Genomic DNA, 103,654 nt, shown 5'->3' with positions numbered 1-103,654 from the left:
TCATCCAGAAAATAATAAAAATCCATCCTTCCTTCCGGGTATGCACCTTAGCTCACTGAGCCGCCTGGTTAGAAGCACTGCTGTGAACCCAAGTCCAAAAAATAGGGTTATTTTTTTGCTGATCTCCAGCTGCTGGAGTTGCAAAGTGATTACATGGTCACAAGAGGCGTTCGGCATGTGCTTTGCTGTATCGCAGAGGGGCAACAAAACACACACCAGCTCAGCTGGCTGGCGTTTAATAAGACATTTCATCTCTACGGCACTAAGCGTACGCTTTCATCTTCAGGGGAGCTTTAAAAACAACAACCCAGCCTTGCCAGTCTACAGAACAAAAAAGAAAAGCTGACAGAGACCCACCAGCAGACCTTCGGGGCTAGTCCTGGATGTGGCTGCAACTGCAGCAAGCCAAGAGGAGAAAAAATACCAACCATCACTTTTGTCAGTTACCGCAGTATTTTAACGTGGTAGGCTGAAAATTGCAGAGCATCATGTCAGGTGCAGAGTTAAGGTTGGTCGTCTGGCTTAACTATGCACCTAAATAGTTGAGCTGCTTGAAAAATTAACCTAGATCATAAGAATGGCCATACTGGGTCAGACCAAAGGTCCATCTAGCCCAGTATCCTGTCTACTGACAGTGGCCAATGCCAGGTGCCCCAGAGGGAGTGAACCTAACAGGTAACGATCTAGTGATCTCTCTCCTGCCATCCATCTCCACCCTCTGACAAACAGAGGCTAGGGACACCATTCCTTACCCATCCTGGCTAATAGCCATTAATGGACTTAACCTCCATGAATTTATCCAGTTCTCTTTTAAACCCTGTCATAGTCCTAGCCTTCACAACCTCCTCCGGCAAGGAGTTCCACAGGTTGACTGTGCGCTGAGTGAAGAAGAACTTCCTTTTATTTGTTTTAAACCTGCTAACCATTAATTTCATTTGGCGGCCCCTAGTTCTTATATTATGGGAACAAGTAAATAACTTTTCCTTATTCACTTTCTCCACACCACTCATGATTTTATAGACCTCAGTCATATCCCCCTTAGTCTCCTCTTTTCCAAGCTGAAAAGTCCTAGCCTCTTTAATCTCTCCTCATATGGGACCCGTTCCAAACACCTAATCATTTTAGTTGCCCTTTTCTAATGCCAGTATATCTTTTTTGAGATGAGGGGACCACATCTGTACGCAGTATTCAAGATGTGAGCATACCATGGATTTATATAAGGGCAATAAGATATTCTCCATCTTATTCTCTATCACTTTTTTAATGATTCCTAACATCCCGTTTGCTTTTTTGACTGCCGCTGCACACTGCATGGATGTCTTCAGAAAACTATCCACGATGACTCCAAGATCTTTCTCTTGATTAGTTGTAGCTAAATTAGCCCCCATCATATTGTATGTATAGTTGGGGTTCTTTTTTCCAATGTGCATTACTTTACATTTATCCACATTAAATTTCACTTGCCATTTTGATGCCCAATCACTTAGTTTGGTGAGATCTTTTTGAAGTTCTTCACAGTCTGCTTTGGTCTTAACTATTTTGAGTAGTTTAGTATCATCTGCAAACTTTGCCACCTGAGTGTTTACCCCTTTCTCCAGATCATTTATGAATAGGTTGAATAGGATTGGTCCTAGAATTGACCCTTGGGGTACACCACTAGTTACCCCTCTCCATTCTGAAAATTTACCGTTTATTCCTACCCTTTATTCCCTGTCTTTTAACCAGTTATCAATCCACGAAAGGATCTTCCCTCTTATCCCATGACAACTTAATTTACGTAAGAGCCTTTGGTGAGGGACATTGTCAAAGGCTTTCTGGAAATCTATGTCCACTGGATCCCCCTTGTCCACATGTTTGTTGACCCCCCCAAAGAACTCTGATCTCCCTTTACAGAAACCATGTTGACTTTTGTGCAACAATTTATGTTCTTCTATGTGTCTGACAATTTTATTCTTTACTATTGTTTCAACTAATTTTCCCGGTACTGACATTAGACTTACCGGTCTGTAACTTACGCTGGAGGTTTCAGCCCCCCACCCCCATGGGGCTGAGCGTCTGTGGGGTTTGGGGCTTTAGTCCCCACCCCCACTCAGAGCTGAAACAAGTAAATTAGCTTCACACGGCCCCCCCCTCAGGCAGTTGCCCTGCTTCCTGCCCCTAACTCCAGCCCTGCTTGCAAGCCCCCCAAACCAGTCCCATCACCCCCCTTGGGCGGTCACAACGCCCCCCCCCTCGAGTTGACAAACACTGATTGAGTTCAACGTCCTACACAGGTAGCTCAGAGAATTTTAACCAATAATTCCTGCATTAAGACCATCTGTTTGAACGACAGCATATCATTTTGAACACTGTCCAGTCTTCATTTAAAGCCCACCAGGTATGGCGAGGCTGTAACATGCCGAAGTAAGTTAAGTTGTTCCAATGGTTAATTACCCTACCAGCTGAGACTTTGTGCCTTCCATCTAGTCTGAATTTGTCTCACTCCCAATGGCTGGATCTCATTAGGCTTTTTCTGCTATATCAAAGAGCCATCTATGCTCGGAAAAGATCTCAAAGCATTTCATAATGCGAGAAACATTTTACAAACAGGGGAAACTGAGGCACAGGGATGTGACGTGACCCAACCAAGCACAAAGCTAGCCACAAATAGAAAGCAGGGCTCCTGACGCCTGGCACTGTCCCCTGGCCTAGGGCAAGGCTCTGGTAAGGAACATATGACAAAGTGAAGGGTAATAATATATTCTTGTGGGATGATAACCGGTCCCAATTAATTTCCCCAAATGTGTCAAGTGGTTTACAGTGTCTACTCATTGCTCCTGTCTTGTTTAACCACACAGTTCAGAGTTAGAGCTACAGCAGCCAGGTTCAGGGTGTCTGGTGAAAGGGATTGGCAGCGAGGGTGGATTTATTTTTAAGGCTAGAGTTTTGGTGAAGGTTTTTCGTCTAGGCTACATCTACACTTGGAGCTGGTGGTGAGACATCCCAGCTCACTGAGGTGTGTGCTCATCAAGCTAGCACGCTAAAACTAGTAGTGTCACCTGGTAGGATGGGCTAAGTGCCCCAAATACATACCCACAGAGTCCCGAAGGTTTGCGCTTGGGCCAGCTACCCTGCCACTCACCACTGCCAGTGCTATCATGGCTACACGACTGGTTTTAATGCAGTAGCACGAGTGCTGGCGCGAGTATGTTTACACACACTACGACTCAGAGCCCTAGCTCCAAACATTCACCTTTCATGTTTTCATAGGTGAAAGGTGCTAGCTCCCTGATTTGAGATTTTTTGCAGCATTGGCTTTGACATATCGATACACAAATGGTTTAGGGGAATTAACTGTGCACCCAACCATGCAAACCACTCACCACCCACATACATCATTACAGGCAGCGTTGGGACATGCAATATGTAACCCTCCAAAAACCAGGACGTGGAGAATTACTGTACAAGCCATTTGCACCAAACAACCTTAACTTTGTGCCCCTGGAGCTAGCAACAGCTCCTGCAGCTGGTTACGGGAGGGTGTGCTCATCACAGGTAAACATGAGGCATTTCTAATCCCATGCCCTTGTTTGCATGGTGCACCACAGACTGAAACGACAACACTTGTCTGCGGGCACACCAGCTGCATTCACTATGCACTGTGACGGGGCAAAGCCACATGGCTATAGGAAAGTAGTGAGAAACAGGTATGTTAGCCCCAGGATAAACAAATCCCTGTTACCACAGTAACCAAATGGCAGTTGCTCCAGGTTAATCAAGACACCTGGGGCCAATTAAGATCCTTCCACAAAGCAGTGGAGGCAGCTGTGTTGATTGGGACACCTGAAGCCAATCAGGGGCTGGCTGAAACCAGTTAAAAGCCTCCCAGTTAGTCAGGTGGGGCACATGTGTCAGGAGCTGTAGGAGGAAGCCATGCTGCTGGAGAAATGGAGCAGTACAAACCCTATCAGCACAAGAAAGGAGGCCTTGAGATAAGGGTGACAGAGATATTGAGGAAGTGGGGGCTGCTGTGGGGAAGTGGCCCAGGGAATCATACTCATCCTGTTTCCAAAAAGTCAGCTACCAAGAGCTGCTACTATCAGGGTCCCTGGGCTGGAGTCCGGAGTAGAGGGTGGGCCCAGGCTCCCCCCGCCCCTCCCTGACTGACAACAGAGACTGAGAGACAACAGAGACTGTGTGAGGGAGGGTGGCTTCTCCTCCCCTCCCTTGCTGGCTTATGATGAAAATGGCTCAGTAGTCTGTGACCCTTGCCTCTAGAGAGAGAAGGGCTACGTAGAGGGTCACAGTGAGCCTCTAAGGAAGCATGGGACCCACTGAGACAAGGTCAGAGCTTTGTCACAGCACTGAATGAGAACAGGCTTAGTTGAAGTCAGTTGGTAGATTCATGGCTGTGATTTGCAGAGACATGCACATGTGTCCTGAATGAGCAAGTACACCTCAGTTCAGCGTTGCCTTCCCTCCATTTTGTCAGCAGAGGTGCACAATGGTGTCTTCTTGCATGCGAATGCAAGACCTGACAGTAGTCTCCAGGACTTACTAAAGGGCACGTGAATTCAGGGTCTCAGAAGGAGCTCTCCGGGGTGAAGCGATGGTAACATTTTTTCAAGTGTGGGTGCGATTTGTGTGGCATAGACTGAGGCAAGGCTGCTCCTGTTTTCTATGCCCCACCTAAACCTAACTTTTGCCTTAGCAAAGAGAAGGGGTTAGACTTTGCTCTACAGTGTTCATATGCTCAGTTCGCAAAGTGTTCTGGATCAAGCATCGGTTAGGGCAGAGAGCCAGAATGGGTGTAATTGACACGTTGGCACATCGAGGACAGAGTTGTGGCTGTGTTGAGGTGACGTGTACCTTTAGTTCCTGGTATATTCCTTCTTTGCATGTTCCTATTTTAAGAGATTCAAGGTTGCATTACTTTAACTTTTCAGTTCCGCATAATACATTATTTTAACTCGTCATTTGCTGTTTTGCAGAGGGTTAAGTATTGGTGCATTTCACATTTTAGAGGGGTATGAGGCTCTGCTTAACCACTGTTTGTTCCTTTCTGGCCTCCCCCCCACTGTGTCCATCATTCGCCAAGGAGTCTAAGGCAATAGAGGTTGCAGCTATGGGCATTCTGTAAGCAGACATGTTAAAGCTTTTAGAACACAATAGCTTTTGCAATATTTCTAAAAAACCTCCTTAATACCAGCCCGCAGCCAAAATGAGGGGCAATGACTACTATAAATTTCATGAAGGTCAGATCCTTAGATGTGCCCTGCTCTGCCCCAAAGAAGTTATAAGACTCTAAAAATGTTGTTAGCAGCTCATTGAAATACTGAAACCAATAGAATGGTGGCTGTACTAGACTATTAAGGCTGCTAGTTCACATTTTCAAAAGAACTCAGTACAGTGGGTGCCAAATTCTTTGGAAAATCTGCTTCAGTTGTAAGTACAAAATATTTGAAATTCTGCCCCTTGCTGAATAAAATCCAGTTGTCATTCTGGACAATCCCTACTGAGAAAACAAAGGATCCCATCTAACTTTAACTAGTCTATGCAGAAGTGTATCATGTAACATGCAATCAGGATCCGAATACAAAATCTGAGCAGTGGCAAACAGTGCCTGAGGGCACAATTTGCCCCTGTGCAGAGGCCCAGAAGGTGGTTTCTGCAACGTTCAGAACCTACTCAAGCGAGACTCAAGTGCTGCTTCCTGAAAGGACAGGGAGGAATTTCATCCTATGAGACGGTGCATGTGTATCTCAGGCTGTCTTAATCTGTAAGTCATAGGTTTTAGGGTAGTAAAAACACCATTCGATTGAAGTGGCAGCAGCCAACTCAATCAAGTATATGAATGAACAAAAAGCATAGCTTGCATCTTCCCCTTAACTTAACCGTTATCCACACAGAAAACCCCTCAGGGGTGGCTGACTGACACACTTGGGCAGATCTTGAATAAGTTCACCATGTTACCCGTTAACAAGGTATCCATAGCGTGGACACAGTGCTGCAACAACCTTTGGGGGCTGGCGGTCCTCCAATGCCTTCCCAGGATTCCTACAGGCCCCCCAACCCTTTGGTATTTTCTTGTTAACTAACTATTCCCTGTTGCCTGACGGGAAGTCATCCACCACTGCATAAAGGCCTAGGCACTAAGAACTGAACGTGTCCCCATGCAGCTTCCACGCATCAACTAGACTCATCCATCCCTGGTACAGATCTCCTTTCTTTGGAGAATGCCCCTGCCCCAATATGACAGCTCAAGCATGCTGCCAGATGGCCAGGATCTGACACCACGGTACTTGTGGGTCTCTGGTGCAATGAAAGCAGAGCCCATGGTTTCAGGAGCAAGAACCAAAAATGCCAGGCTGTATGGTACTTCACAAACTGCCGAGGTGCCATCAAACAGGACCTCAGTGCCAGGAGAAAAACAAGGGATTAAGATGGCAGCGGATACCAATCTGGAGCATGCCAAGCCAGAACTAGCTTATCTGAGGCGTTGCCCGGTTCATGCCATTTCCACCCAGGTTTCCCAGAAGGGCCAGACAAGGTCTCTCACAATACACTGCAAAAGTATTCACAGACAGGCACAGTTTACTGAAGTGCTACGAACCAGGGGATGTGTCCCCAGCTGCCTCAGTGCCACATGTAAGCAAACAGAGCACCACGATGGGCACAAGACATTTCAGGAATCTATCTCCTGCAGCAGTTGGCTATTACCGTGTAGTGTGGCTGCTACCTTGTATGGGGAGATTTTGGCAAACCAGTAAAGTGCCTGAAACCACTTTGGCTTATTGCTAAAAGCAGCCAAGTCAGCAGGCCGTAAAGTGGCCATGTAGCAAGCTCAGCTTGACCAAGGCAGGAGGGGAGGAGGTTCTGAGTGCCACAGAAAGGGCAGCTTGATCCCACATCCTTCCTGATAAGAATTGTGTTGAAGTTGCTGATACATGCACCTTAGAAAAACAGAATGTGGCCTCAGGAATGTGTCTAACAGGGTTTCAAGGCTGCAAACTCTGGGAAAAACCCACACCTGGTTAATCAATAATCAGAAAGCACCTCTTGCTTGACCATTGGAACTGCTTGCTTAACAAGTTTTCTTTAAGGGACATGTCATTCTATTACTAATGTATAAATAAGGGGGAAAGTTTGAGGTGGTGGGACTCTTCGGGGCTGGACTCTCCCTCTGGATGCATTTTGTGTTCCCCACCAGCAGCTGGGCTGCTTCTGTGCCACTCGGTAATTATCGAGGGTTGGGGGTGTTTTACTAACCTGTTGTGGATGTGTGTAAGTGCTTGAGACTAAGTAAAGTTTAGCTTTAAGGGAAAGTACTCTTGTGTTGTCCTGTTTGTGCCAGCCATCTATTGGTCGGACGGCCGTGTCTCCACTGGTTTATTTCCTGACCCCACCTCTCACAGAGTAAAAGTTACCAAGAGCTTTGGCTTGAAAGGACCTCGGGTAACAGCCTCACCTGATAGGCTAATATGAGGACTAACACAACAGAGCCTGCAATGTGGACACTCCCTCAATGTTAGGGACAGATTCTTCTGACCACGTTCTGGAATAGGCACAAAGACAGCTTATTTTTAAGAGAAAGGTGCAATTTTTATTGCATCAGTTTAAAAAACCCAGCACTGTTGAAAATATTCACGTGTGATTTGCAAGAGGCACATTCAATTTAATAGGAGAGACTCAGACTTGTCTCAGTGCAAGAGTTCACATCAGTTTGAAGAAAAAAATCCCGCTGGAAGCACGGGCAAGTAACAGTGTCAGAGAACAAGTAACAGAGAAGTAACAAGTAACAGAGAAGTCCTGGCAAACAAATGCTTGGGTCAATTTCCAAAGGCCACAATTAAATGGAATAGAGCGAGAGAGCTCATCAGTGGATTAATTTATGGATTCATAACATGTAAGAGTGGTAAGCCAAGGTTGTATGGTGGGAATGGATTGCTTATAAAATGGAAGATGAAGGTTTTCTTACAGGACGAGACAATCGAGCCCATGGGGATGAAGGACCGCTCTCCAGTTGCGGACATTTAAACGGGGGAATGAAGCTTTCATGAAGACAGAAGACACCAAAGCAAAACCTCATACCTTTACCCATGTGCTGCACAACTCAGCTTTTGTATTTTTACGTCGTTATTCAATGACAAGTGTCATTTTGTGGGTACGAGTTGTATCTTCATCTCCAGCATTTCATTTCTGATGTAACATTGGGCTGCACTGGAACATTTGTACATTTTATATACTCTGCACAAGCAACAATTAAATGAAATCCTCATACAAAAAAAAAATCTTATCTTGATTGGCCAGGTTACCATAAATTATTTATAATGCAAGTTACTAAAGTATAATTCAGTGTTTTCTTTCCCCGGCTATTTTATCTCCTGACAAGTTTTACAAAAGAGAAGAATGGAATATAGCTTAGTTGCACTACATCCAAGATGCTGCCTACACAAATGCCAGAGAGAGATCCTAAATGAACCCCAGAACATATGGCGCTCTGCTGACAGAGCTCAGAAACTGGTTCTGCATGAGCAACACGGAACATCTTGAAACGTACGAGACATATGTGTTTTAGGAAGAAGATTGAAGTGTTTCATAATAAAACAGGACAAAGTGAAATACAAGCGCTGTATAAAATTTTAATTAAAACTGGTTTTACCCTTCAACATGTATATACAATATGCTTCACAGATGGATTTCATATTTAAGTATTATCCAAACCAAAAATGTAAATGAGACAAATAAAGCCTTCAAAAATGGCACAGAGGCTAAAATGTATGTAAACACTCCATGATTGTGGTGAAAATAAGGCAGGCAGGGAAAGCAACCTTCTGTCAAGTGTTTATTACTGGAGTGCTGCATGAACCAGTTCACAGAGCTGTCGCCTTTGAAAGAACACATTCAGCTCAAAGTCCAAAAATTCCAGTTGGTTTAATGATATAAACATAAGCGTCCAATCTACAGATGTTCGGGGAAGTGGATATTGCCTGTGTTACTTTCAAACGATTTATTTAAATGGCTATTTTATAAACCCTTCATCCGTGGCATCTGGGTGCGTTGATGCATATGGAAAGCAACACATTAAACTGCCCCCAACAGACTGAACAAAGATCTCCTCCTTTTGTGTCACCCCAACCCATCCTAAGAGAAACCTCCCCAGCAATTCCAAGGAGTTAAGTAAAAGCCTGACCAAAGAACAGGACCGCACCCTATGCCCTGAAAGATGGTAAACTCTGAGGAACAAAGAGAGAAGTTCTACAATCAAAGACTCTCCACCAAAACATGTCGGCCTCTAGGCCTAAAAGCTTTCAAAGCCAGGGACCATCAACAAGAGTAGCTCAGCTGATAGCAGCCGTCATAATGGAGCATCATGGGGAAAGTGGTCTCAGATGGCTAGGTCCCACGGCTCTGTTAGATCAAAACCAACCACCCTGACTGGATGGGAATCCACAGCAGAAAGCTTGCATGAACTCTGAAGTTGATATGCCAAAGGTAAAGTTTAAATTTCCTACAGGTTTTCATCCAGAAAATTATCCTGGATTACAGAATAGTTTTCCCTCACAAAGCAAGCACATGAAACTACAAGGGTGGTAGGTGATGGGGCGCGGCGAAAGGAAAGGGGAGAGAACAAGGGTTTCCTTGTCTCTTTTTTCAATCAGTGGTGACAGGAGTCAACACTTTCATAGCCACAATCTGCCCCCTCTTCTTTTTCAAAAGATTGGGATCAAGATATTTAAATACCACTGGATGTTCTAGTGGTGACCACTGATGATGGTCTATGTGTTTGACCCCACTATATGACAGAAATAGAAATTATTGGAAGACAGTGATCTTTTCCTAGAATACCAATTCGTTTGTTATGGGACACAGGACTTGATCTAAAAAGACTTCCCTCTTTACTGCATCATCTCCATCAATGAGGTAGTTAATTCAAGTCATCCCCAAAGGCTGGCTTCTAATGGTTTTATTGCTGTAGACTAGCTTGGTTACTGACTTCTAAAGTTTAAGGTTTTTCCTCAAACTTTTTAGAGGAAAAAAAAGCTCCAAAGTCCTTTTCACACTCCACAGCTAATTCCAACTTCTAAATCTTCTCAATAATAATCTCTGATAAATTTTATCACTCTCTTAACTGGGCAAATAAACTCACACTGTCATAATTAAGACAGTTGTTAGACTTCACATGATCCAAAAGACTCTCCATTAAATGATCGTATTTATATACTGAGAGGCCACTGGCAAAATTTTGCTTTGCACAGTTCAAAAATGTTGCTAAAATAACATCAAGTTTAGGATTCAGGAGGATGGAGATTATATAGTGATAGAATGACTCACCACCTTCCACTCTAAGTGCAAGGCACATTTTGACCTTGACTCTGCTAAGATAAATGAACAGCACAGCATACGTATGCGTACATATATACACACAGAAGATGTATAAGAACCGGTATAGAGTAAAATAGACTCCAGTAGGAACAATGCAGGATTAGACATGCAGGATGAAGACCTAAACCAATGAGGTTGGTTAGGATTTTTATTATAACCATTAGACTCTGAGCCACAAGCTGTCAGAGTTGTATATTCTCTTTCTCAATGGACTCTGTCAGTTTTAACATCAGACTCCCATCTCAACAAGAGTGCTTGTTTAATTTAGACCGTTACATGATTAAAAAAGTAAGAAATTGGGAAATCTACAGTAAAGCCCTTTTGATTGAATAGGAGATGGGACTTGGTGAAGTTATTTATTTATTTTGTAATAAATCGCTTCTGTAACAAATTCTGTCTCAGGATCTCAAAGCACTTTTCCCTGTGTTAGAGAGCTATAGTCTCCCTATTTTATAGATAGGGTAACAAAGGCACAAAGAAGCAGAGTGATTCACCACAGACTTCCCAAGTCTTCTTGCTCCTAGTTCTGTAACCTAACTACAAGGAGAGGTTACTCACCTTGTACAGTGTCTGGAGTTCTTTGAGATGCGTCCCTGAGGTGCTCCATTTCAGGTCCGCATGCACCCTATGCCTTTATCGGAGAAGTGCCCATTCATCCTATGCATGCGTCCTGTGACCGAGGCTATATAGGGCTGAGTGGGAAAACCGCCCTCAGTTCCTTCTGAACTACAAAGTCCCACAAAGGAAACTCTGAAGCAGGAGGGTGGTTAGTGGTGCTCCCACAGGGACACATCTCAAAAAACTCTAGTTACTGCACATGGTGAGTAACTTCTCCTCCTTCATCGAGTAGTGTCTTACGGGTGCTCCACTTCAGGTGACTTCCAAGCCGTAACCCCTTAAGGAAGCAGAAGGTTCGTAAGAAAGTCCAGCACTGAAGAAAGGGCTGTGTTGTCCACTGTAGCGTCTGATCTTGCAGCATGAGCCAAAGCATAATGGTTGGGAAAAGCAAGTACTGAGGTCCACATTGCAGCGCTGCAGATTTTCACAACTGGAATGTCCTCAAGTAGGGCTACAGTTGTAGACTGTGATTGAGTAGAATGTGCAGTCACTTTTAGGGGAGACTGAAAATCAGCCAAACTGTAACAGGTAATAATAATACATCCAGAGAGTCGCTGCATGGAGATGGTGGATCCCCCAGGCCTGTCTGCAATAGTAGCAAAAGTCTATGGGACTTCCTGAATGGTTCCTGGTTCAGTTTTGTCCATGTAAAAGGTCAATGCCCTTTTAACATCTGGTGTATGGAAGGTGGCTTTGGGTATTGTCTTATGAAGCTTAGGAAAGAAAACTGGAAGGTGAATAGTCTGGTTAATGTGAAACTCAGAAGAAACCTTAGGTAAAAGTTTTGGATGGGGTTGTAATGATACCTTCTCCCTGGAGAACACAGTAAATGGAGGGCCTGCCATTAGAGCCCCAATCTCCCCAACCCTTTGAGCAAAAGTGATGGCCACCAAAAAGGCCATCTTCATAGGCAAATGTAACAGAGAGAGCATGTAGTTAGTGGCTCAGATGGCTGTTTCATGAGACAGTTAAGGACAAGACTGATCCCAAAGCAGAACAGATCTCTAGTTTACAGAAAAAGTTTCATAAGAGCTTTCAGGAACCTCCTTATGGTTAGGAGTGTGAAAAGTGAGAAACCTTCTACTGGTGAGTGGAAAGTTATTAATGCTAAGTGAACCTTGATGGAACTCTCAGATAGATCTGATATCTTCAGTTCCAACAGGTAAATACAAGACTGTGGAAAGAGACGACTGGATAGGTGAGTGATGACAGTGGTTACATCAAAGATGATCTCTTCTCCATTTCTGGAAGTAAGTATCTTGTAGATTTTTTCCTGCTATTTAACAGTACAGGTTGTACTCCTGATGAACAGGATACCTCTAGTCCCAAGAATCATTGAGGAACCGTGCCTGGCGTTGCAGTACATTCAGATTGGAGTGAAGTGTTTGGCCTGCATTCTGAGACAATAGCTGAGAATTGAGGGCAAGAGGTGAGTTCGATGAGGTAAGGAAGCCAAACCTGCCTTGGCCAAGTTGGTGCAACCAAAATGACCCTGACTTGGTCCTGCTTGATCTTGTTGAAAGCCTTTAAAAGCAGTGGAATCAGCAGATAAGCATAAATAAGACCCTTTGTTCATGTAATGAGAAAGGTGGCTGCTAGAGATAAAGGCTTGAGTCCTCCGCTGGAGCAGACTTTTTTGCACTCCGTGTTGGCTGCAGTGGTGCAAAAGTCAACCTCTGGAAACCCCCAAGTTACGAATATTTTATAGAGACTCACAAGTCCAACTCCCACTCACAATTTAGGGTAAAATGTCTGCTGAAGTCGTTTGCCATGGTGTTTTATATACCTGGGAGGTAAGAAGCTGAGAAGGTCCTTGAAGGGAGAAGGAAAAGGGGGGTGGAAGGGCAGGATGGAGATAAATTGGATCATATAACCAGAAGTAACAGCCACTGATACCCATTTGTCTGATGCATGGGAGAGAGAAACCTGCTGGTATAGCGAGAGATGGTGTCCAAATTAAGGGAAAGGGGTGGAATAGTGTAGCCGCGAAACCCTATCAGGTGGTTCAAACTCCCGACCAAACCCTCAAAAGTGATGTTTGGGAAATGTAGATCGGCTGGGATGAAGTATTCAAGTTAGTCACTGGCTCCATTTTAGAAAATCTTGACCTCTTAGCCGGCAATTCAGATGGTCTATGGAGGGTGGAAAATTAAGCAGAATGGGATCTTTGCACTAATTGAGACCTGCTGAATTTCTTTTTATTTCCAGGCATGTATATCTCCAGGAACCTAAGTGTAGACCTAGTCATTTAGGGAATGAATTGAGGTGCCTGTGGAGTCCGCACATCACTACTGCAGTGGAAACAGACCTGGCTGCAGTGTAGCCCACATCAAGTAAAGCCTGCAAGGATGTCTTTGCCACCAGCTGGCCCTCCTTTATTATGGCACTATACGGATCTCAGTAAATGGTCAATGAATGCATTAAACATCTCTTAATTCAGGTAGTTACATTTCAACATCAGTGCTTGGTAAGTCACAATCTCAAACTGTAATGTTGCCAAAGAGTAGCTTTTATGACCAAAAAACTCCAGCCACTTCTGGTCCTTGTTATATGGGTAGCTTTAGAAATGACACCCCCTTGCATTCACTGTGTCCATGACTAGAGAATTTGGTGCTGGATGTGAAAACAAAAACTCAAAATCCCTGGCTGGGGACATAGTATTTTTTATTGCCACACTTGCATGTTGGGGGTGCCACTGCTGGAGTTTTCCAGATGGTCTGGGCTGGCTCAAGGAGAGCATCATTAACTGGCCATGCCACCTTTGCTGAGGTAGAAGTCTGCAATATGGCCAGGAGCTTGTAAAGGGAAGGTGGGTGAGAAAGAACTGCAGGCGCTGCACCCATACAACTCTATGTAGCCTCAGAATGGAGCATGCAGATGTGTAGGGTGCACGCTACGTCTGAATGGGCATGGCTACCAAAAATCTGCAATCAGAGCCACAGGATGCATGTGCACCTTAAGTGAAGCACCCACAGGGACACAACTCAAAGAAGACTAGCTTCTTATAAGAGATTTCTTAGTTTTCTGGTGACTCACTGAAAACTTCAGGTGAAGAAATCTTGGAGAGCTAGTGTATAAAAACCCAAAACACACACAGTATGTAGAACCTGGAGCACTTTCCTCATCAAATGAGTTTAAAGCAGTTCAAAATTTGAGCCTAAAAATTCTCAGTGTCTTCATTACCCAAGGGATTCCACATCATCCGCTCCATCTGACATTCTTAAGGGACCAAGCCGAGGCTTCTATCCTGCTACCTGGGAAGCTAGATAATGCTGATCCTTAAAGAGCTTGACACTTCCACCCCTTAATCACTACAGGGCAATGCTGAGGGATTTTTAAAGTGACTGCTATTTAGCAAAGAGCCTGACTTACAATTGAGCCCCACTGTTTGTACAGTTTGTGTTTGCACAAACTAAATTTCTGCCCCAGGGGGAGTTGAGACAAAAGTAGCCTCAGTTTGACTCCCGAAAAGTGATTAAAATATTAAGCTGATTACATTTCGTGTCACATACAATACCAAAAAGGCAAATAATGTCTGGTTAGACTACTCATGAGCTATGACAGTCCAGGGGAGGAAAAAAAGAAATAAAAAGACAGATGCAATAAACTCTAATTCTCTCTTAATCTATCCCATTATTTCTCGATTTGAGTAGGCAGTTTTCCTTTAGGAGGTAAAATGGTGGTGGTGGAATTATGCCATCCTACTGTCACTAACACACCACTTTGTGGATGGCAAAAGATAAGGACGGAGCAAGAAAATGCTATTTAAAGCTCAGCTCAGGAACCTAGAAATTTGCCTTTGATAGAAGGGATTTAAATTGTATTAGAAGGCAAGGTGCACTAAACAATCACAGTTTATTACTCTGTTGGTTCACTGCCTGAGTCTATACTTATCGCACACAGCAGTAGCAGAGGAGAATCAGTCTTCTCTGCACTCGAGCTAGAGGCGTATTAATAGAAGGTTAGCCAAGCACACAAGCAGGAGAGGGGGGCCAAACACTTGTGTTAAAAGCGGCTTGCAGATTTCAAATGGACAGAGCTGTGTACCTTGACTCTTAAGTCCCATTTCATATACAAGTTTCCCCCAACAACAGAAATGGATTCCAAGACAGGGTTTGGAAAAAAACCCTTAGCTATACCCTGGTGTACATATTACAAGCACAATCCTGCCATCAGAGAGGTGGTTAGCTGATACTAGCTGATTCTAAGAGGCAAAACATCTACACACATGATAGGAGCACGACCAAAGGGTAGTCATTCAATTTATTGCACTAGTGATGTTATATAGCAAAACTTCATAGGGAGAATATTCCTATCCAGCAAAATTCAGATATGAACGCTTCTTTTCCTCTCCCATTCTTCCTAAAGGAAGCCCAGACTAAGCCTGTAGGTTCCCCCAAAATTTAAAGAACCAGGATTGCCACCTTTCAATTAGGCTAAAATGGAACTTAAATTACAGCCTCATCTTTCCCACCAAACTCCTGCCCCTTTAGCCCACACTTTCTTTCCATACTCCAACTCATGGTGGGTCTCTCTCCCCTGTCTTCCCCATGCCTCGATTTTCTGGCTGCGCATGAGGGGCTGGGGTCTCCAGTCTCACATGCAAGGAGATGGCACCTCTGTATGTTCAACACCTCCCACGCATTGAACTAATGGGGCTGAAATTAGTAACTAATTGGCTGAACCATCAGAGATGGGTCGTAGCGAGTAGCATTCCTATACCATGGAGAGAGAATGGGCCAAAGTGCAAAACAAAGAGCAGCAGGTGATATCCAAAATATTCTTAGTCCATACACCACAATTACACCTGTCCTGCTGAGACTATGAAGGATGCTTGCGGCTGCTAAAACTTTTTAGACAACCGGAAGCAGTCAAGGTGAGGCACACAGAGTGTGTGCATACACAGTACACACTTCATATCCTGCAGGTCTAGCATGCCTAGGGCATACACCAGCTTTGCTCTGGTTACATGAACAATAGTAATGTGTATGCATGCTTACAGTTTGCACTCAGCTATGACATTGGGGGTCAGGCCAGGAGGGAGTCCTGAAAAAAGAGGGGTTGACTGCATGGGCAGGAAGACAGAACTCATGGCTGAGTGCTCATTCACACCCAGGAAATCATTTCAACCTGCACTTGCAATGTAGATGTCGGTTGGGTAACTCTAGGTCACGTGCTGGCAGAGAACAAATCAAATCCTGCCTTGGCTTTTCGTGATGCATAAGTGGTCTTCACAGTTTCTTCCTGCCATCTTTTCATTGGCCAATTTTATCGATTAAGAAACTACTGTAGTACGGACCAATAAGGACTGGAGCCAAAGAAAAGCAGCCCAGTTTAATAGATAAGCACAGGGCTAGGATCCAGAAACTTGCACATTCTAAACCCTGCTGTGCCGGTGAGCCCCTGACTTTGGATAAGTCTGTGCTGTACATTTCCATCTCCAAAGAGAGACTTAATAATGCTTCTCTACATTATAGGAGGCTGTGAGGATTAAATAACTGGTTAATCTTTGTTTTGCAGTTTGAAAAGCTAAAGCACTGCAAGGGCCAAGTATGATCAAGGCCAGGAACATGGAGCTGTTAATCCAGTGACTGGCTTAGCTGTTACGGGGAGCAGAAATGTCTGTATTCAGTACATTTCCTCCAAAAGCCCCCTTTCCTAAAGCTGCAATGCACAGCCTTTCAATGTGCTCTCCACCTGACTTACTCGTTCACTGGCTGCTTCCTTAGATCAATTAGGTTATCTTAGTAAGAAAGCCCGGATAGGAGTAGGCCAACATTTAGTCTATCCCCATGTGTTGGTAGGTTACAGTCCTAGATTTCTGCCATCTGTACAGCTAGTTTTATCCTTTGTCCAAAAGCAAGATATAAGATGGCACTAGTGTAACTGAATCTGTCCCAGCTACCTGCTTCTGTAGCGAATGTGCCAGGATACATATTTCCTTTTGAAATGGGAGAAAAGCAGGAGATGGACATGCTTGCCCTTTTAAATCACTCAGATGGGCAGCTTGCCCTGGTCTGTTAATGTGGGAGCTGTTCAATGTGAGGCTGAAAAGGTTCCCTCTCCTGGGAAAGCATCTAACTACTGCCGAACATTTGGTGGCCTTTAATGAAAAGATGCAATTTCTGCCAATACATCCCCAGCAGGATAGTAAGGACAGGCTCCAAATTTGGTGGGATTGTGATGCAGGGACTTCATAATGCATGCATGGAGCATCTGCCTCTAGCCGACGAGCTCCAAAAGTGATCCTGGAAACTTTTAGACATTGTTACATTGGGATGCATGAAGAAGAGATGTTTTCTTACAATATAGAGATAGTTATTTTCAAAAGAGCTTGACATTAATAGAAAGTTCATGGCTGAAAGTGCTGGGAAATACTTTCAACACAGCCACAGGGTTACTCTCAGAATTTTTCCCTTCTCCATTTCCAGACCTGGAATGAGCAGACATTATCCTTCTAAAAAAAATCCCTCTAAACAGATAGTATTGTACTATGATCATCTCGCTAGCTCTTTAAACACTGGGGCAGGTTTCACTTTCAACCATTTAAATTAAATTGCTAATAACTGAAATAGAGTTGGCTACAATCAAAGCCTGCACTGATGACTGATAGGAACATCCAGCTTACTCAGCACCTGCTTCAGAACTGAAACGGACGACGAGGGGTTGGGTGAAATAGCACCATCCTAGCTTCTTAAGGGAACAATGCGCCTGCTTACCTTCAATTGTTTCGGATTTTCTTTTTATTTTAACATTTTGCTTTTGGGGTCCCAGCCTCAAAGCCCCACTAGCCCATAAGAGTTCGTCCCAGTGAACAGTACATGTTAAAAAATAGAGTACAAATATTTGTTACACAAAAATAATTCTCATTAAAAATAGTAACCTTGTGCACTGTACATTTCTGGTTGTATTGCTATCAGGAGTGTATTTTTCTTTTTGAAATGGTGCCAGAAGCTTTTTTGTACATGTTTCTGTATATTTTCTCCAGGCTGTCTTCAAAGATAGCTCTGTGGGGTTTTCCTTTATACGCAGCTGCACGGTTGGACCAATATTCACCATTATCCAAGTGAACGGTGGTGTTCTGCTGAACTGATGAACTGTTAACATAAGCAAAGCCAAAATGATCAATCTGAGGGGAAGAGGAAACACGAGTCTGCAAATGCAGTGTGAACCCAGATACAGTGCTGAGAAACAGTGACATTTTACAAGTAGAAATATAATTATACCGCAATTATTCTAAGAAACAGAAGCCCATGTTATTGAAATACAGAAGTCTTCGTTCATGTAACCAAGTACCCTTTATAAATACCTCCGAAATAGAGGCAGAATTTGTTTTGGAACAGAATGTGGTTGCTTTACTGTATTTTGATTGGCAGTATGACTAGGCGTTGAGCCTTATATGCAGCAGCTACATAGGATTTGTGTCCTTTGAACGTCAAAATGTAACCATGAGCAGCTATTTCAATATGAAGACAATCTACTCAAGGTAAATTAAATGACTGCAGTTGCAGCTATAATGTGTTCTATCCTCACCATCTCAGGTTAAAAATATATTTTACCAAATACATTATGATATAATGGCAATGGAATGTTACTTGTTTCTTCCCATTATTGTCAGTGTTTTAATATGTGTAAGAAAAGATTTTCATATACCAGTAGCTTCCATAATTCATTTTCCTAGAACCATCAAGTAGAATTTATCCTCTGAAAGTCTTCATTACCAAGCACTGACAAATTTTAATGCATTCATATATCTAAGCTCCATGGATTGTTTGCTTTCTGTTAGAACCTTTGAAATAAATGGTTGCATTATAATAAAACCAGCCAGTCAGATTTTATGTTATTATATTTGAAATTAGATCATCAAATATTAAAAAGGTAAAAATCAGTTCTGGGGTAAAGTTTCCAAACACACCTAAATGACTTGGTGTTTTTGAAATGTTTACCCCCTTCTCTACAGGTTCAGATCACAACCCTACCGTCTACGTGAAGTTTACTGGTGTCCATTTTTGTCTAGAAAATAGAAGTAAGATTTGATTTTACAGGTAAATTTCAAAATTGTGTTGCTTATGCATATGTTGATCAAGTCAAGTCACACCATTCCAGCAGGGTGACAGAATTTCCAGGTCTTAATATTCTGTCTAGAAGTTAATATGTATTAAACAATGTGATAAATGAGTTAACCAACATATGTGAAATTATTCATGAGTGTATTTTTAGCTAGCTACAGCATCTTGTAATGAGATTTCCACTGAAAGGTGCACTTAAAACAATGGGAATTGGGTGGGGAAGGATGAGAGATTTAGGGCCAGATCTCTAAACCCTGGCCTCCCTTATAGCACATGATAAACAGAAGGTATAATCTTCCACTTACAATTATATGCTGGGGCACAAACAATGTAATTTGGAAGCCAGCCTACATGCTATATAAACGGGGAGTTGGGTGAAAATGGCATCACCTGTGCCCACAACTGTGGACACAAGGCTGAAAATGCATAAAGGCCATCTTGACATTTAACCCCCTCGCCAAAAACAGGCCCTGGTATTTTAAATCAATTGACTATTTGCAGTAAATTAAACATAGCTTTCCTTACCAGCCAGGTAGAACTGCACTTTACAACTCTGACACATAAGAAATCAACACACAGGGAATGTCAAATCAGCAAGAGACCCTCATAGTCCCACATTGAATTTGGGCAGTTCTGTAGAATTGGAGGCCCCCAGGAATTGGGGCTAGGTCAAGATACCAGATTAGTATTTTCTTTTGCACAGTGTTAGGATATAGATATTCAGGCCTGTCTGTAAAGGCCTGTACTCTAAGAATTTAGGTGTATTCTTATCACTTGGCTAGTTATAGAGGTACAAAAGAGAATCAAAATCACTGTCTGCCGGTGTAAGGGCATTCTCTTACTGTGACAGTCTGAGGCCCTGTTCTTAGGCTAAGGCCTTTGGCTAAGCAACAGAGGCAGCCATAAGCTGGGAAGCAAATGGTCACATCCTCACATTCCAAACTAGTCACATTGAAAGAAGGTACTATTGGGCTCTTAGGAATACAATCCTGTCCTGATAGCGCCCATCACCTCCAGAGAAAGGGAAGTGCCTAGAAAATGTAAAAGGAAACTTAGTTTGATAGCATCCTGTCTGGCAAGAACTCACTTATCAATAGCTGGGATGTGAAATCCTCACTTCTGTATTGTTTTGTCATTATAGTTCCCACTTTGCTATTGTTTGTCTGTATAATCTCTGTCTGGTTCTGTGATTGTTCCTGTCTGCTGTATAATTAATTTTGCTGGGTGTAAACTAATTAAAGTGCTGGGATATAATTGGTTACATAATCATGTTACAACATGTTAGGATTGGTTAGTTAAATTTCAGGAAAGTGATTGGTTAAGGTATAGCAAAGCAGAACTCAAGTCTTACTATATAGTCTGCAGTCAATCAGGAAGTGAGGGGGTGGGTGTGTAGGGGGAAAATGGGAACAGGGAATGTGGGTAAGGAAATTGCAGTCATGTTTTGCTAAAGGGGGAAATGGGAACAGGGAATGGGGGTAAGGAAATTGGAATAATGTTTGGCTAAGGGCAGGAATGGGAACAAGGGCACAGGTGTAAGGCTCTGTGGTGTCAGAGCTGGGAAGGAGGATACTAAGGAAGGAAACTGGAATCATGCTTGCTGGAAGTTCACCCCAATAAACATCGAATTGTTTGCACCTTTGGACTTCGGGTATTGTTGCTCTCTGTTCATGCGAGAAGGACCAGGGAAGTAAGTGGGTGAAGGAATAAGCCCCCTAGCACACAGCCCATACTACTACCTGTCCTCCAGAAGAGAAGCCACAGACCACAGTCCAGCAAATAAATATCCTACTAGGACAATGCATCCTCCTTCATATATACAACTCAACGAACAGTTCTACTTTCTTATTTAGACAGAGGGCTTCCTAGAGTCTGTATTTTCACTTTCTTCTACTAAAACGTAATTTGGGCCAGAAAAACTAAAGTTCCTCATGTGCTTCCATTCAAAAACCATCACAGTGGCAAACATGGCTGACTCGTCAAGAATGAGAGTAAAGTCAGCAAATTCCATATCAAGGTCATGACAAAGCCTTAAAGCTTAAGGGCTGTCTATTTTTGGTGTATTTCCATTAGTCACTGCTTGCTCATGAGATATGCAGCATTGGTATGGACAAAGACAGCCATGTTACAGAAAAGCCAGTCTCTTGTCTTAACTGGAAACCATCCTGACAATCTGAGCGAAGTGATCTGGGAATTACACACACAAATCATTAACAGCAGGATTTCTGCACACAACTCCCCACTCTGAAATACCTGTCATGTGCTTTTATTCCCTCATACATCTCCTTTAGGAGTCCCAGAAGTTCTTTTCAGAGTGAGTCATACACTAAATATTTCACACAAGATGGACCTTTTCCATACTCCCAGTGGTTTTCAATTATCTACTTTACTGCAGACATTTGGTCAGCAGTACCACGTCCTCCTCTGAACTTTGTCTCTGTCCTTGTATCCTGTTGACAAAAACTGTGCAAACCCTGAGCTGCCGGATTATCCTTGAGTTCTTATGTCTCTTTGCCTTCTGTGGAGTGGAATTAGTGTTGCCAGTGTCTAACTCCAAGATGCAGTACTTTCCCAACTTGAGTGCCCCATTTCATATCCCGTCATTTCTTAATACTGTAGTACTGGGATTTGTTGGTTTTTTTTTCCCCCAAGGCTTGACGTTTCAACATCAAAGTCCCAAAGCTGTCTCAATATAGAGATGCATGTACATAGACATACAGATACTTTGTTTGCTTCAACTGGCAGGGTAAGGGAACATAAGGGATACACTTATGATAAAGCGGTGGCAGTAAGTATAGAAGTGTTAGCAACAACTTACCTAGGAATTGCTCTAAAACTTGATAAAGAGAAAAGTAAGTGCTCTTTGACAGAAGAGAGAATGATTGTTATCGTAACCCTTAGTTACACCCTAACTGCAGAAATTAAAATGTAGGGTTTTTTAAACGATGCTAACAGCAAACCACTAAAAGTTACAAGTTCACTACACTGCACAGTATGAATGTTCTTCCTGTCTGCATATACAGTGATGACTTGGCAATCATTGTGAAAGTTTGCATCACATTTAAGTGTCAAAACATAGCTATTTTACGTCAAATCCACCTAGATTTAGCACTGAAATTCTGGAGGGCTTTTTTAAAACAAAAAGCAAAGGTACATAGACTTAATAATGTTTTAGATGTATATAGTGCCTTTCATCTTCAGAAATCCCAAAGTGTTTCACAAACTACCACCAACGGACCTTTTCTCAAGCCCCCCTCCCACCCCCACCCCTAGTCGCAAGAATCTCTAGGGTACAGGATGGCACTGAACCAGTGCACTATGATTAAGAACACTGGAGCAAGTACCTCTTCAGATGAAGAGTGCCCAAAGATACTAGGCCTATATAAATCAGATAGGACTTCAGTTTTTGAAGTCTCATCTGAAATACATACACTAAACTGTCTAGTACTGTGTTTAATCCACCCTATCACAGATGAAGCATAGAGTACAACACTTGATCTTAAATTTAAAAAAAAAAAATCCTCTCAGTTACATGCCTGGGAAAAGCTGTCTAGCTACTAAGCATCAATTTTCACATTTCTGTAATTTAAAAGATAACGAAATACTTTTTAAAAAATAGAAAATTTGCTCTGTGAGATGATAAAATCCAAATTACTGTCCAATGATCATTTTTATGACCGCATACATCCTGAAAATAGAAAAGGAGTACTTGTGGCACCTTAGAGACTAACCAATTTATTTGAGCATAAGTAGCTCACGAAAGCTTATGCTCAAATAAATTGGTTAGTCTCTAAGGTGCCACAAGTACTCCTTTTCTTTTTGCAAATACAGACTAACAAGGCTGCTACTCTGAATCCTGAAAATAGGGATTAATGAAGGTTACACTGACACAGTGTCAGTCAGAGCAGCATGGAAGACACAATGATAATTAAGTGTATTTTTGCTTTTAGGTAAAAAAATCTTAGTAAGCCTAACTCAGAGAACCATCTGGCCATTTTACAGCATAATTTAAAATAGAAAATGAATTCTTTAAGCACCCATTTTGCAGCTAGATGTTAGCCATGTGGTGTACATGTTGTTTCTATACCAATTACCAGATAGGACCACATAACCAAACGTCATACCTGCTCTGTAGTTCACTGCCACATAATGAGTCTTTACATGAAACTTCTCTGGTCTTACTTGAGTCTCCTTTCGATGAGTTACTCTCATCCTAAAAAACAGAAATCAAATTCTCATTAGCCCGGGTTCTGATTACAATAGTTTCATTTAAAAATAGTTTCCTTCCATTTAGTAAATGACTATTAAACTGCTTACATTTCTTGAGGGAGAGAAAGGAAAAGGTGTAATGAACCAAATCCTACTTATGATCAGTTTAATTAAAATCACTGGAACTCAGCTAATAATTTTCAGGTAATAAAGTGGAAAGAATTTCTGGGATCTGTCCATCCAAGGGCCTGTGTAGACGATGGCAGTCACTCATGCCTACTATACACACACAGGGTTGAGTGCTAGGACGCATGCTGGTGGCAGCACTGCATTTGTATCTTGCATAAGGGGAAAATGGAATCATAAAGACTCATTAGCTCATTATGATATGTCAGTGTCAGACAGGTCATGCATTTTAACCAGTTAGTGGCATTCTAGAGGACAAAAAATGTTCATTCCAGGGAGAATCATAGAATATCAGGGTTGGAAAGGACCTCAGGAGGTCATCTAGTCCAACCCCCTGCTCAAAGCAGGACCTAATCCCCAACTAAATCAGGTATGTGGGGCTGAGAAGGGTATGTACTTAGTTTACCAGACTTTAAGGTACCTATGATCTATTTACTGACTCTGCAGAGATAGTCTTAAAAAGTAACTACTTAGGATTCTTCATCTTCTGAGCGCTTAACAGACATTAAAGAATTGGTCCCCTGTGCGAAAGGTAAGTAGCATATTACCCACTGAAAGTCAGTAGAACAACCAAGACTAGAAGGTAGGAATCCCTTTGTGATGGGTTCCCCCCCAGCCAGGGTACCACTTGGAACTGGGGTACCACTGGCCCGCCTGACCCACCAGCCTGGGTCTCCTCTCCGCTGTATTGTTGTGCAGCCTGCCAAGCCCTTCCTCACGCGTCAGACTCAACTTTACCAGCACACATACAGGTAGGGACACACCCAGCTGCAGCTTCACAGAGATGCTGAGATCAGCTCTGCATGGGAAGGCTCAGCTAAGGAATTGACCAGTACTCATGTGCACACCCCCCTCCAGCAGGTAAACCCAAAATTATACCGTCTTGCACTGCACAGAGATTTGTACAGCATAAGCTCACGAAATTCACCCCCTCCCTCAATGTGGAGAGGAATATACACAGCTTTCTGCCCCACAGTTATGTTTTCCACACACTGGTCTTAGACAAAACAAAACAAGTTTATTAACTACAAAAGATAGATTGTAAGTGATTATAAGGGAAAGCAAACAGATCAAAGCAGATTACCTCGTAAACAAAACAAACACACAATCTAAGTTTAATTTATTAAAGAAATTGGAGATGTGTAGCAAATTCTCACCCTAAATGTTGTTTTAGGCAAATTGCAGAGAATCTTGAAGGCAAGCTGCACTTGGTTTGCAGCTTAAAATTCCAGCTATTCCTTTCACAGGCTAGATAACCCTTTAGCCTGGGTTCAGCCCTTCTCCCCCAGCTCAGTCTTTTTGTTTCTTAGGTGTTTTTACAGCAGTCATCTTGGGCAGGGAGCCAGCAAAGAACCAACCACAATGATGTCACTCCCCTGCCTTAAATAGTTTTACATATGGTGGGAACCCTTTGTGTCCCAGTTTGATTCCCGTGCCCCAGTCAGCAGAAAAACACTGGTATTATCATGGAGTCCAATATCAGGTGACTGGGTCACATGTCCCTGTAGGGCCACCGCAGCCATGACTCAGAGGCTGTTTGCAGCATCCCCAGCAAGGCTCCCCTGGCGGGAGATTAGCATCTCCTAAAACCTATTGCTCCCCCTAATGGCCCTTCCCAACCAGACATCTAGACTGATTGCATTCTGCCTAATGGGCATTCCCCAGGCGTAAACACATTTGTAATAGATGCATAGACAATATTCCTAACTTCAGATACAAAAATGTATACAGATAGGATAATCTTATTCAGTAAATCATAACCTTTTCAATGATACGTCACATGACCTATCTTGTATAAAATACATCATTGTTATGCCATAATCATATCATAACAATATGGGGGTGTAGTGTCACACCCTTCCCTTACTTACCCACACTTACTGTGCAGGCATAGAATAAAGGACTATACAGAGTTGAAGCTAGAGGATGTTTTCAGCAGAAGCCCACTGTTGCAAGGATTAGTGAACAAATTACTTTTCACATATGCCGTTAATCTAATCAAACTGGTTGAGAACACAAAACTGGGAAACAGGACAGTGAATATAAAGGAAAAAAAGAAATAAAATGGAGAGCAAGCTGAATGGCCTAGGACAGTGGAAAGGCTAACACTATTTATCATAGAGAAATAGAAGGTAATGAGGGTGCATGTGTAAACAGGAAATCTGACACTGCCCTCAGCAGTCACACACTACAAAGCACCAAGCAGAAGGAATCAGGTGCAGTGATAAACCCGGAAATGTTTGCCAGAAGCAAATTAAATTTTGGAAGGCATAAGAAGATGCATCAAATGTAAACAGGAAGATGCTGTCCATAGAGCTGTCTGAATAACAGAGTTTTTGGTTTGCTAGCAGGTCCAAAAACCAAAAATAAATCAAATAAATATTCATAGGAGCAGGGACTGAAGTCCAGGTCAGTGCCATAACCACTAGGATTATAGTATAGAGTTGTTCTCACTTTCTCTGGCCCAGTGGATATACTATGTGGAACAGCTTCAACAGGAGATGATGGCGAGCCCCACCCAGAATACTTGATAGCCTGGTGATTAGGACGTTCACCTGGGAGGCGGGAGACCTGAGTCCTTGTTCCAGAGTGGGGATTTGAACCAGAGTCTCCCTAGGTGGGTGCTCTAACCACTGAGCTACTCCATATAAGTGGGGCACTGCCATCACCTTCACTTCCATTTTGTGAATGGTACCTACATCTCCTGGTGAAGCCAGCCCCCAAAAATCAAAATATTTCATTTAAATTAAGGCAAAATAGTTCATTTCAACATTTCCTGTTTTTTTCTTGTTCTGAACCTGAAACCATTTGCCAAAAATCAACAAATCCACAAAACATTTTGGTCAACCCAAATCTGCATTTTTTGGTGAAAGAGTTTCAGATGAAATATTTTGCCCAGTTCTAGTTTTCCACACATTATAATTGGAGCAGTAGTGGCCCCCTTTGGAATAGTCTCCAGAGTTTTGGTCACAGTATTTTAAGAAGGTACTACAGATATAAAAACTAGCAAAACCCAGTTGGCTGATGTTGCACTTGATCTCAAGGTCTGTGGTTATTTGGAAAGGTTAGAGACATTAGGCCCATGCCCTCTGGAATAACAGGAATTAGAGACCCTTCCATAAGTATAACAAATTTGGACAGAAGTGGAGACCTGAGCCAAGACCTCTGTTTCCTGTATGCTAATTTGTTTGCTGTATTATTACCTTGTCCTCCCCGCCTCATCTGCCTCACCTACCTGTTGCCTCCTATCACAACCTAGATTTTGAGCTCTCTAGGACAAGAAGTGTCTTTCTACCGGATGTTATACAGCACCCTGAATTATGGGACCCTGATCCTCGACTGGTGGTTTAGGTGATAGTGCAACACAAATTAATGATACATAATAAATGTCAAAAAGCAATTCTCTGCTTATTTAAGTGAATAGAGGCGAAGTGAACATGAACAAAAGAGCATGAGAAGCAGTATTTTTATCTGAAAGCCAGCCAGTTATAAGTGTACCAAAACTAAAAGATCCCATCTTGCCTGATGTCCTGCCTTCCTGTTTCTTCCCATTGGGTCTCACTCCCATCTGCCCTCCTAAACGGGATCATCTTTTTGGGCAGGGAGAGGGGGTCACAGAGACTTGCCTTATGATTATTCAACACTCCTTGTGCTAGTCCATTCACTCACCTGCAGAACTGGCCATGTCTGCTCAAGCCAACACAGCACATCCTGTCAAGTTTGGGTGAGCATGTAAGGGAGAGATGGTTCAATATGGTGGTAAGAGACAGGAAACCCTTGTGCAGAGGCAGCTCAGGAATGGCATGAGGCTTTATTTTTGTGTTTTCAAATGATGACTTTTCAAGAAAGGGCCAGTGGAAAAGGGGTGCTTGGAAGAAAAAGACTCACATTTCCCCATTTGCAGTTCCTCTTTAAGAGTTAAAAGCCATTTATGGCTTCCTGGGAAGACAATATAGCCAGTTATCAGGCTTTTTTAGCAAACTAGTAAATCCTTTTATCTTAGAGTCATGGTCTGGTGTTCAGGAGAAGCAGGACTATTGGAGTTGGTTTAGGCTGTGCAAACTTTCATTACACGTAGGTGCAGGACTGTCATAAAATTCAGTTTGCCATCCTAAATTCATTGGAACACCAGAAGAGACTGACCTGAGCTGTACCTGCTTTTGAGTGCTTAGAACACAGAAAAAATATTACAAACATCTTGTATTTAACAGGCCGCAGTGCAGCTCACACAAGCTCATGAAGTTCATGTACAATTTTGGAAGGTACAGCGTGTGCACTTACATTTAGTCAAACAGTCTTAACATGCACCAAAAAAAGGCTCTCCAATAGCTTTGAAAAATAGCCAAGAGTGGACAGAAAAATCAGATTAGGAGACTAGGTTCTCATACCTGAATATGAATGGAGGGGTAAAAACACATGAATTATATGAATTTTAGTTACTGTCTCTACTTCTGGGGATTCAGACTGAATATCTTTCATTTGACAAGAATTTCAGTCTGTGCGTACACCTAGTTTTGTAAATAAACTTGTAGATTACTAATTTGGAAAGTCAAATTTTGGTCCTCCCTCTAAAAGAGAAGTCACGGGAGTTCAGGGATGTGATTTTAGGCTAAGCAGTAACAATTCATTCTCATCCCTTCATGTAAAGAAGTCATATATAGCACCATTACTGGCAAACTGTACCTTTCAGTAAATATGAAAATCTAACCGTCTGAAGTCAGAGCAGGTGGAATATAGCACACAGCTGGTAGAGGGTGCTAAGCATACACTTCACAGAACAGGCATCACTCTCAAAGGGTATGTCTACACTACAATTAAACACCCACGGCTGGCCCATGCCTGTTGACTTGGGCTAAGAGACTGAGCCCCGTTATCCCAAGGCCCGCAGGCACAGGCCAGCTGGCAGTGGAGCATACCCAGAGAGGCTGCGTGGAACTTGGAGTGTGAAGTGGGGGAAGCATGAAAAGAGACATGAAATTTAAGAGTGGGCAAAAGAGACGCGGGAGAGTTAAACAGGAAGTATGGCAGAACATAGTGAGGAGGCTGGGTTAGGGGTGTAGATGAGCGAAAGTATAAAAGCAGAGTGGAGCTACTGGAGAGCTTGACAACATGTGGATCTTAGCAGATACATTTTGGATGCACTAAAACGGGAAGAAGAGAAGAGAAGAAGGCCAATGAGGAAGAGGTTACAGTAGCCTAGGAAGGAAATTACTAGAGCATGGATTATCACCTTGGCAGCGGGTGTGAAAAGAAGAGACTAATTTTTGAAAGAGTTGTGAAAAAAGGAAATGACAAGTTTGGGCAATGGCTTGGACAGGACGGAAGAATCAAAGACTAATCAGAAATGACCCTAGGCATGAGAGCCTGTAATACAGGAAAAATGGTGATGGTATGAACCAATTCAGGAAAAGGCAAAGATAAAGGGGGGTAGGGGAATAGCCAAGCCTGGGTTCACTATCGTGAATCTGAAGTAGCAGCAAGATGTAGAATTGGAAGTAACAACAAGAAGCAGAGAAGTAGATTTATGAGTAACTACTACTGTAAAGATAGCTATGGATGAGACGACCCAGAGAGAGTGGGAGGACAGAGTCAAGAATGGAGTCCCAGGAACTCTGACAGAGAGGGAGAGGAGGAGAAGATAGTGCCATAGAAAAAAGTACTATAGAGCTAGTTAAAAAGGAAGGAGAAAAACCAAGACACAGTACATTGAATTGGAAGACTGGGGACAAGGAGGCGTTATCAGTCCTTTCAAAGGCGAAGAGAGAGCTAAAGCCATTAGATCCTGCCAAGATATTGTCATGGGTTTCTTTAGCAAGAGTAGTTTTGCCACTTGACTCTACAGAAAGCTAGTCTACAAGGTGTCAAAGAGAGAGTTGGTAGGAAGGAATTGTCCATACAATCAAGAGGGGAGGGAAAGTATGATACAGTAGCTGGGAATCAGTAAGATTTTCATGATGGGAGAAAAACGAGAATGTTTTAATATTAAGAGAATGTTGAGGATAAAGATGAGACCAAGCCTCCTTCCTTCCTTCATGTCCAGTGACAAAAAACGTGATAGCACCAACATCTCAAATCAACCTTTGAACAAAACTGACTTTCCATACTCCATTAATCTATACATACTCGCAGTGAAACCTGAGTACAGGTATAATTGCTATTTGTGCCAGAGAGCTGAAGATGTAGGAGTCTGTATTCATGAAGTTCTCAATAAAGAATGGTTTAAGATACTCAGTGCTGCAGTAAGCTGTTATGGCATATAAAATGTTTTGCTCACCCTCAGCTATGTTGCATGCACAGGTGGAGCGACAAGAGAAGTCTGCGCTTTGGAGATAAGAGATCTTGCGAAGGGAAATTTCTCAACAGTATTCACCCCAATACAATGGTAGAGCTTCAAGAGGGGAATCATCAGACTGTAGGCTTGGCTACACTTGCAAGTTAGAGTGCATTAAAGCAGCCCTGGGTGCCCTAACTCATGACCCATCCACACTGGCAAGGCACTTAAGAGTGCCTGGACTCTGCAGCTGGAGCGCTCCTGGTAATCCACCTCCACGAGAAGCAGAATGCTTGCTGCGTCTTGGCTGAAACACCCCAGCATCAGCGTGAACAAGGTGTTGCACTACTGCTCTGCGATTGGCCTCCAGAAACTTCCCATAATCCCCGGAAGCGGCCACTCTTGTCATTGTTTGGAATCAGCTGTAGGAATGCGGATATGCCCTTTCAAAGCTCCGTTTCTGACAGCTGGCTGCTTATCTGCTCCAGGACAAAGCAACCATTAGTGTGGAATGTTGCTTGAGAGGTGGGGGAAAAGGGGGTCTGCGGCTGTCTGAACTTACAAGACAGCATGCTGACATGCTCTCAGCCCCCCCAAAAACCCACTCACTCTCCCCCCACATACAACACACTCCCTGTCACATTCCCCCTCCCCCCATTTGAAAAGCACGTTGCAGCCACTTGCATGCTGGGATAGGTTCCACAATGCACTACCCTCTGTGGCCATTGCACGAGCTGCTAATGTGGCCACACCAGTGCACTTGAATTGGACAGTGTGGACACACTGCAGCGCTTTCCCTACTGCGCTCCCCGAGGGCTGGTTTAACTCATAGCGTCCTACATCTGCAAGTGTAGCCATGCCCTAAATGAAACATCACAAAAGCATTTAACAGACTGTCATACTGTTTAGTATGTCAACAAAGCACAAAGGACATAGATTAACTTGAGCAACTTGAAACTTCAGGAAATAGGTTCAGACTAAAGAGATTTCTGGCTACATAGATTTGATTTTTTTTTAAGCGCAGTTCTACTCTGAAGAGTGTTATAAAAAAAAAAAAAAGAGGAGATCCCTTCTTGTCTTTGGATAGGGTAGCACTGCAAGTCAGGAGACCAGTTTCTATTCCCAGCTGTGCCACTGACCTACTGGGTGACCTTGGCAAGTCACTTCACTGTTCTGCACCTCAGGTTCCCCATCACTAACGCTAGCTCTCTTTTGTAAACCCTTTAAATTCCATGGATGAAAACCCTTAAGTATTATCACTAGTGTGTAGATCTGCTCCAATTTGAGTTTTACTAGTGTTTTTACTCTCGTTACCTCTGACTCGCCGACATAGCTATAGGAGAGTGACTTGGATTCCAGCCTAGCTTACAGATCAGCAGCATTGTTAATTGCATTTCAACTACAGAATTATTGTTGGGGGAGCATGAGCCAGAATGAACACACAGACTTTCAGATTCCAGGTTGAGTTAGGCAGTTATAATAAAACCTTTTTACTTGTAAATTGATTTGACCTGGAGTCACCGAGACACAAAAATGGAATCTCATTATGCCAATTTTGCAAAATCATTTTCCAGAGCAGAATTGCTTTTATGGATGGAGAAGCTTAACTTTTTAAAAAATCTTGGCCTATGTTTCTAGGTCTCAGACACAGTAGGATATGGGTTCACTTATCTGACTACAAATGCCCTTAAAGTTCTCACTGAGAGAAGAATGGAATACGCTGATCTAGGGTATAAACTCCTTATTTACGTACAAAACACGCTCTTCCTCCACCATTCATAGAAGGTCAGGTAATGAAGAAAAAATAACATGTCTCTGAGGATTAAAGATACCTGTACAAAACAGCTGAATACAGTATCCCTGACTGCGTGACATTCAGGTACTTGGGAATTAAGCTCTCTCAATCCACATACCACATTTCTATTAAGTTTATTTTAAATTGGAGCAGGAGAGAGAAATGTAAAGATGAACATAATGTCACTATCCCTTGACGCTCTGTGAGGGAGTTACCCACAAGCCCTGTCCATAAAGGCTACATAGTGCCTGCCACACTGTCCATGACTTTCACAGAAAAGAAATCTTTTATTACACAAAACCTGTAGGAGGGACAATTTTTCCCCTTAAATATTTTGTGACAAATTAATGTGTTTAGCTTGAAAACATAAAACTTACAAATGTCAGCCTTTGCCTAGCACTGTGTGTCCTTAAAATATTTTTCACTCGTTTATGGATCTCTTCTCCATTTGCTGGTGTAGACCAACCAGTGTTAAACCTATAAGAGAGGGGGGAAAATAATAGAAGAAATATTCTTAGTTTAAAGAGGGCCGACACTTTTTGCTGTGAAGTTTTTTTAAATTAAGAAACAGAAATTATTACTTTCTATTTGGAATGTATAGAAAGTTAAAGTTCAATCCTCTCTTTCTCCTCTGGGATAGAGCTAAAGCAGTGATCCTCGGACCTCAGTGGTGTTCAGGAGCCAAATTAGCAACCGGCATTACCCAAAAGAGCCATAGTAGTGTGAATTCATTGTTTCATTTACTATATATTCATATTTAAGCAGTACAACAGGCAGGGCCGGCTCTACCATTTTTGCCGCCCCAAACAGTGAAAAAAACCGTTGCCACCAAATTGCCGCCACAGACAGCAGAAGAGAGAAACTCTCGCCGAATTGCTGCCGCGGCCAGCAGAACAGAGAAGCTGCCACCCAATTGCCACTACCGCGGAAACACTGCCGGCCCAAGCACCTGCTTGGAACGCTGCTGCCGGCCCTGACAACAGGGGAAATACATAGCTTACATACATACATACATATATATAAAAAAAGTATTTTATCAACTACAATTAGTTAACATAGCAAAAGCATCCTGATGGGTTAATAATTAAATCACACAGTGTTTTCATATCATGTGCTGCAAAGAGCCACAAGAGACGCATTAAAGAGCCACTTGCAGCTCCCGAGCCCCAGTCTGAGTATCACTGAGCTAAAGAAACCTTTCAAAGAGGTGCATTGGGAAAATATAGCCACAATTTCAATTATGTGCAAGCATTGTCCATATTTTCTATGCATGGATTTGTAACTGTACAGTTTGCATCATATCTGTACTACTGCTATGGCATAGAAAAGCTAAACAATTATTTCATCCCCAGCAATGAAGTCCCATTTTCTCTTCTTACAAAAAGAATTAGATTCATGAAATTCCCTCCACCAAAACGAAACAGGAGAACAAGCCCCAAACCACTAAAAAATCCCTGAAAGTCACAAAACAGTTTTATGAAACTGCAAGTTCAGTTTCCATCTTACAAGACGTAGCAAAGTTCTAAGTCTTAATTTTTTTTAAAAGACGCTCATATCAAACAAGAACCTCCATCTGTTCATGCAAAACAAACGGATGGATTTTATTCTTTCATGACATGCACCCTGTTTATTTTATTTTACTTGAAAAAGTCATTTTAAAAAGATTGCAGTTTTACCTTTCCCCATGCATTTAACTTTTCAGAATAGGAGTTAATCTTAAATAGTTCATGGAGAAAAAAAAGATTTTGTGATTGCCTCTTTTTACATGTTCTTCATTGCTGACCTACACATTTGCGGTCTGTCTCTCTCTCTCTCACCCTCCCCCCCAACTCTTTACTATGTTAGAATATTATTATTCAGGTTGCGAAGTCCAGCACTCAGAAGTTAAGAGATGCCAGAATTAAGGTTCCCTGTGCAAATTTAATTCAGCCCCCTTACGTCTACGCATTACGATAGTCTCATTACATGATCAAGTACTGTTTTTTCCCCACAAGACCTCTGCCTCAATCGGTGCAGTGGATTTCTTCTGAAGATAAAACAGGACTGTGTAGTAAAGGAGGCTGTTGTCTGTATGACCCCTGTCTCATTTGTTGCAGAATTTGGAAGGCATGTAGTGAATGAGGCTGAGGACTGCAGGAAGAGAAAGGATGGTCTTATGGTTAAGGCAGTTGAATGCTGCCTGGAGGATGGGTTTCTATTCCTCCTGCTGCCACAGTGTTCCTTTGTGATGCTGAGGAAGTCACTAACAGCATGTGATCATGCAATTAAAGACTATGACGATGCATATGCACAAGGGAGACAAATTAAGGTTGCACAGGGAATTTTAATTCTGGCATTTCATAAATTTTGAGTGTTTGACTTTGCAACCTTAAAAATGTTTTTAACACAGTTTTTCTGTGTGTAATTCCCTCAATTTTTAAAATAGTCAACTGAAAAAATAGGAGCTCTACGATGTTGCATCATATTAGCAAGGAAGGAACCTTTAGATCCACCACATAGTCCTCTGCTACTTAAGCTAACGGAGTAACTGATAGCAATAGTAGATTGTCAACCTCAGCGTGGACCAGCAATAGAGTGGTATGGGACCTTTGCCAGTAGGTTTCACAGATCTCTCCCCACAAGCCCTGTCATGTTGCCCAGCCAGTTCCACTTCCCCCTTTCCAGCTCCACATCTGATCTCTGTCTCTGCTCCCCGCACAGTAGCTCCCACTCTTTACTCTCAGGCTCCTCATCCCATCTGTCTTCCCCATACCTCCCCCCCGTTACTTTCCCCAGTATCCCCCCACTGGTTCCTAGCTCCAGTCTGTTTGTCCAGCAAGTCCCAGTTTAAGAAGTCTCTACTGAGCATGTGTGAACTGCAATTTTTCAATGGCTTACAATTTGGCCAAATATGGGGCGATTTTCATGTGGACAACGCAGAGCCATCCCCTGACAAATTTCAAGTCCCTGCTCGAAAGCATGGAGATGCTAGAGCTGTTTAAAGAAAAGGGCACTCAAATTCTTAAACATGGACAAAACGTACCTTTCACTAGCCTCTTTCTCAGAGCTGAGGGAATCATTCTGGCTGAAATTTTCAAAACCAAAATCTGCCTGAGGCAGACACCCAGCATGGAAAATTTCAGCCCAAACAGTCTGGTAAAGTTATAAGCTACTGAAAATAGGGTCTTATGGGAAATGTTGGGCAACCTTAATAATAGGCAGGGCTACGAGCCCCGTCTATAATAATTATTGATTGTTGGGTACAGTTGCTAGATAAAAGGGAAAAAAGGACGGTTTTTTGCTGACCAAGAGTTTGCGAAGAAGGAACGCTAAACTGATGATGATTAAATAGGTTTATTAAAAAAAACAAAGGTATTGTCAGGACAGATGGAGCTTGTCACCCTTCGTAGGCAGCTCACCTAGGGTAAGGGAAACTCCAATATCAAACCAAAGGTCGCATGTTTGGATGGCTGACCTATAAAGCTCATCCAGCAGACATGCTCATGTGAACTGACGTCTCTGTCAAGTACCTCAGAGAGCTAAGATGTTCCCTGCAAGCAAGGTACAGCAGCCTTGTTTGACTACTGTAACTGGGAAAAGGCCGCTAAAGTTAAAGAAGCAAGTGAGTAAGCGCACATGTGGAAGTTGCAATGTAGAACATTCACTGGAGGAAGTCTGGAACTATGCGAGGTCTTAAAATGAGGTGAAGAGTAAATATGGCACTTATACAAGAGATCATAGGGAAAGTTGCAGAGCCAACTGGTGGAGGATTACAAAATCTATTACTCAGCGAGTTCAACTGCCTGAAATAATGTTGGAAGCTATTCCAAATGAAACTACGCACAGGCATATGATAGAGATTACCAGAAGGTTGGACTGACTAATGGATGTTAAATTGTGTTGGGAAGATTTCACTATCCATATAATAAGTTGATGTGCACCACAGTTAGAAGAGGATCAAAAGAGAAGTTTTTCGATGAGTTGCTGTGCCTTACGAGAAACATACTATCCAATGAGAAGACATTTATCGGAACAGATCTAAAATGCACGCAGTGGAACTGATAAGGCTGGATATGAAGCAGGTCATAAGGCACTGGAACCAGAAACTTTTGAGGGGGGAGATGGTTCTACAGACTTGTCTGGCATTGGGATTGGTGACTGCACTTGCAGAAGAAGGGAAGCCATCTCATAACTTGTGCCAGTGGAGGACAAGTCCCAAACTGATTTCTTAGACAGATCACAAATAATCAATTGTAAGGGAATACCCAGAGAGCGCACTGTGGGACAGCACAGACTTCTCCTTATGGACTTCAGAATGCAGAGACCTCAGAAACGTCTGAGCCACTGGGCACCAGCGAGGCTTAAGTGATGGCAACTTAAAGATGGGAATGAGAAAACCTTCAAACAAAGAGTAATGCATAGACTTCCTGACTACACACAGGGATGGGTGGAGGACAACTGATTCAAATTAAAGTAAACTGTTAGAAATGGCACATGAAGTCCTAGGAATGATTAAACCAACACCAAAAAGGATAAGAAGGGAGACTTGGGTAGTGGGCTCCTCAAGTTAAAGAATCTGTTGGAGCTGAAAAATGGTAACCTTCATAAAAAAAAAAATGGCAGGTCAGTGGCTTGAGGAGAGAAGATGGCATACATGGAGGCAAAAAAAGCAGCCAAAACAAGTGTTGTGAGGGCTAAAAGTGTGGCCTGTGATGTGCTATATAACTAACTAGGAGGACATGAGGGAGAGAAGACCATCAAAAGACTTGCCAGGGCAAGAGAGAACGTGAACAAGCTTGCTTATGCTATAAATGAATATGGAATATTGCAAATAAATGGAGAATTAATCAACAAAGTTTGGAGTGATTACTTTGAAAGAGTGATGAATGAGGAGAACCCAAAGGAGGAATTAAGAACATGTAAGCTGAACTGGGGCCTGATAGATTGCATACAGAAGGAAGAGGCTGCAGAGGCACTTAAGAAAATGAAAAAGGGGAAAGTACTTGGGCCAGATGAAGTACTAATGGGTGAAATTAAATCACTGGGAATGGAAAGCTTTAAGTATCTTATAAGTTTGTTTAATTATATTCTTAAGAAAGGGAAAATGCTGGATGAATGGCGTGAAAGCTTTGTGGTGCCTATTTTTAAACATAAAAGATATTACAATGTGTGCTAATTATCAACCAATTAAGCTGATATCACCTGCTGTGAAAGTATGGAAGAAGATTACTGAAAAGTGTCCGTGTGGAATGGTTGAAATTTGGAAGGATCAGGCTGGATTCATGCCAAGAAGGAGCACAATTGATGCCATACGCGCACTATGAATCCCCACGGAGAAGTTCAGAGAAAAAAGATGGCAATTGAGTATGGTCTTGGCGTACAATTGTGTACCATAAGAAATAGTTTGGTATAGTGTGTAACAGAAGGGTGTTCCAGAAGGATACCCCATCTTATCCAGGATTATAGAATCATAGAATATCAGGGTTGGAAGGGACCTCAGGAGGTCATCGAGTCCAACCCCCTGCTCAAAGCAGGACCAATCCCCAACTAAATCATCCCAGCCAGGGCTTTGTCAAGCCTAACCTTAAAAACTTCTAAGGAAGGAGATTCCACCACCTCCCTAGATAACGCATTCCAGTGTTTCACCACCCTCCTAGTGAAAAAGTGTTTCCTAAAGCGTTCCCAACCTAAATCTCCCCCACTGTAACTTGAGACCATTACTCCTCGTTCTGTCATCTGCTACCACTTAGAACAGTCTAGATGCATCCTTTTTGGAACCCCCTTTCAGGTAGCTGAAAGCAACTATCAAATGCCCCCTCATTCTCCTCTTCCGCAAACTAAACAATCCCAGTTCCCTCAGCCTCTCCTCATAAGTCATGTGTTCCAGTCCTCTAATCATTTTTGTTGCCCTCCGCTGGACACTTTCCAATTTTTCCACATCCTTCTTGTAGCGTGGGGCCCAAAACTGGACACAGTACTCCAGATGAGGCCTCACCAATGTCAAATAGAGGGGAACGATCACGTCCCTCGATCTGCTGGCAATGCCCCTACTTATATATCCCAAAATGCGATTGACCTTCTTGGCAACAACGGCACACTGTTGATTCATATCCAGCTTCTCGTTCACTGTAACCCCTAGGTCCTTTTCTGAAGAACTGCTGCCTAGCCATTCGGTCCCTAGTCTGTAGCGGTGCATGGGATTCTTCCGTCCTAAGTGCAGGACTCTGCATTTGTCCTTGTTGAACCTCATCATATTTCTTTTGGCCCAATCCTCTAATTTGTCGAGGGCCCTCTGTATCCTATGGATATCCTAGGATATGTATGATAGAGTGATTATCATAGTCAAACTTAACGGGGCCATAGTAGAGATTTTCCAGTAAATGTTGGCCTGTGTCACAGGTCAGTTTTGAGCCCCTTTATGTTTGTGATTGTCATGGTTGTGCTAAGTGAGAATATACGAAGGGAGGTGCCTTGGAACCTGCTGTTTGCTGATGACGTAGTGATATATGTGAAAGACTGAGAGACTTTGCAATCCAACTTTGAACTGTGGCAACATAGTTTTGAGAGGTGCACTTCAAGTGAATGTTGGTAAGATCAAGGCTAGGATACCCGAGGGAAGAGGACTCACCAGAAAGGATATCATACGCAGAGAGCTTAGAAGAGTGAAAGTGATTAAATATCTAGTTATCAATGGCTCATGATAACACAAAAACCAGGGGTCACCCCATGAAATTAATAGGCAGCAGGTTTAAAACCAACTAAAGGAAGTAATTCTTCACACAACGCAGACTCAAGCTGTGGCACTCGTTGCCCGGGGTTGTTGTGAAGGCTAAAACTATAACAGGGTTCAAAAAATAATTAGATAAGTTTCTGGAGGATAAGTCCATCGATGGCTATTAGCCAAGATGGTCAGGGAGGCAACCCCATGCTCTGGGGGTCCGTAGCCTCTGACTCCCAGATGCTGAGAGTGGAAAACGGGATGGAACACTCAATGATTGAGAGCTCTGTTCATTCCCTCTGAAGCACCTGGCATTGGCCACTGTTGGAAAACAGGACAGTGGGCTAGATGGACCATTGGTCTGACCCAGTATGGTCATTCTTAGGATGATTCACCCCAAGTGATGCCTGGCATTACTCTAAAGCTCTGTGGTGCAGATGGTAGGAGCTGACCTTAATAATGTTAAAAGGCAGAGTATCTAAAACTGTAATTCGATCTATCTTAACATATGGAACAGAGACTTGACCAGCCACCAGAAAGGAAATCAGTATGCTCTCCATCACAGAAACTAAGACGCTGAGATGGTCAAATGGTTGGACATTCTATGATAGGAAACAAAATGATGTTGTAAGGAGCTTTATGTGGGTTTCTCCAAGTGAAGACAAGTTGAGGGAGGCTAATCTACATTGGTATGGGCATATCAAGTAGAGATCAGACAGCTATATCAGTAGGATGGCTTTTCCATGATTGTGGACAGAAGATGACCTAGGGGAAGACCAAAGACATGGCACATTGACCAGATATCAATAGACCTCAGAAAGGCCAATCTGCGCAACAGCCTCGTGTACGATCATGAGTTTTGGAAGAAGACTATAGAAGTCATCGACCCCCAAAAGGGAAGTCGCAAGAAAGATGACAATGATAACCCAAAGGTTTCAATGTGATCTAAATTCTCATGCTTCAGAGAATAACCAACCTTGAACTGAGCAATTCCAAATATGGGCAGGTTATTCCGTAAGTGTTCTACTTCAAGATTCCTGTTCTTTCCTCCATTTTTCTCCATCCATTTTACCTGTTCTAAATTATTCATTATTTAGTATGCCTCCTTGTCTTCCCTGTAAACACTCCCAATCTTTTCAACCTATCCTCCTACAGAATATTTCCATGCATCTAATCATTTGTCATCCATTTTTGAAGCGCTCCTGTTTCTACTATCTCCCTTTGGAGAGAGGATGCGTAGAACTGACAGTCATCCAGGTGAGGGTTAACACTGATTTATATATCGGCATATTTTCAGATTCCTTATATAGTTTAAGATTTTGTTTGCTCTTTGACCATCGCTGTGCAGATTTTTTCATTAAGTCAGACAGTGTTTGTTTCTGGAATGGTTACAGTTAATTTAGAACCTAGCAGTGTGTATGAGCAGTTCAAATTATTCTTTTCTTCTCGAGGTAGAACCTAAAAAAACAAAACAAAACAAAATCTTGTCAGAGTAACAGATTTTAAGCAATCTTCTTAGAAAAAGGCAGAGTGAGTTGCTGACTTTTCTTAATTGATCTGATATCAAAGAAATTATGAATGAGAAGGCTGGATTCTGCATTTTCATCATATAACTGAACTAAGGCTGAACATTACAAGGAATACATTATATTCTTATCCAATAAATTGCTAGAAACCTGCAGCTCTGCTGAAATGCTCGGACACAGAATGAAATAGAGCAGGTAAGAGAGAAATAACCTCCCCCCCCCCCCAAAAAAAAAAAGAAAAGAAAAAAAGGAAGAGCAGGGTTAGTAATGTGATCTTCCAACTTCCTGTCACTAGTTCCAAACCCTAGTACTAGGGAAATTGCTGCTGAACTTGTGCATGTAAAACAGTATATTTGCAAGCAATTCAAGTATGCCAGTTCCTATTTCCACAAATGAAACTTAGTCCATGAGAGTGGGGCACTGTGTCTCATGTATACAGCAATTTCAATTTATCAGATTTGCTTGTGTTGTTTAATACTGGAAAGAGAGGTCAGACATGTTGCTGTAGTTCACAGTATTTGCTTTTTTGAAACAGGAAATAAAGCGGCTACGGTTTGTTCGGAGGATTTCAAAGCACGGTTACCGATCTCATGTTTATAAATATCCATTAGGAGTCAAGTGAGCTGTAGCTCACGAAAGCTTATGCTCAGATAAATTTGTTAGTCTCTAAGGTGCCACAAGTACTCCTTTTCTTTTTGCAGATACAGACTAACAACGGCTGCTACTCTGAAACCTGTCATTAGGAGTCAGATGCTCTATCTTGAAAAATATAAAAACCATAGTTGCTATGTTATTCACTCATATGAGATGTATCCATGTACCACAGCAGAAAACTAAGTATTTAATGCAAAAGCTATATGCATTTCTTCAGTAGCATTACTGAACAATCCACTAGTGTGCACTGTGGTATAAGAAATGTTTGTTGATCACATAGGCCCTGAACTTAAATTACAAAAATCAAAACCTTAAGTATGATTAAAAACAGTATCAGCTCCTTTTTAATTAGTTTTGCCAGTATCTTAACTGTCTAATTTTCGTAATAACTATAAAGCCTAATCCACATTTTAAGTCAATGTTAATATTTACACCAATCAAAACTCATCCGAAAATAAAATGATGCTAGAAAATGTAACACCCATAATCTAAATTGAAACCATCTAATGATGTGATAACTCCTATTGGAGATATTTTATAAATGGCTTTCAGAGCACAGCTTCTTAAATTATAAATAAAGGAATTTCAGTTGCCCAAAACCACTAATTATGCATTTTAAAAACCACTAGCTACTTATTTATGTGATTAAGATGTCAGTATTCTATTGCAATGTTGGAGGAAAAGTCATTTCATTTCAATGGCTGTTTGCCCTGATAAACTTCTATAGCTGTATTTTGTCATACTTCCAATTTTCCTTGGGACTTGCAAACATTCTGCAGTTATATCAGTTTAAATTGTTTATTGATTCCAATAGATTGTATAAACACTTTGGAAGTATAGTTCAGTGACCTAGAAAAAGCCAGATCAGAGAAGTTATCATTCATTTCAAAGACGCTATGTCAAGTACGATCTAAGGTACAAAACTATTTTCCCTCGGAATGTAACTAAAGACATTTATTTTCTTTTATGAGATAAGGATTTTTTTTTTTGAAGTCATGTAAACAGACAACATTTACCTTAGTGCAAAAAAAGAATCAAGTCTGGATGTTATAATACAGATTAATATAATTCTCAGACATCCACTAGGATGGAACAGACTATTAAAAATTCAAATAGATGTGTGTCTACTATTTAAACACCAGCTTACAACTCTCAACTTTATAATAAATAGGTATTTTCAAAGTCAGACAGTGCAATCATTCATTTGAACATAGCAAGAAATGCTAATATCACCTATCAGCAAGAAATCCTACACCGTCTTGGATAGCAGAGTTAATGCAAAAGCTTACTGCAAAACGTTTGCATCAGGTATAACCCCTTCCCCATCAGCAAAACTTCCAACAGTGTGTGTAAATGTGTGTATGTGGCCTCCATGAAGAATTTATCAACTTCAAAGCAGACACTTCATGCTGAGAAGAAACTACATACAAGGACAAACTATCACAGGACAGAAATCAATAAAGAACTGTAGTAGCAGATTCACAATTGGAGAGCTCTATTGCAAGACAGAAAAAGAAAAGAAAAAAGAAATAACTACTTAGATAAATATAACCAGACAAACAGCTAAAAGAATCTTTCAGAAACTACCCATGTAACATGAGAGATCATCCAGAAAAGCCAAATACAGGTACACTTAATTCCAAAATGGATAGAACTTGGATACTTTGTATCTCTGCAGTACTCATGGTAACCAGAAGAAGTAACTTTATTTCCAGTTAAAGGCTAGGAAGTGGCTATTTACAAAAAACAACTTGTTCTCCGCATATATTGCCAACACAGAGAGATGCTGTAAGGGTTGGTCTTACTGGCATAATTATGTCAGTAAGAGGTGTGATTTTTTTTTTTCCGACATGATGATGACGGTAGAAGCCCTCCTGTAGATATAGCTATACGGTTTATAGTTTATAGCTTATTTCAGTTTCCAAATCACAAGAAACTATACTGGTATAAGCACCTTTATACTGACATAACTGCTCCCATCCCGTGGGATTTTGCTGCTTTAACTGTGAAGGAATAGCTACAACCACTACTTTTTTTTTTTTTTAAGCGTAGACAAGTACTAAGAGTCATACTATGGCAGTAAATAGTTGTTTTGAGCAGTAGCTGGTGGGTGCACTCAGTTCCTCTGAGTGCTAAATTCTGTAGACAGGAAATGCATCATCCCTTCTAATGGTCACTCAGTTCCTTTTCACCCCCAGAAGCCCTGTACTGAGCTGGGCTCTGAAGCAGAAAAGAGGTAGCTCTATGGAGGCACACAGAGAACAAGAGCTTGCTGATAAGTAAACTCATTTAATTTAAAGCGTGAAGGCTACCCAATCACCTTCTAAGGAGGTTGGTCTTAAAACAATGTCCTTTAATACCACCATTTGCTCTGGATGTGGTGTCGAGAAAATAGTGATTTGTAGGTGTGAACTCACCTCTAGGTAGCAGCCCTACAAATTTCACATAAGGGTACATTGCATGTAGACACCATCAATTTTGCAATGCCCTTGTTGATCAAACCCTTAAGAATTCAGGCACACCTGGTATATATCATAACTGGATGTATTTTCTTATCCATTTTGACAGTCTTTGACCTCAGGTGGTTGACCCTCAAATTCCTCTCCAGAGGCCATAAATTGTCTGACTTCTGAAATGGCTTAGTCCTGTTTAAGTAGAAGCCAGTGCTCTTGACATCCAGGGTGTTCCACTTCACCTCCTCAGCATAATTATGGGGCGTTGTGAAAGAGACAGGCAGAGATATCAGTAATTGAGATGAAAAGTCAGATATAAATTGGTCTAGATTGGGGTGAAGTAGCCACTGATCTTTGTGGAATACAGTATAAGGTGACAGATCATCAAGGCCTGTCACTCAAACCCTCCTGGCCAAGTTAACGGTGACAAAATATGATAATCTTCACTGAGAAGCAATGCAGACAGCAGGACCCTAAAAGCTCAAACACCCTCCCATGAGTTTATTTAATACCAAGTTCAAGTCCAAAGTTGAATAGGTTCCTGAACAGGCATGTACAAGTTTGTACGACTTTTAAAGAATTGTTTCACTGGGGAACAGACAAAGCCAGAGCACCTTTTCACAGGGCCAAGTTCAGGGTCAGCATAAGCAGTAATAGCAGATGGAAACTGCAGGTGCTTACCTAAGAACAGCTTTGATAACAGAGACAGAAGAAAGTCTAAACCAATTGGAACTGGACAGAAACCGGGTCACACCCTTTACAGTGAGCAAACTTTTAAAAACAGTTCTATTTACCAGCATTCTGTTTTCTAGCGGATGGTTTTCTGGACTCCATTTTAAGACATCTTGCCCTAGAAAGCCAATCTCTATAACATGAGACAAAGAACCTTGAAGTCTGGATGCATTACTCTGCTGGGACAGGAGATCTTGACTCAGGGAGAGAATGAACAAACAACCTTGGGACAAAACTAGAAGTCAAGAACCTGGGATGAAATCATGACTCCACTGAAGTCAAAGGCAAAACTTCCATAGACTTCAATAGAGCCAGGACACACATGGTCAACTGGACTCATGTTGGATTAACTAAGATCACCCAACATAATGCTGCCAAAACTTTCCCAGTACTCTGGGAATGAGAGAAAACAGAAGAAAGGAGTAAAAGGAGACTCTCTTGCCAATGCAAAAGAAAGCAGTCCTAAACGTGGATCCCTGACTGTTCTCAAGCAAACCTGAGTGTGGTTTGTTGTTCTGACTTGTAGCAGATAAATCCATGTTCCAACGATCCCATCTGGCAGAAATCACACAAGCACCTGAGGGCAGGAGTGACCACTCATGATGTTCCACACCTTTCAGACTGAAAGCAGCAGCTAGGGAGTTTTTACACCTGCCAGGTGCAGAATGGAAAGGATTACTTCAAACTGGGTGCATGATTCTCAAAGCCCGATTTGCCTCTCAGCACACCAGAAATGACCAAGTATCATGACTGTGCATTCTCTTTTCAGAGCCAACCAAAGAATTTCAATCTTTTTAGCTGGTGGAACCCATTTCAATGCTTGTAAAGGAATCGCAAACAAGGGGATGATTTCAGCTTGAGATTTTGCATCAGGCGTTGTCATCTAGCAAGATTTAGCTGCCAAATTACTTGTGCTTGGGGGGTACTTTCGTAGGAGAAAATCACCAGGACTTGCATGCTACTGGAGCCTCTTCCAAAAGCAAGTTCTGGACCAAATTCTTACAACGCTTTTGGGCCCTTTTTGAGAGTCACAGACTTTAGCGGCGGGCCAGTCAATAGGCAGACCACGGGCCAAATCCGGACTGCCAGGTACTTCTGAATGGACCCCAAAAATCTGTTTGTTTACTTATTGTTATTTTTTTATTATTTGCTCTGGAGTCTGGACCTTCACTATACCTTGACCAAAAAATTTGGACCTTGACAAAAAATAATGGTCAATCCCTGCTTAGCGGAATGCACTTCCCCAAGGTATAAAGGGCACGTTACACATCTATATAAAGCAGGTATGGGGAAAGACCACCTCTTAAACCCATTGTCTTAGACTGGTCTCTAAGACAATGACACAAAGTGACCTAAAAATTTGAGAAAAATTAAAACAGACAAAAATTTAAAACAACAAAGCAAACTTTTCAGCCTTAGCCTAACAATCTAACTATTTACTATTTGATTTATTTATCAAAACACTAAAGAAAAAGGGAGAAGTTTTACAACCACTGGCTGGCAGGCAGGCAGGCGCCGAGGGACTATTAGAAAGGGCACGATATTTATACCCTTGGGCGATGTGATGCAGGATTCATGGGAATTATGCAAACCTTCTCCCCCCCTTCCATACATTGCTCAAAAAGGTTCTGGGAGTGCATAGTTATGCAAGTAACACCAACAGTGGGGCTCTGAGGAAATAATGTCATGGACACTCACTTCACACCTATTTAGCAAAGAGGTCAAGTTTTCTTGTTGCTGTGTGCTGACTAGCATTATGTAGCCTAGAAGCTCAGTGCTCTCCATACGCTAGGTTCAAAATAGATTGGAGGCAGTATTTATCAAATCACCACAAGATTGGGCTCTTATACTCATCTAGATAATGTGTATTTTGTTATGCTTTCAGCAATACTGATGTTCTGCACAGTTAGGCGATTTGAACAATAATATTTTAATACATTTCCAAAAGCTGACCCTGGCTACATGTTTGCCAGCTTCAAATGTAACTTTCGGCATATATTCGGTTAAAACCTTAGTAAGCTGAGCAGTACTAATATTAAGGTCAGATTCAGACTACGTTTTCATTGCTCCTGCCTCTTTGCTTTCTTATTTTATGATTTTGCTTCTGCCAAAAGATTTCTTTTAAACATTTACATTCTTTTTAAAAAGTCTTGGATCTCAAGTAAGGAAACTGTGGGTATTTATTAACAACATTGGTGTCCCCCTACTGATACGAAGGGAACATGACGTCATTGGACAAAATTCTGAATCTCTGCTGGGGAGAGACCTGTGACGTGAAACAGCAAGAATGTTGACCTGATTTTGAGCTGGACAGGCAAAGATGAGTACCATGCAAAAAAGAGTTAAAAGGTTGTTTTCAAAGTGTTGTTCTCTCTTGTCTACTGCCTGTGAAAGATCCACACAAAAGAAAAGGGGGTAAATCTATTCGGGTGGCATAGTGACCTTAACTACACACACACACACACACACACACACACAGTTATCAAATACACAAACAAGGAGAAAAAAAGAGAAACATCAATACACAATACACATAAATCTCTCAGTTATAGTCATCAGAATGCTGGAATAGTGTCAGGCAGAGGGCGATGGTAAGGGGACACCACCTTAAACTCTCACAAGGATTTAAAACCCAGCCCACATATGCCCCACTAAAACTATATTTCTACATATTTTTAGAGAAAACCCCAAAGTAAAGTTTCTATTTATAAAAAGAAGCTGTAATTGGATTAGATATAAATTAACAAATACTGGGGTTGAAAAACAATCAGAAGTTCAAAACACCTTCAGAATATTTTACTAATGCAATCACCACATTTAAGTTCCTGACACTGAAGTCAGTCTTTGGAATATTAGCATTTTCCAAGATACTGACCAATTGTTGCTTGAGATATATAATAGACATTCAGAGCCAAAACCCAGACTAAGTTATACCAAATATTCAAAACATGCAATTGGAGAAGAGATTTTTATTGCCATGATTTTGGGACCCATGTCAGTTGGGCTGTACAAATGCAGTTGAGAGAAGATTGACACCCTGACTTTTGTACATGTGGTCCTTTGATGACAGTTCAAATGACTACATAAAGTAACAGGAAATCCACAGTCATTTTAGCCTGTGTCACCCCTACAACCTACAGTTATGCAAACATTACTGTGATTCACAATTGCCAATTATCCCAAAGTTTCACAGACAACAAATGAAAACAAGCCTTTACCTTTCTCTAAGCGAAGAACGGTTTAGTACAGGACTTGAGGAATGTTTCTGCAATGAGGAGGGTGCTGAACGTATTAATGAACTAGTAGAATGAAAATGCCTACTAGCAGTACCCGAGATCGGGTGCTCATCACAGCTGTCGGAAGAGCCATCTAAGTCTTTCCCATGATGAGACCTGATCATCTGTCAGAGAAAAAACAGCAGGAGAACTTCAAACAATATGTAAAATGTGCCCTGGCTATGCCTGTGCACCAGCTAACGGAGCAGAGATGTACACTTTCCACTTGCTCTGTATGTCAAACAAAGTTAAAAATTCAACTTGTCTGCATTAAGCGATACACATAAGGCGATGATTTACAGAGGTTTGCATATAACACTGGAGCGGGAGCAGCAGCACCCCCCATAATTAAGATTGCATTCCAGGCTAACCCCTGTTTTCAGTCACTGATATCTTTTTGAAGTTTTCACCTTTCCGGATGAAAATTTTCTAGGATTGGTTTCTGAACAGGGACTTTTTAGTCTCAGCAAAAGCTCTTCAGCCATATTGGATTATCAAACAAGATGGTGGGGGGCGGGGGGGTGGGGAGGGAGACAACATTTTTCCCAATTATAAAGAAATTTTTGCAATTTTTTTGGAGCCACTACAGAGCTGAAAAAAGTTAGAGGTAAAAATCTAAAACAGCCCTCACTGAAGAAAGTGCCTTGCAGGTTTCTAGTGAAAAGAGACCTTGAAGATTTCCACTGAAAAAGTGTTCTCTATTTGCCCAAGTTATGACCCTTTAAAAAACTGAATACTATGCCTGTACAGTTCATTTTGCATAGGTTTTCTCTGTAAGCTTGTAAAGTGCTAAGGAAAGCTACACCTTGCACGCTTGAGTGATGGAGTTTGCTGCTAATGAAAAATGTGCAAGCAGTGCAAAGGGCTTAGAAGGGTTGCTATATTCCTTAAGTTTCACAGAAAGGTGTCCCACTGTGATGAACCTTTAGTATTCCACCATCTTGATCCAGCATCTCACTTCCTGCTAGCCCCATCAGCTAGGGCCAAATCCTTGATCTCTAGATACTGCTGCAGCCACTTAAGGGAGATCCTTGGACACTGTAGAGCTGCCAGAACAGCTACATGACAAAGATGTGGGGCGGGATAAGGATACATGTTTTCCAGCTTAGCTTGTAAGCTTAGGGGACCAGGCCATGTCTCATCTGGTTTGCCATGCCCACTTATGTAGAAATAGCATTTTTAGATCAAGATTCAATCTGTTACCATATATTCCTACAAAGAGATTCATCAGAGCGTTATTCAAATGTAACCTTGACTAAAGCTTTACACCACTGGCCCTTTAAAGCTTCTTGTGCCCTGTGGGAGAATGGAATTTGTTTTGTTATTTCACACCACACACATAGAGGAACTCAATAATATTCCATGGAATTCTCCTTGCTAGCCAGGAAACCCTCTGAAAGGCAGGACTGTATCTGTCCCCATCGCACAATACACTATTTTTAGGTGAACTTTAACCAAAGGTGAATACCCTAGTCACACCACACAGAAGACCTAAATTAACAAATAAAAGCCAGGAGAATCCAAACATTTTGGCCCCATGAGCTAATTCACCTAACAATTTTAAAAGATGTAGTTGATGTTGGCTACAAAATTAGAGTCCCATTCAAATGTAATCTTCAGATTAAACACACAGACAAACAGCATGCCCAAATATAATCTGTTTTATTAAATTTAACATTGATTTCCCCTTAACAACCACATTACACCAATAGTAATTCTCAGGCCCTCTCACTCTACACAATATTAACAACATCTAGTTCAGAGCTATACTATTATTTTTGGCAACAGAAAAGGTATATTCCCTTTTGCCTTTATTTTTTTGTTGAAACCAGGAATGCTTAAGGGCATCAGGAGAGTGATGAATTTAATCTGTATCTGTGTTATCTATGTGCTCCAAACAATGACTGCCGCTAATATCTTCTTCCCCATTTGAGAAAAATGGATTTGAATTAAAACATCCATCATAAAAGCATATTTAGAAGTTCTCAGTACAGTTTATCACTTATCACTATGGAACAATCCAGAGGCAGCACAATATATTAGACTTACATGCCACATAAAACTGCAATCCTACACAGTGAAAGTTAAGAAGCTGACAAGAATGTTTGGCCTGAACCAAAGGTTTATCCTTTTAATTCACTTCCTTGTCCCTCCTTGCATCATCTCTCTTGCCAGCCATTAGGAAATCAAATAGGGCACACACACACAATAAATAACGGTCTACAGTCTGCTAGTAAAATTTCCAGGGTATTTCAGGAAAGACAAAAATTAGGAAAAAAAGGATAAACAAAGAAGTGACATCTCATTTAACACGTCTATCAGGTGGGTGAGATAAACAAGGCTCTCCATCCCAACCAAGAACATATGAAAAGCAGCTAGCTGAGGAAGGAAAGACAAAACTTGAGAATAATCACAAGAGCCAAACATTTGAAGTAATGAGCAGCAATTTAAAAAAAAACAAAACAAAAATAAAACATTGTGGATCCAGCTGTCATTTACACCAGTGCTCTGGTGATACAAGAGATCCTCTTGAAGTGGCTGTAAATGTAATTTCACACCCACTTTAAGGTGCCTTTACTCACCCCGGCATCATAAAGTGAAAGTGACTTTACTGTAAATAAAAATTAGGTTCTATAACTGCAGAATATGATTATTCACTATGAGTTTATGTCCATAGTGTTAACAGTTTGTGTGCGCAGAATGTTTTGAGAACGCTTTATAGTACAATAAAACAATATCTATATTCAGGTAACGGTGCATATACAGCATCAAACAACAAGATGAAGAAGTTGTATACTTGATTTCACTCAGGCACCTTCAACAAAAAATCCCACATGCTTTTCTGTTCCACATACTCCAAAACATAGGAAAATGTACATGCAATTTTATTTGCATTACTTACTTTAGTATGCTTGGGTCTATAGCTGCCAAGTAGAGAAGGATCTGGAAAAAAGTGCACCCCAACAGGATTTTTAAACAAGTTTTGAGACTATAGGTCTAGAATCTACATGCAGTTTAGGGCATTTTAAAAAAAGTCTTTCCCAAAAATCACTTACAACTCACCTTTCAAAACAGTAGCCAAAGCAATTTACTGTTATACATTTACATTCTTCAGATGCAATTTACATTCATCTGAAGAAGTGGGTTTTTTACCCACGAAAGCTTACGCCCAAATAGATCTGTTAGTCTTTAAGGTGCCACCGGACTCCTCATTGCTTTTGTGGATACAGACTAACACGACTACCCCTCTGATACATGATACATTGTATAATTCAAAATAACGTCACGGCCATTAGTGTTTTAGGGTTTCAATTTCTTCATCTGACAACAATAACTTTAGTTTGGCTGCAGCACTAAGGCTATGTCTACACTAGAGACCTTACAGTGGCACAGCTGTACCGATGCAGCTGCACTGCTATAAAATTTCTCACGTAGCTGCTCTATGCCAACAGGAGAGAGCTCTCCTGTAGACATAACTAAACCACCTGCAACGAGCGGTGGTAGCTATGCCAGTGGGAGAAGCTCTCCCACTGACATAGTGCTGTGCACACTACCATTTATGCCGGAGAAATTTATGTCTCTCAAAGGGGTGGTTTTTTCACACCCCCGAGTGACATAAGTTTTGCCAACATAAATGGTAGAGTAGACATGGCCTAAGTGAATGGGAACTCATCACAGAGTATGAGTACAATTTTGTGAGTGGACCGAAGTGACTTATATTGTTATTCATTGCTTAAACCAATGTAAGTAAAACTATACCAGAATATGGACCATATTTTCTACTACACTATAGTAAGCCACTTTGTAAAGGAAGTCAAATTTCCATCCTAAAAGAGAAGTCCACTGTATATCCACAGGACTGAAAATGTCCCAACTATTCTCACTCTGTGCTGCTATGCCTCAAATCAGTTTGGTGGATAGTTTCTTCAAGGTGAGAGTGAGTTCACCTAATAGTATCTAATGCTTAGTTCTTCTGTGCAACTTTAGATATCCAGAGTGCAGGACAACCAGACATGGGCTACAATTCTATCTACAGATACATGCACAGAAATCCCACCGAGATCAATGGGCTCCCAAGTTTTGATAAAATGTGCTTATATCTAAGAGGGGCCATATATTTGGAACTATCAGGATGAAAGCTTCCCTCTAAAGCACTGGGGCAAACCCTTCTTTAATTAAAAGCACCATAGTATCTGTAGAGTCAAATTTTCAATAGCTGCCTCTGATTTTACAGGCACAAAATGATGAAATTTAGTATCTAATTTGGGGGTACAACCAAGTAACCAAATTTGTAAATCCCCTCCACAGAAAGCAGACAGGACCTCCATGTTTTTAGTCTCATCCAAAAGATCAATATATACATGCAGTAAACTGCATGGACTCAGTAAGCTACCTCCAGAAGGATGAAAGAGTACTGAGCTGTCATTTCTAGGATTAGAACACCTGTATTTTTCAGAAGTCTGATCCTTATAACTGTTACACCCCAGAACATAGGCAGGGGGGTGGCTCTCTATCAATGAATCTTATGACTGTTAGAAGTGACAACTCTTTTCTGAGGTAGATTTCAGTCCCCTAGTGACTGGCCCAAGACCTCTAACTCATTTCTTATACGTGCTTAATGCCTATCAGGTGGTAATGTGGCTCTGATATTACCAAACTGCAAAAGATTCAAGTTTACGACCCTGAGGTGAAAGGCTCTGCATCCCAATGTCTACATCTGGAGCCTCCAGTCCTTCCACTATGGGCAAACTGCAAAGTACCTTTAATTCATGGTGAATTGCAGTGAAGGTATTACTAGTGAGGAGTCACAATAAAATGTAAATAGAAGTACACATAAATACTGACGTAGGTTCACTAGACTTCATGCTATCATACATGAGGAATACTGAAGAAAATAAACCATGTTTTAAAGTACCGCCTTCCCTAATTTTACCTGAGACAGACAGGGAATCTCCAAGTCTGTGGAAATATGCTATATGGGAGAAGGATTGTTCTCAACATAGCTCTCCACTAAAGGATTCTAACTTTAATCCATGGATTACTGGAAGCAACAAAGCAAATAATCCATGTCGTGCATATGGGAAATAAGAGATCAGAAGCTAAATAAAATGGCAAAGCATAACCAACACTGTAGGAAGACCTGTATTTTTCAGTTCATATAAAGATACGTAATTATTGTCCCAACCCAGTACACGAACCCTATAGGCTAACGGTAGCATGCCAGATGTACTGAAATTCAGAGGCAAGCATTTTAGGGGCTTCAGAAGCTAGGCCTTGTAGGGGCTAGCCCCGGTGGGCCCCAATAACCAATCAGACACATGGGTAAGTGAAAGGGTATTTTACTTTGGCTGGCAGGAAAGGGAAAGGTTGCAGATATCCTAGGTACAGAGGCTTAAAATAGTTACATTTCAAAGTGAGTAATAGGGTTTTTTGTTCGGGTTGTCAGGGCTCCTCAGGCTTAGTGCTTGGAGTGCCCTCTCCAGTGTCATCTTTGTTCATCCAAATAGGCCAGGGTTAGTTAGTCTCTCTCACCAGGTGTCTCTGCACTGGCTCCTTGCCAGCATAGGCTGACTTTACCAGTGCACCAACCTGTGTTGGGAGACACTCTGTTTTCAGATGACACAGAACTAAGGACCCAATCATTGGACTAATTAAATATCCTAAGCCACTTTTTTTGTCTGTGTTTTTTTTTTTTTTTTTTTTTTTAATAAACAGTAGGTTCATTCATCCCAGCATCCTGCCTAAATCCTCGGAAGAAAGGACAGTCTTTCCACACGAAGGGGTTAAAAAGCCTAACCTGTTGTATGGAACAGGAGTATCTAAGACGAGATACACAAGTCAATACGTACCATAAGATACCCTGGACCAAGCTTCTCGTCCACTGTCTCTGGTGGGACGCCAAGTATGATCATCAACAGTGGGGCTCGGATGTTCAACCTGGAGCCAAAACATTGTTAAAACATTTAGTGTGTGGAGATAAACTTTTAATATGACCACAAACACACAAATAAATTAAATTACCTTTCCTTCTCCTGTAGGTCCACCTCTGCTCCTTTCTGGTTCAATTTATAAATCTAAGATTTTTGATGATGATGTTAAGGAAGCTATTCTCAGTATTTTGTCTGTGTAAATGTAGTATTATTACATATACACAGACGATAATGTAAGAACAGTTACAAAGACCCTTAGATTAGAAATTATAAAGCAAACCAGAAAGGAGGCGAGAGGGTGACACGCAGCAGAACAAGATGTAACTTATTGTCTTATATGTTAATGCAGATCCACTAGAACCTTCTTACAGCCAGGGCTTTGGAGTGGAGCCCGGAGCTGGAGTGCGGAGCAGCGGAGCTGCAGGTTTTTGCCTGGAGCTAGAGCGGAGCTGGAGCCCAGCTCCAAAGCCCTGCTTACAGCTTTGTTACACATAGTCTACTACGGCACCAGTTACGTAACAGGAAAAAAGGAAAAGCTACAGAATAGATATAGAATATTTACCAGAAATAGTTCAGATCTCACCAAGATATTTAAAGCACTGCTCTTCTTCCTAATTAAAGGATAATGTTTTAGCAAGTTCAAATTTTGATCTTAATGTAACACACAGTATTCCCAGTCCAAGAAGACCTCAGCATTAAAGACACCCGGAAGATCAGAAAGGCAATGAAAGTCTGGATATGGTACATTAAAAGAATACAGCAGATACACGTTTTCTTCTTGTAGAAGAGGCACAAAAGTAGTCAGAGTAATCAGAGTCAGCAATTGTCATGTAAAGGTGCTGTAATTACACTGTGATCACCACCTATAGATCAGAAACAGAAGAATTGACTAATTTGAGTTAAAAGAAAAAATAATATCCATGGGAGTACGATAAGCGGTAGGATGAAGATTAATGGTTGCTTAAGGCTCATCTGAATTTCTAAAGGGTATCTAGGAGTAAAAGAAAACTTGTTAGTGAATTCCAGAGTTTGATAACATATGCTAATGAATTAATTAGTAATCAGCTAAAAAAAGGAATAATCAGAGAAGTAACTAAGATAATCAGGTAACGTAGCAGATAAGATCGCTGAAATTGCACGCAAGCCCTGATGTCATAGCACAGAAACAAAAGAGCCCCATTTCTCCTTCTCTCTGCAATCTTTCAAGGTTGGATTCTGAAGGTAGATGTTTATAGTGATGATGGGAAATATTAAGAAAAAAGAAAACTAACATTAAAGTACATATCGAACAATATGATCCTCCAAGATGCAAAGCACTCTGGCCCCAATCCAGCAAAGTACTTAAGAACATGCTTAGCTTTAAGCAAGAGTAGTCCTGTTGACTTCAGCAGGATGACCCACATACTTAAAGTTAAGCATGTGCATAAGTGCTTTGCTAGATTGGGGTCAGAATGCTCAGGAACTTGAAGGATTAAGTTTATATTTTAGAAAAGGGACAATTTCAAAGACAAGATGATAATGTAAAGAAAGGTACAAAGAAGGAATTCTGACTCTTCATAAAGTCACTGCACTCTTTTCAAATCCTATTCAGCCACTTTTAATACTGATACCAATTACTTCCAACTTGAATTATGCACCTATTATGCTGTCCAGTGTGCTAGAAGAAAAAGAATGGACACTCAGAATTTAAACATGGTATTCATGAAAGAGTTTGAGCCTTGTCAGTTACCAGTGCTGACAAAAGGACTTTTATTCTTGTTAATTTTACATTTAAATCACTACATAGCAGGCTGTTCAGGAGAAAAAAAAAAGGTTTTTCATTTAAACTAGGATTTGGGGAGTAATATTTAGCAAAAGAATAATGTTTGAGCTGAGCTTAAATTGGAAACACTTTGCAGAGAATACATACACGTCTAATTACAAATGGAGGTTTATCAGTTTCTCTTCTGAATTCAAAAGGCCCCAGGTTTAAATGGGCCAGCCGTTGTCTGGCTTCTTCTGATAGCTCACACATTCGTCTTTTTGTGTATGGAGATGGAGATCGTGATTTAGAAGCTATTGTGGGCTGCTCATAGTTCTTTGTTGCTAAACAGTGCCTGTTTTTCTCAGGTGAAGGGGTGTTTTTCTTTGGTGACCTTGTTTGTAATCTTCCATTTGCTGTTGAATGATGCACCCAATCCAAATTATCCTAAAGTGAAAAGAGAAATTATCTGGTTTGACAGCATGCCGAGCAAAGATTGCTAGTGATGATAAAAAACAAACAAACATCTGCAAAACGGGAACCAATACCTCCGACAGAAATAGACGTATGTCAGTGCAAGTTACCCTAAGAAAACTATAATCACGCAGCAATTTAGAAAAAAATAATGCGTTTAAAACCAGGAGGAGGATAAAATGCACATTGTTAAATGTCAGACTTTAAGGTTAAGTGCCTGATACTTATCCAATTAGCTTGCTCACACAGTTGGTGCTAAAGACACTATATAAAATTAAGTTGAATTATGTCACTTTAGTTCATTTAATGACAACTCTGCCTAGCATATATGATTAAAAGTTTACAGATTTGAAAATATTTGCTCAACTGGCTAACATCTTTTTTTGTAAAATCTTTGAAAGTGTTTACTGTTCCGAGTGTAAGGTTAAATTATTTTTTTATTTTTATTTTTTAAAGAGTGGATGGCAACAGACTGAACTCTTGTTTATGGTTAAATTATATGCATTTTAGAAGCTGACCAAATTTACTGGGGTATTTTTTTAAAGACAAGGTTATTACCAAAAAGCTATAATAATATAACCTTAAAGACCCACTTTCCAATGTTCCTCTTAAGTTATGCCAATAATATAATGCACGTACAAAACCTAAACATTTGCCTGTAAAAATGGGATTTTTTGCATCCACAAATACAGGGTTTGGAGGCAAAGTTTGGAGACCATTTAAAATGCCAGCATAGGGGTCTAGCTCAGAGTTGACACAAGCTTTAAAAATACCACATTGTGCACATGCATGGTATATTAACAAACCACAATTCTTTTGTAACCAGCAACACCAAACTAACAGTTATTAAGAAAAGAGCCAGCCCTAACTATTAACTTCTTCACTGACCAGTTTAAAAATCAACTGTCAAGAGTAATACTTTCAGTACTGAAGTTTAATTTGAAATACATTATCACTCTTTCGTAATTTCAGCACAAAATCATCTTTCAGCTGCCTCTACAAGCTTTATAGTTGGTGACACGCTAGAAAAAAGGCTATGCTTTGAACGCTTTCTCAGTTGAACATTTTGGCTTTGATGTCACAGTATAATGAACTGGAATTTCAGGTAAAGTTTGGCTCCAAATTCCCATTTTATTAAACCTAATTTTTATTGGTATTTAATTTTGTATATTTTTTATGACTTTCGTTTGGGAATTACTTTTCCTTTTAAAATAAAAAGAGATGACAGACATCATTCTGGGGCATATACAATGCAACCGCACTACATCAGTGCATGAGAACTGAAACAGAAATGGACTACAGACGAACTGGGCGGTATTCACTGTTTATTGCTTGCCTTTCCATCTGCACACACGGTGAGTTACATATTTAAGACTGGTTTCAGAGTGGTATGTTAAGAATCTCAGGTACCTTTTAGTACATTAAAAATCTCAAGTACATGCTATGTACACTTTAGAAAAACACCAATATGATTGCATCTCTTTAAAGTGACAATGTCAACTTGGTTTTTTTTTTTTTTTTTTTTAATGTTTATCAGTTTAGAAACATTCAGTTTTCTAATAGAATGTGCCTTTTTACAAAAAAATCCTCCTTTAAAAATGTTGATAAGGCTTTTTTTATTTGCTCCCCTGCTTAAGGATAGACCCAACATCACCACCACCCCCGAAACATTCACAGGCTACCCCGTCTCTGTCTGTGCACATTCCTGCCTGCCGCCTGTTCCTTTTCAGTTTTGCTGTTGCTATTACTAATAAACACCATTTTGAACAATATGGAAAAGAGTGATGTCATCATATAAGTGTATAGGATAGGAAGCCCAACAGAGGCTCAAAATGGTAAAACTGACTATACACAAAATGCTGTCAAACACAAAGTAAACAAATGGCAGAAAAAGAGTTTCCTTCAGTTAGTTCATCTAAAGCGTTACTAATCATTGTTTCATAATTTCCAGGTGGATATTTGATTGACAAGTTGATGGTCGCCTTTTAAAATGAAGTCTTCATATCCATTACAAAAATAATTTCTCAAGATAATTACAATTATACTTTATGTATTGGTTTGGTTTGTTTTTAATAATTTGTCATCTCCAGGTTCACCCAGCTACTGTTAGATAATGATGAGAAGACATCTTCCCAACTCCACACACACACCGGGGACTCGCACCTCTGCTGATCACAGGATATGGCAGCTGTTAATCGTTTCGTATTCGAGGAACTCTCAGCACCTACTGTCAAGCACCTAGCCTTCTCTTTACTCATGCTTGATTAAAAATTTAATCAAGTTGTCAAGCACCTCTGACAACTCTTTTACCCAAACAAAAGGAAGAAAAAAGTTTGTAGGGAGTAGCACATGCAAACATTTGACAGCACAGCTGTCAGTTTAAATCTAGAAATTAAATCACAAACAGTTAAATTATGCTAACCTGTACATGAATCCTTCCTGAATTTAACAGGCTTTCTGTAATAAGGGAGCTGGTAGAAAATCTCAATTTTGGTGCAATTCCCTAGAAGAGAGACAATAATTGAACATCAAGCTCCAACTAAAGATAAAGGGTATCAAAGAAATAAATGTCACCTAATGTAACAAACCATTCCTAATTTTAAACCATTTCCTTTGTTAATTTCAGCCTTTAATAAAGATAATTAGAAAAGACAGAACAGCAATGGTAAATGTCAAGAAGATAACATTTGCATTTCTGACAATTCAATTACAGATGATTACATTGCTTTTGTACAACAATTAAGGTCTGACTTTTATTTCAATATATTTCTTTGTCAAAAGCAGTTTTAAAGATTTTTTTCATGTCATGTTACAGCATCAATAAAAATTCAAGTAAAGCTTTGCAAGTTTCATTCCTACTGACTTTGCAAACTTGTTTATAAACACATTATTGCTTGTGGTTTCTGTAGCTTACGCTAAACTAATGCTTTTCTATTTACTTATATGTAAACTTTTGGTATTCACTGATTGTGTAGAATGTTACAAAAAAAAGAATACAGCATTAAGGGCCTACCATGTTCTGCAGATCAAGGGACAGAGGGACCCATCTACACATGCATCTTTCTCAGATGTGCAGAAGAGAGCTAGGGGTCGGCTATCCCTAGGGAACCTCATCCCCCACCCCCTACAAGCACCACACATCTATCCATGTGCAAATCCCTAGACCCACAGAGGACACTAGGGTCTAGGTATCTGAACATGGAAATGGGGGGAGGGCGAGACAGGAGGGGTGAGGGCTGGGACATTCTGCAGGACAGTTGATACAGCCTGGGGGTCCTGGGCACTGTCACAAGTGGTAGAGAAGGTGCACTACCACAGAAAGACAGAGGGGCTTTGGATTCAGTGTGGAGGCAAAGGACCTCCGCACTAGTGGCTCTCATGTCTCCAGTAGGTCTCCAAGATCAGAGATTTCAGGGTAGCCTTCTTCCATTGTGAACCCTGCTTCCGTCACCTGGGGGGAACTCCATGAGGGAGACCCTTCTCTGCCCCTCCTTTCCCCATGCCTACACCATTGATTTCCCCACGCCCCATGAGATGGCATGATCTGGCCCCATGCTAGAGTACTAAAATCAGAAGTGTAAGAGACAAAAATGCCAACCATGATTTTCGTTACCTTTAGCCTTGACAATCATCAGGGCCCTGGATGGTGACAAATTCAATCTAGTGGTTAATTTTTTGTAAAAAAGTCAAACCACAGGGTATAAACACATCTTAAAGCTGACCTTCTTTAATCAGCACTCATTTTTATTATCTACATGAATTATCAACTGTCTAAAAAGGAGAAAATTAGAATTAATACATCTGCTATGAAAAGCCTCAGTAGAGTGCCTACTGTTCTTAAAGAAACCAGGAATTATTACAGAAACTTTAGAAGTTTGTTCAACAGTTTCTTGAGAGTCTGTGTTTTTAAAAACAAAAAACAAAAAAAACAGCTCCCTAATTGGGACTCTAATGAAAGATACTGGAGGGGAGAAAAAGGTCTGTTTAAGTGATGCTGCAAATATTGCACAGAGAGAGAAGACAGTACATTATATAAGCTGTCACAATCAGAGCAGGTTAATCACGTTCTTAGAGGTGAGGTCTGCACAGAAACGTTGAAGAGTCAGCAAAAGCATCAGTGGGACAACACCAGAGCAGGAAAAAAGAAATAAAATTGTTCTGAGAGAACTCCAGGATGCCTTATATTCTTATTGTGTGTTGTGAGCCTTGTAAGACATTTAGCCAGAGACATTATCAGCCAAGTGCCAGCTTTCTGGAGGAGTTCTGATATTCTAATCTTAGAATTCTTTCCAACTGGCAGATTAGCAGTGCTAATCAGACACTGCTTGTCACTGCCTAGCTGAAGTCCAGAACAGCAACCTTGCTTTTGCTACCTTTAGTTTTAACACAAGAAAAAGTTACTGGGCATCAAAGCACTACTGTAGCACAGCTGTCAGTCAAATATACTTATTATGGCAGCTTGTTATAACTTTTCTTGTGGGAAGAACTCAACTGACCAGTGTTGAAATAAGATGAGTGGTTTTGGTTCTCAAGATCATGATTAACATTTTACCATTTGCAATAAAATGTACATACATTGATTGCTGCCTACAGGGACAGCAAGAACACCCTTCACCCAAGAGGGAAGAGAGCAGAGGGGTGGGGCAGAAGTACCCATCATTCCCAACCTCAGGAATCTGAAGCAGTTCAGAGAGTAGAGGGAGACCCACCCGAAAGGAAACACAGCTGGTATGATGGGGATCTGGGAAGGAACATTTGAGACTCTTTCATCTTGGTTTGGAAGGGGAGGTTGTTTCCCTCATGGCTGCCCAAACCATCATCTAGAGCAGTGCTTCTCGAGCTATCTGATGTGGGGGACCGGCATTTGTTTTTCCAATGTGCGCGCAGACCGGCAGCCGATGGCTCGCAGACCGGCACAGGTCCACGGACCACCACTTTGAGTACCACTGATCTAGAGAAAGGAGTTGCAAATCCTCCATTCCACATCCCTCTCTCCCCCACAAATTGTCTATATTATTCTGGGGCTACTGTCATTACCCACTACCCCTTCTAAGCCATTCCATGTTTCTGGGAGGGAGGGAGGAGACACACATGCTTCTGCAGGAACAGATTTCACCATCTAAACTGCTCCACATACTTTCCTGGGGATGAGAGAGACTGGAGTACCTTTTTCCATTCCATCATTCCAGTCATTTTAGGGCTGCTACAGCTTCATTATGCACTTGCCGATGCCCCAGCTGGCTCTGCTCAACACCTCAACAAGAATGAAAGGCCCTAAAGCACCGCTGAACTACCATGGTTTACTACAATGATTATTGCAAAAAGCCAACTATCTGGACACTTGTATCTCAAAGAGGTAGACAGCCTTTCAGAATGAATTCAAATGCAAATGTATTTGATTTACCATAAAGAACTTTGGGAGACATGAACTAGTTTTTCAACAGATTTAAAGAATTCTAAATTTTAATTTAAAAAAATTATAATAAGCTTCATATTTAATACTCCTCAACTGTCAAATATATACCTTAAGTCCCAAACTGTAATGTGTAATAGGACTATATTTTCATTTGGGGAAAAAACCTTCCTACTAATATTAGAAGTTAATATAAAAATAAATCATACTGTATTCGGTTGTATCTATCATCAGGCTAAATATATTTGATAACATGCAGATAGGATGCTAAAAAAATGGTTTGTATAAAGCAGTTATTGTGGAATCTTCCAAAAGAAGGTGCACCTGTGTATTGAATTTTGACATAAAAACACTCCTAGTCCAGATCTGGATTGGTTATAAGCAGGCTTCCAATTGCATCACATGATGTTACAATTTTGTGGTACAGGAGAAATCACTTAAACACAACATATTTGGATTCCAACTCACTCAAAGTTTTCATTTAAATAAAGTTCATTCAAATAAAACCTATCATCATAAGCCCATCTCTGCTACTCAAGTCATTCAAATGAAGTATGCTACCTCTAACCATCAAATTAGCACCTCTACTTGTAACTGACAGGATGATTTTTCAGGTTGCCCTTCTGAGGCACAGTGTACCAGCTGCAAGCCATTTTTGACCTTTAATCATCAATTTAAGAAATCTAGTAGTAATTGAGTCCCAAATCATCCCAATCTCAGTGTTCTGTCACTTTAATGATACAATTATATCAAATTAAGGAAATACCTTTGGGAACCGTGTTTTTTCTTTAAAGTTGCTTTCAGGACTATCCCGTTCCCATCTGAGAATCGTCAGCTTTAAACACCTGCCAAGGTGCAGGCTGAGATCAAACTTATTTTCATTTAGTGTACATTTGAGCCTGCAGCTACAAAAGACCAATGCTAATTCATTCTATTCATTTTTCCAATCATTCCTCAGCAACTATGGCTTTTTTGAAAGCCTAAATGTGGCTAGTTTCTAAAATGGCTTGGCCAGTCAGTGTGAACAGAGGCTAAAGAGAGTTTGACAAACAAGTTCTAGAAGGGCAAACCAAAGCTATCAGTGTCTGAATCAAGTTTAAATACAGGTTATGATGATTATTCATTCTTATTATGTGAGACTCCCTCAAGCTCCAATGAGTGCTGGAGATGCACTGCGCACAGTGTTGTACAAACAGATGGATCAACAGACCTTGACCCAGAGGGTTTCCGATGTAACTGGAGACAAAATGCAACCAAAAGAGTAAGCGTGGGAGAGTGTTACAAAAATAAGATTGTCCTATTACATAGTTCAACTGCTGTACAATTTGATGGTTCCTGTTGGTAGTAAATCTAGCTTCGCACCCAGTGGATGGGTGAAAAGAAGATATAAAGGCCATGGTGCTATATATCAAATCAATCTAGATACTAACTTGTTCACATTATACAAGTACAGTTTGCACATCAAGTTAAAATAACATTTCCAGCAGACATATTCTATCTTCAAAAAGTTCAGCCTTGGATTAGTACTTGCCATTTCAGGGATTGAATTATCTGTCAAAAGTAATCACTTTTGGCTTGAGATAGTTCACGAAGCTGTTCCTGTGAAACATACTGTATCATAAGTACAATACACAGATATGCACTTACTGTAAAACTAGAAGACCTCTTCATTAAAACTTCACGATCTGAACCATGGTGTCCACGAGTAAGCTTAGGGTCAGGGAACAGGAAATCTCTTGTATTTTCTTCATAAGCGGCTAGAATTTCTCCCACTAAAAAGGAAATATGTACTTAATGTATTGCAAAACAGTTGTACAGTGTAGACACACATGCACGAGACTATGCCGAAATGAGTACAATGTTTTACCTTTAAAAATTAAGAGTAAGCTCTTTACATTAGGCCATAAGACGACTGACTAAAGTGGGACTATGCCCAATAGTAAGAATGCACAGGATTGGGCCCTTAAGCACCTTTTACTGAAAACTGTATCAAATTTACATAAAGCAGACTGCCTTTGTTGCACTAAGAGACATGTAAAAGGTTTTCCTACGACATTTCTTCCATTTCTTTCCTTCTTCCTCTCCTATGTACAGCCAATGGTTTTCTAACAGTGGCAAACTTCACATCTGTTATTCTGTATTACAGAACAATTATGGTTGTTAATCAGAGATTTAGCCAGCTGTCAGAAAGGAATTTAGCTACAATCAAAAAGAGTATTTCAAGATCCTCAAATCTTGTTTTATTTTCTTTAAGGAAAAAAAACAAGATCGATTATATAAAACTTTCAAGTTGTTCTACCACAGTCACTTTGCCAAGCGTTCATTATAAGCTCTCCCTCCTTCTAAAATCTCCTACGCTCCCACAACAACAAAATCCACACTCAGTTTGTTTCTTTGTGTAAATATCCCAGGAAGCCACTGAGAGAAACAGGTATTTTCTTGCTTGCTATGGTGTTATTAAGGACCTGTAATTATGGATGCTTTTAATTCCACAGCTCTCAATCAAGTCCTCCTTCAAACTCTATTTTATTTCCAATAAAATGCAGATTTATATTATCCATGGGAATATTTGAATTTCATTAAGATAGATTTTTTATAATCACACAAGCCTATAACAGAAATATAACAAATCGTTATTTATTATCTTCACCTCTCCCCAGAGACCAGAAATATTTATAGCGTGGATGAGGGTTTTCCCCAGCGGTCACCATTAAAAGAAAAGTGTCATTTTGAGAACAAGATTATACACTTTGAAACCTCACAGGCAGACCACAAGTGAATTTTGATGCCTTTAATAAGTATGCATTGTGTGATTTCGGTTTATTTTCAATTTTTAAAGTATTATCACTTTCGTAAGCCTGAGAATAGAACATTTCAATATTAGCTTTATTCTCTTTCAAAAATGAGATCCTCTTGATCTATTAACATTTTATATTCAGGGGACTATTTGTTGAAGAGCTTTCTACATGGTTTGTATGTTGAGAAAAATGATTGTGTGTCCTTATGGAAATTCACCGATTAAACTGCATGATTTATGAAGAGATTGATACAATACCTGGAGGAACAAGTTGTACTAGTTCAAGTACTGCTGTGTCAACTAGAAAGGAAAAAAAGTTTTCAAAAGTCAAAAAATAAACTATGATCAGAAGTAATTTTAATATGCAAAGTAAAAGAGCACCCATTCACTGATTTAACCCTCTCAACAATGTATGCGCTAATGTAATAAGTTCAATTATGATGTACCAATAATAAGAGCAGATTATGAACACTTTATATGAATACTACAAATCTAGGCTAACACAATGGAGTCCTCAGGCACTACCATAATACAAATAATAAATTATTGGCTCAAGCTTGTAACAGACACTGTCAAGTTCGGCAGTGGATGGAGTCAATCCTTTGAAGAGACTACAGAGAAGCCATGAAGTTTGGATCCTGTTTTGGACTGTAATTCTCACAATGTTTGAGGGGACCTAAATTTGGAGTTTTAGTTCAGGCACAATACTATTTTAATATGATTCGTCATGTTCAATGTATGGCAGCATTGTTCATTGTGGAGTCACTCTGTTTAAAAAAAATCACAGTCCTTTGACAAAGTAAAACGCTCACTGAAGTTCAAAGTATTTGAACACAGCTTGCTATATGTGGTCAGTTTGTTGAGTTCATTAAGTCTTTGTATATGAACAAGGTATGTTTTTAACTGTTTTAAATTTCACTCTCTTGAATACACTAGAAGAAACGTATAATTTAGAGATTTCTGGAAGTGCCTATTTATCTGTATTCCTGGTAAGTTATTACTATCAAAAGAAGCCATCACATCCTCTAAAACATTCCTAGGCTCACATTTGAAGGATCACTCTTTGAGCAATGACTATTTCATTTAATGGTCACGCATATTTGTAGCAGATGGAGTACTGATCATTCTTCAGCCACTAGTGTTTCAAAGAGATAGTAAGAATGTTTTCCTGTTCCCAATCTAACCCCTCAACTCTCAAAAATATCTTTAGATTCCATATTATTAATATGATATTAGCACCAAGGGCTAGATCCACAAAGGGATTCAGGTGCTAAATGCTACTTTAGGCACTTAAGTTTCAAACTTTAGTGCCTCTAAACCCCTGCTCAGTGGCCACATAATCCTATAGGAACCTAAATTACCCAGACCCTTAAGTTTTCACTGGTAAAGTCCCTTAAGCATCTAAATTCGTGACTGTGGGCATGAGCAAAACCGTTTAAGTCGCTGAGCAGCTCGGAACCCAGCTCACGCAGGAATCAAACTCTTCTGTTAAAGCTGTTTTACTTTGTATGAAATACTTAAATATTCCTTGAAGCAGGGACTGGACCAGAGTCTCCCAGGAAAGAGCACTAACCACTAGGAGACAGAGTCTCTCTCTTTTTCTTTTGCCCCATGACTATTTTTAAGGGACTTAACTCCCCACTGCATTGTATACAGAGTCTAAGCGCCAAATTCATGGGCAGCAGAATGCCTACATATTAGGCACTACAAAGCTGAGCCTATGCTCTCTTTCTGAGGATCTAGACCTAGGTGCATACAATATAATGTATATAAAAAGCAAAACCTACATTCAAGTAGCTCAACAAGTTCTCCAGGATCAACTACATCAGTAAATACCTAAAACAAAAGATTTAAAAAAATGTAATGGACACATTTGATCAGAAATAACAGATGTGCTTAGAGAAAACTAAAGTTTCCCTTTGATTCTGATTATTGCAAACAGTACTATTCCCCATGGGGGAGTGAGGGGGGAACAACAGAAAACTGAAATTATAACCTGGCACCGAGACAGAATATATTTCTTAGAAAAGACAGCACTTTTGGTCATCTGATTTCTAACCATTTCAAGATTCTTCCTCTCTATCTAAATTATGTGAGCTACCATAGATAAAGAGCCAATCACATGAACATGCAAGTGCAGTCTGCACAAATTTCAGCAATATAAAAGACAAATAGCTGATCTTGTTAGAAAAGTTCATCTTTCATCTTTAACTGAAAAAGATTAAAGGGACAATGTCAGCACCTTTTTTAATTATTGGGTTTTCTACACTGAGCGATCCCACAATCTTTTTAGATATTTGAAAATAGAATTATTCTCCCTTTTGTTTTTTCTTATTTCCATTTGTATAATGTTGATAATTCTTCTAGCACTTGTGACTGACCTGAAAATAACATGGCATATTTCCATTATGTTCTTGTTTGTGCATAACTATTACTGATCATGCCAGCACCTGGGAATACCGTTCATTCACTAATGACTGCTGTAAAGCCAGAAAGGGCAGCTCTCTACAACATTTTTGCAAGTCCTGAAGAAATAGTGACTAGTTTGTTATTATAATTTCTAGGGGACAAAGATGTTGGAAGTTCAGCAGCTGGCACTCTTCTCTCTGATTCAATACTGAGCCACTGCCTCAGCATGATGTTGCGAGGCATCCTATTGCTGGAGGTACCAAACTTTTGAGGATATAAAAGTAGAGAGCCTGAATACCTCAAGCTATTAAATGACACTATTTGTAAGAGCATGGATGTTCTTCCCAGTGCTCTGACTAAATTCCGACTTAAGAAATTGCACTCTATAAATGCACCTAGATTTCTCCCTCAGTTTCAGTTGAATACCGTAATCAGCACTTCCGGTCCTAAGTTGCTTTGTAGTCTGGTTGTGCACTGTTAAATAGCTGCTATGTTCCATTTCCTCCCTGCCTATCAGTGGTGGGTGAAATTATCCCTCTTCATGCCTTACCTATCTCACAAAGGTGTTGTTGAGGCTTAATTAGTCAGTCTTTGAAAGTGCTTTGGGATACTTGGATGAAAAGCATTAGAGACGTGCAAAGTATTGTTATTCATGAGTAGTCAAAAAACAGAATCATGTTTGTAAGGTACAGAATTTCATTATTCCTATGGCACTCACAATGAAACTAGTAGGGACACAGAAGAGGTGATAGGCAACGGTAAAATACAAGGCTATAGTGCCATCAAGGGGGCTCTTGCGACATCAAACCAGGAAAGAGCAGAGAGCTGTCACCAGAAAGCCCAAGCTCATATTCCATCTTTTTGCTACAGACTGCTTTTATAATCTTACTTTGTGATTTTTAATTTTCATTCTTCTCCTTATTCCCACTTGTATTTTCCATTTTGACCTATATTTAAGGAGCATAACACTTGGCAGGAACTAAGAGGAGCTATTGGGAAAAAAGGTCATTTCATAAAAGAAGAACAAAAACCTAAAAATCCTCATGATATACTTTGGTCATATGCTCACAAATTTATTTTTGAATTACTATATCTATAATGAAAACACAAATGTCTTTTGTGTTGAAGAGCTGCAGAAATTAGTAGTAAAACAATACCATTTTCGGTGTGATCATTTGTGTTTGGGGATTCTGGTTCTTTGTTTTTTACATGTTCATGTCCGATGTTATGATCGTACCTTTTCAAATACTAGTTTCTCTTCTAAGAAGAGTGGAAATGCTGCAGGGACACATTGAGTCCTTTTGTACTGTCCAAATACACAGGCGCTGAGATAGAGCTCACTTTTGTCTTTCAGCAACACTCCAGGGCAAGTTATCTGGAAGAACAACATATTTATTATACAAACTGAGCTTCAGCATTAGAATTATTGGTTATATTTGGGAGAAAAAATAGAATAAGCTAAGATGAAAATAGTTGTTTGCTTGGGACCCATATGGTAACATAGCTCAGTGGCACACCCTCCTTTTCTAAAGTAATTCTAGCTGTACTTACTTACAGTAAGGCAAATACTTATAGTTTTAAAATATTTAGGACTAAGTTCTCCCCTAGTGTAAGCAGTCACAGCTCCATTAACTTCAGCCAGACTCCGCAGTCTTAAGGTCACACTTTATAATAGCTGCTGGTGTTCACGATCCACATCATTTAATCACTGAGGGTTATACGGAGCAAACAATGACTCATGAGATATCCAAAACATGCCCCAAGAGCCAAAAGCTGTCCACGTCCTAAAACGTAGCCTCCCAGCAGTGAGGACTCAGCTGATGCACTGGTAGGTTTTATTGCTTGTGAACAAATTCAATCTGCCTAAGAAAGGTAGATTTGTTTTAGGGTTGGATTTTTTTTTTTTAAAGTTTATGTAAATGTATGTGGGAATCAGGTGTAGCTCTTGGGTTCCCAGAAAGTTGCCAATGCAATTCCTGATGTTGCAAAGTTTGGGCACTGCAGAGGAGTACCAAAGGGAGACTAGACTTTTTTTTACTAGAGTGATACTCTGGACACTGCTGGTGGGTGGCCACTGCATTGTCTTTCACATCTATTTCTAACTCATAGGTTTAGTCCTCTGGCTAGTGAGCATCTCATACATTTTTTCAAGCTGTGATGTACATCACACAATTCTCAGCTATTCTCTCACATTAAGAACACACACAAATCTCTTCCCCACAACTACATGTTATTTTCTCCAATTCTGATGGTTCTGCTGTGTGATCCAGCTAGAGAATTCCCAGTCACCTTTCACTTCAGTTTATGCTGCTCTCATATTATCACAGTATTATAAATGTGAGGTTGCCTCTTGCAACACAAGGTTGCAGGAGAAGCAGTGCTCAGATTTTCAATTGCCAGCTAGAGGAGAAAGGGAGCAGAGTGACAGGAATTAAGTGAGGTACGTTTGCTACAGTTCTTCTCTCAGATGAACATGAGGAATACCTGCTGGACCTAAAGAAAGATTCTTCGTATATCACAGAAAAATAATCCTTGAATGAAAGAAGTTATGGAGCCTAAATCCGATGGATTTGCACAGTGCTCAATTTGTAATGAAAAAGGTGCCGGGGCTCAAGCAAAAAAAATAATTTTTACATTCATAACTGATGCAGCAAGCTCAGATGTGCTGGGGCTATGAAGGGCCAACCCTAAAGGTGCCAGGGCTCAGCCCTGGCACAAATTAAGCACTGGATTTGTGGAATTTAATGGGGACCTGTGGTCTAAACAAGAAAGTCTGTTAAAACATATATTAGCTAAGCAAAAGGTTTCCCCCTCCAAGAGCTATTATCTCTGATGAAAGGCACCAGGTTAACAGTCCTAAAGATTGAAGCACGCCTGCCAAGTATTACACTTTGCATGAAATTCATGCATACATAAGTATGAATGCGAGAGAGACTTCCCCATGCAGCACCTTGTTGCCTAGGGGAAGATTCTCTGAGCTACAAACTGAGACAATGTGTTTGTCTCAGCTCTTCAACTGAATGCTGTTAATATTTCTGTGCACTTCACAACCCTTAATAACCAAGGCCTCATATCTTCACCTTAGAGGATGCAGCTAGCATTCCCCCATTTTACAGATAAGAAAAATGAAAGCTTGAAGGAGGTCACTGAAGGCAAGTCTCCAATCCGACAGACCCAAGTTTCATCCAGTTTCCCATTTTGCCTTGCCAGAAAAATGAACTTCTTCCCAGATCAGGGTTCAGGTACGCTGGAAGTTTGCACTTCTGCTGCCCTGTAGACAAACTGAGGGCTTCATTTAGCAGAGCTGCAAAAGCATAAATCTACAATTTTTAAAGCCAATTTATGGGTATATACCAGTGAATTACAAATATACATTTTAACTCAATAAATAATTTCCATAAATGTCACATGGAGCTGCACAGACTTTGGCAACTAAGCTGAAGCCCCTATTTGATAAGTACAATGGACAATTTTACTCTATGCTTTGTTACGTGCTATGTAAAAATATGTTAATATTATCCCTAAGACAAGTACAGTTAGGGGAGCGACAGTGGTATCTCCAAACTGATCTCAGAACAGAGCTGAGGGGACTACCAGTAAAGATACAGTAACAAACTGGATCAGCATCCATACTCATTCAATTTGTGTCTTCTGACCCAAGCTTCCAAAAATGTGTGGTCATCGTGGTCTTGTGATGTAATAAGCATCCAATAAGAAAAGGAATGAGACCCACCAAACTCATTTCACATAAGGGGACAGCATATTATAATGAACCATGATCTCCTTTCAAGGGGAGTCCCACGGTCTGATTTTACATGCAGTTTTAGGCCTGTAATGTGTGTGTATTTAACTAACTCCAGACACGGAGCTTCAAAAATCCACTTGCCTACTCTCTGCTAACGAATAAGACACTCTCAGTATCAAGGACAAACAATGCCCATTAACTCCTACAGAGTTTTCACTTACAATAAGGTGTTAGCCAATACAGTTGCAAAGGTAACCTTCCAAATGTAAATGGAATGTAAACAGGTGCAACACTAACTTCCTTAGCCTGCAGACACACAGCTCTAGTCATTCAGCATGTTGCTGCAGGTAAGAAGTCTCTAGCTGGCAGTGAAATGAAGAAGCAGGTGAATTTCACTCTGCGGCTACTTGGGAGAGGTACAGGCAGCATCAAAGGCAGGCACTTGAGCTATTCTCTACGAAGGCGCATTCAGAACCGACGCTGGTGGACATAACTGAAAAGCCTCCTTTGATTGCAACCTGGAATCTTGAGGGTGGAAAGGGTAGCAAATATCCCTAATTGCAGCAGCCAGAGGTGAGGGAGTAGGGGCTACCCGTCCCCACACCCCATTCAGCACCCAAAACCTGGGGTGCAAGGAGGAACCAAGAGAAAATACTAGTTCTTCTTTCCAACAGCCAAAAAGGGCTTTTGGGGGAGAAGAAGGTCATATTTCATCAGACAGCCATAGATAGAGGCTAATACGAAACCTACCAAGCTGCCATCCCTGAACAACTGTAGGAAAGCTGGTACCCTCCCCATCCTTTATCTCATAACAAGTACATGGTCATGTGGCTGTTTTAGAACAAACGTGTAATTACCAGCAGTCGGAACAAATCAGAAACCAAAAACACCAGCTCCATTTCCATCATAGCCTCTCACTGGCAATGTGAGGACAATGCATTTTCATATTTTAGATGGCATCCAGGATTTTTCTTTGTGCAAAGTGCATTCAGGAACCAGTGGGCCAATATAACCAATAGATCAAAGCGAGCACTGACCATGCAAAGTCAACCATAATCCCAACCTCACTTTGCCAGCTGGCATGCAAGGTTTCTCCGAAGGTCTAAAAATTATGGTGGGGGATCGTGGGAAGAGACCGTTATGTTGAGTAAATCAGAATATAGGTATGCTACTTTGAGCGGTCACAGGTGAGGTCACATGACTCCTCCATGACATTTCAATTCACAGTAGTCACCTAGAGAAATAGATGGGTTTTAATTTCAATCGTATTCAGCCCTTGCATGTCCTGCACTGCACACAATTGAATCAGATGACACTACTTGCAGCTGATGAAAGTGAAAACATCACCATTTACACTGCTACTGACACTTGTCTCCAGGCAAGTCTAGGGTAAAATATAGCAGTCTCCACTCCTCCTCTTTTACCTAAAACATTTTAGTCCCAAGGAGAAACTGCAGGGCAGGAACTTCTGCCAGGAAGAACTGATCGCTTCTCTTGCATGATTGCCATGAGGAAGGCACTACCAAACTCATGGTCATAGGATTTTAAAAAATCATAAATTTCATGACCTCAGCTATTTAAATCTGAACTGTCGGAGTGTTATAATTGTAGGGGCCCTGACCCAAAAAGGAGTTGGGGGAAGGGTGTGTTTGTAGGGGGGCGGTTGTGGTATTGCTCCCCTCACTTCCCTGCTGCTGCTGGCAGGGTGCTGCCTTCAGAGCTGGGCGGCCGGCCAACAGCCGCCGATCTCCAGCCACCCAGCTTCGCAGTCAGCGCAGAAGGAGGGGTGGCAATCCCATGAGCCCCTAAAATAACCTTGTGATCCCCCCCTGCAATGCCCTTTTGGGCCAGGACCCGCAATTTGAGAAACCCTGGTCTCCCCCGTGCCATCTGTAGCCACGAGAACTACCAGCAGACTAAATTAAATCCCCCCCCCTTGCCCAGCTCTCCAGCGGCCCCCCGGCCTGCGCGGGTTTCACCCCCAAGGAAGGCTCTGACCCCGGGGCCCGGCGCTCAGCCCGCCGCCCCGCAGGGGCCGGGCAAGGCGAGCGCGGCCAGCGGAGGAGGCCGAGAGTAACGGCCCCGCGGCCCCTCGCCGCGGGGCAGAAGAGGGACCCGGGGCCTTTTAACCCGGCGGCCCAGGGGCTGCCTGTGGGGGCCGGGGCCAGAGCGGAGCGGGCGCCGGACTCCATCTCCCGGCGGGTGCGGCCGCGGCCTTCCCGTGCCTCAGTTTCCCCGCCGGGCAGCGATCTCCTCCCCGAGCGCTGGCGGGAGGGGGACAGAGGAGCCAGGAGCCCGCCACGCCCTGTCACAGCCCGGGGGGAGGCGGCCGCAGCGCGGGGTCCCGGCGGGGGCGGGGGCGGGGGCGGGCGCCCGGCCCGGCCCGGCCACTCACCGAGCGGAGCTCCAGCTCCAGGGCGCAGACCAGCGCCTTCCGCGGCATCGGGGGGGCCGGGCCGGGGGCCGCCCGGGGCCCTGGCCGGAGGGGGAAGGGCAGCTCCGGGCCCGCACAGGATGCGGCGCTCGCTCGGCCCCGCCCGCAGCGAACAACGCCGTCGTCGTGGCAACCGGAACGTTTCCGGACGCTACCATGTGACCCGGGGCGGGGCTAATGGAATGACGTTAGCGCCATGGGCCGGGTTAGACCGAGCGACGCCCTCGGCTGCTGTGCGCATGCGCGGAAGGCTGAGTCCCGCAGCAGGGCTGCGCTCACTGGAGGGGCAAAGAGAACAGAGCAGGAGGGGGCGGAGCTCTGTGGAGCGGGGGCGGGGCCACGCTGCGCTCCCTGCATCCCCCCGGCACCAGCCACTCAGTCCCGCACCGAGCCGTGGCTGCAGGTACCGCTTGCCGGATAAGCACATAAAAGTGGCCAGAGTGGGTCAGAGCAAAGGTCCTGCCAGCCCAGTATCCTGGCCCCCGACAGTGGCCTGTGGCAGGTGCCCCAGAGGGAGTGAAGGTAACAGGTTAAGATCAGTGATCGCTCTCCTGCCATCCATCTCCACCCTCTGAGGCGAGGGCCACCGTTCCTTACCCATCCTGGCTAATAGCCATTATTGGACTTAACCTTCACGAATTTATCCAGTTCTCTTTTAAACCTTGTTGTAGTCCTAGCCTTCACAACCTCCTCCAGCAAGGAGTTCCACAGGTTGACTGTGCGCTGAGTGAAGAAGAACTTCCTTTTATTTGTTTTAAACCTAGTGCCCATTAATTTCATTTGGTGGCCCCCTAGTTCTTATATTATGGGAACAAGTAAATAACTTTTCCTTATTCACTTTCTCCACACCACTCATGATTTTATAGACCTCCATCATATCCCCCCTTAGTCTCCTCTTTTCCCAGCTGAAAAGCCCTAGCCTCTTTAATCTCTCCTCATATGGGACCCGTTCCAAACCCCTAATCATTTTAGTTGCCCTTTTCTGAACCTTTTCTGATGCCAGTATATCTTTTTTGAGATGAGGGGACCATATCTGTAAGCAGTATTCAAGATGTGAGCATACCACGGATTTATATAAGGGCAATAAGATATTCTCCATCTTATTCTCTATCCGTTTTTTAATGATTCCTAATATCCCATTTGCTTTTTGATTCTTAACATCCCCTCCCTGCACCCTCCACCCACCCATCGCTCCAGTGCTGCAAGCCCCTCACACTCTGCCCCTCCGGTCCTGCACAGCCCCTCACCCCCGGCCCTGCACCTCACTGCTGCAATCCCCACCCTGTACCCACACAGCGCCCCAACCCGCCTGCACCTCCCTGCCCACCAACCACCCCTCCCAATCCTGCACCCCACAGCTGTGATCCCCATCCTGCAGCACTCCACTGCCCACACACACCCCTTCCCGCCCCCTGTCCACACACAGCCTCTCACCACCCTGCACCTCACTGCTGCAATTCCCATCCTGCACCCGCACACTGCCCCAACCCTGTCTCAGTCTGTAAAGTCCCCACTGCCATACCCTACGGGGATCTGAGTCCTCATCCCATTTAGTTGGAGGGATGAGAGCCATTTGGATCTTTCAGTCATGGTCTGGTCCAATGACTGCACTATAGACCCAAGCAGCTCTAATAGATGGGCTTTTAGGGAAGGAAACCCCTATATCAGCACAAACATTTACTGATTAGCCACACTGGTGACCAGAAGTATAAGAAACACATGCTAGTTTCATGGATTCGAGGTTTAAAAGGACATAAGCTTTCCCCTAGTGTGGAAGTGCCCCTTCAACCCTGAATTCCTTTGCTTCTGCAGACATAAATCTTCTCTTAGCATTATTTCCACTCAGTTGTATGGAGGCGAATAAAGATGTCTGGGTGGCTGCCTTGCATAATATTAATTTTTCGCACTCAACTCCATCTAAATGATCAAGAACCCAATGCACCTTCTGCTGCTGCTCCCCCTATTTGGGCAATGTACAGAGAAAGTGAAAATCCTGGTAACAGGGAAGTAAATGGAAGAATGCCTCCTTCTGCTTCTGCTTTCACTTCTACCAGTGAGAATCGGAGTAACCACTAAAAGAATTGGAGTTACACCAGTACCAGACAAACATGAGGAGAATCATGACCCTATTTTCTTCAGTGGGAGCAGGATCGGGCTTTAGATCTGTTGTGGCAGGACATTTTCTAGACTATTCACTTAGTCCTGCTGATGGGGTGTGGGGGGTGAGGGGGGGTCAGGGATCCAGAAGTGTGGGGAAGGGAAGAAATCACATACATAAAGCAGCAGATGATATTGTGGTGATCAAAGTCTTGGAAGCACCCTGGACTAGAGAGAGGCAGAGTAGATAGTTTAGATCAGAGAGCAATTGTGCCTTGATCCAATTATTTCCATTTCATTTAATTTGTCTCTACCTTTAAAGCCTCTATATTGACAGAGCAGCACAAAAGAGCCTTAACTAAGAATTAGGCCTCTTTTTTCTCTTGAGAGTTCATCACTGAGAGTAATTGTCCTAACAATAATTGTGGAAAGTTCAATGACAACGTCTCCCCTATGTGCAGTCCTGAAGGAGGGCAACAAAAAAATTGCTAGGCATGGAAAGATTTCCCTATGAAAAGAAACAAAAGTTTAGGACTCTCATTGTATAGAGGGCAAGAATACAAGGTAATATGAAAGTTAAAAGGCAACCTGGTCAAAAATTATAAAAGAAAGTGCTTTATGAAGACAGAATTAACCCATGGAACTCACTGCTGCTACACATTAACGAGGCAAAGATCTTCGGAGGATTTGGAAAGCCAGATATTTATATGAACAATAGGAATACCTGAAGCTGGGGCAGTGATTGTCTTTGTTTTGTGTTAATACAGCACCTAGCGCAGTGGAGTTCTGGTCCACGACTGGTGCTCCTAAGCACAATTGCAATGCAAATAATTAAATTATAATGCATAAAGGGATGTGTTTGTGCTACAAGACCAGACCTAGGGTTAGTAAGAAACTTATCCCATAGGCATCTTATTGCATAATTGTTAGGGTTTAATGTTTGCCTCAGAAGTTTCTGAAACCGACCACTGTGTGAGAGAGGGTACTGAACTAGATGGACCTCTTGTCTGATTTACTAGGACAATACCTGTGTTCACATCTCATTTCTATCTCCAGATTCATTATTGGGATAACTGTACCTTTCACAGTGCAGTCATATGGCAAGATTCTGATTAGTACAAGGGAGCTCCCAGAAAAAGCTAATGTTAAACAATCCCAGCATGTGGGGGAGTGAAGCAGAGAGAATTTTGTAATGGAAGAGATTCTAATGGGATCTAGGAGGAGCAAAGTAAATTGTGTTATCACAGACAGTAATATGCCAGGGACTGGGAAGGGTAGAATGATAGGCGATGGATGAGGTTGGAAGATGAAGATTATCAGAAGACTTCACAAAAACATATTTTCATATAACCTTTCTACTTCAAAGCAAGAAGAAAAAAGCTCCCCACATGTTAGTGTTCATTGATAGCTATTGCTTTAGATTAAGGCCGCGTTTGTTTAGTTAATTTTATCTCAATGCCACGTATTGCCTTCATCTTGAGCCCTCCTTACCTACTGGGACACAACCGGGCAAAGCTACTGAGCTCCAAAATCTACTCGCTGTACCTTAAAATCATTATCGGCAAAAGTCGCCGTGGACTATATCACTCTCTCCATTTTATATCAAGCATGAGCCTCTGCTCTCTGTTCCTCTCCAATCTAACCCCTCTCTGTTAGAGAGAGCTTTCTCCTCTGAGCGCCCGCCACCTGGAACAAGCCTGACTACATCTAAGGCATTTCTTCTTGCTTTTTACAGCCTCTCTCTCAGTTCTGATTGGGGAGGTGATCTCTATTCCGCTACCAAGCAGATACTGATTTTGGCTGAAGTGAATATCAAGCTTTGACTTTTGAAGTAAATTGTGACTGAAGTAAAGCCAAGGTTATATTTTCATGGAGGGACAACATATCTCAATAGTCAGCGTATGCATTGTTACATACATTTTGCATGGCTTCAACAATTGCATCATTACAGTGAAGTTTTACAGTGTAAACAGTTTCTCCATTGAAATGAACAGCCTAAGAGGGGAGAAGAAATGGGTGGATCTATTTTAACATGCTTTTTATTACTTAACATTTATTCCAGATCTCAATGTTATTGGCTTTGGCTGAAGTAAACTATAGAAAATTACTCAATCATTTTTCACCCAGTCACAAAACAGGGATTCTTTTATGCAGTGCACATACCAATAGTCATCATTTAGGCCCTGGTTCTGGAAAACAGCCCTTACTTAGATCATCACTTAAGGGGGATATATTATAGAAGTCTATACAATCATGAATGGTGTGGAGAAAGTGAAAAGAGAAATGTTATTTACCCATTCACATAAACACAAGAACCAGGGGTCACCCAATGAAATTAATGGGCAGCAGCTTTAGAACAAACATAAGGAACTATTTCCTCACGCCACACACAGTCAACAGGTGGAACTTGTCAGAGGATGTTGTGAAGGCCAAAAGTATAACTGGGTTAAAGAAATAATGAAATATGTGTTAGCCAAGATGATGAGGGGCACAACCTCATGCTCTCGTTGTCCCTCCACTTCAAACTGCCAGAAGCTGGAACTGGGTGATAGGGGATGGATTACACCCTCTGAAGCATCTGGGACTGGTCACTGTCAGAAGACAGGGCTAGATGGACAACTGGTCTGACCCAGCGTGGTCATTCTTATGTACAGTGTACCAGAAACAGTTCAAAACAATAATCGGGGCCCAAAATATAGCCCATCGCCACAACACAAACATTTCTATTTAGCTCCAGCACCTCCTGTCACAACCAGAGCTCTTCTTCCATCCCAGTGTCTTCTCACAGCCCACTCCTCCCAGCTCCTCCTAGTTGAAGCTGAGCCCTCCAGCTTTGACCTTCAGGGCCAGACTCAGCCAGGGTTTCTCTCAGGACCCTCCTCCTTCTCACTGAGTTCTGGCATCCAAATTACCCTGATGTCACAGTCCTTCCTGCCATAGCCTCACTCACTCCTTGCAATGTCCTGAGCTTGCACTCTTTGCAGCTTCCTGCTGCTCTTTATAGGGAATTACCTATTCCAACCCAGGTGTGCTTCTTTAGTAATCAGAGTTGTCTAGCCCCAGGCCCTCCAGCTTTTCAGAGGCAAGCCAGCCTGTAGCAGTCTTCTGGTTTTGTTTTGTTTTTATCTTGGATGACTCCCATCAAAGTACAGATTTATCTGGTAAGTTTTGATGAGACCATAGCAGCTGGAGGAATAGGCCAGTTGTACTAATCAGAACTCAGTGGTACTAATCAGAAGCTTGCCATATGAAATGACTGAATGTCAGACGCATTGGTCCATATTCATCCTGCATGTAATTCCAGTGAAGTCACCCCTATCACAGCTACAAACAGTACATTCATTCCTTCTTTGGCATATGAAGGATGATTTTACACATCTAAAAGTTCACATCTGCACCCTTTAATCAGTTCAAAACAGGTGACACTTTTTAATACGTTATGTAAAAAAATGCAATCAGAATTCTCCTATGCGGAGACACAGCACAAGTGAAGTTTCAGCCTGAAACAAAATTCTTCCAACCAAGTTATAAACCCCTGAAAATGGGGATTTATAATGGGACTGCTGATAGACGCTTAACAATAGCCGTGTGAATGGAGCTGCTACAATTAATGATACTTCAGGAAGATTTATGGTCCTTAGACGGGGATAAAACAGAAATATCATTTCTCCTCTTTGCCTCCCATCATTTTATCCTCTATGAAATTTTATGTGAAATAAGTCAAATGAAAAATGTAAGCTCTTAATCTTTTCCAAGAGTCCTGTCTCTCACTTGATGAACACTTCTGTAGAATAAATTAGGGGGTTTTATTTCTCATGTATGCACCACTTTGTATTTGAAAAAGCAAAGCAAAGAACATTGGCAGGCTGGCAAAGTGACTCCAGATGATTGTGGTGGAGGAACTAGAAAGTAGCACTTGAAAGTGGAATTTCATTGGTGTACCACCCCAATGCCAGTGATCCCGATTCAGCAATAACTCAGTGTAAATGGCTGGGGAGGGTAGAAAAGGGAATGCATGGCGTTCTGCATGCATATAAAAGGGTGGACATTAAAGTACTGTATTTTAGGGCTTCTGCTAAGAAAAGTGTGCAGTGATGTCCCTGTCCACAACAACAATAGCTAAGTGGCCAGTCAGAAACTAAAAGAGGTGTCTTGATTATAGTGCATTAGTACCTTTGCAGGAAGAAAATATGAGTTACTAAAAGGCTCTTTAATCTAGTGGAGAAAGGCATAATAAGAACCAATGGCGGGAAGCTGAAGCCAGACAAATTCACATTAAAAATAGGCACACATTTTTAACAAGAAGAATTTTTACCCCCTGGAACAAACTCCAAAAGGAAGTGGTGACTTCTCCATTTCATAGATTCTAAGGTCAGAAGGGACCATTGTGGTCATCTAGTCTGACCTCCTGCATAACACAGGCCAGAGAACTTCCCTAGAATAATTCCTACAGCAGATCTTTTAGAAAAAAACATCCAATCTTGATTTAAAAACAGTCAGTGATGGAGACTCCACCATGACCTTTTTTAAATTGCTCCAGCGGTTAATTACTCTCACAGTTACAAATGTATGCCTTGTTTCCAGTCTGAATTTGTCTAGTTTCAACTTCCAGCCATTGGATCATGATGTCTTCAAATCAAGACTGGACGCCTGTTTGGAAGATATGCTTTAGTCAAACACAAGTTGTACTTTAGTGAGACACAAGTTACTGAGCTGAATACAGGAGTATCTGGGGGAAATTTAATGGCCTGTGATATACCGGAAGGCAGACGAGATGATATAATGGTCCCTTCTGGCCTTAAACTCTATGAATCTATGAAGTATGTTAATAAAATGCAGTAATAAAAGATGGAGGGTTGTGCAGAGGCTAACGTGGGCGGGCGGGGGGAGGCTGGGAGTCAAGAGAATTTTTGGTTTCTGTTCCTGAGTTGCTGTGAGTGATCTCGGGTAAGTCACTTAGCCTCTGTGTGCCTCAATATTTATCTAATTCCCATGGCGCCTTGTGACTTATTTTAAAAAAATGCCAGTGTTTTATATTGTATCTATTTCAGGAGTTAGTACTGCTACCCATCACGTCACATCTGAGCAGCTTCCACGTTAAGCAGAATGGCAATTGTAAAGTCTGTCATGAATTTCATGTGGTATCTGGCTCTTTTCCTTATTGTAAGCTGCAGTGTTTTGCACCATGACAGTAGATACTATTCTACTTTCTTTACATAAAGGCTGAGTCTACATTAGCTAATATAGAGTCCTGAAATTGTTGGTTGAATTTTTCATCTTTTAAAATTGCTCCTATCCAGCAGGAACAAAGAGTCCTTTTTACAGGAAAGCAGTGTTTTCACTGGAATTCACTCCACAAAGCAGGACATTCCCTCGTGGAAAGAAACTATTTTAAAGGGCCAGCACTGTGTTATGGCTATTATTGATGCTTTTCCTACAAAGCACCATAATATCATTTGCGACACTAGGCAGAAGTGGGGGTGAAAGCATAGAACAGCTTGCACAGGAACAGAGAGAAAATGCAGCAACAAGAAAGAGAAGAATTGAAATCCCAAAGAAATGCAAGTGTCAGTTAATATTCTGGCAAGCTGCAGCAAGGGGTGAATATAAGTGGAGGGGGGAGGAAAAGGGCGGGGGTGAGGATTAGTGTTAATCACAGGCTAAAGGAAGAAGGAACCTTTAAAATGAGCTTTAAAAAAGCGAAAAGTGACCTAGCAGCCTGAAGGGGAAAATTCCAGATCAGCACAAATGTAGGAGTGACAATAAAATGTCTGCGGAAGGTAGAACATAGGGAGACACCTTGTGATCTGAGCATTGTGATTGACGTCTTGTGGTGGGGTCTCTTCTCAGCTCTGTCTGTATAACATTTGGAAAGTCACAATTCCTCCAATCTGTAGTGTTCAGTGGGGATATTAATATATACCCACTTTTGAACATAAGGCATAAAACTTATCCACCTTTGCAAAGCACTAGCTCTTCATCTGAAAGGCACTATCTTAAGTACAAAATATTATCACTCCTAACATCTATTTTTAGTTTCCGCTAATTGCAACACAAGAAGGAACGTTCCTTAGCACAGAGCTTGGTTTTTTCATGTGGATTGCTGATTAAATGTTGCCATGCTAGAAAAAAATCAATATGAAAACTAGTTACTTCCCACTGCTTGAGAGCTTTCCAACTGAACACTTTGATTTAAAAATACTAAAACTCACCAGAACACATTGCAGACTAATCACTTCCCAAACACATTTGTAATCAACCTTACCCTCTCCCTCTACTCCCCCCCACTTCCACATGAAATCATTTTAGATCAATAAACCCTTAAGAGCTCAATTCAGCTCTCAGCTACAGCGGGATAAATAAGGACCAATTCCACTAACTTAACAGGCATTCATTCTGGTGTGTCACTGGGTGCAAACAGACCTTAATTGGAACTTAAGTGGTTCATAGTCTTGCGTTGACCCTCTGCACGCTGGCGAATTTCAGTCTTTGAGAGCAGAATTTGACCTATGTTTTACCGGCACGAATTTAATTTAAAACCTAAACAAATGGATGTGTTTTGTTTGGGAGGACGGGGAGAGCACTGGCACGGAAGAGGGGGAAATTTGCTAAACGTGCTTGCTTTACGCCACTATACTCCATATCAACCCTCAGCCCCGCGTGATTTTCTGCCCCCCCCTCCCGAAACAACCAAAGTTACAAGAAACCTTCTGAGAACTGTGCTTTCTGAGGGTAACGCCTACACAGCTGTAACAGCCACTTCACAAATGGGCCGCTGCTTATGAAACCACAAGAATAATATGGCTAAATGTGCCGACTTTTGCAGTTTTCTCCCCTTTTGTTGAAACTAATGAGTCACGATTAGAGTAATGCTTTTCTGTGACTCCAAAACCATCTTGCTTAATGAGGTACTAAGTCTTTATAATTAGGCCCAGAAGGGAGCTGGGACTTGGCCCCTTAAGAGCAATAATTATTTAGGTTATTTATGGTAATAAAAAATTGAAAATAGGAATTCTTCCTAGGAATGTGACTATTTATTCTTTTACATATTGCCTAAGAGGCAATTACCCTATTAAGGCAACGTTTTGTTGCTAAAGACATTAATTGAAATGGAAATTAAATGTAAATCGACTAATTAAATTGATATGTAATGAACTTGTCATGCAGGCCTCTGAGATCAGATGCATTCTGCTAATAAACAAGTATTACGGAAGCACAATTGCCCCACTAGAGGTAAGATTTTTGAAGAACTGCCTTTATGTACGCCCTATACTCAAGGCTTTGGATTGCATAATTAGAGGCTAAAGAGTGATTGTAAAAAAAATGACATTGTGAGTTTCCAGATTTAAGATCAATTTTGTTCCATCACAAGCTAGTTTTCCTAAATGAATGCCTCAAACTGCAGCTGGATGCTGGTAGCCTCCTGCAGGCTAGGCTCTTTCTGCCTCTTACGTGGTCACCAGAGGTTGTGGCGCTTCCCATAAAAATCCTTATGACCACTACCCTAGCCTCCTTCAAGTCTCTCCTTACATCTCAGCTCTGCCATCATGTTTATAAGCTGCTCCCCAACAGCTAGGCAGCTGGTGCTCTGTGCCCGCTGCATCTTACAGTTATAATGGTCTCATGGTTACCGTTCCCTGTGAGTTTGTTGCATTCATTTCTCTCCCATCTCATACAAAGATTGTAAGCTCTTTGGGGGCAGGAACCATCTTTCTGTTGGGTGTGTAGTGTTTAGCTCAAGGAGTGCCCTGCAGTGCAATGCAATACAAATAAAAATAATAAGAAAGATTCTGCAATCAGAATGGCACTGGCAATTGCGTTCATGATGCACAAGGCAGAAGAGAGTCTGGATAGCATTGGTGGTGGGAGAATGAGCGGGAGTAACATCTTGCTTTTCTCAGTAAAGAGAGCAGGCCAGGTTGAAGGCACAGAGGTTAACTGGTCCAAGGGTGGCCGTTAACCCTGATAGGGTGAGGTAACAGAACTCCATGAATGGAAATGTAAGGAGAACCTCAGCTCTCCTTCCTTTACTTATTTATTTTGTGACCTGTGGGCTAATGCGTCTCACACAAATTCATGTCCTTGTGAGAACATAAGAGCAGCTATACTAGTTCAGACCAAAGGTCCATCTAGCCCTAGTATCCTGTCTTCCAACAGTGGCCAGTGCCAGGTGCCCCAGAGGGAATGAACAGAACAGGTAATCATCAAGTGATTCATCCCCTGTTGCCCTTTCTCAGCTTCTGGCAAACAGAGGTTAGGGACACCATCCCTGCCCATTGACGGACCTGTCGTCCATTAATTTATCTAGTTCTTTTTGGAACCCTGTTATAGTCTTGTATAAAAGAAACCTACTTCCACAAATAGCAGCTGATCCCCTAATATTTGTATAAATAGAAACCACTTGTCCCCTTGGGTGCAGAAAAGCAAATAAAAAGGGGTCTAGACATGGCAGAACTTAGGTGTGACTTAGAATTTGGGAAGTGTTTGCCAATATCTCTCCCCAGAACTCACACAGCTGTAGTCACACCTTGACATTTAAGCATAATTGTCTTGCACTGACTAACTCTTTCTTTCCATGCATAATTTACTCCGCCCTGGTGTCCTTTGTGGGTAGGGGTATTTAATAAACATGTCAACTATGGTTTCTTTTTAACTTTAATACAGCATCTTGACTCTTACTATTGAAAAACACTCCAGTCTGAAGTTTACAGAGCAATTAAAGACCCTCCTGGGGCCCCCGCTACACAGAGAGTGTCAGCGTATGTAGATTAGAAATTGTGAAGATTCTCCCTCTGGCTGAAGAGCTCCCAGACAAATTCCAGAGATCATCAAGTATTCATCTTTCAGTGGGCTTTGTGTCGTACACAACATACCAGTGTAATTAAACTACAATGCGCCTCATCTAATAAATGTTTGGATCTGGCTATGCTTCTATTAATTTCTTTTAATTAGCTGCTATCAAGAAATATAATGAACATCAGTCTAAAGCTGCATCTTTGCTGCTGGAAAACATGCTCTCTGGGAAGAGCTTTCTGTTCTAATCTGGGTTGTTGTACCCCACATAGAGCCATGGTCTAGGAGGACTTCACAATGGCGAAGAAACTTGACAAAGTGAAGAGCCTCTCTTTAATTCCTAGTACCTGGGTGACGGGGTGTCATTGATGGGTGTCTTTTACCATCTTATGGAAAAGACCAGCTGACGAGGTGGGTTTCACATTTAGAACGGATGTGGAAAGCTTTGATCCCTCTGACGAAGAACCTCTAATTTTATGAGTCTTGTCATTGATCGTTCCATTGACATCCACGAGCTGCAGAGGAAGAACCATTCCCTGAGGTAACTCAGTCTGTGCCATTTAGAGTTTGGGACTCAGTCCTGCAAGCTTCTGTCTTTTTCTGGTACTTATGTAGCCTCCATCACTGCACTGTCTGAGCACCTCACACTCTTCACAACACCCCGTGAGCTGTTATTATCCCATATTATAGAAGAGGCATAGAGACACTAAGGGACAGATTTTGAAAGGTATTTAGGTGCCTAAAGATTTTCAAAAGGATCTAGTGTCTCACTTCCAATGGGAGTTAGATGCTTTTGAAAATCCTACTCGGCACCCATCTGCATCTGTAGGCACCTAAATACACTTAATATTCAGGCCCTAAGTGACTTGTCCAGGGTTACACAGGAAGTTTGTGGCAGAGGAGGGAATGGAAAGCAGGTTTTTCAAGCCCCAGCACTCTAACCCACTGGCCCATCCTTGTTCACTGAGCTTTCGTTTAAGCATGTGACTTCAATGGACTACTTACATGATTAAGTGCTTTGCTGTATCAGGATAGAGTGTTCAGCACCATGCAGGATTGAACCCTTGAAGATCAAGACCACAACCCAGAGTCGATATTTTGTGGGAGCCAGCATAGCAATGAGCATACCAGGACTATGCGTTCACATCAGCTGGTATTTCTTAGCAGATGGGCGGCTGCACATAGTACCACATTGAGTAGAAACAGCCAATTGCTTGACTACACTCTCAGTTCAATGTTAAAATTATTCACAAGAGCACATAGCCAAGCTTAGTCAGGTTATTAGCCAAAGACAGATCAATACAAAAAGGGAGAAGCAATATCGGGAAGCAGCGTTCATCGTACATAGAACGTCTGCTTCAAAAATATGCTTCTAGGAGTACTCATATTTAGAGCACACTTGATTACAAGTTAGGGAGCCCTCTACAATCATCCACCAGTCTGTACCTGTTTTTCTGTACCATTCTGTACCTTTCCTTATATTATTTTGAATACTACATTACAGGGTCGGGGCCGTGAAGGTACCAGGACATACTATTAATATATCTAGTCTCTGACAGGCTTAGTTTTTGCTTCTGCAAAAAGCCAAGTTCAGCTGTTGCCAAGTGTCATGGGACACCCCTCTGCCATATACATTGGCCAAACCGGACGGTCTCTATGCAAAAGAATAAACGGACACAAATCAGACATCAAGAATTGTGACATTCAAAAACCAGTAGGAGAGCACTTCAATCTCCCTGGACACTCAATAACAGACTTAAAAGTGGCAATTGTTCAACAAAAAAAGACGGACTTCAACGAGAAACTGCAGAACTGGAATTAATTTGCAAACTGGACACCATCAAATTAGGCCTGAATAAAGACTGGGAGTGGATGGGTCACTACAAAAAGTAATTTTCCCTCTGCTGATACTCACACTTTCTTGTCGACTATTGGGAATGGGCGACATCCACCTTGATTGTATTGGCCTCATGAGCACTACAAAGGTAATTTCGCCTCTGTTGATATTCACCTCTTTTTGTCAACTGTTGAGAATAGGCCACTTCTACCTTAATTGAATTGGCTTTGTTAGCACTGACCCCCAACTTGGTATGGCAACTCCCATCTTTTCATGTGCTGTAATATATATACACTGCTTACTGTATTTCTCACTCCATGCATCTGATGAAGTGGATTTTAGCCCACGAAAGCTTATGCCCAAATAAATTTGATAGTCTCTAAGGTGCCACAAGGATTCCTCATTGTTTTTGCTGACACAGACTAACACAGCTACCACTCTGAAACCTGTCACCATAATACATTCACACTTATATGACTTAGCATAACTACATAACATTAATATGTAATAAATAACACAATATAATATAATTAATATACAAAGCAATGCAATGTTTTATACGCACAACATACATGTTGGCTAACCAGCAGCTGGATCCTTTTGAACGTACCTGCTCCCATTCCTATGTATATTCTGTTACAGTCGTCAAGCTTGGAGTTCACAAAAGTGCATGTTACTGTGGCCAGGTCCATATCCATCACTTGACCTCTTTGTGCCTCAGAGAATTAGGAATAATATTCACCTACCTATCTAGCTGTAGACAAAGCCTGTTGTGAGAGCTAAGTTATCACGGACTGCACAGTGTCTCCAACACACAGGCTGAGATTTTCAAAGCTGCAGATGGGCTCTGAGTGCTGAATTCCTAACAACGTGAATGGGAAAGGGGCATCCAAAGCAGCTGGGCAGCTTTGAAAATCTCAGCTGTAAGGTGCTTCATGAGTGCTGAGCATTAATGATTTATTAACAGCATTAAGGATAATGTACTTCATTTCCATGCTGTTCACGTTGGCCAGACTTAGAGGAGCGGCTGTTGTCGTTCTCAGTAACTGAAAAACAGACCTTTGGTTTAAGCCGTACAAGCTTGTGTACATGCATACACGCTCTCTCTCTCTCTCACTCACACACACAGTCACATGCACGCACATCTTGCACAAATGCCAAGTGACACTATTTTCTCACTCACTTTAGGAAAGCCAGTTGCAAATGATATTTCTTCAAAAAACAAAGCGAGCCACCGTCTTTTCCTAGTGCAACATCCAAGCTAGCTCCAAGGAAGCTAGCTTTACATTGGTGTAATTGGGAGCAGAATGTGTACTCTCTTCTTAACTCCACTTCAGCAGTAGTTCTACCTACCGTGGCAACTTTGCATCCTCTTCCTTCTCTGCTTTCTTCCCTTCTTACAGACACAACACTTGTCTCACGAGCTCCTGGGTGGCAAAATTTGACTCTGTATGTTTAGTACCAGTGACTGAAGCCCGAGCTCTGTTAATCCCCAGACCAGGTAGTGCAGGCTTCCCCAGTCCTGTATGAAGGGATGACCAGCTCTGGAGGGTAACTGATCTCCAGCACCTATTCAAGCCTCAGCTCCTCCTGTCAAGAAAGATGCCCTGGCCTTTCTGATAGTAGTTGTGTGATGTAGCTACCCATCCACTAGGAACTGGAATGAGAACAACAAATGGTAGCCACTAAAGCTGGACTTTCAGTCTCTACAGACCTAGGCTGACTTTGAAGAGAGTACCGAGAGGTGAAATCTATAATGTTATTCCCAAATCCCTGAGGTCTCAAAGTCCCCAAAGGGCCATTTAGGGCCAAAACCTGGTTCTACTGAAGTCAATAGAAGTGTTGTCATTGCCATGAATGGGATCAGGATTTAGCTGGGCCTGCTCCGTTGACTCATCTGGTAGTAGAAGATCCTGATGCTGCTTTCTTTTATAAAGACTTGTCCATTTTTAGGCTAGACCAGGAGAATTGGATCTGAGCAGAATATCTCAAGGTAAAAGCAGCATGATAAAATAAATAAATAAAATCCAGCTGACTGTACCTATGATGATAGTCCTAAAAGTCATTCAGTTTAGTAATTTTGCTTGTCCTACATCCTATCTTAAGGTACCTACTTTCCAGACTGAATTGCGATATGGAATTTTGTTCGCTGGGTTTAACTGAAGCATGGCTAGCTGAAAACGGTAGCATTATCTGTAATAAAAGTAACTCCTTCCATTTACTTTCTTGCTCTTGTATTTTACATTGGGCTGACAGAGTCCTAATACCTGGAAAAATGACCATCACCTATAGGTCCTTATTTGAAAGGAAACCATGGCATGAGGTTCAGGATTTCATCATTTCTCTGCATCAATTTTGTAAATATATTTCTGAGAAAGAACCAACCTGAGATGCTTGTTAATTTCACATCTCAGTCTTACTCTGATGATAGTGCCCAGCTCTGTAAGGATTCATTTTCACTCAGTGGATTCTCTTCTCCGAGCCCCACTAAGCTAAGGGGATGAATTGTTTTTTGGAGGCTCCAATTCTCCCAGCCCTCTCCTTAAACAGAGATGAAATTTGAAAATTAGGCCTAGATCCAAAGGGTGTGATGGTGAAACATACATTAGGTTTTCAAAAGTCTTTCAGTTTTAATAGCCTACAGTGTTATTAATAAGACAGGTAATGAATATATTGTGTGTCTGATTGTACGTGTGTGAGTATTATATCATATACACATACATATACATTTCTATATATATGCACACATAGGTTTAGGCTGGTGTAGTTACCATATATAGATGTCAGTGATATTAGTCTAAATCCAGAGTAACTCTAACGATTTCAGTGAAGTGACCCCAGATTCAAAATTACACCAGTGTACCTGAGGTCAGAATCTAACCCAGGATTTTTATTTTACTGCCATTTTAGTACCATAAGGGGCCCAAGATGAACATAATCCAAGGATTTGAACTAAACTACGCATGAATTGTTATTCTCCTCCTGCCTCTGTCAAATGAATACCTGAATGTGCTTTGTCATAAATATAAAGGGAAGGGTAAACCCCTTTAAAATCCCTCCTGGCCAGGGGAAAAATCCTCTCACCTGTAAAGGGTTAAGAAGCTAAAGGTAACCTCGCTGGCACCTGACCAAAATGACCAATGAGGAGACAAGATACTTTCAAAAGCTGGGAGGAGGGAGAAAAACAAAGGGTCTGGGTCTTTCTGTATGCTGCTTTTGCTGGGGACAGAACAGGAATGGAGTCTTAGAACTTTTCGTAAGTAATCTAGCTAGGTATGTGTTAGATTATGATTTCTTTAAATGGCTGAGAAAAGAGCTGTGCTGAATAGAATGACTATCCCTGTCTGTGTGTCTTCTTTGTAACTTAAGGTTTTGCCTAGAGGGATTCTCTATGTTTTGAATCTAATTACCCTGTAAGGTATCTACCATCCTGATTTTACAGAGGCGATTCCTTTACTTCTATTAAAAGTCTTCTTGTAAGAAAACTGAATGCTTTTTCATTGTTCTAAGATCCAGGGGGTTGGGTCTGTGGTCACCTATGCAAATTGGTGAGGATTTTTACCAAACCTTCCCCAGGAAGTGGGGTGCAAGGGTTGGGACGATTTTGGGGGGAAAGACGTATCCAAACTACGTTTCCCAGTAAACCCAGTTAAAGTTTGGTGGTGGCAGTGGAAATTCCAAGGGCAAAGGGTAAAATTAATTTGTATCTTGGGGAAGTTTTAACCTAAGCTGGTAAAAGTAAGCTTAGGAGGTTTTCATGCAGGTCCCCACGTCTGTACCCTAGAGTTCAGAGTGGGGAAGGAACCTTGACATGCTTACAGCTGCTGTGCTAGACAGTGTCCTCCAGCTGGATACAGTTTGCAAAGTATTAAAAGGATTAAGAATGAAGACCCTGATCCTGTAATTGATTGTGCACAAGAAAATCCATGCACCAATACAAAGCTCTACTGAAATCAAAAGAGGTCCACAAAAGCTGTGTAGGACTTCATAGCTAAGACAGTACAAAACCCCTGGCCAGAGCCCTGACACAGAGACAATTAAACGATCCAGCCAAGGATAAATCATCTGATTCTGCCCATTAACCAGACCGTGGATAATAATGGGCTTGATTTACCAATGCAAAGAGGAATCAAGGAAATGCATTATTAAACAGGCAGCTCAACCTTTAAAAGTTCTTGGTTTAAAAGCAGTTATGTACAAACTGTGACAAAACTGTGAGCTTCATTTGCTTAGCACTAGCCACGTGCATTTAGGAAAGTGGGTGTCAAACACTCTGCCACGTGAGACGTCACCAAGTCACCTCTCGCACTAGCAATAGCATTCAATGTTGCTAAGTGCAAAATAATGCATATTGGAAACCATAATCCCAACTATGCATACAAAAGGATGGGGTCTAAATCAGCTGTTGCCACTCAAGGAAGAGCTCTTGGGCTCACCATGGATAGTTCTCTGAAAACATCTGCTCAGTGTGCAGCAGCAGTCGAAAAAGTCAACAGACTGTTAGGAACCTTTCAGAAAGGGGTACATAATAAGCCAGTAAATATCATAATGCTGCTATATAAATCCATGGTACACCCACCCCTTGAAAACTGCATGCAAGTTCTGCTTGCCCCATCTCAAAAAAGATATATTAAAATTGGAAAAGGTACAGTGAAGGGCAACAACAATGATTAGGGGTATGGCCCAGCTTCCATCTGAGGAGAGGTTAAAAAAACTGGACTGTTCAGTTTAGCAAAGAGATGACTTAATGGGGATCTGACAGTGGTCTATACAATCAGGACTGGTGTTGAGAAAGTGAATAGGGAAGTGTTATTTACCCATTCATATAACACAAGAACCAGCGGTCACCCAATGAAATTAATAGGGAGCAGGTTTAAAGCAAACAAAAGGAAGTACTGCCTCACAAAATGCCGTCAACCTGTGGAACTTGTTGCCAGGGGATGTTGTGAAGGCCAAAAGTATCACTGGGTTCAAAAAAGAACGAGATACATTCATGGAGGATAGGTCCATCAGTGGCTATTGGCCAAGATGATCAGGGATGCAACCCCATTCTCGGGGTATCCCTAAACCTCTGACTGCCAGAAGCTGTGACTAGAGAACATGAGATGAATCACTCAGTAAATTACCTTGTACTATTCATGTCTTCTTAAGCATCTGGCCCAAGCCCCTGTTGGAAGACAGGATGCTGGGCTAGATGGACCATTGGTCTGACCCACTGTGGCCGTTCTTGTGTTCTTATTTCCCACCCACTTTGCACAGGTTTAAATGACGAGATAAGTTGCAGCACTGTGGGGTATCAGGCCCACTAAATGTAGTCAGGAACAGCGATTTTCCCTACTGTGGAGATTGTTCTGTGGCTTGCATTGTCATTAAATATGTATATTGTCACACTCGACTTTCCACTAGTCCACAGCAAATCAGTGCGAGCAGAAACAGATTGTCCCATTGTTCAGCTGATCTGTTTTTCTTGTATCTCCTGAAACAGTTAACTTCTGAGGCTTCAAAGCAGAGAACATGATGAGCCCAGCAAAGCGACTGAGAGCTGATTAAAATTCATCTTACTGTATCACCCGTAAATAAGAAATAAAGGCTACACGGCTGTGATTAATCAACCATAAATGGCCGTTCCGTGCTGCTTATATTCCACACAAACGCAACCCAAGCACCAGCTCAGCTCGCCATAAGGGTAACAGGCAGATTATTCTCATTCGTCAGGATTTTGAATGTAAACAAATACTTGATGGTTGAGTTTTGCCCCCCCTTGCAGATTTTCAATGTTTCTGAGAAAATCGGTACATTTATTCTGGAAAAAAGGCACACATTCACCCCGGGCCAGCGGATCAAAATAAATCACTCCGGGACCCAACCACAGAAATGCAAGTTTTAATTAAGGAGCATTAGTAACATGAGAGGAGAGAGCCAGCACCTACTGGCTAATAATAACCATATACTTCTGGTTTTAAGCTCTGCTACCCGGATGGCAACGAGCCCTGCAGTAAACAGTCTACAAACAATAACTGGCAACCAGGCTTGTGGCCGAAACAGGGGTGGGTGTGAGAATCTGCTACCTGTCACAAACACGCCTCCGTTAAAACCCCAGCTTGTCTGTCTGTGGCTCGCGGTTCAGCTGAGCCTGTGGGAGCGGTGCTTGCTGCTCCGTTGTCTCGCTGGAGGAGCGTAGAAGCTTCTCGCTTCTGTTTTCGTTTGCAGTTTTAGGGGCCTGATCCTTTCATGGACCAGCCTTTGGGGAAAGGGTGGCAGTTGGCCTTTAGTCACGACACCATTCTACACCTACCGCAGCGGCTTTTCACCTGTCGCATCAACTGCTTAGAGGCCATCATTGCAGTGTGGCTCCTTGGGGCAGGCCATGTGAGCCAAGGGAAGGCTCTTCTGTCATGGGCCTGCTGCATGCCCACGTGCAAACCACGTAACCTTCACGTGCCTCAGTTTCCCTACCTGTGAAGCGTGGACAATGAACCGACACAGAGTTTGGAAGGAACTTTGAGACCCAGGAGCAAAAAGTGCTGTGCAAGAGCGAGATCTTATTATTTCCTTTGGCAGCTGGCGTCTGCATGGTGGGCCCCACTGCTCCTCAGCTTGCTGCATGAGACGCCCTTTAAAACTATTTGCTCTGGTTCTTCCTGCTGCAGCCTCCCACACTGAGTGGAGTTGGAGCATTTCTGCCTGGGAGCCAGCCTCCGCTTGCTGCAGCACTGGGCCCCAGAGCCATAAAGGTATTTAGGCACCCGTCGGCCTCGTTACATAAGTCCACCATCTAGGCACTGCTGAATTTCTGCTGCTCAGCGGGTGCCTCCTTTCCACTGGTTGGCATTTTCAGGGATGGCCACGTGCTGCTGTCGCCCCACAGTGAACAAACTGCTCAGAGCCCTGGCTTAAGCCAAAGCCCCGTAAGTGGGATTTGCAAACGAGGTGGGGAACTGCCTCGCTCACCTGGGCCTGATCCCGTAGGTGTGCTCGGAGCAGGCCTAAGACCTGATAGCTGCGCAGCAGGGCTAGGTACAGGCCCCTGGCAGGTGGTGGGGATGGGGCTGGGCAGTACAGCACCAGCACAAAAGACAGCTGGGGCAGGTCCATCCTGTTCATTGAGGCCCCATCCCCTCCCATTTCATCCCATCTTACCCCAGTTACAGACATTGTGGGGGCCCTTTTCTCTCCCTCTCATCATCCCATGGGGGGGGTGTCAGAGGAGGAGCACTGTAGGGTGACCAGATAGAAAGTGTGATGGGGTGGGGGGTTAATAGGCACCTCTATCAGACAAAGCACCAAAAATCGGGACATCTGGTCAGCCTAGGCCACTGGGAAACAGAGCGAGCGTGAGAGGTAAGCAGCATGAGCAGGAAGTGGAGCGACGTGGTTTTGGCTGATGGGACTTGGGGCTACCGAAGCAGCTGACCTGGCTCCTAAGGAGAGTTTGTGGCTGAGGATCCCAAATAGAGGGAGGTGCCTATCTACAGCCAATCAGCCAGGTGCCCAAGGTGAGCCACTTAGGTGCCTAAGTCCCGCTCCGGCCTGTCGCTCCTGGCTAGTTTAGTTGCCACCATGCTGACCGGGCCGTTAAAAGTCCAGTCGGCGGTGCAGCAGGGCTAAGGCAGGCTCCCTGCCGGCTATGGCTCCACGCGGCTCCTGGAAGCAGTGGTATGTCCCCGCTCTGGCTCCCACGCATAGGGGAGCCAGGTGGCTCTGTGTGCTGCCCCGCTGCAAGCGCCAGCTCCGCAGCTCCCATTGGCCAGGAACCGAGGCCAAAAGGGGGACCTGCCGGGGTGGCGCCTGCGGACAGAGCAGCGCACAGAGCCACCTGGCCACGCCTCCCCATAGAAGCCAGAATGGGGACATGCCACTGCTTCCGGGAGCTGCTTGAGGTAAGCGCTGCCCAGAGCCTGCACCCCTCGCCCCCCCCGCACCCCAAAACCCTGCCCCAGCCCTGATCCCCCTCCCTCCCTCCAAACCCCTCGGTTCCAGCCAGAGCACCCTCCTACACCCCAAACCCCTTATCACCAGCCCCACCCCAGAGTCTGCTCCTCCAGCCGCAGCCCTCACACCCCCATTGCACCCCAAACCATTGCCCCAGCCTGGAGCCCCTCCCACACTCTGAACCCCTCAGCCCCAGCCAGGTGCCCCCCTCTGCACCCCAAATCTCTCATCCCTGGCCCCACACCATAGCCCGCACCCCCAGCTACAGCCCTTACTCCCCACCCCAATCCCCTGCTCCAGCCTGGAGCCCCCTTCTGTACCTTGAACCCCTCATTTCTGGCCCCGCCCTGGAACCCACACCCCCAGCTCAGAGCCAGCATCCGCTCCCACACCCCAACCCCCTGCTTCAGCCCAGAACCCCCTCCCATACTCCGAACCCCTTGGCTCCACCCCCCATCCCAGAACCCCTTCTGGCAACCCAAACCCCTCATCCCTGGCCCCATCCCCGATCCCGCATCCCCAGCCAGAGCCCTCACCCCCTACCACAGCCTAACCCACTGCCCCATCCTGGAGCCCACTCCTGCACCCTGAACTCCTCATTTCTGGCCTCACCCCGGAGCCCTGACCCCCATCCTGCACCCCACCCCCCTGCCCCAGCCCGGTGAAAATGAGCAAGTGAATGAGGGTGGGGGGAGAGAGCGACAAAGGGCGGGGCAATGGAGTGAGCAGGGGCGTGGCCTCGGAGGAGGGGCGTGGCCTCGGAGGAGAGGCAAGGCAGGGGGCGGGGAAGGGTGTTCGGTTTTGTGCAAGTAGAAAGTTGGCAACCCTAGCCATACTGTCCTCTCAAGTCGAGCTATGGGCCTACCTTCCATAAGCAATGAGAAGTGACTCAGCGCTCGGCACACACAACAGAAATGGCCCAGCTAACCAGCCCCTGCCCACTGGCCGGTCTCTTTGGCTCATTACAAAATAAACTCATGTTCTTGGTTGCTGCCGTGCCACGTGGATGTGTGAAACTTGCAGTGACAAGCAGGCTGAGCAAAGGGATAAAAGCGCTTTCATCACACATACCCCCCAGAACAAATGGCGCCATTGGCCTGAGAGGCCGTATAACACAATGATTAGAGCAACCATCACCTCCTGGCTGTGCCTTATCTTGCAAACAATTCAGCAAACAACTCAACGGCTCCCTGCTTCAGTTTCCCCCTCAGTAGAATGGGAATGCTATGAAACTGGAGCAGGGATTAAAGCATAGTGCTATTTTCATAAATAACAGTGAGGTCTTCAGATGAATGCCGTGCATAACAGTAAGATATTATTACACTTATATTTTACTGGGAGGAGAGAGGAACTATTTCTTTTACTAAAGCTATTTTATTTAATAGCCACTGTAAATAATAATATACTTTCCTCTTCCACAGCACCAGCCATGCGAGCATTTTACAAGCCTCAATGAATTAAGCCTGTTAATTATTATCTCTGTGTTAATCACCATCCCCAACGGCCTTGGAAGACTTGGCATCAGGTGATCAAGGTTCTGTTCCCAGCGCCACCACGCAGAAAGGCACAGAGTTTAAGGCCAGAAGGGACGCCCAGATTATGTAGTTTGACCTCCTGTACATCACAGGCCACCAATACACTAAACCCAAGAACTGAAATGAGACCAAAGTGTTACAGCCTTCAGGAGACGAGCCCATCATGTGCCACAGTGGGAGACTAGAAGGACCAAGGTGCACCAGTGCTTGGTGTAACCCACACACCTCCTGGGTGTGGTGTTCTTGCTCCATCTTGTGGCATTGAGACCATGAGAGAGAGAGAGAGAGAGAAAAAAAAGTTTCTTCTGCAGCCTTAGCTAAGAGCCATATGGCTTTTAGCTCATGCACTAAGCTCCAGAGGTCCCAGGTTCAGTCCCACCTGCTGACGACTGGGGTCTGTCGGTGTTACACTGGGGCCCCCCACTCTTGGCCAAGTGATTAAGTGAAATATACCCAGATAAACCAGGCAAGCAACCTGCTGGCCCATGCTGCAGAGGAAGGCAAAAATCCCACGGTCACTGACAGTCTGACCTAAGGGGGAATTTCTTCCCGACCCCACATATGGCAATTAGACTCTGGGGTAGAGAATGTGTGCGCACTTGGTGCCACCTCAGAGCCCTGCCCCACCCCATCCTGTCTCCCATCTCCAGCTGTGGCCATCCTTGATGCTTCAGAAGAAGGAAATAAAAACAAAACAAAACAGAATACATGGGGTGAATCTCTTCCTGACCCCAGCCAATGGCCAGATGAAACCCTGAAGCATGAGCTTTTAGGAACATGAGACAAACCAGGAGTGAGGCCCAGAGCTGCTGAGCCCTGTCTACACACCCCCCGCCTGACACCACAAGCAAACCCATCACATAGTCCCACTCAGATGTGTCCAGCTCTCTCTCAAAACTAATTGTTTCCTCACATGACTCCTATTAGGAGGCTGTTCCAGAACCTCACCCCCTCTGATGGTTAGAAACCTTCTTCTAATTTCCAGCCTGAATGTGTTCATGGCCAGTTGAGCACCCACTTGTTCTTGTGCCAACATTGTCCTTCAGACGTCCTTTGTGACTTCGGGCAAGTCACTTAAACTCTCTCTGCCTCAGTGTCCCCAGATGTAAAATGAAGTGTTCTGGTCATGGGGCACTGCCCTGAAGCACACCTCTTTGTGGCCCCTCACGGCCCTGCAGGTGCTTGGTCTTCAGCCCCACTTGGGATCCTGCAGTCAATGACTCACACCAGATTAATTCAAAGTACCTACTCCCTTCAGGAAGGTCTGGTTTATTAATTCCTTCCACAGAGCATAATTTGCTTCTTTAGTTGCTCAAGTTCACACCCACGCTAGCTCCATATAAGATTCCTGGTAGATTTTTCTTGCATCTGTTCAGGAGCTCTCCCCAGTCCTCTTCCTGGAGCTGGGTTGAACTTGGCCGGTCATAGTCTTCAGACCGGACTCACAATCTGTCCTCCCTGAAGCTGCCCAGTCATTTGAGCCAGATGTAGAGGCTTAGCCAGCTTCTTCTTCAGCTGCCTCCTTTCCCCCAGTTAATCCCCGTAGGGCGGGAGTAGTCAGCAGGCCAGCCTCTCCCTGCTGGTGTGTCTCTGCTAGGAAGGCAGAGCCAGCATTTATGCTGGTCCTGCTCCCAAACCTCATCCCAGTTGGTTGGGGGAGATGGGAGCCCCGCCCATTCTGCCAGGCTTCTGGTCTGGGCCCTTAAAGCAACAGTCATGGGATTTCCTCCCAACCACCACTCAATCCTGGGACCACTTCCTACCTTCCAATATCTCCTAGATCCTCGTATGCGGCAGCCCATGCAAAATCTTAAAGGGCCACCCAGGTGACAGGGTGGACTGTCTCCTAGGCACCCCTGCTCTTAAGGGGCAGATACCCCATCACAGGGATTATAATCCCCCCTCTCACAAGACTGTTCTAAGGTTTACTGCATTCATGCTGATAAAGTTCTCTGAGATTTCTCACGTAGCGGCTGCTAGAGGAGGGTACTCTTACGATCGTGGAGTATTATTACTATTCTATGGTATGCTAATTACACAGATGACGAGGATGAAGCACAGAAAAATGTGGGACTTGCCCACGGGCTGGCAGGGAGTCTGTGAGAGCGCTGGGCACAGAACTCTTGGCCAGACGGGCTGGTCTTATTGACGTCAGTGGCAAAACTCTCAGAGATGGCAATGGGGGGGGGGGGCAGGACTTCTCCCCTGATGCGTACGCCCACCTTTTTATAACCCTGGATTGTGACAAGCCTGTAAAGCTAGAGTTAGGCTGGGCTGCAGCTCCCCCTCCCGCAAGTTCTTCGTCAGGTGTTGCCTTTGGTAACTCGGGATCCCAGGTTTTCAGCTGCTTTGGGTGCATGATGGGGATGGGCCTCAGCGACAGAAAGGGGTTCCAGTTGTGCTTGTGTGGCGTCGAGTTCAGGAAAAGAACTCTCTCTAAGTGGCGCATGGGTCTTTCAAGACCAAGTCCCCATAAAGAGCGTAGCATCCCTCTGTTGAACTGCAGACCACACACAGCTGAGGCTCCAGTTTGTTGAACTACAGCCAAGGAGCATCCATAGGTGCGGGCAAAGGTGGCTTGGTGCTATTTATGTAGCGCATTTCCCCTCAGAGAATCCCCCAAGTTACCTAAGTGGGACCCACTTCACCATCCCAGGCGTGAAGCCGCCTTTGGGGTGGAACATGGCAGCTGTTCAGTACTGCACAGCAGCATTCCTCAGCTATTTTGGACAGGACGTGGAAACAAAACCATGCTCATCTGAAGCCGTGAGGAAGGGTGTACTAGCTGGGTTGAAATTTGACCTCAGGCACCGGGACTCATACCCCTACTCTTGCCAAAAGAGTGCTGTGAGATCTTTAAAGCCCACGAGTAGTCAGCAGCTCGGTTTTACATCTCACCTGTACCGTGTGATTGTGCCGGGGCACGGTTTCAATTCTGACTCAGAGAAGAGCGCCACTTTCCGGGTCAGTAGCACAACCCTGGTTCCCCCCCCCCCACATACACACACACTGTGTCCCATCTGGTATTAACAAGCACACCCCTGCTTAGGCCTCAGGAGATCACAGCCCAGTGTGCCTCAGCCCTGAGTATTCAATAGCTCTGCTTTCCAGAGACAAAGGCCAAACGCTGCTAGAGAAATAGGATCTCTGTAAAGTGGTCAAAAAATTCAAATTTTGAAATTTTTTGATGAAAAAAACCTCCAAAACTTTTTCAACCACCTCTAATTTCCACAGTCCTCATCTTACCATGCTGAAAAGAACTCAGGATCCTCGCATTCTGAGTGTTCGTTTGACAAGGTGATTTAAACCCTTTTAGAGTCATTTTTTTAAAAATGTTACTACATATATGCCAGCCTGCTAGAGACAGGCTTAGGTGAGCTATTAACAACAAATAAATAAATGCATAAATCAGATTTTCCTATATCTGATACCTAGTTAAGATAACCCCCTGACTACCATAGTACTGCGTTCCTGCAATGCAATTCACATGGGATGCCCTTGGAACATCACTTGGAAACTTCAGCAAGCAAAGAACATGATTCACAAACAGTGCTATGGGATCTTTAATGGCCAGGCAGGCCAAAAAGGGCCTCAGTTTTTATGGCGTCTCAGAAGACCCCCACAAAATCAACCTCCAATACTCCATCTGATTTACCTTAGAAGGCTGGAGGATTGAGTTGCCCATGCTGGGATTAGAATTTCTGGTTCCAAGAGAGTCTAGGCATTCCATGCCTAAAGCTAAGCCAACCCAGTTTACACAGAGATCTTGCGCCAGTCACAAGCCTGTGTGTCAGCTTCCCCATACATGCGATGAGTATAGGGTATGTTTACCTCCTCTGGGGGTTATGAGACATTTGTCTGTATTTGAGATGCAGCCATCAGTGGCCCAAGTGTAGATGAGGAAAGCTGCCATTTGCACCAGTCGAACGGATCCCTACTCACCGGCTGCTGGCCACCGATTGCTGAATGTTAACTCCAAGCATAGACAAGGCCCAGACTAATACTCGCTAAGTGCTTGGAGATCCCTCCTGTTATTATGACCCTTACTTGTTATTTTGAAAGATACAACCAAGCTGCTCACAAGCATTGCCAACCATAGGAAGGCCCCACTATAAAGTGAAACTTGCCCTGCTCTGATTGAAAAGTCTTTGTCATCCTCTTCCATCCTTTAAGGTGCTGATGAAATTGGCTTCTCATCTCTCTCTCTCTATATATATGGAGGCAATGAGAAACCCCAGCATTTGTGAGATCTCTGGTGCCAGGTAAGGAAAACATCTTTTTCCTTTTAACTTGCTGCTGTATATATATTGTTTCCTTGCACTCTAATCTTTAGGTTATAGCAGTTCACAGGGTTTTTCAGCAGATGTGTTATTCAATTACTTCAGGGCTTTTCCATTTGTAATATTATGAAGCTATGATAGCCAGCAGACTTCACCTGTCTTTTAGAGATAGCCAGCCTGGTAATTTTAACTCTGCCCATTTTATCCACACCAGTAAATCTCATAACATGGTTATAGAGAGATTCCAATTTTTGTAGACGTTTCTCCTGGGAATTCCTGTACACAATATTGCCATAGTCTGTAATGGACATAACCTGTGATTTGATTAATGTTTCCCTAGTGAAGAAGTCAAAGCATTTCATGTTCCTATAACTGGTTTGCAGCTCTGCAGTAAAGGTCTTTGGTGCAGCAGAGAAAATAATTGCAAACGCAGCCCCAGTCAGAATATATAATCCCCTCACAACGAGGGTCCAATTCAATAGAGTTAGACTGTCTGTGCAGGGGGTTGCAGCAGGATTTTCATGTCAGGAGAGCGGGATGCACAGAACACAAGGTAATTTCAGGGGTTTAATATTCATGAAGCAGCCTCTGTGTACAGGGAGCTAATTCGCCATTGCGCTTCCTAAGGGTGCAGTCTCCCAAGATTAGGGAGAAAACAGCGCGCGAATGCAACTGATTCCAGCTCCCCAAAAACAAAGAGCCTCGATTTGTGCCTGAATAAAAGGGTGATTCATTTTAAATAGTAATGCATTTTCCAAAATCTGGCACAATGCCCAGTATTGGGACCTGCCTTGGGGATTTTGAACCTCTAAAATAGCCCTGGTGGCACCTGACCCATCTGTCTTCTGCCGTGCTGCCCCTGTGTTATCAAAGTGTTTTGTCGTACAGATCAATAATGTACGTCCAAGTGCCTCTGAGACACAGAGCGTCTCCTCAAGAAGGGAAGACACAGGAACGGTTCACAGCTGGCAACTGGGACAAGTATTCTTTTCAGAGATCACTTTTCTTCTGTTGTCCTGTCTCTGGGCCTGATCCAAAGCTCACTGGCATCTTTCCACTGGACTTCAGTGGGCCTTGGCGCAAGCCCTACGTGCCCAGGTGGTGCTTATGTGGGACAGAGGGGGAGCCAGGGAGAGGGGAGCAGAAGAGCCGGGTGATTCCAGCTCCCACACTAGCGCTGTTCTCTCCTAAGGGCTGTGGAGGGTTGGGAGTCCTGGCCCCAGCTAGCAGAGGCAGCCTGCTGCGGTAGTGTATAGTGGATGCGTCTGGAGGGTGGGCGAGCTCCCCTCACACGCTGGGCTGCAATGTGCCTCTGTGGGCAATGCATCAACACCACTCCCAATGCAAGGCTGTGCCTTATATTCTAGGTTACCTTAACAGACAGGGCCAGCCAGCCATCTCTTGCTTTCCTCGCTTCTACATACCGATATACAGGTGTATTTTATATGCATGTCTCTTACCTCCAGCTTTCTCCTGAAGACCTTTGTTTCATAAGGAACACATTTGTTTCTAATCCACACATGCAGCTCTCATTTCATTTAAACAAGGGCCCTATATGTCCATCCAGAGGCAAATAATAAATTTTAAAAATGACCCTTGAGAGCAAATAAAAGCTCCCATTTCTTTGCAAAATAGTAATGTAATTACACCGGACCCTCACTAGAACGCGCATCTAATTAGCGCGAATTTACATATAACGCGGCCATGGCTACCAAACGTAATTACTTTCATTGCAATTCACTTTAACGTGGTCCCTGCATTAACGCGGTACTGCGCATGGTTCCCAAATCCTGCGCTCTAGAGAGGGTCCCGTGGACTTAGTCCTCTCCTAAAATCCAGCTTGTCAGACAGCTTGGTGATGTGTAGAGAAGTATTTCTAAATGCACTTTCCAGAGACCATTTGGCATCACATAAAAGGGAACGGAGTTGGTTTTCCTAAGTCAAGTCAATGGGACTTGGGCCTGCTTAAATCTGTGCTGAATTTGACTCCTAGCTCCACACATTTCTTTAATATACTAGTTCTGTCCTCTTGCTTTAAAAAAGGAGGCTTTTCTCCTATCCACTGGTCTGAGCTTTGACCAATCAGAGGACAACCTTATTGCTAATATTAACTGCAGAACCATACCTTGCTGTGACCGAAAAATTATTATAAATATTTGGTATTGGTTATAAAATACAACTGCCTGAAAGCACTTTCCTTTTCCGTCGCTGTACATAACCACCTCATCACACAGCTGTGTCATGTTGTCCTCCTTGGAGATCTTTGCATGCTCCATACAGGCATCCCTCCCCTTAATTCACTGACCTTTAATAGACATCATTCTTTTAAAGAAAATTTTCACCCTTATGCGTAGATAACTGTTTTCCCTTCTAAAGAAACTGACCGTACAGGAGAAGATGAGCTAGGAGGTATATGATCTACGTGGAGTGGGGAATTCTCTTGCATGCATTTTGCATGCATTGGTCCATCTGTCTCCATCCAACACACATACACCTGGACTATCAGAAAGAATTTCCACGAAGATGGCCCTGCAGAATTCCAGGAGAGATTTAATTTGATACAATATTTAGCACTTACATAGCATTTCACATTGTACAAACATTAAGGACCTGCTTGTTCCACCCTTGCTCATGTTGTACCACACTCTAAATGGGACTGCTTGCAGAGTAAAATACTACTCAATGGGAGGATGGTCAAATCAGGCCCCAATTAATTATTATTATTATCCTCTGTTTACAGATGGGATCACAGAAAGGTGGAATGACTTGCCCAAGTTGGTGGCAGGGCCAGGGTTATTGCTTGGGCCATGATGGGTCCCAGATAGCATCATTATTTAGTATTTCTTTTGTAGTGATGCCCAGATCCACAGGCAGGATTGAACCCCCATTGTAGTGTAGAAACGCACATGAAGTTGCAGAGGAGGTGATGGTGGAGTACATTGGAGGAGGAGATGTTGCAGAGTTAGGCTGAGATGCAGGATTGAATGGAAGGAGGCAGGTCAGGAGTGGAGAGGTTAATCTCCATGGCAATAAAGCCATTAGAACATAAGAACGGCCATACTGGGTCAGACCAAAGGTCCATCTAGCCCAGTATCCTGTCTTCCGACAGTGGCCAATGCCAGGTGCCCCAGAGGGAATGAACAGAACAGGTAATCATCAGTTGATCCATCCCCTGTCGCCCATTCCCAGCTTCTGGCAAACAGAGACTAGGGACACCATCCTTCCCCATCCTAGCTAATAGCCACTGATGGACCTATCCTCCATGAATTTATCGAGTTCTTTTTTGAACCCTGTTCTAGTCTTGGCCTTCAGAACATCCTCTGGCAAAGAGTTCCACAGGTTGACTATGCATTGTGTGAAGAAATAAATATCCATTTAAATTAAAACTGTCTGAATACAGAAGCCAAATGATAGGAACCTTTGAGAACTGGTAGCAGGACAGTGACCATGCCTCTCTTAGCCACCCTTCACTATCCAGCCAACCCCGAGGGTTGTGAGCACATCTGCAGGGAGGAAGAGAAGGAAAATGTAGAGACACACTCAGCTGTTGCATTTATCACTTTATTCATTCTTTCTAGAGTAGATTCTCCAACGAATAGGAGACTTTGCCTGAAATCCTAGATACATGGAGCCATTCAGAAAGAAACACCAAGGAATTCTGCAAATGTTTTGTTTCAATCAATATGCAAAGGGAACATTTTTTTCCTCCAAGTAAACCAACTTTGAAAGTCTTCCACTAAAACCTTATAAAATCCAACTATAGTAATAAATTAACACTAGATTAATTCAAAGGACAAGTTATCCCTGCTCTGCGTGCCTTCTAATCCATATCTCCAAGAGGTCATTTTAATTATCATGCTGTCACCACTATTCATTACTCTGTGTATAGAGCCAGGAAAGCAGCATTGTGCCTTTTAGATGCATTGGTATTCATCATATTAAAGCATTTCACCCTCCTTAAAAATGCACACAGTTTAACCCTGTAACCTTGAAATGCTGACAATATTGAGTTTGTTTTTATCATTTTCCTTCCCGTGGGTCATCTTATTTCTTGTTCTCAGCTTGTTTCCTATTCTCCCATCTCTCCCCTTCCCAGAGATTAAAACAATCAGGTCGATGGATTTTATTTGACAACATCTGTGCATTTCCAGTTTTGTCGCTTTCTTGGGACTTCCTTCTTTTTCAGATCCAAACAAGGCCATATTCTGCCCTCATTTACACCCACCATGAGGCTGTGGGAGTGGGGGGGGATGACGAAAATGAGGCACAGGCTGTAAGTTTGGCTGTATATTCTAACGTTGCCATGTAGCTATGTGTGAGACTTACCGGAGCCACAGACCTGGAAGCCGTATCTTCTGCCCTGACTCTGCCTGCTCTGTGCTTCCTTGTCAGCGCAAAGCAAGTGGAAAGCTGCCGTAATGGGCCAGCCAAGCATTCTCCTCAGAGAGGGGAATCCTCATGCCACACAGAGACATTTACACTCACCAGACAGGGGAACGTTGGGGATAGGATGAGGCTATTCAGAGGGCGGGGATGGCGTGCCCGGCACTTTCCCAGATGCCCAGCTGGTGCAGCAGTCCATGTGGGACAATTGCAGCCAGTGTAACAATCTTAGGCTGCTTTCAATTTTGCCTAGGGCCCTTTCAGCCCCTTGGCCACCCCAGGATCAGGGATCAGCAGCTGAGAATCTGGCCCTAAGATCCAGATCTAAACTTCTCCAGGGTTTGGGAATGGAGAGGTCGAGCCCATCACTTAACATCTGGTTTCATAATCCCATAGAACCTGCAGAAGGTGATCACGGAAGAGAACAGTGACTAGGTTTCAACTTGCTTTCCCTGAAAAACTGAGGGTCACTTCAGATCAGTCACATGAGGCCTGGGGAGGAGGCTGCCCACTGGAGGTGGCTTGTAGCACAAGTTTCAATGCGTGTAGATACTATGGGCCAAACTAGCTTGTGGATGTGGGGGGAGAAGAGTCAGGGGGGCCCCCCTATGCTTTGCCCCTCACCTCCGTCATGAAGAAACCAAGAGGGGGAGGCCAATCAATGCTGCCAACTGTGCGTACTGTACTGGGGGCAGGTCTGAGCGTATTCCTGGACACTACCTAGCAGCTGCTTGGGGAGCACAGGCTATGCCTCTTATATGGGTCTAGCCTGGGCTGCTGGTGAGTGTAATGCCTGGAACTGGCTTCTGCAGGCACAATAATGACACCAAATGGGCACCACACATCCTCCCCCATCACGGCTCAGCTCATGCTCTGTGAGCAATAACCATCACACACAGCGGTGTGCATGCGTCTCTCTCAATTAACAGGGCTACAGGAGTCTCTCATTTAAAGATCTGACGGAAGTACCAAAATAGGTGCCAGGAAATGAAGGATGGCGCAAA

The 103,654-nt window shown here is 42.7% G+C and overlaps 1 protein-coding gene across 2 annotated transcripts; it reads right to left on the bottom strand.

Annotated features, from left to right (window-relative positions):
* Nucleotides 1-8,892: 8,892 nt before the first annotated feature.
* SPATA6 (spermatogenesis associated 6) lies at nucleotides 8,893-71,817 on the bottom strand. Of its 2 annotated transcripts, none has more exons than XM_074961772.1 (13): nucleotides 71,755-71,817; nucleotides 66,852-66,989; nucleotides 64,993-65,041; nucleotides 63,464-63,505; nucleotides 62,056-62,180; nucleotides 57,418-57,498; nucleotides 54,690-54,968; nucleotides 52,700-52,787; nucleotides 49,753-49,793; nucleotides 46,794-46,975; nucleotides 31,891-31,990; nucleotides 23,177-23,265; nucleotides 8,893-18,080 (listed from the first exon to the last, which is right to left on the bottom strand). In XM_074961772.1, the coding sequence occupies exons 1-13, from the start codon at nucleotides 71,800-71,802 to the stop codon at nucleotides 17,900-17,902; spliced, it is 1,443 nt and encodes a 480-aa protein (XP_074817873.1). In that variant the 5' UTR covers nucleotides 71,803-71,817; the 3' UTR covers nucleotides 8,893-17,899. The 2 variants fall into 2 exon arrangements, with proteins under 2 accessions (XP_074817873.1, XP_074817874.1); XM_074961773.1 differs by lacking the exon at nucleotides 71,755-71,817 and adding an exon at nucleotides 70,110-70,170.
* Between the last annotated feature and the right edge of the window lie 31,837 nt (nucleotides 71,818-103,654).

Source organism: Natator depressus, chromosome 8, assembly GCF_965152275.1.
Source record: "Natator depressus isolate rNatDep1 chromosome 8, rNatDep2.hap1, whole genome shotgun sequence".
Taxonomy (NCBI): domain Eukaryota; kingdom Metazoa; phylum Chordata; order Testudines; family Cheloniidae; genus Natator; species Natator depressus.
This window is presented reverse-complemented; position numbering and strand designations above follow the sequence as displayed.

Coding starts and splice junctions, on each gene's coding strand:
- SPATA6 (XM_074961772.1), bottom strand. CDS start 71,802: ATGCCGCGGAAGGCGCTGGTCTGCGCCCTGGAGCTGGAGCTCCGCTCG. Junction 63,506..64,992: donor ACTTGTTGAGCTACTTGAAT/GTAGGTTTTGCT, acceptor TTTCCTTTCTAG/TTGACACAGCAGTACTTGAA. Junction 52,788..54,689: donor CTCCATTTGTAATTAGACGT/GTATGTATTCTC, acceptor TTTTGGCTCCAG/GTTGAACATCCGAGCCCCAC.